The sequence below is a fragment of the Dendropsophus ebraccatus genome, chromosome 13, assembly GCF_027789765.1.
Source record: "Dendropsophus ebraccatus isolate aDenEbr1 chromosome 13, aDenEbr1.pat, whole genome shotgun sequence".
NCBI lineage: Eukaryota > Metazoa > Chordata > Amphibia > Anura > Hylidae > Dendropsophus > Dendropsophus ebraccatus.
The window spans coordinates 7085669-7229847 of record NC_091466.1 but is presented as its reverse complement, the minus strand read 5'-3'; the positions used below and the strand labels follow the sequence as shown (position 1 = coordinate 7229847).

The 144179-nt window shown below is 50.0% G+C and overlaps 3 protein-coding genes and 1 long non-coding RNA gene across 5 annotated transcripts; 1 reads left to right on the top strand and 3 right to left on the bottom strand.

The window, feature by feature from the left end:
* Window positions 1–40837: 40837 nt before the first annotated feature.
* On the bottom strand, window positions 40838–43932 carry LOC138770932 (uncharacterized). Its single transcript, XR_011359527.1, has 5 exons — window positions 43836–43932; window positions 42797–42862; window positions 42556–42600; window positions 41492–41542; window positions 40838–41046 (listed from the first exon to the last, which is right to left on the bottom strand). It is a non-coding gene; the product is annotated as an uncharacterized lncRNA (long non-coding RNA).
* A 4299-nt stretch (window positions 43933–48231) lies between these two features.
* Window positions 48232–115218, top strand: PPOX (protoporphyrinogen oxidase). 2 transcript variants are annotated; one of them, XM_069950251.1, is made up of 15 exons: window positions 48232–48507; window positions 48594–48680; window positions 98397–98604; window positions 101474–101561; window positions 101631–101765; window positions 101884–101999; window positions 102079–102211; window positions 112880–113024; window positions 113095–113291; window positions 113362–113422; window positions 113503–113621; window positions 113728–113841; window positions 114055–114204; window positions 114761–114803; window positions 114958–115218. In XM_069950251.1, exons 4-15 carry the CDS (start codon window positions 101475–101477, stop codon window positions 115089–115091), a joined length of 1434 nt encoding a protein of 477 aa, XP_069806352.1. In that variant the 5' UTR covers window positions 48232–48507; window positions 48594–48680; window positions 98397–98604; window position 101474; the 3' UTR covers window positions 115092–115218. The 2 variants fall into 2 exon arrangements, with proteins under 2 accessions (XP_069806352.1, XP_069806353.1); XM_069950252.1 differs by lacking the exons at window positions 48232–48507; window positions 48594–48680; window positions 98397–98604 and adding an exon at window positions 70512–70531.
* Window positions 88953–90593, bottom strand: LOC138770883 (C-C chemokine receptor type 4-like). The gene has a single exon (XM_069950168.1). The coding sequence runs from the start codon at window positions 90309–90311 to the stop codon at window positions 89247–89249; it is 1065 nt and encodes a 354-aa protein (XP_069806269.1). The 5' UTR covers window positions 90312–90593; the 3' UTR covers window positions 88953–89246.
* A 550-nt stretch (window positions 115219–115768) lies between the features above and the next one.
* Window positions 115769–137051, bottom strand: B4GALT3 (beta-1,4-galactosyltransferase 3). Its single transcript, XM_069951369.1, has 7 exons — window positions 136943–137051; window positions 126551–126815; window positions 124972–125207; window positions 122510–122700; window positions 120473–120595; window positions 119602–119706; window positions 115769–116955 (listed from the first exon to the last, which is right to left on the bottom strand). The coding sequence occupies exons 2-7, from the start codon at window positions 126804–126806 to the stop codon at window positions 116487–116489; spliced, it is 1380 nt and encodes a 459-aa protein (XP_069807470.1). The 5' UTR covers window positions 126807–126815; window positions 136943–137051; the 3' UTR covers window positions 115769–116486.
* Between the last annotated feature and the right edge of the window lie 7128 nt (window positions 137052–144179).

The window sequence follows — 144179 nt, the reverse complement described above, 5'->3', positions numbered from 1 at the left end:
CATTTCCTCTAATACATATGATGGTATTACAGTGGGAAAAGCAAGAATTATTACTCACCGATAATTCACTTTTCATAAGCTCCTCATGACAGCACCACAATGGAGGACGTCACCCTTGACCCTATCAGGAACAGGAAATCACAGAGGTTAAAAGGGCACTTCCCACCACTCCCCCTCAGTGTAATTATAACGAAACCATACAGGATCATACACTAATAAGGGCGGGAAATCTAAGGGTGCTGTCATGAGGAGCTTATGAAAAGTGAATTATCGGTGAGTAATAATTCTTGCTTTTCACTGCGTCCTCATGACAGCACCACAATGGAGACATACCAACTTAGACTTTCAGGGAGGGACAACCGCCTGGAGCACTTTTCTCCCAAAAGCCAGGTCCTGAGAAGTGCCAATATGCATCCGATAGTGCTTGAAGAACGTGTGAGGTGAAGACCACGTGGCTGCCTTACAAATTTGTTCTAGGGAGGCTGATCTAGCTGCCCATGAAGCTGCTGTGGCTCTAGTAGAGTGCGCCTTTAGACCTGTAGGGGGATCCTTCCCCATTGTAGAGTAGGCTTCACAAATGGCTGTCTTGATCCATCTTGCGATGGAGCTCTTTGTTGCTTTTTTGCCCTTGTTGTTCCAGATATTGGATAATAGATCTTCTTACGTCTAAATTATGAAAAAGTCTTTCGCCTTCATACTACAAAAGGATGGGACCACAATGTCTTGGGATCTATGGAAGTTTGTGACGACCTTTGGAAGGAATGAAGGGTTTAGTTTGAATATTATTCTGTCCTCTAGAATAGTGCAAAATGGATCCATAATAGATAATGCCTGAAGTTCCCCAACTCTTCTGGCCGTAGTTATGGCTATTAAAAAAGCTGTTTTAATGGTGATGAATTTTAGGGAAATTTCATCAATTGGTTCAAAAGGCTCTTTAGAAAGACCAGACAAGACTATGTTTAAGTCCCAGGGAGGAGCCAGGTTTTTGATTTTGGGCTTCATCCTAGCTACTGCCTTAAAGAAGCGTCTTATCCACCTATGGTCCGCTATTTAGGTATTGTATATACAACCTAGAGCTGACACTTGGACCTTTAACGTATTTATGGATAATCCCTTATCCAGACCATCTTGCAGGAAATCTAAAATTCTGGGGATATCAGGATGGAGCATATCAGGCGGAGAGTCACCACACCAAGAATAGAACTTCTTCCATTGTTTTAAGTAGATTGAAGAAGTGACTTCTTTCTTATTTTTTAGCAAGGTCTCTATCACTTTGTCAGATAGTCCTCTAGCTGAGAGGAGGGACTTTTCAAAAGACATGCCGCTTGAATGGCATAGAGGACCTTGGGTCAACAGATCTTCTTATAGAGGAAGGACAACTGGGCCCTGGAGGACTAGAGACTTGAGGAGACTGAACCAAGCTCTCTTGGGCCACATTGGAGCTACCAGGATCACCAAGGTTTGGCTTAGGTAGATCTTTTGAAGAGTCCTCGCGATCAGTGGGAAGGGAGGAAATGCGTATGCCAGCTTGAAATTCCAATCTTGTTGAAGGGCATCCAGAGCATCCAGGTGATCCCAGGGATTCAGAGAAAAAAATTTCTGTGCTTTTTTGTTGGACCTTGAGGCAAATAGGTCGATCTCTGGACAACCCCATTTCTTTACTAAGCTGGAGAATATCTGGGCATTTAACTCCCACTCTCCTGGAAGGATTTGATGGCGACTTAAATAATCTGCTAGTATGTTGTCTGTACCATTTAGATGGATCGCGGAGACGGATGACACTCTCCGCTCTGCCCAGGAGAATATTTTTGCTGCCAGTCTGGGAAGAAGAGAAAATCTTGTGCCCCCTTGGTGCCTGAGATATGCCACCACTGTTGCATTGTCTGATAGAACTTTGATGTCCTTGTGGACCAGAAGGGATTCTGCTGCCTTCAGCGCTTCCCACACTGCTCTCAGTTCTCTGTAATTTGACGACTGTTTCCGATAAACTTCCTGCCATTGACCCTGGAAGTGCAGACCTTGAACATGCGCGCCCCATCCCCAAAGACTGGCATCCGTGGTGACCTGGATTGGTATTCCCGGATTCCAACAGACTCCTCTGGTAAGGTTTTATTTGGTCTTCCACCAGATCAGGGAAGATTTGACCCTTAGGGGAATGGTCATTTTCTTGTCTATAGACAAAGGAGATCTGTCCCATACCTGAAGTATGTTGGTCTGGAGAGTCCGAGAGTGGTGCTGACACCAAGGCACTGCCGGAATACATGATGTCATCAGACCTAATAGGGACATAGCTTTCTTTATTGATATTACCGATTTCCTTCTGAAATCTTCCACTTTGGATATCACTGCCATGACTTTCTCTTCCGGTAGGAATGTCATCTGGTTTTTGGAATCCAGGATCATGCCAAGGAATTTCTTCCTGTGGGAGGGAACGAGATCCGATTTGGGAAAGTTTACTATCCATCCTAATCTCTGAAGATAATCTAGGACCAGCTGTATGTGTCCTAAGAGGATGGATGGGGATGGAGCAATAAGGAGAAGGTCGTCCAGGTAAGGGACTACAGTAATGTCCTGTAATCTCAGGTTTGTTACTGCCTCCAACATTACCTTGGTGAATAGCCAAGGGGCTGAGGATATCCCGAATGGGAGTGCTGTAAATTGGAAGTGATGGACTGAGTGAGATGATTGAATCGCAAACCTGAGGTATTTCTGATGTGAGGGGTGTATGGGGATATGAAAGTAAGCGTCTTTCAGATCGATTGTAGCTAGAGTTGCATTTGGGTAAATCAGAGGAATGATGGTTTTGAGAGTTTCCATCTTGAACTTTTTGTATCTTAAAAACCTGTTCAGGGATTTCAGATTTATTATGGTCCTGAATGTCCCGTTGGGCTTGGGAACCAGAAATAAACTGGAATAATGCCCTAGTCCTATTTCCTCTGGAGGGACTGGAATTACAGCTCCTAGTTTTAGCAGCTCTTTTACCCCGTCCATCAACTGGTCCTTCATCTTTTCTGATTGGTAGTGGGTAACATGAAATTTTTTGGGGGGAAGAGAGGAGAAGTCCAAGAGGTACCCTTCTCTCAGGATGTTTAAAATAAATTTGTTCTGAGTGACTTTCTCCCAGTGTATTACAAAGTGAGATAGTCTTCCCCCCACCTTGATGGAGTCACTTGTCTTTCCCTTCAGAGGAAGGGTTGAGGAGAAAAGCTCTTCCCTTACCTCCTTTGGGGTAGGACCAGCGGCCAGATTTGCCTTTGCCTTTATAATCCTGCTTTTTTTGTGTGTAGGGACGAAAAGGCTTTTTACCTTTCTGTTGGTTCGAGTCAGGAAACTTCTTTTTCCTGTCTGACGCCTTCTCCAGGATTTCTTAATTGTTTTGGTTACTGGTATATCTACCATAGGGGTTGTAGACCAGGTTTCAGAATCAATATCATCAAATACAAATCTGGACTTGAATTCTTTAGGAATCTGAAGCCTTTTTTCTGGTTCTTTCCATTCAGAAAAGATCAAATCCTTACTATTCTCATGAATGGGAAATACTTTCCTGTTTTTTGGCTTTAGACCTGCGAACATAGCGTCTTGTGCTGATAATGGTTGCTCAATGTCCTCTAATTCCATTAATGCTCTAACAGCTTTAATTAGAGTCTCAGCATTTTCAGATGAAAAGCAAAATTTAGTTGGTTCCTTATTAGGAGTAACCGTAGGTGTTTCTGTTGTGCAATCCTCCACATTATCCATTTCCATATTATCTTCCTATAAATTTTCTGATTCAGAGTCAGATATTTCATAGATCTTGTGTTTTTTTGCAGGTGAATGCACAACAGAAGATGACAGTCCTGGAGCAATCACAGGTAATGGAGCAGATGGACTTTGTGTAGGGACAAATGGTACTATCCCCGATAAGGAGGCTTAAATCTCCTGACGGATAATTGCACCTAATTCCTCGGACGCAGACACCTGGGCCGGAGGATTAAGCTTTGCTAAGCAGTTTTTACATAACATTTTGGTGTAGATTTCTGGTAGGCTGGTATTACATCCCACACATCTTTTATCCATTGCTCTTTTTGGTATCTCCTTCTCCACCTAAGAATAGAGAGACACCAAAACAATATGATAGGGAATCATAAAAAGGAATAGCTATCATAAAATAAGTGAACCCACTAAGGGCATAACTCACAGAGCCAGCAGGTATAAGTCTCTCCACAGAAGATAAGGCACATGAATAGGTTACTCACCAGCCTTTATAGTAGAGAGACCGCAGGAGATTTGAATTTGGCGCCATTTCCGCGCCGCGTATTCTCATCAGCGTCACCTACGCACATGACGCAGGCGACGCACGCTACGCACCTACGTCAGTGCGTCACGCCATGGAGGAGCGCGCGCATGCGCAGACCCACCGGAGAAGGCCGCACGAGACCCGCCATGGATTTCGAGGGCCGCAGCGACTTCAAGCTCCCCTGCATCAACTCTGGGAGCGCCGAAAGGGGAGCGGGGACCGGAGGCACCTCAGGAAGATGCGACCACTAGGCAGAACATCCGGAAGGACCCTCAAGCCGCTCCATGCCTTTGCCCCAGGACCCATGACCACACAGGATCACAGGTAACCTCTGTGTTCCTTGATCCTGTCAGAAACAGGAAAAACACGAGGGGGAATGTGGGAAGTGCCCTTTTAACCTCTGTGATTTCCTGTTCCTGATAGGGTCAAGGGTGACGTCCTCCATTGTGGTACTGTCATGAGGTCGCAGTGAAAAAAAGAGATAAAGTTAACCTGTTTTGCAGATGACATGCTTTTATTCTTACGTTCTCCCAAATCCCATCTACATAATATCTTGGATTCCCTGACATACTTTGGCTCTTTTTCTGGATACAAAATTAATATCTCAAAATGTCAATTACTTCCGTTACATAGAGGCTCTCCAGATTATACTTCTGAAGATATGCCTGTAGAAATAGCTAAACCATATATAACGTATTTGGGGGTCCATATAGGTCGTTCTCCTATCGCACTCTATAAACTAAACTATAAACCACTTATTCTTAAAATTACTAAAGAATTAGAAAAATGGAACTCTCTACCCCTTTCCTTGGCAGGCAAAGCTCATTTATTAAAAATGATGTCATTTCCTAAACTACTTTATCCTATCCAAACAATACCTCTGCTACTCCACCATACTGAGATTTCTCGTCTACGCTCTCTATTTATAAAATTCCTGTGGAATGGTAAAAAAGCCAGAATTGCTTGGGATAAACTTTGCCTTCAAAAAATAATGGAGTCTTACAATTACCTGATATACGCCTATATAAGCTAGCAGCATTGTTCCGCCACGCCAAGGACTGGCTCCAAGCATCTTCTCACTTCTCTTCTATCTCTCTTCTTTCTCTCACCTTCCATTACGGGACATATATGATATTCTCAACAACCACACTCAAATGAACAATAAACTAAAGGTTATTAAATCATGGGACACTGACTTTCCTATCCCTCAACTACAAAACAAACTTCTAGCAGGCCTGAAAGCAGTTAGAGCTTCTATAATAAATGAACAATGGAGGGAAATGCACCTAAACATTATACACAAGGCCACATACGCGTTTGACCGGGCTTGGAAAAACGCACCCGAACATTTTCTGAAACAATGCCCTAAGTGTAGTCTTCACAAAGCTGATCTCCTTCATGGGCTTTGGCATTGTCCAAAACTACATAAATATTGGACAGAGATCAGGGAACTAATAGACTCCATTTGGTGTATTGCGCTACCCAACGACCCACTCCCATGTATTTTCCATTATCATTCAGTGAATTTGGATGGTGTAGAAACCCGCATATTTTTACCACAGGGAATCCATATTGTTTTACTTGTTACTATGAAATGTATATTACGACACTGGATAAAGGATTCTATTCCCACTATTTCTGAAATCAAAGATACCGTCATATATCTCCTCCATTTGGAGAAAATCAATGCATTACATAGTCCAAATTCATCTCTAAAAATGGAGGTTAATAATAGCTGAACTATTATCTCCCACTGAAATCATCACCTTCATGTCCTGTTTTGAAATACAAAATGGTTTATGGAAGCAGATGCCGCCAATACACTGGGAAAACTAAAAATTCCTGCTTCCAATAATTGAAAATCTGTTATTCATTGAGCGCCTATCTCTGACTTCAGACGGGGGAGCGGCAGGCTGGTCGTGTGTCTTGTGTTGTCTATGTCTTGTGCTTTATGTTATGTCCTTTGTAAATTTTACTCTTTATTTTATATCATTTATCTGTCTTGTCTTCGTATTAGGTACGAGTAAGAAACTTTTCTACTATTGGATAATATATCCCCCTTTAGTTAACGGCATTCTAACAACATAACTTATATGCATCTGGTGATGTTCTCCGACTACGGACTACAACTTTCCCACTTCTCAACCTCTACAGATCCTACTAAGGGACTCTTTTTGGGACATTTTATGTCTGACTTTTACACTACAGAAATGTAATATTTTTCTTTTATCTTATGTTGTTAAGTAATTAACATCCTCTAATAACGTGATGCATGAGATACTGTACAATATATTAATTTTTGTTACAATGCCGAAAACCAATAAAATATTGAACAAAAAGAATAACCCCCCTGCTGGGCAGCATCCCCATATAGAATAACCCCCACCCCTGCTGTGCAGCATCCTCATATAGAATAAATTAACCAACAAATTTGAACCACCAATGGTCCTATGTCCATAAGCATCAGGAATAATACACACTACCTATGAAAAAACAATGCTGGACAGTATTCTACATATATCAAAAAAATACTTTATTGATTACAAACAACAGAAATTAATTCTTTTGTTTAAAAACATATGTTTAAAAAGGGAGCTGAAAAACCATACAATACATGCATCAGATGGTATACAGGGCAGAGAGAAAGATAAAGATAATAAATACTATATTTCACTTATATATTAAACCATTGATGGTATATCACTTGGCCCACAGAGGTAGAAGGAGAAAAGAAGTGAATAGTAAATGCAAATAATCAAGAAACAGTAAAGTAAATCTACACAACTAAGACTGCAAGTGCAGTTTAAAGTGCAAAGTGCAATGTAAAGTACAAACTATACAAGTGTATAGTACAACCTCTGGGTATGTAGTATATATACCTGCCCTGTACCACCACTCACCCAACGCTGCGTTTCGCTGTGCAAGCTTTATCAAGGGTCAAAGCTTGCACAGCGAAACGCAGCGTTGGGTGAGTGGTGGTACAGGGCAGGTATATATACTACATACCCAGAGGTTGTACTATACACTTGTATAGTTTGTACTTTACATTGCACTTTGCACTTTAAACTGCACTTGCAGTCTTAGTTGTGTAGATTTACTTTACTGTTTCTTGATTATTTGCATTTACTATTCACTTCTTTTCTCCTTCTACCTCTGTGGGCCAAGTGATATACCATCAATGGTTTAATATATAAGTGAAATATAGTATTTATTATCTTTATCTTTCTCTCTGCCCTGTATACCATCTGATGCATGTATTGTATGGTTTTTCAGCTCCCTTTTTAAACATATGTTTTTAAACAAAAGAATTAATTTCTGTTGTTTGTAATCAATAAAGTATTTTTTTGATATATGTAGAATACTGTCCAGCATTGTTTTTTCATAGGTAGTGAGCATCCCCATATAGAATACCCCCCCCTGCTGTGCAGCATCCCCATATAGAATAACACCCCTGCTGTGCAGCATTCCCATACAGAATAACCCCCCTGCAGTGCAGCATCCCCATATAGAATATCCCCTGCTGTGCAGCATCCCCATATAGAATAACCCCCCCCCCTGCTGTGCAGCATCCCCATATAGAATACCCCCCCTGCTGTGCAGCATCCCCATATAGAATAACCCCCCTGCTCTGCAGCATCCCCATATAGAATACCCCCGCTGTGCATTATTCCCATATAGAATATCCCCTGCTGTGTCCCCCATATAGTAATAATGTCCCCTGCTATGCTCCCATATAGTAATAATGCCTCTTGCTGTGTCCCCCATAGTAAAAATGCCCCCACTGCTGTGCCCTCTATATAGTAATATAGCACCTACTGTACCCACCATAGTAATAAAGTTCCCCCCTCTGCCTACAATAAACCTGCCCCCTACACACACTATCCCACCTGACCCCCCCTACACACACACATACTACAACCCCCATCTGACCCCCCCTACACACACACACACACACTATCCCACCTGACCCCCCCTACACACACACACACTACCCCCACCTGACCCCCCATACACAGACTACTACCCTATCTGCCCCCCATACACACACTACTACCCTATCTAACCCCCCATACACACACATTACTACCCCCATCTGACCCCCCATACACACACTACTACCCTATCTGACCCCCCATACACACACTACTACCCCCATCTGACCCCCCATACACACACTACTACCCCCATCTGACCCCCCATACACACACTACTACCCCATCTGACCCCCCATACACACACTACTACCCCCATGTGACCCCCCCATACACACACTACTACCCCCATCTGACCCCCCATACACACACTACTACCCCCATCTGACCCCCCCATACACACGCTACTACCCCATCTGACCCCCCATACACACACTACTACCCCCATCTGACCCCCCATACACACACTTTTACCCCCATCTGACCCCCCCATACACACACTACTACCCCCATCTGACCCCCCCCATACACACACTACTACCCCCATCTGACCCCGCCATACACACACTACTACCCCCATCTGACCCCCCCATACACACACTACTACCCCCATCTGACCCCCCATACACACACTTTTACCCCCATCTGACCCCCCCATACACACACTACTACCCCCATCTGACCCCCCATACACACACTACTACCCCCATCTGACCCCCCATACACACGCTACTACCCCCATCTGACCCCCCATACACACACTACTACCCCCATCTGACCCCCCCATACACACACTACTACCCCCATCTGACCCCCCCATACACACACTACTACCCCCATCTGACCCCCCCATACACACCCTACTACCCCCATCTGACCCCCCCATACACACACTACTACCCCCATCTGACCCCCCCCCCCCATACACACCCTACTACCCCCATCTGACCCCCCATACACACACTACTACCCCCATCTGACCCCCCCATACACACCCTACTACCCCCATCTGACCCCCCCATACACACACTACTACCCCCATCTGACCCCCCCCATACACACCCTACTACCCCCATCTGACCCCCCCATACATACACTACTACCCCCATTTGACCCCCCATACACACACTACTACCCCCATCTGACCCCCCCATATACACCCTACTACCCCCATCTGACCCCCCCATACACACACTACTACCCCCATCTGACCCCCCCATACACACCCTACTACCCCCATCTGACCCCCCCATACACACACTACTACCCCCATTTGACCCCCCATACACACGCTACTACCCCCATCTGACCCCCCCATACACACACTACTACCCCCATCTGACCCCCCATACACACACTACTACCCCCATTTGACCCATACACACACACAGAGTACTACCTGTTCCCCATCCCAACACACTGCCAGCCCCCCGAGCGCCAATACTATTCCCCACATACACTATTCTAGCAGACCACCATCCCTCCGCCCCAAACACACACAGTACCCCCCGGGGGTTACAATACTCACCCCCATGCTGCAGCCTGAGGTGGAGGAGCGCGGCGGAGGAGAAGCTTGGCACCGCTACAGCCGGCTGTGACATCCCTGGAGCGCAGGAGAGAGGCGGGCCAGAGCTTGCAGCGTCCACTGCGGCCCTCCGTCCAATGAAGAGCGGGGTGACGTTGGCGTCCGGAAGTGGTGCCGGCCGATCCCGCTCCCGCGGCCCAGTGCTGAAGTAACAGCAGCCTGGGGCCTCTGATAATAATCTATCACAGACCCCGGCTGCTGTTATTTCGGCGCTGGCGGGATCAAAAAGACTTTCGGGGCTAGGCTGCAATCATTTGGGGCTTGGGCACCGAATGATTAAGCCTAGCGATGCCACTGTGTACAAGCGGCTTATAGTGTCCCTGGTTTAGCCCACTAAGAGCACCTGATATCTACTGTTCCAGTAGCCCAGTAAGGGTATGTTCACATGACGTTTTTGGCCACACGTCGGGCTACACAGCACAAATCAGTACACGGCTTTTGTGCAGGACTCAAAAGAGTAATCGACTACGCTTTTGAGTCCTGCACAAAAGCCGTGTACGTCCCGCAAATGATAATGACTCCATCCTGCTCATTTAAGTCAATGTGGCCGCCGGCCGCACTTTGGGCTGCACGTCGGGCTGCACAGCAGCAACCTTTTATCACTGATTTGTGCCGTGTAGCCCGACGTGCGGCCAAAAACGTCATGTGAACATACCCTAAAAGGCGCGTCATACATACTGTTCCAGTAGCCCACTAAGGGCACCTGATATATACTCTTCCAGTAGCCCAGTAAAAGGCCCGTCATACATACTGTTCCAGTAGCCCACTAAGGGTACCTGATATATACTCTTTCAGTCGTCCACTAAGGGCACCTGATACATACTGTTCCAGTAACGTTCGTACAGCATCACGCGTGATACACACGAATAACATGACGTTCTACGGACGCACATTAAAATCACGTATGTAACGCTTCGCAAGAAATACGAACGAAATGTGTGAACATTGCCAGAAATGTTCGTAAAGCATTCGCAAATATTTTTCCTACGCAATATCGCTCACATAAGTGCTTGTTCATATTGCTCACAATCCCAGCCCATAGATTTCTTTCCTTCCATCTTATTCCTGCTCCTATTTCCATAGTAAAACTCCTGCACAGTAAATCTATAGGTATATATGTATTTTTTTTTATTTTTAAACAGAATGAAATAAAGTGTTTTTTTTTTTTCTTCCGGCATATACAGTGACCTGTATCCAGTATATAGTCTCAGGACCTGTATCCAGCATCCATGTGCACAGAGGAGAGATCATGTGACTTGTTACTAAGCCGCCTGTCAGGCCTCGCTTCCCGCTCCGTAGATGTCAGTAAGTAGTAACATCTAATATCCATATAATTCTCTCCATGTCAGTCAGAATCTTATGTAAAGCTCATATACCATATATATAGATGGATAAGTCCAGAAGGTTCAGTGTAAATGTCCATTGCTTTTCCTTCTGCCGCAGGATTCTATTCTAGTCAGCCCTTAGTTTGTATTTCTTTAGCACTTCCATTACTCTGCAGGTGAGTCCTTCCATGTCGCTATCGCGTCTCCCTGCAAGGTGTAAAGCCGCTGGGGCATGGGACATAGGACGGGGGCATGTTAGCGTATACATCACCCCCCTTGTGGGGGACACCAACCTGTATAAGGTATGGTGTCCTGGACTGCAGGGGCGGTTTTTTGGAGGTGTAGGGGTTAATAAGAGGTAGTTGGGGCCGCGCTGATAAGAACTGGCAGTAAGGGGTTAAGAGGTTGTTAAGGGGTGGAGGCTAGTTGTCAGGAAGGGGTTTGGCAGCGGGAGGAGTCGGGGTCTATATAAGCCAGGACGTGGTGGACTCTTCCTCTTTTGCCTTTAGCTGCCAAGGTTTTTGTTGCAGTGAGTATGTCGGCTGAGAGGGACTTAGTGAGTGCGCTGCGTCAGCAGCTCCAGCAGGACCCATCCTTCCTCGGTCGCCTCCTGGCAGGCATTGGGGGAGGTTCGGGTGCTGCTGTGGACTCACCGGACGGCGTTGACGGTGGCCGGCGGTCCGCGCGGCGTATCCGCCCACCCCCTTAGCCCCAGCCCCCCGCCCCCGGCTAGGCGTCGTAGGGGTGAAAGGGGAGGAGCTGTCGCGGAGATGACGTCGGCGCGACTTCCTGCCGCGCTGCCGTTGGCTGTGCCTCCTTCCCCGAGCTCCATTGCGGCAACAGCTTCCCTGGCAGGACCCGCGCTCCCGTTAGCCGCTAGACCCGCGCCGCAGCCCCAGCTGGCCATGGGCAATCAGGCCTGCACTTCGCCTGCGACGCAGGAGTCTGGTGAGAGTGCTCAGGCCGGCTCTCAGCAGCTCGTCGGCGATTCGGAGCACAGTTTAGTCCCGCCCCCACCTGCAGTCAGTGCTTCCCAGCCTCCTACCACATGTCCGCCCCCCCCTTCCTTGCCTCTCATGCCTCCCCCCTCCCTCCTTCCTACTTCCCAGCTCACCGATATGGGGGGCCCCTCGGCGCAGCGTGGATGTGATCAGGCCTCCGGCAAGGAGCGGCTGCCTGTGACTGCGGGAGATTGCGCTTGGTCTCATGTGGCCTCATGCGGACGTCGGCGTTCTCGTTCCCCCTCTTGTGCTTCATCCCAGGGATCGTACAGGCGTAGGCGCCATGAATCCCGTGGGTCACGAAGCTATCATGCTAGGCACCACTGTAGAGAGTCCAGGAGGAGGAGGCGCTCCAGATGGCGTTCGCCGTCTTCCCAGTCTTCCTCTGGTACCCCCTCAAGTTCTGATGGGGAGTCTGTGCGGAGTCGCAGGAGGCGGGGGCCTTCTGGGAAGAAGAGGACGCCCAGCAGTTCGTCTCGGCCGGAGGCAACGGCTCCGCCGCAGCAAGTACTACCGTCAGCTCCACCTCTGCCTGTCCTGCCGGATACAGTTCGGTCGCCCAGCGTGTCACCAGCTCCAGAGTTACCAGGTTCATCGGCCGGTGGTGGTGAGTTTGACTATGCACGGACATGGGGTGGGGGGATGGGGGACATTGTTCCTGCTCTCAGGGCTATACTAAACAAAATTGACCACAATTCTCCATGTAAGGTAGTTAATAACCCCCCACCAAAAGCCAGCATACACAAAGACGCCTTTTTCTGCGGGGTTAGCCCGCTTGGGGCTCATCTAGACGAGGAGGTGAAAACAAAGATTTGGGAGAATCAATTTGTGGACATTTGGTCTTTGATTACTGCCGACCAGCATACGGTGGATAAGGAGCGAAAGGCTCCTGCTGAGCGGTATGATAAAAGACCAAAGGTCGCGAGGACCATAAACAACTGGCTTCAGGCTTTTGCCGTTTTAGGTTGCGTTATGGGTCAGAAGCACCCCGAACGCTGCTCGGAGCTTTTTGTTTATATGGACTTAAATCTCACGGGGGCAGTGCTTGGTGGTGGTACGATGAAGAGTTCCGCCGTCGGCTTGCCTTGCAGCCAGACATCGGTTGGGGGGTTAAGGCCACCGATGTTTGGTTGCGCCTGATGATGGCGCAAAAATCTAATCCCTTTCCCTCAGCGGCCACTGCCTCAGCATCTGGAGCCCCCGGGGTGTTGGCCGTGCGACGGCCGGGAACCTGCTGGCTTTATAATGAAGGGCACTGCAAATTCTACGGACTCTGCAAGTTCCGACATGAATGCTCCACATGTGGTGGTCAGCATTCCGCGGTCAGAGATAATCTGAGATCTGCCCGGGAGCTGCCTGAGGTCATACAAGACAAGGTTAGTCAAGAGGTTTTGTTGGGAAGGGTTGAAGGACATTTCGATGCCCCTCCTTTTTACAATCTAAGAGTTTCTCCTTTGGGTGTTGTTCCAAAAAAGGAGGTTGGTAAGTTCAGGTTGATCCACCATCTTTCTCACCCGAAGGGTGGCTCTGTTAATGACGGCATTCCCAGGGAGGACGCGGCGGTCTCTTATGTTTCTTTTGACAGCGCCGTTCGTTTATTGGCGTCTTGCGGCCGTGGTGCCCTCCTTGCGAAGTCTGATATCCAGTCGGCCTTCCGTCTCCTCCCAGTCCACCCCGAATGTTATCATCTGCTGGGTTTTCAAGTAAATGGTCTGTATTACTATGACACTTGTCTCCCGATGGGTTGTTCCATTTCGTGTCACTACTTCGAGATGTTCAGTTCTTTCCTTGAGTGGGTGATACGTTATGAAACTGGGTGTAATGCGATCATTCATTATTTGGATGATTTTTTGTTTGTTGCCCCAGCAGATTCTGGACGATGCCAATTTTTGTTGAACACTTTTCGTTTTTACATGCAGAAGTTCGGGGTGCCCGTGGCGGAGGAGAAGACGGAGGGTCCTGTTACTTCGTTGTCTTTTCTGGGTATTGAGCTGGATTCAGTTCAAATGGTTTTCCGGCTCCCGCAGGATAAATTGAAGCGCCTGGTTTCTCTGATTAGTGGTTTTGTTTCTGCTCGCAAGGTTACGTTGCAGCAGATGCAATCTCTCCTCGGTTTGCTGGTATTCGTGTGCAGAATCATGCCTATGGGCAGGGTTTTCTGCAGGCGATTATCACTATCTACACCAGGGGCCCGGCTTCCAGCCCATCGTATCCGAATAACTGCTTCTTTACGCGCGGATTTATTGGTATGGAAGGAGTTTTTAGCTACGTACAACGGTCACACTTGTTGGCCCTTGTGCGAAGCAACGAGCGTGGAGCTGGAATTGTTTACGGACGCGGCTGGCTCCTGCGGCTTCGGAGCCATTCTGGGTAAGGAGTGGTGTGCCGAGGAGTGGCCCCGTCTTTGGCAAGAAAATGGGTATTGCCGTAATCTTACTTTGCTCGAGCTTTTCCCCATAGTTGTGGCTATTGAACTTTGGGGTCAGGCCCTGGCAAACAGGCGAGTGTGTTTCTGGACGGATAACCTCAGCGTTGTTTTCTGCATTAATAAACTAACTTCCTCTTCCCTTCCCGTTTTGTCCTTGTTACGGCATTTGGTTCTTCGTTGTTTAGAGTTTAATATTGCATTTAGGGCTCAACACGTTCCGGGGCATGTGAATGTCATTGCTGATGCCTTGTCGCGTTTTAATTGGCAGGTTTTCCGGAAGCGGTGCAACAGGGTTCGAGATGCCCACATCATCTTTGGGACATGGTGATGCGAGACTGTTCCCGCTAGTTCGTGCATCTTTGGCGCAGTCAACTTGGTCGGCATATGGTAAGGCGTGGGCCGAATGGTTGGGTTGTGCTGGAACGAGGGATGTCGTCCAGAGTGAAGCTACGTGGGTTGCGGTCACAGTGGAGTATTTATTGTCATTACATGCCAAAGGTCTCTCGGGAGTGGTGGCGCAGCGAAGGATAGCTGGGGTCAATTTTCATTTTAAGTTACGGGGTTGGGCGGACATTGCGAGTAATTTTGCTATCCGCCAGGCTCTGAGGGGTTGGAGAAAAGGCCAGGTCCAGAAGGACAGCCGTAGGCCCATATCCTATTCAGTGTTGGTTCGCATGTTAGAAACGTTAAATGGATTATGCAACGGGGAAGCGGAGGTGCTTTTGTGCTCGCTTTCTTTGGGGCACTGAGGGTTGGCGAACTAGTTCCACCATCAACACGTCGCCCTGGTGGTCTGACTGCTGCTGACGTGCTGCTCGCTAACGGGGTACTCCGGGTCCGGGTTCAACGGTCTAAAACTACCCTTTTGGTCTGGGGTCATGGATATCCCTTGCCCCTGTCCCGGGCCCCGAGTGCCCGGTCGGGATTGTCTCTAGGTACTTGGCCTCTCGTCCAAGTAGCGCCCAGTTTTTGGTGCACTCGGACGGTACGCCCCTATCTAGATTTCAATTTCAAGCTCTAATGAAAAAGGCCTTGGATGCGATCGGTGCTCCATCTGCTGAATTTGGTACCCATTCCTTCAGAATTGGGGCTGCCACGGAGGCAGCTAGGGCCGGGTTGTCAGAGGAGCAGGTGATGAGAATTGGGCGTTGGAGGTCAGCGTGTTATGCTTCCTACGTGAGGCCCGAATTGTTGTTCTAACGTTTTTTCTTTTCAGGTCCAAGACGTCCCGGTGGCCGATCGCTTGGTTTCAGAGATGTGGAAGTTTATTGGAAAGGCGTGAAAGGGTTGCGGTGGTCGGATGTCTTGTCCAAGGCCATTGAATTTAGCCGTTCTGTTACTTCCCCCGTGGTTCTGGTTGTACATGCGGGGGGGAATTATCTATGTGTGTTGAGGTTGAATGAGTTGCTAACAATTATTAAGTCTGATTTGGAGCGACTGCCAGGTTTTTTCAGTGAAATGGTTCTAGTGTGGTCAGAGATTGTGTCGCAGGTTAAGTGGCAAGGGGCCAGGGATGCGGCAGCGGTGGAACGAGCTCGGAGGATGGTCAATGCTCGCACGTCCAGGTTCGTGCGTTCCATGGGTGGAGTGGTTGTTCGTCACAGACAGCTAGAGGGGGACAACCGTAGGCTGATGATTTCCGATGGGGTCCACCTCAATGACATAGGCCTGGACATATTTTTATCCGGGCTCCAGGACGTGGTTGAGCATGCCTTGTACATCCTTGGTGGGGGTCGGAGCTCGGTCTAGGTGTAACCGAGCCCCTCCGTGGCGGTGGTTTATGGAGTAGTGTGTTAGGTGGCATTGCCCGTCGGTTACCCGGCGGCAGGCACGACCCCTGGAGGAAGCACTTAACTGTTCGTTTCTTATGGTAATAAAGCTGTGGCCGACCCCGTCCACAAAAAAGGTTAATACTTGTCTGTGGTTATTTATAGCACGGCTCCAGTAGGTGGGTTGGGAAGTATCCGGGCAGTCTGGGGGACACCAACCTGTATAAGGTATGGTGTCCTGGACTGCAGGGGCGGTTTTTTGGAGGTGTAGGGGTTAATAAGAGGTAGTTGGGGCTGCGCTGATAAGAACTGGCAGTAAGGGGTTAAGAGGTTGTTAAGGGGTGGAGGCTAGTTGTCAGGAAGGGGTTTGGCAGCGGGAGGAGTCGGGGTCTATATAAGCCAGGACGTGGTGGGCTCTTCCTGTTTTGCCTTTAGCTGCCAAGGTTTTTGTCCCGCCCGCCCTCCCTGGGGATATATATATGTAAAAAAAAAAAAAAAAAAGACATAAAAATATATATTAAAAATTTAAATAAAATAATAAAAAATTTTCATATGTTGTTTCGACTGTAGTATGTGTGGTTTTGGTGGTTGAAGAGTTTTGCTAAAGTCACAGCTGGCGGTGGTTTATGGAGAAGTGTGTTAGGTGGCAGTGCCCGTCGGTTACCCGGCGGCAGGCACAACCCCTGGAGGAAGCACTTAACTGTTCGTTTCTTATGGTAATAAAGCTGTGGCCGACACCGTCCACAAAAAAGGTTAATACTTGTCTGTGGTTATTTATAGCACGGCCCAAGTAGGTGGGTTGGGAAGTATCTGGGCAGTCGTGAACAATTTGCAGGGAGGATGAGAACAGGTGCAGCCTAGTGGCAGCCTGCACATGAAGGGGTGAGCAGGAAGGGGTTAAGTATGGTGGGGCAGTTGCAGGACACAGGGTCACTGGGAGCAACAGGAGGAGGAGGTGGGGTGAACGCTGATTTGGGCCTATCAGGAAAGCAACAAAGCGGGGCGCAGCCATAGTGTAGTGTGACTTGGTTAACAGGGAGGAGTGGATCACGTGAGGCAGGACAGGGCAGGAGTGTCTGGTGTGGCCCCTCCGTGTTGCCTCTTCCATGCTTTTTCCAGGTAGTGTGACGGCATCCTCTCCCGGTGAGGTCTGGTTAGGGGAGTGAACCTGGCTCAGACATGCGCGGCCCGGCCTGGAGTTTTTTCAGTGTTGTGGGCCACGAGCTGAGTAAGGAGGTGGCACAAGGACTAACAGGGGCAGGAGTCTGTTTAGTAAGTAAGGGGTTAATCGGCTCAGTCATGTTGTTCTGGTCCCTCCCTCTCCCCTTTGCTGTTGGGGATAGGAGGAAGAGCTTAGGGGTGGGATCCAGATGACCAATCAGGGAGAGGTGGTGAGGGTATGGTGCGGTCTCCCTCCTGTATGATCCTCTTCCTGCCCAGACAGCGTGGACGTCGGACGTCGCTATTCAGAGAGGAAGACCTGTGATAGTTTGAGTATGGCTTATGAGGCTAACCTCATTGCGGCGCTGCGATCCCACATCCAAGGTGATACAGGCTTCCTGTCTCGCCTAGTATCGGGGTTGGGGGATGCGGTCAGCGCTGATCACCCTGCACTTGCGGCGGTCGGTGGCAGGCGGTCCGCAAGGCGCATCCGCCCACCGATCCGCTTGAGCCCAAGTCCCCCGCCGCAGCGACATAGCCGTACAGGAGGAGGAGGGGCTTCTAACGCAGCTAGGCGGTTGGGAACCGCCACTCCTGGTCAGCCCTGTTCCCCGCTCACCCGGTAATTCAGCCTATACCCACCGGGAAGCCCCTCTCTCCTCTCAGGCAGACCTCACCGCTAGCTTGGCCTCCCAGAGTTCCCTCATCATGGGAAATACACAGGCAGGTGCTAGCTCCAGCTCCAGTTTGCAGGACCCCACAGGAGATGCTGCTACTCCCACAGTAACCCCTACAGATAGCGCAGAGCAGCAAGTACCTGTAGCTGCTTCTGATCATTCTCACAATCCTGTTATGGCTGCTGCCAGCACAGCTACAAGTGCTATTTCTCCTACCCCTGCAGCACTTGCAATCACTGCCCCCTCTGCTGCACTTATGTCCATGCCTATGTCCATGCCTACCCAGTCTCATATGCTGCCCTGTGTTGACCAGGCCTCCTTAGAGGAGCGGCTGCCTGTCGCAGGGGGTTCCCATGATAAGCACAGTGCCTCCAGAGGGCGTAGCCGCAGCCGTTCATCTTCTCCCTCCTCACGTGGCTCTTATAGGCGTAGACGCCGCAGGCCATCTGCCCATCGCCGCCACCTCTCCCGCCGTTACTCAAGGGAGTCAAGGAGGAGCGACAGATTTAGAAGGTCTCGATCCTCAAGGTGGCGCTACCCATCCTCGTCTGGATCGTCCTCCCATAGTCCATCACGGGACAGAGAGTCCCATAGGTTTAGCAAGAGGCAGGAGCCTATCGTTTCGGCCAGTAGGTCGCTTCGCGGGGCCAGTCAGGCCAGCGCGGTGCCCCCTTCCCTTGTTCAGCCGACACCTGTTGTACTTCCAAGTCCAGTCCAGCTATTTCCAGATCCAGTTCCGGTACCTCCAAGTCCAGTTCCTGTCGCAGAGAGCACAAGTACCACCTCAATGGTTCCAGAAGCCCCAGGATCGTCGAGCGGTGCTCCCGGTGAGTTTGACTTCGCAAAAGCATGGGGGGCGGGAAGTAGTGGGAGTGACCTTGTTATTCCGGCCCTTAAGGCCCTGTTACAAAAATTGGAAAAAAAGTCCGGTATATCAGCCTCTCCCTCCACATTCCTCACTTCCAAAATCTAACATGGCTAGTGTTTATAAAGAAGCAATCTTTTGTGGTATTAATCCCCTAGGGTCCCACCTCACTGATGAGTTAAAAGAAAAGATATGGCAAAATCAGTACATAGATATATGGTCTCTGATCACCGTTGACCTCAATACAGTAGACAGGGAAAGACGATTTGCCACGGAGAGGTCTTTTGAGCATAAACCAAGGGTGGCAAAAACGATTAACAATTGGCTTCAAGCCTTTGCTGTCCTCGGGTGTGTAATGGGGGAGAAGCACCCGGAACGCTGTTCCGAACTTTTCATTTACCAAGACTCAGTCTATACGGCTTTTAAATCTTATGGCGGCAGTGCGTGGTGGAAGTATGATGAAGAATTCCGTCGCCGCCTGGCACTGCAGCCCGAGATTGGTTGGGGCGTTAAAGCAACTGACCTGTGGATTAGACTCATGATGTCACAGAAATACCCTCCCTTTCAGCCAGGGGCCGTTGCTTCTCAAAATGCCCCTAGGGAAGTGGCCATTAGGAGACCAGGCACTTGTTGGCTATTCAACGAGGGGCATTGCAGATTCTTCGGTCTCTGCAAGTTCAAATATGAGTGCTCAATATGTGGGGCCCCACATGCAGCATCTAGATGCCCACGTAATGCCAGACCATCAGCCCGGCAGATCACTGCTCCCGAGGGACAGAACACCGGTGAGCGCGTCAGAGATGGCCCCATGGCTAAACAGGTATCCCAATAGGCATACGGCAAAAATACTATGGGACGGTTTCTCTGAAGGTTTCTTTAAACCATTCACACTATCGTTGCTTCCCACATGGTCAGATAATCTTAAGTCAGCAAGGCAATTACCTCAAGTGTTAAACGAGAAAATAGAGCAAGAAATTGAGCTGGGCAGAATGGAAGGCCCATTTAATACTCTCCCATTCTCGAACCTTAGAGTATCTCCATTAGGCATTGACCCAAAGAAAGAACCTGGCAAATTTAGATTGATACATCACTTATCGCATCCCAAGGGTGACTCAGTAAACGATGGTATTTCCAAAGAAGACGCCTCAGTGTCCTATGTCTCTTTCAACAGGGCTGTCTCTCTACTGAGGGCAGCAGGTCGTGGAGCCCTGTTAGCAAAATCAGACATCAAATCAGCCTTCCGACTACTCCCTGTTCACCCTGAATGTTACCATCTCCTGGGCTTTCAGCTGGATGGGCTAATTTATTATGATGCCTGCCTTCCTATGGGCTGCTCCATATCCTGCCACTATTTCGAGCTATTTAGTTTATTTCTTGAATGGGTGGTACGATATGAAGCTGGCAGCAATGCTATAATACATTACCTCGATGATTTCCTTTTTGTTGCCCCGGGAGATGGTAATATTTGACAGTTCTTATTGTCTACCTTTCTATTCTTTATGAAAAAGTTTGGGGTTCCAATCGCACTTGACAAGACCGAAGGCCCAACCTCATTCTTAGGTATAGAATTAGATTCTGTTCAGATGGTTTTTAGACTGCCACGCGATAAGTTGGAAAAGCTTTCTGCCTGGGTGAATGGTTTTCTTTCAGTAAGAAAAGTCACATTAAAGCAAATACAGTCGCTACTGGGACTATTAGTGTTTGCATGCAGAGTCATGCCTATGGGGCGAGTCTTCTCCAGACGTTTGTCTTTGTCTACAAAAGGGGCACGCCTCCCGACCCACTACATACGTCTCACCAGCCCCCTAAAAGCTGACCTACGAGTATGGCAGTCTTTTTTGTCCATATATAACGGTCACACATGTGTCCAGGCCGCAGAGGTAACCAACTCCGAGATACAGCCGTTTACAGACGCAGCCGGGTCCTGCGGCTTCGGGGCAATTTTGGGGTCAGAGTGGTGGGCAGAACCTTGGCCGGCTCAATGGCGGGACTATGGCCTGTGCAGTAACCTAACCCTCCTAGAATTATTCCCGATAATTGTAGCCATGGAAATTTGGGGTGAAAAGTTATCCAACCGCCAGATTTGCTTCTGGACAGACAACATGAGTGTTGTACACTGCATAAACAAACTAACCTCTTCTTCCCTGCCTGTCCTAGCCTTGTTAAGGTTTTTGATATTAAAGTGTCTCCAACATAACATCTCTTTTCAGTCCCAGCATGTTCCTGGTAAGTGTAATGTGGTAGCTGATGAGTTATCTCGCTTTAATTGGCAGGATTTTCGTATGCTGTGCCCAGATGCAGCGCAGGAAGGTGCTGCATGCCCGTGACATCTGTGGGCATTACCGACACAAGACTCATGCCTATGATACGATCATCGGTGACGCCAGCGACATGGGATGGTTATGGTAAGGCGTGGGATGAGTGGTGTAAGTTGATCAAAGATCACGAAGTTGCTACAAACGATCAGGATAGATTAACCGTTACCATATCATATCTCATGTCTCTCAAACAGCAGGGCTTATCCAGTATTGGGGCCAAACGTAGGATTGCGGGTGTCAGCTTTCATTTTAAACTCAGGGGTTGGCCCAACGTCACAAATAGCTTTATGATTAGGCAGGCCCTTAAGGGCTGGCAGAAACAACACATCAAACAACCTCCTAGATTCCCCATTTCCCATGCCCTTTTAAATCAGCTGTTATCCCATGTTGAGTTGATTTGTAAGTCAGAGTATGAACATTTCCTTATTACTGCGGCATTTTGCCTGGCATTTTACGGGGCGCTCAGGGTAGGGGAGCTGGTAGCCCCCTCGGCCTGTCGCCCGGCAGGTTTACAGTCCGAAGAAGTCAGAACGGTTAATAATGCTATAAAAGTTAGAATTCGCCGCTCAAAAACTGACATATTTGGAAGGGGCGTCTGGTTAACCATATTCCCTGTCCCCGGCCCCTTTTGTCCGGTGGGGATCATTACACGTTACATATCGGCCCGTTCCTTAGGCGATAGTTTTCTATCAGTTTCAGTTTCAGTATCAGTTTCAGGCTTTACTTAAGAGACTGCTGGGCTTGGCAGGAGTTAACCCTGCTAATTACGGGACACATTCATTCAGGATAGGGGCTGCCACAGAAGCGGCTAGAGCAGGCATGTCTGAGGCACAGGTTCAGCGCATTGGAAGATGGAGGTCCTCTTGTTATGCATCATACATTATTGGAATAAATTTCTTTTCAGATCCCAGGCGTCCAGCCGTTTGGTTTATAGGACACTCCTTCATTTACCATGCCGCTAGGAGGGCGGCGATCCGTCCAGGTGGAAAATCTTTGGGATTCCATTCGGTGGATGCCTACTGGAATGGAGTGAAAGGTCTTCGCTAGTCTGAGGTCCTGACTCATGCTATGGAAATCGGTCGAGCAGCCATGGAACCGGTGATCTTAGTGATACACGCAGGAGGAAATGACCTGTGTTTCGTACGGTTAGCTGATTTGCTTACCATCATGCGAGCAGACATTGAAAGAATCCCTGTTTTTTTCAAACAGGTAGTGATCGTATGGTCAGAGATTATTCCTCGGGTTCAATGGCAAGGGGCTAGAGACGCTGGGGCGGTTGAAAAGGCCCGTAGAATGGTAAATGCCCGCACGTCCCGTTTTGTCCGCTCCAGAGCAGGAGATGTAGTGAGACATAGACAATTAGAGGGGGACAACAGAAAGTTGATGGGCCCAGATGGAGTACACCTCAATGACATTGGGTTAGATATTTTCTTGGCAGGATTACAAGACGGCGGAGAGCAAGCCCTCTTCATCTTGGGTGGGGGTCACAGCCAGGTCTAGGTGTAGCCTAGCTGCTCCTTGGGGGTTTATTTCAAGTTACCCAAGAGGTGTGAAGGCGGATGTGCCCGTCGGGACCAGCGGCAGGCATACCCTGGGGGAGAACCTCCAGTCTGGCAGTTAAATTGTAGTTAAACAGTTAAAAAAAGTTACAATAATAAATAAAGCTGTGGCCTTTTCATACCGCCCACAAAAGGAATTACGTTTGTTGTCTTTATTATGGGACGATAGAGGTTTGGTGGGTGGTGGTTGCAGCCCTGTTAGTCTTGTGGGCCACGAGCTGAGTAAGGAGGTGGCACAAGGACTAACAGGGGCAGGAGTCTGTTTAGTAAGTAAGGGGTTAATCGGCCCAGTCATATTGTTCTGGTCCCTCCCTCTCCCCTTTGCTGTTGGGGATAGGAGGAAGAGCTTAGGGGTGGGATCCAGATGATCAATCAGGGAGAGGTGGTGAGGGTATGGTGCGGTCTCCCTTCTGTATGATCCTCTTCTTGCCCGGACAGCGTGGACGTCCCTCCCTCCCTCCCTAATGGAACCGGCGGCAGGCATACCCTGGGGGAGAACCTCCAGTCTGGCAGTTAAATGGCAGTTAAACAGTTAAAGAAAGTTACAATAATAAATAAAGCTGTGGCCTTTTCATACCGCCCACAAAAGGAATTACGTTTGTTGTCTTTATTATGGGACGATAGAGGTGGTGGTTGCAGTCCTGTTAGTCTGGTAGCGTGGCCTTGTGGGCTCCCAGAATGGCTAGTGCCACAGTGGTGGCTAGCCAGGATACCCCTGCTTCTGTTCCGGCCAGCAGGAGCAGCTATAGCAGGTGATTGTGGAAGAGGTGGTGGGAGCCAAGTCCCTGGGGGATCCGCATGCCGAAAGCGCCCACCAGAGTAGCTCAGCCCCGAACTGCCCCGCCACGTTGAGAGCCCTAAAGAGGACCCTCCAGCTACTGGGTGTGCAGGAGGGTGCGCTCGCAGCTCCTTCCTCATCCTTAGCACCGGCATCCATAGTGGCAGCCGCAATGGCTGGCCACTCCCACCAACACAGACAGAGAGCAGCCCAGAGAGGGGACCACAGACGAGGCCGAACCTGGGAGACTGAGGGCACAGGCAAGCAGAGGGCCCACTCTCAGCCCGAATTTACACCGAGGTGGGCCTCAGTGTGTGGAGGCTGGGCGGTTTAGGGGGCATGGGCCCGTCTCTGCGCTACATCTACAGCCTGCACTTGAGCCACGAAGGAGGAAGAAGAGGAGAAGCGGAGGTATCGCAGCGGCTCAGCCCCGAGATCTCCCGCCGCGCAGGGAGCCCCACACGGGACCCTCCAGCGTTGCCAGTGGGTCCCCATCTTGTCTGCCTTGCTGGGAGGCTGGGAGGAATCCCGGACCGCGGCAGGCTTCCGGCAGAGGAGGAGAGGTCAGCGTGGCAGCCTCTTCCTCCATCTTGACGACATCCACATCCCCCAGCCAGACTGGAGCGCCGGGGGGCGGAGCGACGAGAGGCGGCAGGTCAGGATGGCCCATGTCCCGGCGGCCAGTTCAGTGTGGGGGGAGTCCCGGCCGTCACGTGGTCGGGAGACCCGCCGCAGCAGCAGTCCAGCAGCCTGTTCCCCAGCCAGCAGCGGCAGCGGTGCAGGGTGGCAGGGGGGACCCTGGCACGTCCGTCGGCAGAGTGAGCTGGAGGCCTTGTCTTCTGAAGAGCAGGAGCCTGTGGACTCTGAAGAGGGAGAGCTTTGCAGTGATTCCGCAGCGCCTCGTGGATCCGTGGTGACTGCTGTTCCGGCTCCTGCCCTGAGCCAGCCTGGTGAGTTGTCTTCCATGTCTGTTGTGCCTGCTGTCTGGTCCCCTGTGTCCTGTGGTGTGAGTGGGAGTGCGCTGTCTGTTGCTTGGGGAGGGGGGGGGGGCCGCGGGTGCTGGTCAGCTGGCTGGTGTGGGTGAGGCGGTATTGCAGTTTCTGGCTAGCATGCGGCATTTAGTCGCGCAGGGTGGGGGGCCTAGAGCTGGTCTGGGTTCACAGTCAGGGTCAGTTAGTTCTGCTCGGCCTTGTTCTGCTACATGGATTCGATAGGTGAGGCCTATCGGGTCTATGGGGGCACAGCATGGCTCAGGTATGCTGAGCAGTTCCGGCAGCAGAAGGCGGTGCGGCCTTCCTTGAGATGGGACCACGAAGATATAGCTTTGTGGATGCGGCTGATGTCTCATTCGGGGTCGGGGCATCGGCGACTTCTGTCAGCACCTCGGCCGGCCAGTGCCCTGGGTGTTGCTGGCAATTTAATGAGGGACAGTGCCGTTTTTGCTCCTTGTGCAAGCTCAAACACGAGTGCGGGACTTGCGGGGGGAATCATTTGCAGTCTAAGTGCTTATGGAGACAGAAGGGAGGGCATGCCGCTGACTCTGGCGGTAAAGGGTCGGACATCGGTCAAACTCGAGGTGATGTTGCCGTACCTAAGTGAATGCCCAGATCGGGTTGCAGCTGAGGTGTTACGGGACAGGTTTTGTTTCGGTTTTCGTATTCCGTTCTGCCCGGGTACCCCAATTTTTCGCCCACCTAATGTCAAATCGGCCCGGTTGCGTCCGGAGTTGGTGGGAGAAAAATTGGGGAAGGAGGTGGCCCTGGGGCGCATAGCGGGTCCGTTTTCGGAACCCCCGTGGCCTCACCTGCGGGTCTCTCTTTTGGGTTTGGTTCCCAAAAAGGAGCCCAACAAATTCCGGTTGATCCACCATATATCGTATCCGGCGGGTAAGTCAGTTAATGATGGAATTGACCCGGAATTTTGTTCGGTGTTCTATGTGTCGTTTGACAAGGCGATTAAGTGGTTGCGTCGGTGTGGGCCGGGAGCGCTTAAGGCAAAAAACGATACTGAGGCGGCTTTTCGTTTGCTGCCGGCCCATCCTGACAGCTTTCACCTGTTGGGCTGTATGTGGGAGGGCAAGTATTTTGTGGATTGCTGCCTTCCTGTGGGGTGTTCGATTTTGTGCTCTTATTTTAAGACGTTCAGCACCTTTGTGGAATGGGTGGTTAGGAGGGAGTCGGGAGTGCAGTCAGTATTAGACTACCTTGACGATTTCCTGTGTGTCGGGCTGGCGCAATGCACGGTGTGCTCGGTTTTGCTTCATACGGTTGAACAGGCGGATAGTCGCTTTGGCATTTCATTGGCCCCGGATAAGACAGAGGGCCCGGGGACGGTTATCCGTTTTCTGGGGATCGAGATTGACTTGGTGACCATGGAATGCCAGCTGCCTCTGGACATGGTGGGGGGGTTGGTGAGGAACCTTGTGGGTCGGTGGAAGGTGCGCTTGTGGCAGCTCCAGTGTTGGGCCGGTTGGCACAGGCTACGGGGGGGATTAAGTCATTCGTTTGACGGCAGAACATAGGACGGACTTACTGGCGTGGGCGACCTTTTTGGAGACCTATAATGGTAGGTCGGTTTGGATGGCAGACTGGGTGGAGAACGTGGACATGGAATTGTCCACAGACGCCTCGGGTTCTACTTGGTTTGGGGGTGTGTGGCCTGAGGAGTGGACAGGGGGTGGGTTGGTCCGCAACCTAGTGTTGTCAGAACTGTTTCCAATCGTGGCAGCGCTGGATGTCTGGGCGCACAGGTTCTGGAACCGCAGGGTTCGTTTCCTGTGTGACAACATGGCGGTTGTGCAGGCTATCAATAGCCTCACGGCTTCTTCTCCTCCTGTTGTGAATCTGTTGAGATATTTGGTTTTGCGGAGTTTGGAGCTGAATGTTTGGGTGTCGGCTCGGCATGTTCCTGGTGTGACTAACTCCATTGCCAACTCCCTTTCTCATTTACAGTGGTATCGATTTTGCGTGTTGGCGCCTGCAGCGGAGCAACATGGGAAGCCTGTCCCCACTCATCTATTGGAGGTGGTCTCCGGACAGCGTTCGCACTGATGGAACGAGCTGTCACTGTTCCCACTTGGCGAGGTCGCGAGTTGGCCTGGAGGGAGTGGTTGGCTTTTTGTGCGAGACTGGGTGTGGATGGTCTGCAAGGGGAGCTGGTGTCTGTCTTACTGTGTTTTCTGGGTGAGGCGTTTGAATCGGGTGTGTCTGCGGCGCGGGTTTGTCGTACTGGTTCCGGTTTTTGGGGGTGCACGATGTTACGAGGGAGTTTGTCGTCCGGCAGGCACTGGTAGGTTATCGGTAGTCTCGGGAGTCCAGGGATTGTCGGAGGCCTTAGTCGTTTTGGGTGTTGGTGCGTTTGATGGGGGTTTTGGGTGTGCTTTGTACAGACGGGAATGAGGTGCTGCTGTTTAGGGCAGCTTTTGCACTGGCGTTTTTCGGGGCCTTCCGTATTGGGGAGCTGGTTAGTCGCTCGTGCAGCGCTGGGGGGGCTTGCAAGCCATGGATGTCTGTGTGGGCCCGGATGGGGTTGCTTGTTTGTTGCGTCAGTCTAAGACGGATAGAGTTGGGAGGGGCAAGCGCATTGCGTTGTATGAAGTGCGGGGGCCTCCGGCATGGCCTGTTAGGTGTGTGCGCGAATTTTTGGCGGTGCGGCCTGGTGTTGCAGTCAGTTCATTTTTGAATCATCAAGATGGGTCAGCCTTGTCCCACTTTCAATTCACGGCCGTTTTCCTTAGGGGATTGGCAGAGCTGGGGCTCCCTGAGAAGGCGTTTGCCTCACATTCCTTCCGCATAGGTGCTGCGACTGAAGCAGTGCGGGCTCTCCGAGATCGTGGTGCGACGGATTGGGAGGTGGGAGTCTGCCCGTTTCCGTTCATATGTTAGGTTGGACATTTTGTAATTTGGTAATTTTGTTGTCGATTGTTTTCTGTTCTTCTCGTTCAGATGGTGCATGCCTGGTCTGGATCCTAGGCCACTCCTACGTTAGCCGGGGGCGGCTAGAGCGGACATCAGAACCGACGGCACGCAACTGGGTTTCGTGCGGGAGGAGGTTGACGTGCATTGGATGGGTGTAGGCGGTATGCTGTGGAGCAGGGTCCTGCCAGAGGTGCATTTTTACTCTAGATTTGATAGGTTACCGGACGTTTTGATCCTGCATGTGGGAAGCAATGACCTGGGTGTGCGCTCTTCTCGGGACTTGATTCAGGACATCAAGTTCGACCTCTTGCGCCTTGATCCCCGGGTAGATCATTGTATGGTCAGAAATTGTGGCCCCTTTTGGTTGGAGGCATGCAAGGTCGGTGGACAAGTTAAATAGGGCCCGGGGTAGAGTTAACCAGGAAGTGTCGCGTTTCGGGTCACGTAATGGCGGGGTGGTGGTACGCCACAAGGAGTTGGAGGTGTCAGACTCGGGGTTCATGGATAAGGATGGTGTGCACCTAAATAGAGTCAGTATGGATTTATGGTCGTCTGACCTGCAGGATGGTGTAGAGAAGGCCGTTAGGGTGTGGCGGGATTCTCAAGCCCAAGGTGTCGGGGTTGTTCATGGTGGTGTGGGGGTGGGTATGGATGGCGCCAAGTAAGGAGATGCTGGAGGTCAGGTGGAAGGGTGGCAGCCCCTGAGGATAGTATTGAGAAGGCAGTGCATTTGTGGAGGGACTGGAAAGCACAAGGGGTCGTGCTTCCTTGCAGTGGTGGAGGGAGGGTCATGGATGGCACTGACTGAGGTGGTATTGGAAAACCCCTGGATGGTAGCTGGCAACTAAGTTGGGCCACGGTTTGATGGTTACCACTTAAGCAGTGGTTCTTTATGGGTTATTGTTACGGGTTACATGGGAAATGTTTACATAATTGTATTTTCTAAGTGTTAGTTAATATTGTATGTTTTCCTGTAATAAAGAGGCTGCTGTGGCCTATCATTTTCCATTGTCCCGCAGTGTGTGGTGTCCTTTATTTGGGGTAAGTACGGAAGGGAGGCGTTTTATTGGGTAACAGGTTTTTACCCCACAGTCTGCAATACCACAGGTCAAGCTTAATAAATGGGCTGCACCTCCTCAATAATGTACAAAATACAAAGCAATTTTATTATACATAACCACACAATACAAAGACATTTAAAAACATTTTAAAACATACATTGGGCCCTGCATGCCTCTCTGCATGTTCTAAGTGCACCATGCATCCCCCACACACCAAGCTGTCTGTATAAGTGACAAATAGTAAAATGCACAAACCTGGATAAGTAAGGTGCCCTAGTGCAATGCACAAATACATATCATCTATAATAGCATATGGATGGAATCCAAGAATACACTGTTATATGAAGGTGGTCACAAAATGTGCACGTGCTGGACCATGGTCATTGAGAGCTGGACCATGTCACTTTATACCTGTTTTTTTTTTTTTTTCGTTTTCTGAATATTTTTTCCACACACTTTTGTGCTTGATCGGCTTTATTTAGCGCATTTCCTTTTTGTATCTGAGTTGTGGTTTATCACATCACGTTTTGTGCACTTGCACATTTTTTGACCACATTTCTATATTTGTTTCTTCTTGGATTCCATCCATATGCTATTGTAGGTGTGTAACACCTGGAGTAGTGGATCCACTGGACCGGCACCAGCGATGGCACAAACCTCACCAGGGAGCGGAGTCTAAGGGGCCGCTGGTTTTCACCAGAGCCCGCCGCAAAGCGGGATGGACTTGCTGCGGCAGACGACCCCCAGGTCGCTACCCCTGGCTTGGTTGCTGGTGACGGCAGGCGAGGCGTGGCAGGAGTAGGTACTGACAGTGGCGTGTAGGCGTACCGCAGGTGACAGGCTGAACACAGGAACAGCAGTGAGACGGGAAGCGGGAACCAGGGACTAGGAGTAGGGACTGGGTAGCGGGCAGGAAACAGGAACAAGGACTAGGGACCAGGTAGCTGACAGGTATCAGGAACAACAGGGAGCTGGGCCAAACGCTATGGGAAGCATGTAGAGGCTCCAACACAGGGGACAGGGCATGCTGGGATTTATAGGGAGTGATTGGGTGCAACTACCAATTAGGGACAGACTGGCCCTTTAAATCTGAGACAGCCGGCGCGCACGCGCCCTAGGAGGCGGGGACGCGCGCGCCGGCCGGCACAGACGGAAGGCGGAGCGGGACGAGGTGAGGCGCCCCCCGGGGCCGAACAGACCGCAGCGCCGGGTCCCTGCACCAGGACCCCGGCAGCTGCCTGAGCAAGATGGCGGTCGCGGCGGCCCGGAGCACGGGACGCCGCCGCGGCCATGACAGTACCCCCCCCCCCCTTTGGCCTCCCCCTCTTTCTTGCCTGCAGGAACCCCTTGATGAGATCTTTATCCAGGATGTTAGCCTCGGGTTCCCAGGACCTCTCCTCAGGACCAAATCCTCTCCAGTCCACCAGGAAGAAACGTCTCCCTCTGACAGTTTTCATGGCCAGAATATCTTTAACAACGTAGACGTCGTCTGAGACGGCTTGTGGTACAGAGAACGGAGACTGATCGGAGAACCGGTTGAGGACCACAGGCTTCAAGAGGGAGACATGGAAGGCGTTCGGAATCCGCATAGTAGGGGGCAGGTGGAGTTTGTAGGTGACAGGGTTGATGCGTTTTAGCACCGAAAAAGGACCAAGGAATCGAGGACCCAACTTGTAGCTGGGAATCTTGAGTCGAACATATTTGGCCGAGAGCCAGACTTTGTCACCTGGACGAAAATTCGTGGCAGGTCTCCTCTTCTTATCCGCCTGGTCCTTCATGCGTTCAGAGGCTTTGAGTAAGGACTGTCGAGTTTGTTCCCAGATCGACTGCAGGTCAGATAACAGCTCCTCCACGGCTGGGACCCCAGAGGATGGAGAGAGAGGCAGAGGAGGACGAGGATGATGCCCGTAGACCACATAGAAAGGAGACTTGCCTGTGGAACTCGAGTCCAGATGGTTATAGGAGAATTCCGCCCATGGAAGGAGATCGGACCAGTTGTCTTGGCGGCTGGACACAAAATGCCGTAGGTAGTTACCCAGGATCTGATTGACTGGGGATGGTAGGCTGATGAGAAGTCCAGCTTTACTTGGAGCTGCGAGCAGAGGGCACGCCAAAACTTAGAGACAAATTGAGAGCCTCGGTCGGACACAATGTGAAGAGGAAGTCCATGCAGGCGGAAGATGTGTCGGAAGAACAACTGAGCCAGATGAGGAGCAGAGGGTAGGCCAGGAAGAGCCACGAAGTGAGCCATTTTAGAGAAGCGGTCCGTCACCACCCAAATAACTGTATTGCCCGCAGATGGAGGTAGGTCTGTGATGAAATCCATCCCAATGTGGTGCCAGGGATGGTCCGGGACTGGCAAGGGCAAAAGTAGGCCGGCAGGTCTTTGACGGGGAGACTTATTCCTGGCACAGACTGCACAGGAAGCCACAAAATCCTTGACATCCTGGAGGAGATTGGGCCACCAGTAGTGACGGGAGATCAATTGCCCAGTCTTTTGAGTTCCTGGATGCCCGGCCACCAAAGAGGAATGCCCCCACTTCAAGATGCGTTTACGGAGCGCGGGGCGCACATAAGTCTTCCCGGGGGGCAGTCTCTGCAGAGCAGAAGTAGCAACTGGTACTAGGCGGTCGGGAGGTATAATGTGACGAGGAGATTCCTCTTGCCCCATGACATCGGATGCTCGGGATAATGCATCGGCCTTTAGATTCCTCTCGGCTGGACGGAAATGGATGGTAAAGTTGAACCGAGAGAAGAAGAGAGACCACCTGGCCTGCCGGGGATTGAGGCGTTGAGCCGACTGGAGGTAGAGGAGGTTCTTGTGGTCCGTGTAGATGTTAACGGGGTGTTTAGCCCCCTCTAGTAGATGACGCCACTCCTCCAGTGCCAACTTAATGGCCAGGAGTTCACGGTCCCCAATAGTATAGTTCCTCTCGGCAGGAGAGAAAGTCTTAGAAAAGAACCCGCAGGTTCTGGTCTTGCCTGATGAGTCCCTTTGCGAGAGAACGGCTCCTGCGCCCACAGAAGAAGCATCGACCTCGAGAGAAAACGGCCTGGAGACATCCGGGCGGACTAGGGCAGGAGCAGAGGCAAAGGCAGACTTGAGGCTATTGAAGGCTTGTTCGGCCTCTGGAGGCCAACGTCTGGGGTCCGCCTTCTTTTTAGTGAGAGCCACGATGGGTGCGACCAGGGTAGAGAAGTGAGGGATGAATTGCCGATAATAGTTGGCGAATCCAAGAAAACGCTGGATAGCTCTAAGTCCCACAGGGTGTGGCCATTGGAGGACAGCTGAGAGCTTGGCCGGATCCATTTGTAGACCCTGGTCGGAGACGATATAGCCAAGAAATGGAAGACTGCGCTGATGGAAAACACACTTCTCAAGCTTGGCGTATAAATGATTGGCCCGTAGTCTTCGGAGGACCTGACGCACTTGTGCCACATGAGTCTGCTGATCTGGGGAGAAGACCAAAATGTCATCCAAATAGACAATGACGCAGACATAGAGGAGGTCTCGGAAGATGTCGTTCACGAATTCCTGGAAGACCGCTGGGGCATTGCATAGGCCGAATGGCATGACCAGGTATTCGTAGTGCCCATCTCTGGTGTTGAAAGCGGTCTTCCATTCGTCTCCTTTACGAATACGGATCAAGTTATACGCTCCCCTGAGATCCAGCTTGGAGAAGATCCTAGCTCCACAAAGACGGTCGAATAGTTCAGGAATAAGTGGAAGAGGATAGCGATTCTTAACAGTCACCTTATTCAAGCCCCGGTAGTCTATGCATGGGCGAAGGGAACCGTCCTTCTTCTGGACAAAGAAGAATCCTGCGCCAGCGGGAGACGTGGATTTACGGATGAAGCCCTTTTGTAAGTTCTCCCGGATGTAGGAGGACATGGCTTCAGTCTCGGGCACAGAGAGAGGGTATACCCGACCACGTGGAGGAGATGCCCCGGGAAGAAGGTCTATAGGGCAATCATAGGCCCGATGAGGTGGTAGAGAGTCCGCCTCCTTGGCCGAGAAAACATCACCGAAATCTTGGTAGTCCTCCGGTAGACCGGCTAGAGGCTTGACATCAGCAGGTGACCTCGTAGAGCACTTGGGTTGAGGAGATCTCAGACACCGGTTATGACAGTCCTGGCCCCAGCTGAGAACCTCCCCAGTTCTCCAGTCCAGCTTAGGGGTATGAAATTGCAGCCAAGGAAGGCCCAGCAGGATGTTAGAAGAGGAATGGCACAAGACATAGAAGGAGATCCTCTCCTGATGTAAGGCGCCCACCTGGAGGGCTAGGGGTGCAGTCTGGCAGTGCACAGTTTCGGTAAGAATCTCCCCCGTAACCGAAGAGATAGCTGGATAGCTGGTTGGGCTAGCTGGATCACGGGTAGCCACCATCTTTGGACCAAAGAAGCAGAGATGAAACTGCCAGCAGAGCCAGAGTCGATGAGGGCAGTAGTCTGGAAAACTTGCCCTGAAGGCGTCTGGATGGAGACGGGTATAGTCAACCTTGGAGAGGTGGCATTCACACCTAGGGAGGCCTCTCCCACCGGACCTAGGTGCGAGCGTTTCCCGGACGCTGAGGACGTTGGGGACATCTCTGCCGGTAGTGATCTGCACCACCGCAATAGAGACAGAGATTCAGCTCCATCCGACGGGCTCTCTCATCAGTCGTCAGGCGAGCTCGTTCCACCTGCATAGGGACTTCTGGAGACGACTGGGGTATAGGAGCAACGGGACTCTGGAACACCGGTGCCAGCCGAGGATGGCGACGGGGCAGGCTCAGTCGTCGTTCCTGCCGGACCTCCTCCTCTCTCTCGGAAAACCGGTTGTCGACTCTGGTAGCCAGTAAGATAAGATCGTTTAGAGAAGAAGGGAGGTCGCGGGCGGAGAGTACGTCTTTCACTCGGCTGGATAGGCCCTTCTTGAAGGTGGCTACAAGGGCGGCCTCGTTCCAGTCCAATTCAGCTGCCAGGGTGCGGAACTGGATGGCGTAGTCACCGACAGAGGAGCTCCCTTGAGAGAGGTTGAGAAGAGCAGTCTCAGCAGAGGTGGTACGGGCAGGTTCCTCAAAGACGGAGCGAAACTCGGCCAGGAAGGCCCGGAGATTGGCAGCAACAGGATCATCACGGTCCCACAGTGGCGTGGCCCAGGCCAGAGCTCTACCCTCCAATAGGCTGATGATAAAGGCCACTTTAGAGCGCTCGGTGGGAAACTGACTACTTAACAGTTCAATATGCATTGTGCATTGAGTCAGGAATCCCCTGCACAGCTTGGGATCGCCTCCATATTTATTCGGGAGGGCCAATCGAAGTCCCGAGGTGGCTGCAGGTGGTGGTGGGCGCTGGCCTGTAGTATGCTGCTGTAGGGCGGCAGTCAATTGCTGGATTTGCTGCGACTGCTGCTGGATCTGTTGAGCCTGTTGAGCGACCACTCTGGCGACGTCACGGAGATCAGGCACCTCGCCGGGATCCATGGTTGGAGCCTACTGTAACGCCTGGAGTAGTGGATCCACTGGACCGGCACCAGCGATGGCACAAACCTCACCAGAGCGGAGTCTAAGGGGCCGCCGGTTTTCACCAGAGCCCGCCGCAAAGCGGGATGGACTTGCTGCGGCAGACGACCCCCAGGTCGCTACCCCTGGCTTGGTTGCTGGTGACGGCAGGCGAGGCGTGGCAGGAGTAGGTACTGACAGTGGCGTGTAGGCGTACCGCAGGTGACAGGCTGAACACAGGAACAGCAGTGAGACGGGAAGCGGGAACCAGGGACTAGGAGTAGGGACTGGGTAGCGGCAGGAAACAGGAACAAGGACTAGGGACCAGGTAGCGGACAGGTATCAGGAACAACAGGGAGCTGGGCCAAACGCTATGGGAAGCATGTAGAGGCTCCAACACAGGGGACAGGGCATGCTGGGATTTATAGGGAGTGATTGGGTGCAACTACCAATTAGGGACGGACTGGCCCTTTAAATCTGAGACAGCCGGCGCGCGCGCGCCCTAGGAGGCGGGGACGCGCGCGCCGGCAGGCACAGACGGAAGGCGGAGCGGGACGAGGTGAGGCGCCCCCCGGGGCCGAACAGACCGCAGCGCAGGGTCCCTGCACCAGGACCCCGGCAGCTGCCTGAGCAAGATGGCGGTCGCGGCAGCGGCCCGGAGCACGGGACGCCGCCGCGGCCATGACAAGGTGATATGTATTTGTGCATTGCACTAGGGCACCTTACTTATCCAGGTTGGTGCATTGTACTATTTGTCACTTTGGTCTTATACAGACAGCTTCTCTGTGGTCATTGGTGTGTGCGGGATGCATGGTGCACTTTGGGCCTTACATCGCTCTGTCTTTTTAAAAGTCTTTGTATTGTGTGATTATGTATAATAAAATGGATTTGGATTTTGTACATTATTGCAGCCCATTTATTAAGCTTTTTTCCCCCAATTTTTTCCTCTTACTACATTGTCTGAGCCTCAAACTTTTACGAACTGGCTGCAGGCGTTTGCCATTCTTACCAGCGTGATTGGGGAGAAGGCGCCAGAGCATATTTCCTTGTTATTTTGTTACATGGACTCCATCGGGGAGGCATATAGAGTTTGGGGGGGAAGCTTGGCTGAGATATAATAAACTTCATCAGTGCAGAGCGGTCCGCCCATCCATCTGGTGGGACAGTTCTGTATGTTGGGGATTTTGGGAAAATATTTCAGTGACTGTTAGTTGCCTATGGGTTGTTCTATTTCCTGTTGTACTTTGAGATGTTCAGCACTTTTCATACGTGTGTGGTGAAATAAGAGGCCGTCTGGACGTCTGTGTTACACTAACTGGATGACTTTTTGTTTGTGCATCCTGGCGGAGGGAGCGTTTGTTCAGTTATGTTGTATACCACATAGAGGGTGGTGGCCTCATTTGGCATCCTGCTAGCAATGGACAAGGGCCACGTTTTTAGGAATAGTGGTCGATTTGGAGGGGATAGAGAGGGTTTTTTTGCGGCTGGCTGGCTATGGTCACTGCGGGGGCGGTATTACCTCACCATTTGTTGTGGCTGATAGTGGAAGTGAGGGAGGACTTGTGAGAGGTGTGGGGACCTTCCTGGACTGTTTGGTTGGGGCAGAAAGTAACTAGTGCGGATATTGGGTTGTACATGGGCGAGGGGGAAGCGATTGGTTATGGGGCCTTCTCCTAGGGTCAGTGGTGTGCCTGGGAATGGCTGGAGGCTTGGAGGGTAGCAGGGTTGCTGAAGAGTTTTCCGCTGTTAGAACTATTCCCTATTGTGCTGGTGACGGAGAGCTGGGGGGATCGGCTCGCAAATAAGAGGGTTCATTTTTGTTGTGACAACATGGGGGTTTCCAGGCCATTAACCCACAGACGGCCAATTGGCTGCCGATTATTCGTCTTTTGCGGCATTTAGTGTTAAGTGGGGAAACGGTTAAATGCGCCCTGTGTAGCCGTGCATGTTCGGGAGTGGATAACAAGGTGGCTGATTCTTTGTATCATTTACAGTTGGATTTTTTCCGTCAGCTGGAACCGGTAGCAGAGGCCGAGGGGAAGGTATGCTATGGGACGTAGCCTTGGGGTCTCTGTGGCGGTGATTCGGTGTACTTTGGGGCTTGGCGGAGGTGAGAGACGTTTTTGGAGGCAGTGGGAGACAGACAGTTGGCGGCTATTGCATTCTGGTTCAAGTTAAGGGGTTTGGCAGATGCAACTAAGGGATTTCTGGTACGACATGCTATACAGGGTTATAGGGGAGCTGCAAAGCAGTGGACAAGCGATAGCCCAACACGTTTTCTTTGCTGAAGTCACTGTGCAGGATGGTAGAAGTGTTGTGTAACTACCAGTATGAGGCGGACTTGTTTAGTGTAGCATTCACACTGGCATTTTTGGGGTATTTTGGGCCTTAGAGCTTGTGGCTAAAAATAAGACGACAGGTGGGGGTTTGTGGTTTGAGGATGTGGTCAGCGGGTCAGAGGGGATGACATGTAAGGTGCAGGGGTCAAAGACGGATCAGTTGGAAAAAGGCATGGTAGTGACGCTGGCACGGTTGCAGGGGTCAGAGCTGTGTCCAGTGACATGCTTGGAAAAGTATCACGCACGGCGGCAGGAGGGCCTGGGTACGCTATTGCGTCATGTGGATAGGACTGCGCTGTTGCAGTTCCAGTTTGTGGCGGTGTCCCGGAAGTGTCTAGAGGGAAAAGGCTTGAGAGCAAGCGAGTATGCTTCCCACTCATTTCGTATAGGGGCGGCTACTGAGGCCGCCAGGTGGGGCCTTGGGGATGCAGTTATGAAAAGGATTGGGAGGTGGGAATCAGAGAGATTCCCACCGGAGTTGTGACAGGCAGCGGTTACATGTGGTTCTGTTCGGTTTTGGTTACAGGTCGGGTGCCTCGGGCGTGGATTTTTGGTCATCCGTTTGTTGCTCAGGGGATGTGGCGAGCTGACGTTAGGGCAGATGGCAGACAGAAGTTGGACTTGCTGGTATGCTGGATCAGTGGGGCAGGGCGCTGCCAGAATTACAGTACTATGACGGCTTGGACAGGTACCCTGACATTTTAGTGTTGCACATGGTGTTGCATTTTGGTGTCCGGAAGTCGTGGGACGAAATTAGAGACATCAAGCTGGATTTGCTGCGGCTTTGGGTCCTAGCACCTGGCATCCTGGTAGTCTGGTCAGACGTGGTGGCTCGGCGCACATGGCTAGTATACAATTAAATAGGAGTGGCAGAGGGCATTAGGCAGTTGCTCCACGTGGCCAGACCTGAAAGTGTGTCAGCAGTGCTGCAGGATGAGCCACCACCGCCATGGGGCCACCTGGCTGCAGGAGCAGCTTCAAAAGGTAATTGGGGCAGTAGGGTACAGGTAGGTTCCCCAGGTGCCCGGATGCGGTCAGTGCCTGCCGGAGCAGCTCAGACCCGACATGCCCTGCCGCCCCCGCCACATAGAGAGCCCTGCACGGGACCCTCCAGCCTCTGCCGATAGGTCCCCCGCTCACCAGTCTGGCCGGGCAGCTGGGAGGAATCCCGGAGCGCAGTGGGTTTCCGGTGTGGGAGGGGAAGCATGTGCAGCAGCAGCCTCCTCCCCCTCCACACTGGCGTCTACATCCAGAGCAGTGATGGCTGGCCCCTCTTATCACTGTAAACTAGGGGCAGCCCAGTGTGAGTGCCCCACAAGAAGTGTGAGGGGAAGGAGAGAGAGGGCTCATGGAGACTCTTAGGCGTCGAGGAAGGGGGGGGGGTTGCCCCTGCCAGTGACCCTTATTGGAGTTGTGGGTGGAGGCCAGGACCGCAAGAGGTCAGGAGGCCTCCCCAACAGCCAGCACCCCATCCAGCATCAGTTCTATTGATGCAGGAGAGGAGTCGGGTACCGCATTAGGAGTCCCTCCAGGCCGTGCTATCAGGCAATAGCCCTCCACTAGGAGCCCACGGCCTGGGAGGAATTCAATCCTGCATCTGGGTTCTGCAGAGGAGGGGGCCGTTCAAGTTGCTACCCCTGCCCCCTCCTCCTGCTTACCTCCAGTTAGTGGTCTGGCAGTGACCCCTTAAAATCATGACTTGGCTGGAGGATGCGGCAGTCTAGGGAGCGCATATTCCCCCAGAAGAAGTGCCCAGAGGGGCATGCGGTAAGGAGGTCTCTCTGGGCTGGGGGGCTGGGCCTTTCCCTTCCCCTCCTATTTCTGGGCTGGTGGTGTCCCCCCTGGGGGTTGTCTCCAAGAATAAGCAAACAAATTTAGGCTGACACATTTGTCTCACCCCAGGGGGGCGGCTACTGGGTAATGTTAATGGGAGGCATGTATTATATCCTGTACACAGGTAGCTGGGGGGAGGGCTGTTAGTATACAGGGCAGTGAATGATGGCCTAGACCCGGAGCTTTGCTCAGGGTATATACCAGGTTTGATGCAGCAGTCAGGTGGGAGCGTTGGTTGGGTAAGGGGGCCTTGCTGGTCAGGATGGGTATCGGAGCTGCATGTAGGCTGCTGCCAATGCGTCCTTAGCTGGGCGGTTGGCGGCTGCTTAGTCAGTGGCTGCTGGGTGGTTTACGGGAGGGCGGGTTTTATAAGGACGGGGGAACATTTGTGTGCAAATTGTTCAACAAGGGGGGTGGTGTATAAGCTAACATGCCCCCATCCTATGTCCCATGCCCCAGCGGCTTTACACCTTGCAGGGAGACGCGATAGCGACATGGAAGGACTCACCTGCAGAGTAATGGAAGTGCTAAAGAAATACAAACTAAGGGCTGACTAGAATAGAATCCTGCGGCAGAAGGAAGAGCAATGGACATTTACACTGAACCTTCTGGACTTATCCATCTATATATATGGTATATGAGCTTTACATAAGATTCTGACTGACATGGAGAGAATTATATGGATATTAGATGTTACTACTTACTGACATCTACGGAGCGGGAAGCGAGGCCTGACAGGCGGCTTAGTAACAAGTCACATGATCTCTCCTCTGTGCACATGGATGCTGGATACAGGTCCTGAGACTATATACTACCCTGAAGGAGTCACTGTAGCCAAACATTATCTCGCTTATCTAGGCATTAAGATTGGCCATTCTTCCTCTTCTATCTATTCTCTTAACTACTTCCCTCTCTTTAAAAAAATAGAAAATGAATTAAAAAATGGAAAGATCTACCCCTATCTATTCTAGGACGCATACAATTAATTAAGATGATGTCTTTCGCTGAACTGCTCTACCCAATGCAAATGATCCCACTCCTCATTACACATAAAGACGTCACAAAACTCAGATCCCTCTTTACTAACTTCATCTGGAAATCTAAGAGGCCCCGTATAGCCTATGATACCCTATGTATGTCATCAATCAAGGGTGGCGCCCAATTCCCTAATATACGTCTGTATAACCTAGCTGCCATGTGCAGACACATCAGAGACTGGCTCCATCAGACCTCCTATTTCTGTAACTCCACCTTGGAATCCTCCCTGGTCCGTCCCTGGTCCCTATCCGCACTCTTACACTCTACAATCTCTGAGCTACCTCCTCTCCTGAAACAAAACATCCTCCTCCGAGACACTATAGCATCCTGGAAACATATACGTAAATTATACAATCTGCCTTTCCACTTATCTAAGTTCTTCCCCTTGTGGTCCTCCCCTTCTTTTCCACAAGGATCCATCACCTCTGACTTCTCTATATGGAAACATAAACAGATCCACACACTAGGCCATTTATTAGATCTCGAAAATGGAACATTTCTGTCTTGGCCTGAGACCCAGATAAAATACGACCTGCCCTCAGACCAACTTAGAAATTACACCCGGATACGAAAATACATTGTGAACCGTGTTTCCTCTATTGCATCCGCCGAAAAACCTGGACAATTCCATAGCCTTAGTATTTCCCTACCTGCACCCTTACCCCTATCACAACTCTACCACCTCCTCTGCGCTATTTCCATTAATAAGTCTTCTCCTCCTTTTCTGAAGAAATGGTTGTCTGTCCTGACCTCGGAAAATTTAGAAAATAAACTGCTTAAAGGGATTCATTCAGTCCGTACAGCAACTCCCAGTGTAAAGCTAAGGGAACTTCATTTCCGAATCCTCCATAAAGCAGTATACGCCTGTGACCGTTCCTTTACCTACTCTCTGGAAAACTATCTGAAGAAATGTCCTAAATGTGATGAGCCACAAGCGGACCTCTTCCATTGTTTATGGCTTTGTAACTCAGTACAATCCTATTGGCTCCTAGTAAAACCCTGTATACATGACACGTGGTCGCTTACGGTTCCTTTAGATCAGATAACTTATATATTCCATGGTGACACTGGACCTGTGGCTGATCCCATGTCGCACCATCCTATCCTCCCCGCGGTACATCTCACCCTATTACTAGCCCTTCAATGTTTATTAAACCATTGGCTACAGCCTAGCCTACCGACTGTTTCGGAATTGACCTCTATTCTAAAGGAAACCTTACACTGGGAGATGCTGGACACTGTACGCAATAAGGAGGCCTTTACAGCTTCCTTCTTTAAGAAATGGAAACTATTCCTTATCCATGGCTTCTCGCAGGCAGAAAGACGCCCCATCATGTCTCACTTTACCTCAACCACCTGGTATTATAAGATGTCGGCTGCCGGCACCCTAGATCCATTCTTGTAAACTTTACTTTGTATTTGTACACTATATTCTTGTGATAAATAGCACTATATATCTACTATCTACATTCTATGTATAAGTGGAGTAAGATTTAGTTATTGTTGTCGGCCTTGTTTTATTAGTTATGTATATTTGTGAATTTATACTGCTACTGATACTTTTCTTCTATACCAATGTTATATTATGTGAAACTCAATAAAATATTTGAACTATATACTGGATACAGGCCACTAGACCCCTGATGACTGCCGGCAATGAGAAATAGGTCGGGTCTCCTCATATACGATGCGAAGAATCTCCTAAGAAACCAAAGGGAAGAAAAATACTTTTATTCAGTCTGAAAATAAAACCAAACCTGCAAATAGATGGAGGCCGGTGTGTAATGAGAGGGAGTATATCTGCTGTACACATAGGAGCAGGAAGGAGAATATGTACAATACTGTATATGTGTAATACTGTATATATGTATAATACTGTGTATGTATAATACTGTATATGTGCAATACTGTATATGTGCAATACTATATATGTGTAATACTGTATATGTATAATACTGTGTATGTATAATACTGTATATGTATAATACTGTATATGTATAATACTGTATATGTATAATACTGTGTATATGTGTAATACTGTATATGTACAATACTGTATATGTGCAATAATCCTACTGGTGGGAAGTATAGGAGACAGGCGGCTTTATGTAAAGAAGATGGATGAGAATGGATCCTGGATACTCACTGTTATTCTGCGTCGGTGGTTTTGCAGCAACAGCAGAAGAGACGGCGGAGCCTAAAACACACAAAGTAACAATGATCATGTCACCTACACGGAGTAGTGATGTCTCCAGCACAGGTCACTATGTATAGGAACGGCCGTCACCTACATGGGGTAGTGATGTCTCCAGCACAGGTCATTATGTATAGGAGCGGCCGTCACCTACACGGAGTAGTGATGTCTCCAGCACAGGTCATTATGTATAGGAGCGGCCGTCACCTACATGGGGTAGTGATGTCTCCAGCACAGGTCACTATGTATAGGAACGGCCGTCACCTACACGGGGTAGTGATGTCTCCAGCACAGGTCACTATGTATAGGAACGGCCGTCACCTACACGGAGTAGTGATGTCTCCAGCACAGGTCACTATGTATAGGAGCGGCCGTCACCTACATGGGGTAGTGATGTCTTCAGCACAGGTCACTATGTATAGGAGCGGCCGTCACCTACACGGAGTAGTGATGTCTCCAGCACAGGTCACTATGTATAGGAGCGGCCGTCACCTACACGGAGTAGTGATGTGTCCAGCACAGGTCACTATGTATAGGAGCGGCCGTCACCTACACGGGGTAGTGATGTCTCCAGCACAGGTCACTATGTATAGGAGCGGCCGTCACCTACACGGAGTAGTGATGTCTCCAGCACAGGTCACTATGTATAGGAGCGGCCGTCACCTACACGGGGTAGTGATGTCTCCAGCACAGGTCACTATGTATAGGAGCGTCCGTCACCTACACGGAGTAGTGATGTGTCCAGCACAGGTCACTATGTATAGGAGCGGCCGTCACCTACACGGAGTAGTGATGTCTCCAGCACAGGTCACTATGTATAGGAGCGGCCGTCACCTACACGGGGTAGTGATGTGTCCAGCACAGGTCACTATGTATAGGAGCGGCCGTCACCTACACGGAGTAGTGATGTCTCCAGCACAGGTCACTATGTATAGGAGCGGCCGGGCCTGGATCGGCCACTAGATGGAACGTCCTGTAATATCCTGTATACTATCACACACATTCTGACTACTTACACGCTCACAAGGCGACTTCCCCACTGGGGTCTTCTGGTCTCCTTCCTATTGTGCACAGAAAAGATCATCTCACATAGAAATCTATCATTGGCGGGGGTCATTAGGAAGGTACATAGAGGGTTACAGGAGCGATGGAGGCCGGAGACCCCAACAAGTAATGGGGGGTAATCACACAATGTGTAATTACCCCCCTCCCCTTCCCCATTGTGTGATTACCCCCCTCCCCCAATTGATCACTTACATGGCCGCCATCTTCTCGGCTTCTTTGAGCTCTTGGATTTGAGCTTCCATCTCGTTGATGTCCTTCCTATTGTAGAAGGAACATTTATTATATCCTCTATATATCCTGTATGTGTATATGTGTGAGGAGGGGGCAGTTACCTGTATATAGCGGTGACATGGTGAGGAGGGGCAGTTACCTGTGTATAGCGGTGACATGGTGAGGAGGGGGCAGTTACCTGTGTATAGGGGTGATATGGTGAGGAGGGGGCAGTTACCTGTGTATAGCGGTGACATGGTGAGGAGGGGCAGTTACCTGTGTATAGCGGTGATATGGTGAGGAGGGGGCAGTTACCTGTGTATAGCGGTGATATGGTGAGGAGGGGGCAGTTACCTGTATATAGGGGTGACATGGTGAGGAGGGGGCAGTTACCTGTGTATATGGGTGACATGGTGAGGAGGGGTAGTTACCTGTGTATATGGGTGACATGGTGAGGAGGGGGCAGTTACCTGTGTATAGCGGTGATATGGTGAGGAGGGGGCAGTTACCTGTGTATAGCGGTGACATGGTGAGGAGGGGCAGTTACCTGTGTATAGCGGTGACATGGTGAGGAGGGGGCAGTTACCTGTGTATAGCGGTGACATGGTGAGGAGGGGGCAGTTACCTGTGTATAGCGGTGACATGGTGAGGAGGGGGCAGTTACCTGTGTATATGGGTGACATGGTGAGGAGGGGCAGTTACCTGTGTATAGGGGTGACATGGTGAGGAGGGGGCAGTTACCTGTATATAGCGGTGATATGGTGAGGAGGGGGCAGTTACCTGTGTATAGCGGTGATATGGTGAGGAGGGGGCAGTTACCTGTGTATAGCGGTGAAATGGTGAGGAGGGGGCAGTTACCTGTGTATAGCGGTGATATGGTGAGGAGGGGCAGTTACCTGTGTATAGCGGTGACATGGTGAGGAGGGGCAGTTACCTGTGTATAGCGGTGATATCGGGGGGTAATGAGGCGTCTGGAATGTGTAATCTTCCTGTATAGTAGGAGACACAATCTATTACTTACATGATCCTTATGGCCCTCTTCTTGGCTCTGTTGTTGGCTCTCTTCAGATGCTTGATCGTCATCTCTATGTCCTTCTTACTCTCCTCTGGACTTTCCTCCCTGTTGTACAAGGAACATTTATTACTATCATAGTCCTCCTCATTCCCATCGGCCATTCAGAGAGGAGGGGGTGTAATGGAGGGGCCGCGTGAATGGAGGTAAGAGAGGCGGCAGCCGCCCCCCTACCCCTGACAGTCCTGGTATTGGGCCCATAAGACTGGTGCTGGGCAGCCGCCCCCCCTATCCCTGACAGTCCTGGTATTGGGCCCATAAGACTGGTGCTGGGCAGCCGCCCCCCTATCCCTGACAGTCCTGGTATTGGGCCCATAAGACTGGTGCTGGGCAGCCGCCCCCCCTATCCCTGACAGTCCTGGTATTGGGCCCATAAGACTGGTGCTGGGCAGCCGCCCCCCCTATCCCTGACAGTCCTGGTATTGGGCCCATAAGACGGGTGCTGGGCAGCCGCCCCCCTATCCCTGACAGTCCTGGTATTGGGCCCATAAGACTGGTGCTGGGCAGCCGCCCCCATCCTACCCCTGACAGTCCTGGTATTGGGCCCATAAGACGGGTGCTGGGCAGCCGCCCCCCTATCCCTGACAGTCCTGGTATTGGGCCCATAAGACGGGTGCTGGGCAGCCGCCCCCCTATCCCTGACAGTCCTGGTATTGGGCCCATAAGACTAGTGCTGGGCAGCCGCCCCCCTATCCCTGACAGTCCTGGTATTGGGCCCATAAGACTGGTGCTGGGCAGCCGCCCCCCTATCCCTGACAGTCCTGGTATTGGGCCCATAAGACTGGTGCTGGGCAGCCGCCCCCCTATCCCTGACAGTCCTGGTATTGGGCCCATAAGACTGGTGCTGGGCAGCTGCCCCCCTATCCCTGACAGTCCTGGTATTGGGCCCATAAGACGGGTGGTGGGCGGCTGGGAGGGGAGACATACCTGAGACTTTCCACGTTCTCTGGTTTCGGGCACCAGTGGTAGCTCATGTACTGGGGGTTATTGCTGCAATAGAAGATACAACGTCTCTTACCATCACTGACCTTTACCCTCTACAGAAAATCATCAATGGGGTAAAGGAATTGTGATGGGATTTGTTATAAAGCAGAAGGAGAGTGGTCGGTACCTGAAGAAGCCGGGGCCGTTCATCAGCCTGTACTGCCAGCTGGGAGAGGAGAAGAGACCTGAGTATACACGTCTATATGCTGCTATGTGACTAGAGCAGAATGGTATATACTATACATACATCTCATTGGCCAGCTGGTCCCCATACAGTATGTCCTCCTCCAGGATATACGACCTGTTAGTGACACAATACACAGGACAATAAGACGCCACAATATCTGCTCTTCTCTCGGTTACATTCATCTCTCATCCTCCATTCTCAGGGACGGCCATTATATATAAGGCTCCTGTTCTAGGGGTCAGAGACTCGGCCCGATTACAGCTGCCACTTCAATGGGACTGAGCTGCAACCCCCTCCCCAGCCTGAGGACAGGAGGGGGCGCTGTTACTGGAGATAGAAAGGGATGAAAACCAATGCACTGAAAGGGTTTCCCACCACAGCAAGCCTTGGTATATTGTCTGATTGTTGGAGGGTTAAAGGGGAAATCCAGTGAAAAAATGTTATTTCAAATCAACTGGAGTCAGAAAGTTATACAGATTTGTAATAAATCTTGAGTCTTCCAGTACTTATCAGCTGCTGTATGTCCTGCAGGAAGTGGTGTATTCTTTCCAGACTGACACAGTGCTCTCTGCTGCCACCTGTCCATGTCAGGAACTGTCCAGAGCAGCAGCAAATCCCCATAGAAAACCTCTCCTCCTCTGGACAGTTCCTGACATGGACAGAGGTGGCAGCAGAGAGCATTGTGTCAGACTGGAGAGAATACAACACTTCCTGCAGGACATACAGCAGCTGATAAGTATGGGAAGACTGGTGATTTATTATAAATCTGTACAATTTTCTGACACCAGTTGGTTTTCTCCGGCGTTCCCCTTTAACTTCCAGCCCGGCCATAGGGTGTTAGAGTGAAGCAGCTGCTGGTGGAGCTCCCAGGCTCCGACTCTGCCAGACATTGTAGCCGTCCCGATCACTGGGATAGAAGCGGTCTCCGCACTGGCAGAGTAGTCGCCCGGGGGAAAACAATGGGGGACAAAGCTAAAGTGGCCGTGTAGCCGCCTGATTGTACGGCCGGACGGTGACAATGTGATGGCCGATCCCAGTAACATCTCCTCAGTCCTGAGATGGGGAGAACCTTCTAGAAGGAGCTAATGGGGGAAGCTTCTCCCTATAACAACGGCCTCATACAGAGAGAACGTCCAGTCACTTACCAGGACAGCAGAGATGAAGCTGAAAAACACAAAGAAACAACATCACTAACACATCCTCACCTGCCCGGCCCCTCCCCCATACACATCCTCACCTGCCCCGCCCCTCCCCCATATACACATCCTCACCTGCCAGGCCCCTCCCCCATACACATCCTCACCTGCCTGGCCCCTCCCCCATACACATCCTCACCTGCCCGGCCTCTCCCCCATACACATCCTCAACTGCCCGGCCCCTCCCCCATACACATCCTCACCTGCCCGGCCCCTCCCCCATACACATCCTCACCTGCCCTGCCCCTCCCCCATACACACATCCGCACCTGCTCGGCCCCTCCCCCATACACATCCTCACCTGCCCCGCCCCTCCCCCATTTACACATCCTCACCTGCCAGGCCCCTCCCCCATACACATCCTCACCTGCCTGGCCCCTCCCCCATACACATCCTCACCTGCCCGGCCCCTCCCCCATACACATCCTCAACTGCCCGGCCCCTCCCCCATACACATCCTCACCTGCCCGGCCCCTCCCCCATACACATCCTCACCTGCCCGGCCCCTCCCCCACACACATCCTCACCTGCCCGGCCCCTCCCCCATACACATCCTCACCTGCCCGGCCCCTCCCCCATACACATCCTCACCTGCCCGGCCCCTCCCCCATACACATCCTCACCTGCCCGGCCCCTCCCCCATACACATCCTCACCTGCCCGGCCCCTCCCCCATACACATCCTCACCTGTCCCCTCCCCCATACACATCCTCACCTGCCCAGCCCCTCCCCCATACACATCCTCACCTGCCCAGCCCCTCCCCCATACACATCCTCACCTGCCCAGCCCCTCCCCCATACACATCCTCACCTGCCCGGCCCCTCCCCCATACACATCCTCACCTGCCCGGCCCCTCCCCCATACACATCCTCACCTGCCCGGCCCCTCCCCCATACACATCCTCACCTGCCCGGCCCCTCCCCCATACACATCCTCACCTGCCCGGCCCCTCCCCCATACACATCCTCACCTGCCCGGCCCCTCCCCCATATACACCCTTCTCTGCTCAGATCTATTACAATATAATGGAGACAAATCTGAGAATCTCAGGACTTACATGTGCTGCCATAGACTGCCGGCTGGAGGAGGAGAAGAAAGGGTTAAGCAGAGAAGGGGAGAAAAGACTCAGCTACCCCCCCCCCCCCACACACACACACACAGGGGCTCCTAGTGCTACCATCCCCCCGTCCCCCCCCCCCCAGAAGTACCAGCCCCGTCCTGTGCAGCGGGGTGAATGCTCCTCTGTCGCGGTCCCTGCTGTCTCTCTCCCGACCAACATGACCAATTACTGCAGCGGGAGAGAGACAGCGGGGACCGCGATAGAGGAGCATTCACCCCGCTGCACAGGACGGGGCTGGTACTTCTGGGGCAATTGGGCAGCCCAGGGGGGTTGGCGGGGGCTTTGGGGGATGGTTGCACTATGGGCTGGAAAGCGAGCTGGGGGGGGGACGCGGGTAGCTGTATGTTTGTGCCGAAAGCACAGGAAGGGCCCTGTTATTTTTTACAGGTAATGTCTACATATACTGCGCCCCCTGCTGGACCTCTCAGGTATAGACGGGTCGTGACATCAATTTTTTTTTTAAGCGACATTGAAACCTGTCTGATCTACTAAATTGAGGCTCCATCGCCCTCCTTACTCCACACTCACCAAGCGGCTGAATTGTTTGAAGATGCCGAGGAAGTAGTCCCTACTTGGGATGGGAACTGGTTTCGGTCCTCGGACTGGGCCCTGGTGCTAGGGACATGACGGCCTTGCAGGACGAACCGCCCGACTTGAGCCGCACGAAGGCTGGAGGCCTGCACCCGGATTCGGGCGTATGGTAAGGCATCGGGCGAGGAGGCGGAAGCACACAGTACTGTGTGAAGGGAACAGGCCGGACCGACGTGTCTGTGGTGGATCGCTCCGCAGCCCCTACATACCTCCCTCTCCCTCCCAGGAAGCAACGCGCATTTAGACCCGGCAGGTCCAGGAAGAGACCGGGCCGCTGCATGGCGTCTGGCCGGTGAGAGGACACACGCGGCACCAGCAACACCAGGTGCACTTAACATCTCTAAAGACCCGGGAACATGACCTTGGCAACCCGGAGCTCTAAGTCTAATATGAAATGATGGGACGGCTGAATGTATCAGCCTTTGAGAGACAGTTTTGTTTCAATCCCTGCAGCTCTCCCCCCCCACACGGGAACAAAGGCCCTGTGACCGCCCCGGCAGGAGGAGCAGGGGATACTGTTTAATCTTGACATATAACAAAAGGTATGTGCTGATATATCTGGACACCGCTGTAAGTGGCTGGAATTTTGGTCATACCTTAATATCCTTTATCATGGTTCCCCCCCTAGGGAGCTGGACAAATGTATGGGGAACTGTGCTATGTAATCCAGTGCCAGGGGCATAACCAAGCATAAACTCCTATCTAATCCTTCAAGGTATGTGGAGTGAGTTACTAACATTCTCCTGGACAGACTAACCTACTCCCATATTAACTCTCTCTTCTCCACCCTTTTACATCAGAGAACTCACACAGAGAGAGAAGCCCTCACATCAGAGAACTCATACAGGAAAAGAGGCCTTTATATCAGAGAACTCACACAGAAAGAGAGGCCTTTATATCAGAGAACTCACACAGAAAGAGAGGCCTTTATATCAGAGAACTCACACAGAAAGAGAGGCCTTTATATCAGAGAACTCACACAGAGAGAAGCCCTCACATCAGAGAACTCACACAGAGAGAGGCCTTTATATCAGAGAACTCACACAGAAAGAGAGGCCTTTATATCAGAGAACTCACACAGAGAAAGAAGCCCTCACATCAGAGAACTCATACAGAAAGAGAGGCCTTTATATCAGAGAACTCATACAGAAAGAGAGGCCTTTATATAAGAGAACTCACACAGAAAGAGAGGCCTTTATATCAGAGAACTCATACAGAAAGAGAGGCCTTTATATAAGAGAACTCACACAGAAAGAGAGGCCTTTATATCAGAGAACTCACACAGAAAGAGAGGCCTTTATATCAGAGAACTCACACAGAAAGAGAGGCCTTTATATCAGAGAACTCACACAGAAAGAGAGGCCTTTATATCAGAGAACTCACACAGAAAGAGAGGCCTTTATATCAGAAAACTCATACAGAAAGAGAGGCCTTTATATAAGAGAACTCACACAGAAAGAGAGGCCTTTATATCAGAGAACTCACACAGAAAGAGAGGCCTTTATATCAGAGAACTCACACAAAGAGAAAGCCTTAAAGGGGTAGTCCACCAAAAAAATTTTTCTTTCAAATCAACTGCTACCATGAAGTGCCAGAGATTTGTAATTTACTTCTATTAAAAAATCTCAAGCCTTCCAGTACTTATCAGCTGCTGTATGCCCAACAGGAAGTTGTATTATTTCCAGTCTGGAGAGCAGGAGAGGTTTTCTATGGGGATTTGCTCCTGCTTTGGACAGTTCCTGACATGGACACAGGAGGCAACAGAGAGCACTGGGTCAGAGAGGAAAGAAAACACCACTTCCTGCTGGACACACAGCAGCTGATAAGTACTGGAAGACTTAAGATTTTTTAATAGAAGTGAATTACAAATCTCTGGCACTTTATGGCACCAGTTGATTTGAAAGAAAAATTTTTTTGGTGGACTACCCCTTTAACATCAGAGAACTCCGACTCCACTCTCTTTTTCCACTCTGCCCTGGAGGTTCATGAGTGGATGGAGAGAGAAGGACTCGCCACACAAGAAAATGAGGAAATGTAAACTATTCTTCGGTGGGGAATATGGTACATTAATGGTCCATTATTGGTATCTGTTTCAATTGTTAATATGATGCTTGGGGTGTGTGGAAGGGGGGGAGGGGGGTGGGGAACCGGAGTTAGTGGCAAATGAAGAGACTCGAACTAGCTATTGAGTCAGAACGGGAGGAAGGGAAGGGAGGGGATGGCGGGGAGGGAAGGGTTGGGTGGGCAGCGAGAGGTATAAGGTTTTGTTGGTTTTTTTTTTTTTTCCTTAATTAAATGAAAGTAATAAGGTTTCTGACTTGGAACGTGAGGGGGACCGCCGACAGAACTAAAAGAAAGGCAATGTTTGACTTAATAGATAGACACCTTCCAGCAGTGATATGCCTTCTGGAAACCCATGTAATTGCAGAGACAGAAAACAGACTTAAAAAACGATGGGTCGGCTATGAGTTTCATGCCAATTTTTCTAACTATGCAGCAGGCGTATCTATTCTTATTCATCATAGCCTCGAATTCTCGTTAATCCAAAAACAACTGGATGACAGGGGAAGGTATATTTTTCTCCACTGTCCCTTTTGGGGAGAAGAGATGATACTTGCAGCTGTCTACATTCCCCCTCCGTTCTCTAAAGACGTTCTACTGAAACTTCTAGCTTTTATGAAAGATAAACCTGATATACCACTCTTTCTGATGGGGGACTTCAATGCGGTAATGGATCCTAATATGGATCGTCGGGGTGAGCGGCGTCCTTCCTCCCCCCATCCCCCCTGGCGCGTTTGGCCCGGCAGGCGGGATGGGATGATGTCTGGCGCCGATCGCACCCATAGACGTACACCTTCTCTTGTTTTAGTACTACACATCCCTCAGCTTCCCGAATAGATATGGTTCTTTGTAACTCTATGGGACTGGATAAAATAACCAAAATGGAATATGAGGCCAAAACCATTTTAGACCACACACCAATGACTCTGGAAATACGATGTAATGTGGGGATGGGTCCTAGGGGAGGCGGTAATCTCTTCAGGCTCAATGCACATTGGCTTAACCTTATAGATAACCAGAACAAAATAGACGCTGAGATTAGAGATTTTTGGGATCGTAAAAGGGGACAGCCTCTATCCAAATAGTGTGGGATACCCTCAAGGCATACGTGAGAGGTGTGCTCTTGGGGGAAATCTCACACTGTAAAAAGAAATTTCGACAGAAAGAGAGGGAATTAGATCAAAATGTGAAGTTCTGGGAAGCTAAGTATGGCATAACAGACACAGAGGAGAACCTCACTAAACTTAGAGAAGCCCAGGAACACTACTCAACATTCTTGATCCAAAAGGCACATAATAAGGTATTGTTTCAGTCCCAAAAGAGATTTACCCCGGAAGGTACCCCGAATAAGATACTAGCCGCAATAGTTAAAGCCCAACATGAGAAGAGAGGGATCAGAGCCATTAGGGATAAGCATGGGAAAATAGTTAACACAACGCAAGATATAGAGGGCGCATTTATTGAGTTTTTCCAAAACGTATATAGATCAGAGGGTACCCCTCCCACAGATCAGATTAAAGCGTTTTTAGAGACCACAATAACTCAGACCTTAACGGAAGATCAAAGGGCTAGTTTGGATGCCCCCTTTGGTAGGGAAGAATTGAATATCATTCTGAGACAGCTACCTAACGGTTCAGCACCTGGCCCGGACGGATTACCGTTCGAATTCTATAAGAAATATCAAGCGGCCTTTGCTCCAATATTTTATGAATTAATTAATGAATCCTGTGATAAAGGTGTTCTCCCCCCCCCTCTATGGCAGAGGCAAACATAATTGTGATCCCCAAAAAGAACAAAGATTTATTGGATGTTGGGTCTTATCGCCCAATATCCCTGCTTAATGCAGATGCTAACATTTTTGCTAAGCTTATTGTTTATAGAATAAGAGATGTAGCTCCACTACTGATAAGTCAGGATCAAAACGGCTTTGTATCTGGTAGATCTATCTTTTCCAACTTAGAACGGGCAATGGTTAATATTCAGTTGGATCCTGGGGTGCCCCGCTCCATAGATGCCGTTAAGGCTTTCGACAGGGTGGAGTGGGATTTCCTCTGGGAGACCCTACATGCATTTAATTTTGGCAACCGTATTATAGATTGTATTAAGATGCTGTACACGAATCCATCTGCATCCTTGGTACTGAATGGTAACATTACATCTTCATTTAAGTTGACACGGGGCACCCGTCAGGGCTGCCCCCTGTCTCCTTTACTATTTGCATTTAACATTGAATCAGTAGCCAACTCCCTGAAGCTGAACCCTCGGGTCCAGGGTTTTGGGATGGCTGGCTGCAAAGATAAGGTTATATTGTATGCAGACGACCTTCTTCTTTTTGTCTGCCAACCAAACCACACTTTGCCATATGTCTTGGAGTGTTTCCAGCAGTTTGGGATGCTCTCGGGCTTCCAGATTGACTGGAATAAGTCTATGATAATTGAAAATCCTAAAGGTGAACCAATAGATACACCAGGCTTACAAGTGGTGGACGATGGATTGGAATACTTGGGAGTGAAGATCCCTAGGGATGTATCCCGATATTATCAATATAATCTGAAACCCTTACTACACAAACTTAAACAAAAAGCTGAGACATGGGCCAGGTTTCCTCTGAGTATGGCGGATTGCGCCGCTTTGATTAAGATGGTACTCCAACCACAAATTACTTTCTTTTTACTTGCTGCACCAGTCTGGATACCACAAAGCTTCTATAGAGAATTAGAACATATTCTCAATAGACTTTTATGGGCAGGGAAAAGAGCTAGAGCTCAATATAATACCTTCTCTGCACCTAAAAATAAAGGGGGTCTCAGTCTCCCCGACTTTTAAGATATACTTTATCTCTATGGTTTTGCACCAGATTTGTAAGGGTAATGGTTCCCTTTTAGGAAAGTTCCTACTAGAGGAAGATGAATGTAGATCTGTGGACCTCTTAGAATATATGGAATCCCATAGGATATGAGGGAAATATTGCCTCATATCTAAGGTGAAGTTATGGGGGAAAGTTTGGGAGCACACTAAACACTTATTACACTAAACTCTGAATTACAAAGGGAGTTTCTGTTGCCTGAAATATATAGATTCTATCGCGTACAAATTGCACACGCTGCACATAGTACTAAGGGAAAAAGGATGTTATAGTACAACACCATGAAGTACTAGATACGTTAAAGAGAACCAATCACGGGCGAAAATGAATTTTTTTTTATTCCCTAATTAGATGTAAATCCTAATTTTAACAATATTTGTAAATATAATTAATTAATTTTAAAGGGAACCTGTTATCCCCCGTGCCGGGGTGACAGGCTCCCGACCCCCCGTTAGAGCCCCATATACTTACCTAATCCCGCCGAGTCCTGCTTCTGGAGGTGGTCGGGTGACGGAGATCTCAGCCGCTGCAGCCCGGCGCGCGCGCTGAGAGATGAGTCCAACGCTCATAGAGAATGACGGGAGAGTCCAGCGCTCCGTCATTCTCTATGAGCGTTGGACTTATCTCTCAGCGCGCGCGCCGGGCTGCAGCGGCTGAGATCTCCGTCACCCGACCGGGACCCGGCGGGATTAGGTAAGTATATGGGGCTCTAACGGGGGGGTCGGGTTCCCTTTAAAGCTGCGTTTTTTAAATATTTCTGTTTTACTTTCCTGCCTCGCGCCGGCTCTTTTCAAAAGAGCCGGCGCGAGACAGGAAACTCCCGTCATGCAGAGCGGCAGCAAGGCCGGTGGGGGCCCGCCATCTTGATGACGTCACTTGTGTTCCACCGCTGGAACGCAAGTCAAGTCTTCAAGATGGCGCCCCCCCCCCCCCCCCCCCCGGCCTAGCTACACCAAACAAGCGGATTAGGTAAAGTATAAGACTGTAAAGGCAGTCTGTATCTTCATGAACTAAACACCTATGAAACCCATCCGATATTCAAATAACCAAAATATCAATTGAATTAATCAGAAAAGTTTATTGTTGAGAAATATCGCAAAAAATAAATAAGAACTAAAGACAAAATTTAAATATAAAAACAAATAAAGACCTGGGAGGTGGGAGACCAAGCATGAGGGGAGGTATATGTTTACAAAATAAAGTGCAAGTGCATATGTACAATACTCATGAATTTTCAGTATACAGCCCGGTTATATGCATATTATAAAGTGCAAGTGCTCAAACATGACCAAAAAACACAAGCTGCATAGCTAAATCTGATAAAGTATAGGCAAGTGCACATAAACAACATTACCCAGGGATATCATTCCCAGCCCCTCAGGACTCCCACCTCACACTCCTCCAACACCGTTTCGCTATTCGCTTCCTCAGGGAGTGATGAGGGGGAGACCAAAGGGATGCTATATAGTCCGCCCTGTTGCCCAATTGAATGGCTATAGTACTTACACCTGCACCGAATTACATGGCGGCCATTAGTGCGGACGCCAGTGCCAGCCACGGACCGCGCGATGACCCGGAAGTGACGCAAGGTCGATGTGCCCTACGCCAGATCCGGTCCTGATCACGTGATCAAGCAGCCGGCCGGACATGCGCATTAGGTCGCGCCCGATGCGGACGCCATCTTAAGAGAGGGCAAACAGGTGGGCTGTGGATGACAATATATATAAAGACCAAAAATAGGGATGGAAATGGCAAATACAATGGCTGCATCACCTAAATATCAAATTAAAGTGAAGAAGTGCTAAGATATAAATAAATACATGTATATACACAACAATTATCATATAAAGTGAGCATGCCAAAAAATAAATAAAGTGCAAGTGCCAAGTGTAAGTGCAAAACGTGCGCAAACGTGCTAGTGCTGAACAAATATAATTCATATCTAAAGAAATATACAGAGGATGACAAGATAATATGAATAGAAAACAGAAAAAAGAAAAAAAAAAAAAAAAAAAAAAAGGGGGAAAGGGAAAGAGGAAAGAAAAAGTGATGTTATGAATACAGGGGATATAATATAAATGTCTCATAAGCAATATAGATGGATATATAAGATAGGTATCTTTCTTTTGCACTGGTATTATAAAAGTTGGTAAATAACCCATACTGAATACAAACGGACCAAAACCGCACAGACCAAAAACCAGAGAACAACAAAGAACAATCCACGGCCGCAAAGCAGAACTGACCCCAAATTGGATGGTAGCCTGAATCAAATAAAATTAAATATGTCACGAGACATGAGAAATGAAGATGTGTGTTTGTATATGACAATGTCTAATTATTGGTGCTAAGTGACATGTGTGTGTATATAATGCTGTCTAACTATTGGTGCTAGGTGACATATATATAAAGAGGCAGGACAATATTCACTGCCCCAATGTCAAATAATACAGGTGAAACTGGTGTATTAGATGAAATACAAAAATAAGAGTGAAATAGGTGACACATGATGTGTGAGTGATGTGACTGAAACACATATTAGAGAAAATAAGTAATGCAGAGAAATGTATTGCAGCGCCATCTAGTGTCAATTATAGGAACCACAGCCCACATGGGGCTCTATGTAATCCATTATGCATACATCCCTTGGAGACCAAACACAGAACAGGTCATATATAACATATAGCCCAATACACTACAAACATTATATATACTAAATATCATACTAATAGCTAGAAAATAATAAATAATAATTAAAAATGGAGGCAATAACCATAAATATATATATATATAAATGTCTGTATTGAAACAGACTCAAAAATTAGAGAATAGAGTAGTGGTAAACTAACCACAAGCCACGCAGGAGAAAAATATATATATAGACAAGGCAGGCAGATAACAGGCAAAAGACTTGTCAAGGCAAAGACCCACAAGAGTGATGCCCCAGAGGGTCAAAAATATATTCAAATTGGTAAACTGGAGTATTGTATTGTATCTTCATGAAGTCTATTTATGAAGATACAGACTGCCTTTGCAGTCTGTATCTTATGCCTTACCTACTACTCTGTGCCGGTGCAGCAGGGCCGGCGCCGCCATCTTGATTACGTCTTTGCGTTCCACCGCTGGAACGCAAGTTACGTCATCAAGATGGCGGCGCCGGCCTTGCTGCACAGAACAGAGGATTAGGTAAAGTAGAAGATACAGACTGTAAAGACAGTCTGTATCTTCATAAATAGACTTCATGAAGATACATACTGCCTTAACAGTCTGTATCCTCTACTTTACTTACTCTGTTCTGTGCAGCAAGGCCGGCGCCGCCATCTTGATGACGTAACTTGCGTTCCAGCGGTGGAACGCAAAGACGTAATCAAGATGGCGGCGCCGGCCCTGCTGCACCGGCACGAAGTAGTAGGTAAGGCATAAGATACAGACTGAAAAGGCAGTCTGTATCTTCATAAATAGACTTCATGAAGATACAGACTGCCTTTACAGCCTGTATCTTCTACTTTACCTAATCCTCTGTTTCTGTGCAAGCAAGGCCAGGCGCCGCCATCTTGATGACGCAACTTGCGTTCCAACGGTGGAACGCAAATGACGTCATCAAGATGGTGGCGCCCGGCCTTGCTTACACAGATACGAAAGAGTAGGTAAGGCATAAGATACAGACTGCAAAGGCAGTCTGTATCTTCATAGATAGACTTAGGGAAAGATATAGTTTAATATTAGGGACAGTGAAATTTAGATGATAGGTTCTCTTTAAGTGGGGTTAAGGGTAATAAACAGGGAGAACTGAGACAAATGTATAAATCCCTTAAAGATACTTTAGTGGTATTCTCAGGCCAGAAAAAGAGAGTAGCTTGGGAAAAGGAGATCGGAATCTTCTCCAAAGAAGAATGGGATAACGTATTGGCAAGTTGGGAACTGGTGTCAATTAATAAAAATCACCAAATAAGTCGGCTTAAAATTGTTAATAGATGACATTATTCACCAGAGAGAATGGCTAGAATGGGTAGACACCCAGGGGCTTCTTGCCCAAGATGTGATCTGCCGAAAGCAGACTATACTCATATGATGTGGAGCTGCTCTCATGTTCAGAGATCACAGACTGCATAACAAGCAGAACTGGGGTGGTTATCCCCTATAACGCTCTTTATATAATCCTTGGATGTACTATGCAGTTAGAAAGGGGGAAACACTTAATCTCTAATTTACTCTTTGTGGCTAGATGGTTGATTCTGAAAAATTGGATAAGGGCAGACCCCCTACTAAAGGGTGCTGGCTGACCAATGTAGCAAGGATACAAAATATTGAAAGGATGCATTGTGGCAACAGTGAAAAGCGGTGCAAAAAGATTTTGCTTAAAGAGAACCAATCATGGACGAAAGTTAAAAAAAATTTTTTCCCTAATTAGATGTAAATCATCATTTTATTAACATTTGTAAATATAATTCATTATTTTTATTGTCACGTTTTTTAATTATTCACTTTTTATTTTCCTGTCTCGAGCCGGCTCTTTTCAAAAGAGCCGGCGCGAGACAGGAAACTCCCGTCATGCAGAGCGGCAGGAAAGGTTCCCATGATCCTTTGCCCGCCGCTCCGTTAATACACAGTGATCTCGCGCTATACAGCGCAAGATCGCTGTGTATTTTCTAGTCCCTTTCCTCTAATCTATTTATGAAGATACAGACTGCCTCTGCAGTCTGTATCTTTATACTTTACCTATCCTCTTCTTCGGTGCAGCAAGGCCGGCGCCGCCATCTTGATTACGTCACTTGCGTTCCAGCGGTGGAACGCAAGGCCCGTAATCAAGATGGCGGCGCCCGGCCGTGCGGCACTGAAGCAGAGGATAGGTAAAGTATAAAGATACAGACTGCAAATACAGTCTGTATCTTCATGAAGTCTATCTATGAAGATACAGACTGCCTTTGCAGTCTGTATCTTTATACTTTACCCGATTCTCTGTTCCCTGGCTGTTCCGGCGGCGGCGCCATCTTGATGACGTCACGCTGGAACGCACCGCTGGAACGCAAGTGACGTCATCAAGATGGCGGCGCCCACCGGAACAGCCAGGGAACAGAGGATCAGGTAAAGTATAAAGATACAGACTGCAAATGCAGTCTGTATCTTCATGAATAGAGTTAGGGAGAGATATACTTTCATAATAGGGACAGTTACATTTAGGTGATTGGTCCTCTTTAAATGAGGAAGTTGGAATGAAGAGTAAAGATAAGAACGATACGGCAACTAGAAGAACCGATATAATATGTTTGGGAGCCATTAACTAATTGACTATTTTAATATACTTATAACTTCCATTTTTATTTTTTTTTATATACCTCTTGCTTCCAGGGGTGGGAAGGGGGGGGAAGGGGGTAGTTAGGAATGGTTGGTGGACTCCGGCATCGGTCTGGGCACAGACGGGTCCGGAGTTTTCCGGGTATGGGGGAGGGGGGCTTGAAGGCTGGGATGTTATGCTATGTATTTTTTACTTGTATACTGAATTGGGTTGGAAATGATTGTAATTACTGTATGTTTTTTCTTCTTTTAAATCGGGAAAAAAAAAAAATTATAAATTAAAAAAAAAAATGTATTATAGAATTAATCATCGGGTTATTATTGAAATTATAAAGAGAGAAAGGGGAACGAGCGATTTGTATCCCCAGATAGGACATGGAGGAGGACACGACCTCCGCCCGGATACTTTGAGGTAATATAGATGGCGGGATCCTAAATAAAGGAGCCGACTTCTGGTTATGTTTATTCTGTAGCCAGAAAAGGATCCGAAATGGATAAGAGTCTGATAAATTTCTGAGAGATGATTTTCTGGAGACTCAATAAACAAAAGCAGATCAGATGGCGGCTTATCTCTCAGAGAACAAAGTGGTGATTTTCTATGTCCACCAACAATACACAAGAAATGGTAGACCATGCACTGCTAGATAGGTCCGGGGTGCCCAGTAATGACATATAGTACTATAACATACAGCAAGAAAAGAGAACAGGTCATGTCATATAAAGGAGCCGGCGCTCCAAGTCATCAAACAATAAAAAGATGTGATACTATATAAAAACACCTAAAAACAATGAAAAATTCTACAATACTGCAATACTGAACATGAACAAGAAAGAACAGGTCCCAGGACCCCGACACATTGCTGCAAATCTCCTGCTCTATGAATATTGAAAGGAAAAGCTAAAGTTGTGGCCTTTAATGTGTCCCTCTCAACAGCGCCCCATATAGTACTCAGCCCCCCTGTATAGTGCCCCATATAGTACTCAGCCCCCCTGTATAGTGCCCCATATAGTACTCAGCCCCCCTGTATAGTGCCCCATATAGTACTAAGCCCCTCTGTATAGTGCCCCATATAGTACTCAGCCCCACTGTATAGTGCCCCATATAGTACTCAGCCCCCCTATAGTGCCTCATATAGTTCTCAGCCCCCCTGTATAGTGCCCATATAGTACTAAGCCCCTCTGTATAGTGCCCCATATAGTTCTCAGCCCCCCTGTATAGTGCCCATATAGTTCTCAGCCCCCCTGTATAGTGCCCCATATAGTACTCAGCCGCCCCCTATAGTGCCCCATATAGTACTCAGCCCCCTGTATAGTGCCCCATATAGTACTCAGCTGCCCCTATAGTTCCCCATATAGTACTCAGCCCCCCTGTATAGTGCCCCATATAGTACTCAGCCCCCCTGTATAGTGCATCATATAGTACTCAGCCCCCCTGTATAGTGCCCCATATAGTACTTAGCCCCCATTTATAGTCCCCCATATAGTTCTCAGCCCCCCTGTATAGTGCCTCATATAGTACTAAGCCCCCCCTATAGTGGCCCCATATAGTACTCAGCCCCCCCTGTATAGTGCCCCATTCAGTACTCAGCCCCCCTGTATAGTGCCCTATATGGTTCTCAGACCCCCTGTATAGTGCCCCATATAGTACTCAGCCCCCCTATATAGTGCCCCATATAGTACTCCGCCCCTCTCTATAGTGCTCCATATAGTACTCAGCCCCTCTGTATGGTGCTCCATATAGTACTCAGACCCTCTTTATAGGGCCCCATATAATACTAAGCCCCCCTCTATAGGGCCCAATATAGCACTAAGCCCCCCTCTATAGTGCCCCATATAGTACTCAGCCCCCTCAATAGTTCCCCATATAATGGTCAGCCCCCCTCAACAGGCCTGGTATATATTGAGTGCGACATGCCTGGTATATAATGAGAGTGTGACAAGCCTGGTATACAGTGAGTGTCACAGGCTGATATATAGTGAGTGTGTCACAGGCTGGTATATAGTGAGTGTATCACAGGCTGATATATAGTGAGTGTATCACAGGCTGGTATATAGTGAGTGTGACAGGCTGGTATATAGGGAGTGTGACAGGCCTGGTATATAGTGAGTGTGACATATAGTGGTATACAGTGAGTGTGTGACAGGCCTGGTATATAGTGAGTGTGACATATAGTGGTATATAGTGAGTGTGTGACAGGCCTGGTATATAGTGAGTGTGACAGGCCTGGTATATAGTGAGTGTGTGACAGGCCTGGTATATAGTGAGTGTGACAGGCCTGGTATATAGTGAGTGTGAAAGGCCCGGTGTGGACAGGCCCGGTATATAGTGAGTGTGACATATAGTGGTATATAGTGAGTGTGACAGGCCCGGTATATAGGCCCGGTGTGGACAGGCCTGGTATATAGTGAGTGTGACATATAGTGGTATATAGTGAGTGTGACAGGCCTGGTATATAGTGAGTGTGACATATAGTGGTATATAGTGAGTGTGACAAGCCCGGTGTGGACAGGCCGTTACCTCAAATTGATACCAGGCGGCGTCATCCAATTCAGTCCACCATAACTGCTCCTGAAACCATAGCAGGACATGTGCGGTGAGTGCGGGGTCTTCTCTATAGTACAATGCATTCTCCACCATTCCATAGAGACTAGAACCCCCCAATCTGTCACTTACAGCGCTGCTGCTCTCCATGGCCGCCATGTGCTTTCTGCCTCTCAGCAAAATCCTGCAAATAAAGGAGAGGAAACCATTGTCTTCCAGTGTCCATACTGGTGAGTAGTGGTCTTCTCTATCACATGGTGCCTCAGCTATGGCGGCTATCAGGATGGGGAGAGAGGGCACACATAGGCCATGTTCACACACAGCATTTCCATCAGGCTTTTATCTACCACAACCAGGAGAGGCAACCCTATGTGTGACCACGGCCGTATATACAGGAGGTAGAAGATGGCGGATAAGGAGGGAGAGCAGGAGATGGGGAGACGGATACTTACTCCTCCACTCCAAGCACAAGACTGGGGAAAGTTCTAGGTTGCTGGGGTTACCACTGTGTGTCAGTCAGTGATGTCATAGTCTGTGATGTCATACACTACAGCCAATACCATACACTATGGGGGTTGTTTATCACACTGGCCCAGTTGCCCCTAGCAACCAGATTCCACCTTTCATTTTCCATAGAAACTGTGAATGTATAAAGTATATGACACTACAGAGGATATGTGTGCAGACTATCACACCTTATATACCATCCTGCTGCCCCTGTATACAGTATATGACACTACAGAGAATATGTGTGCAGACTATCGCACCTTATATACCACCATGCTGCCCCTGTATACAGTATATGACACTACAGAGGATATGTGTGCAGACTATCGCACCTAATATACCACCATGCTGCCCCAGTATACAGTATATGACACTACAGAGGATGTGTGTGCAGACTATGGCACCTTATATACCACCACATTGCCCCAGTATACAGTATTTGACACTACAGAGGATATGTGTGCAGACTATCGCACCTTATATACCACCATGCTGCCCCTGTATACAGTATTTGACACTACAGAGGATATGTGTGCAGACTATCGCACCTTATATACCACCATGCTGCCCTGTATACAGTATATGACACTACAGAGGATTGTTGTGCAGACTATCGCACCTTATATACCACCAAGCTGCCACTGTATACAGTATTTAAAACTACAGAGTATATGTGTGCAGACTATCACACCTTATATACCACCATGCTGCCCCTGTATACAGTATATGACACTACAGAGGATGTGTGTGCAGACTATCGCACCTTATATACCACCATGCTGCCCTGTATACAGTATATGACACTACAGAGGATGTGTATGCAGACTATCACACCTTATATAGCACCAAGCTTCCCCTGTATACAGTATTTAAAACTACAGAGTATGTGTGTGCAGACTATCGCACCTTATATACCACCATGCTGCCCCTGTATACAGTATATGACACTACAGAGGATATGTGTGCAGACTATGACACCTTATATACTGCCAAGCTGCCCCTGTATAGTTTTTGACACTACAGAGGATATGTGTGCAGACTATTGCACCCAGGGCCGGTTTTAGACTAGATGTGGCCCTGGGCAAAGTTGAAGGTGGGGCCCCAAATGCTGAAATATTTTAGCAACAATTTAAGGTCCCCATACATGTTACTCTTTTGTTGGTGGTACCTGTTGCTCCTGGTGGGTTCGGCCATCAGTGTAAGGTGTATGGGGCTCTCTGGACAGTCCTCTGACAGATGATCAGTGGACATAGGGGATCAAGCTTGATGGAAAATCAATGCCCAACCTCTTTGTTCTAAGAGAGATAAGCCGCCATCAGATCTGTATGGCTATGGCTTTACCCTCTCATAGAAAACACAGGAAAACTCAGATGTGCCAAATTTCTGTGTATGGGGATGACGGGACCAGATGGGAGAGATAATTGTCAGCTGAAGGATTGTTCAGCCAGCAGTTATTGGAAGTGTACGGCCACTTTTAAGGCCGTTTTACACGGCCTGATATTCTGCAGAAGTGAGCGCCAATCTGGTAGAATGGAGCTCGCTTAGAGAGCCTCCTACAGCAAAAGCTATGGAGGAGATTTATCAAACTGGTGTAAAGAAGAATTGGCTCAGTTGCCCCTGGCAACCAATCAGATTCCACCTACTTAGAATCTGAGTAATGAAAGGTGGAATCTGATAAGTTGCTAGGGGCAACGGAGCCAGTTTCACTTTACACCATGTTTGATAAATCTCCCCCTATGTGTATATATACAGTATATCATTAGTGATGTGTGTGCAATCCTTGCTGTATATAGTAAACAATAAAGATATATACTACCTGATCATGTTCCCCGGTGTCCTCAGGCCGTGTCTGTGATATATACTACCTGATCATGTTCCCCCCTGTCCTCAGGCCGTGTCTGTGATATATACTACCTGATCATGTTCCCCCCTGTCCTCAGGCCTTGTCTGTGATATATACTACCTGATCATGTTCCCCGGTGTCCTCAGGCCTTGTTTGTGATATATACTACCTGATCATGTTCCCCGGTGTCCTCAGGCCTTGTCTGTGATATATACTACCTGATCATGTTCCCCCCTGACCTCAGGCTTTGTCTGTGATATATACTACCTGATCATGTTCCCCCCTGTCCTCAGGCCGTGTCTGTGATATATACTACCTGATCATGTTCCCCGGTGTCCTCAGGCCTTGTCTCTGATATATACTACCTGATCATGTTCCCCGGTGTCCTCAGGCCTTGTCTCTGATATATACTACCTGATCATGTTCCCCGGTGTCCTCAGGCCTTGTCTGTGATATATACTACCTGATCATGTTCCCCCCTGTCCTCAGGCCGTGTCTGTGATATATACTACCTGATCATGTTCCCCGGTGTCCTCAGGCCTTGTCTGTGATATATACTACCTGATCATGTTCCCCCCTGTCCTCAGGCCGTGTCTGTGATATATACTACCTGATCATGTTCCCCGGTGTCCTCAGGCCTTGTCTGTGATATATACTACCTGATCATGTTCCCCAGTGTCCTCACAGAGCGATAGCGTCCTGATTCGGACAATTTTCGCTCCATGTATTAGGGCCCTTACTCGGTTCAGAAGTTTACATGCCGCTACATGTCAGGACTACCGCTACATGCCGGGACCGCAGCTACATGTCGGGACCCCCGCTACATGTTGGGACCGCCCCTACATGTCAGGACCGCCGCTACATTCTGGGACTGCCACTACATGCCAGGACTGCCACTACATGCCAGGACTGCCGCTAAATGCCAGGACTGCCCCTACATGCCAGGACTGCCGCTAAATGTCAGGACTGCCCGCTAGTGGTGTAAATACAAGAACTATTTATATGAATTGCTTTAAAAAAATAAATAAATAAAAAATCACTATAATCAGGACCAAATATTACCTCCATACCGTTATTGAAGAAAACACACTATATATAGGCCAATATTACCACCATAAAAGTGACCGCCCCATAATGACTCTATATACACTATATACAGACCAATATTACTGCCATAGAGTGACCACCGCATAATGACTCTATATACGCTATATACAGACCAATATTACCGCTATAGACTGACCACTGTATAATAAATGACTGTATATACACTGTATACAGACCAATATTATGTAGCTGTCACCCTATGGCTGTACTATTGGTGTATATAGTGTATATATAGAGTCATTATGTGGCAGTCAATCTATGGCAGTAATGACTCTACGCTATATACGCTATATACAGACCAATATTATTGCCATAGGCTGACCCCTGTATAATGACTTTATATACACTCTATATACAGACCAATATTACCGCCATAGAGTGACCACTGCATAATGACTCTATATACAGACCAATATTACTGCCATAGACTGACCCCTGTATAATGACTCTATATACACTGTATGCAGACCAATATTATGTGGCAATCACTCTATGGCTGTACTATATATACTGTACTGTGGCTGTACTGTATATAGTGTCATTATGTGGTAATCAATCTATGGCAATAATGACTCTATATATACGCTATATACAGACCAATATTAATGCCAAAGAGTGACCACTGCATAATGACACTATATACAGACCAATATTACCGCCATAGAGTGACCACTGCATAATGACTCTATATACAGACCAAAATTACTGCCCTAGACTGACCCCTGTATAATGACTCTATATACACACTATATACAGACCAATATTATGTGGCGATCACTCTATGGTTGTACTATTGGTCTGTATATAGTGTGTATATAGAGTCATTATGTGGTGGTCACTGTATGGCGGTAATATTGGTCTGTATATAGTGTCATTATGTGGTAGTCAATCTATGGCAGTAATGAGTGTATATATATACGCTATATACAGACCAATATTAATGCCAAAGAGTGACCCCTGCATAATGACACTATATACAGACCAATATTACCCCCATACAGTGACCACCACCTAAAGACTGAATACCACCTTATTTTTTTCTCAATAAAATACACCGTATTGCCTTAGTGATGTCATCATACACTATACATAGGAGCTGCAGCAATTACATAATTACATAGGACTGATGAGGCCGGAGAATGGCTGCAGCTCCTATATACAGTCTATTCACCTCAACACTAATATATATATATATATATATATATATATATATACACACACACCATTATATATATACACACACACACACACACCATTATATATATATATATATATATATATATATATATATATACACACACACACTCACACACCCATGAAAACACATTATACAGATACAAACCATCCAGTCCATACACTATACACAGGACATGTAACACACACTACATTCATCTATTATACACCTACATTCATATACACACTACATATACAGTATACTTACTCCCTCTAGCATGCTGGGTGTAGTGGTGAATCCCCATCATGTTCCTTGCAGCAGCAGGCTGTCATCCTCACCCGGCAGCCCTCTCCTCCATCGTCCCGACAGCTCCACACCAGAGCAGGAAGTCACGTGCAGTGAGAGGAGCTGGAGGGAGGGGGAGGGGGAGCAGGCACCGAGCCCAGCGTCCTGCAGCCTCTGTGTGACCCCTGATAGCAGCAGCCAGGGATCATTCCCAGACGCTGGAGGACGCTGTCTGTGCTCTCCTCTCCACTGGAACTGCGGTAGGGGGCCCCTGGGGGATGGGGGCCCTGGGCATTTGCCCTGCTTGCCCCCCCCTAACGCCGGCCCTGATTGCCCCTTATATACCACCATGCTGCCCCTGTATACAGTATATGACACTACAGAGGATATGTGTGCAGACTATCGCACCTTATATACCACCATGCTGCCCCTGTATACAGTATATGACATTACAGAGGATGTGTGTGCAGACTATCTCACCTTATATACCAGCAAGCTGCCCCTGTATACAATATATGACACTACAGAGGATATGTGTGCAGACTATCTTACCTTATGTACCACCATGCTGCCCCTGTATACAGTATATGACACTACAGAGGATATGTGTGACATTATGGCGGTGATTATTCAATCTGGACCTCAGTGTCATGATGGTCCTACCGACATATTGGAGACCACATGGACAGGTAAGGAGGGACACCACATGGACAGGTAAGGAGGGACACCACATGGACAGGTAAGGAGGGACACCACATGGACAGGTAAGGAGGGACACCACATGGACAGGTAAGGAGGGACACCACATGGACAGGTAAGGAGGGACACCACATGGACAAGTAAGGAGGGACACCACATGGACAGGTAAGGTGGTACACCACATGGACAGGTAAGGAGGGACACCACATGGACAGGTAGGTAAGGAGGGACACCACATGGACAGGTAGGTAAGGAGGGACACCACATGGATAGGTAAGGAGGGACACCACATGGACAGGTAAGGAGGGACACCACATGGACAGGTAAGGTGGTACACCACATGGACAGGTAAGGAGGGACACCACATGGACAGGTAGGTAAGGAGGGACACCACATGGACAGGTAGGTAAGGAGGGACACCACATGGATAGGTAAGGAGGGACACCACATGGACAGGTAAGGAGGGACACCACATGGACAGGTAAGGAGGGACACCACATGGACAGGTAGGTAAGGAGGGACACCACATGGACAGGTAAGGAGGGACACCACATGGACAGGTAAGGAGGGACACCACATGGACAGGTAAGGAGGGACACCACATGGACAGGTAAGGAGGGACACCACATGGACAGGTAAGGAGGGACACCACATGGACAGGTAAGGAGGGACACCACATGGACAGGTAAGGAGGGACACCACATGGACAGGTAAGGAGGGACACCACATGGACAGGTAAGGAGGGACACCACATGGACAGGTAAGGAGGGACACCACATGGACAGGTAAGGAGGGACACCACATGGACAGGTAAGGAGGGACACCACATGGACAGGTAAGGAGGGACACCACATGGACAGGTAAGGAGGGACACCACATGGACAGGTAAGGAGGGACACCACATGGACAGGTAAGGAGGGACACCACATGGACAGGTAAGGAGGGACACCACATGGACAGGTAAGGAGGGACACCACATGGACAGGTAAGGAGGGACACCACATGGACAGGTAAGGAGGGACACCACATGGACAGGTAAGGAGGGACACCACATGGACAGGTAAGGAGGGACACCACATGGACAGGTAAGGAGGGACACCACATGGACAGGTAAGGAGGGACACCACATGGACAGGTAAGGAGGGACACCACATAGACAGGTAAGGAGGGACACCACATGGACAGGTAGGTAAGGAGGGACACCACATGGACAGGTAGGTAAGGAGGGACACCACATGGACAGGTAGGTAAGGAGGGACACCACATGGACAGGTAAGGAGGGACACCACATGGACAGGTAAGGAGGGACACCACATGGACACTAAAGCAGCTCATTTCTATATTCATTTTAAAAACTTCTTTAGTGGTGTGGCTTTTATAAGACTCAGTTTCTATCATACTTTCACAGCACTTGCAGCGAGCATTTAGGCATGTTTTCAGTTTTTTTTTTCATGATTTGTGTGTTTTTCTGGATGACTTGTGGTTGGCGTAATTTGCTCGGTGGTAGTGTACTTTTTTTGGCTCTCATGTAGATGAACTTGGGTATTTTAGGAATAATCTTACTAAGTATTGGATCATTCTGAAGAAAGGTCCAATATTTTTTTAAAGTGTCAACCAAAAATTATCCCTAAAAAAACACAAATCGTGAAAAAGACGAAAAAAATGCATAAATGCTCGCTGCAAGTGCTGTGAAAGCACGCTAGTAACTGCAGCACCACCCTGCCCCTATACATCTGCACCACCGCACCCCTATACATCTGCACCACCGCACCCCTATACATCTGCACCACCGAACCCCTATACATCTGCACCACCCTGCCCCTATACATCTGCACCACCGCACCCCTATACATCTGCACCACCCTGCCCCTATACATCTGCACCACCGCACCCCTATACATCTGCACCACCGCACCCCTATACATCTGCATCACCGCACCCCTATACATCTGCACCACCCTGCCCCTATACATCTGCACCACCCTGCCCCTATACATCTGCACCACCGCACCCCTATACATCTGCACCACCCTGCCCCTATACATCTGCACCACCGCACCCCTATACATCTGCACCACCCTGCCCCTATACATCTGCACCACCGCACCTCTATACATCTGCACCACCCTGCCCCTATACATCTGCACCACCGCACCCCTATACATCTGCACCACCCTGCCCCTATACATCTGCACCACCGCACCTCTATACATCTGCACCACCCTGCCCCTATACATCTGCACCACCGCACCTCTATACATCTGCACCACCGCACCCCTATACATCTGCACCACCCTGCCCCTATACATCTGCACCACCGCACCCCTATACATCTGCACCACCCTGCCCCTATACATCTGCACCACTGCACCCCTATACATCTGCACCACCCTGCCCCTATACATCTGCACCACCCTGCCCCTATACATCTGCACCACCCTGCCCCTATACATCTGCACCACCCTGCCCCTATACATCTGCACCACCGCACCTCTATACATCTGCACCACCCTGCCCCTATACATCTGCACCACTGCACCCCTATACATCTGCACCACCGCACCCCTATACATCTGCACAGGGCCGCCATCAGGATTTTCGGGGCCCCATACAGCCAAATTGTCTGGGCCCCCCACTAACGAAAACTATGGAACGTATCTTTGACTCAGGGCTGGCCTTTGGGGGGTGCGACCTGTGTGGTTGGCACAGGGCACATCACTCCCGGCTAGCTGGGGTGGGGATGTACCGGCAAACAAACAGCACACTTAACATACAAATTGAAATTAGATGTGCTGTCTGCCGCTGCTTTGCAACTAGAACCCCCAGCATGCCTGGTCAGCCGCTGCTGATATATGGATGTAGTATACACATATATATGCTGGATATAGTATACACATACCATACAGCCTGGATATAATATACAGATACCATACAGCATCACCCCCTCCAGACTCCATGTCCACAGAAATCAACACACACACACACATCCTCTTTAATATGACCCACGGATAGAACGCCGCCATCACGGTAAAGCCGATGCCGTGGTAAGTTTTTAGAACTGCGGCCCGGTTCCCGTGTACGGCGCAGTTCTATCCACGGGTACCGTGCTAGGTCTGAAGCACAGGAGGCGGGCCGGCTTGCCCCAGTGGGCGGAATCCCCCGCCTCCCTATGACGCGGCTCCATTGATTATAATGGAGCCCCGTCATAGAGGGGAGGGAATTCCCTCCCACTGGGGCAAGCCGGCCCGCCTCCTGTGCTTCAGACGCATTGTTGCATTGGTCAAGCACAGCAGAGCCGAGTTGTCGGTTACATTGGTCAGGCACAGCAGAGTTGTCAGTTACATTGGTCAGGCACAGCAGAGCTGAGTTGTCGGTTACATTGGTCAGGCACAGCAGAGTTGTCAGTTACATTGGTCAGGCACAGCAGAGCCGAGTTGTCGGTTACATTGGTCAGGCACAGCAGAGTTGTCGGTTACATTGGTCAGGCACAGCAGAGCCGAGTTGTCGGTTACATTGGTCAGGCACAGCAGAGCCGAGTTGTCGGTTACATTGGTCAGGCACAGCAGAGCCGAGTTGTCGGTTACATTGGTCAGGCACAGCAGAGTTGTCAGTTACATTGGTCAGGCACAGCAGAGCTGAGTTGTCGGTTACATTGGTCAGGCACAGCAGAGTTGTCAGTTACATTGGTCAGGCACAGCAGAGCTGAGTTGTCGGTTACATTGGTCAGGCACAGCAGAGTTGTCAGTTACATAGGTCAGGCACAGCAGAGTTGTCAGTTACATTGGTCAGGCACAGCAGAGCCGAGTTGTCGGTTACATTGGTCAGGCACAGCAGAGCCGAGTTGTCGGTTACATTGGTCAGGCACAGCAGAGTTGTCAGTTACATTGGTCAGGCTCAGCAGAGCCGAGTTGTCGGTTACATTGGTCAGGCACAGCAGAGTTGTCAGTTACATTGGTCAGGCTCAGCAGAGCCGAGTTGTCGGTTACATTGGTCAGGCACAGCAGAGTTGTCAGTTACATTGGTCAGGCACAGCAGAGTTGTCAAATACATTGGTCAGGCTCAGCAGAGCCGAGTTGTCGGTTACATTGGTCAGGCACAGCAGAGTTGTCAGTTACATTGGTCAGACACAGCAGAGCCGAGTTGTCAGTTACATTGGTCAGACACAGCAGAGCCGAGTTGTCAGTACGGTAGGGACTGGTTCAGCAGTAGCAGATTTATATACTATACCAGGATGGGGGCACACACACACACACACACACACTCTCTCTCTCTCTCTCTCTCTCTCTCTCTCTCTCTCTCTCTCACACACACACTCACTCACTCACTCACACTCACTCTCTCACACACACTTACTCTATGCAGGGAAGCTCCAGGACCCATTCAGTCTTCAGTGCTCCTCACACAGCGGCTCCTCCCCTCCCCCTCATGTTCCGACCTTGCAGCAGAGACGACGGCAGCCAGAGAAGTTTGTGAGATGGAAGGAGGGAGGGAGGAGAGGGGGAGGCAGGAGAGGAGAGAGGAGAGGGGGAGGCAGGAGAGGAGAGGGGAGAGGGGGAGGCAGGAGAGGAGAGAGGAGAGAGGAGAGGGGGAGGCAGGAGAGGAGAGAGGAGAGAGGAGAGGGGGAGGCAGGAGAGGAGAGAGGAGAGGGGGAGGCAGGAGAGGAGAGAGGAGAGGGGAGAGGGGGAGGCAGGAGAGGAGAGAGGAGAGGGGAGAGGGGGAGGCAGGAGAGGAGAGAGGAGAGGGGGCCCGCTGCATCTACCTGTCATCTGGGAGAGCACACAGGCCGGAAGTCACCAGCTCCACACGAGCCTGGGAGCTGCTGAGGAGGGGGCCGGTCCATTGTGGAGGGTGGGGGGGGATTCTGCAGCCCGGTCCACAGACAGTGCAGGGGGGAGGGCGGCCTAATGATTTTAGTTAAGTAGAAGGGGCCCCTTACATCTGTGGGAGCTCTCCCCTCTCCCTGCACTGTCTGTATACCAGGTTTCTCATAAAGTGTAGTGTGTGGGAGACCCGGGCCCCCCCATAGGCCGGGCCCCATACACCTGTACTGCCAGTAATGCCCTGTTGGCGGCCCTGCATCTGCACCACCCTGCCCCTATACATCTGCACCACCGCACCCCTATACATCTGCACCACCGCACCCCTATACATCTGCACCACCCTGCCCCTATACATCTGCACCACCCTGCCCCCATACATCTGCACCACTGCACCCCTATACATCTGCACCACCGCACCCCTATACATCTGCACCACCGCACCCCTATACATCTGCACCACCGCACCCCTATACATCTGCACCACCCTGCCCCTATACATCTGCACCACTGCACCCCTATACATCTGCACCATCGCACCCCTATACATCTGCACCACAGCACCCCTATACATCTGCACCACCGCACCCCTATACATCTGCACCACCGCACCCCTATACATCTGCACCACTGCACCCCTATACATCTGCACCACCCTGCCCCTATACATCTGCACCACCGCACCCCTATACATCTGCACCACCGCACCCCTATACATCTGCACCACCGCACCCCTATACATCTGCACCACCCTGCCCCTATACATCTGCACCACCGCGCCCCTATACATCTGCACCACCCTGCCCCTATACATCTGCACCACCGCACCCCTATACATCTGCACCACCGCACCCCTATACATCTGCACCACCGCGCCCCTATACATCTGCACCACCCTGCCCCTATACATCTGCACCACCGCACCCCTATACATCTGCACCACCGCACCCCTATACATCTGCACCACCGCACCCCTATACATCTGCACCACCGCACCCCTATACATCTGCACCACCCTGCCCCTATACATCTGCACCACCGCACCCCTATACATCTGCACCACCCTGCGCCTATACATCTGCACCACCCTGCCCCTATACATCTGCACCACCCTGCCCCTATACATCTGCACCACCGCACCCCTATACATCTGCACCACCCTGCCCCTATACATCTGCACCACCCTGCCCCTATACATCTGCACCACCGCACCCCTATACATCTGCACCACCGCACCTCTATACATCTGCACCACCGCACCCCTATACATCTGCACCACCCTGCCCCTATACATCTGCACCACCCTGCCCCTATACATCTGCACCATCGCACCCCTATACATCTGCACCACCGCACCCCTATACATCTGCACCACCGCACCTCTATACATCTGCACCACCCTGCCCCTATACATCTGCACCACCCTGCCCCTATACATCTGCACCATCGCACCCCTATACATCTGCACCACCGCACCCCTATACATCTGCACCACCGCACCCCTATACATCTGCCCCACCGCACCCCTATACATCTGCACCACCGCACCCCTATACATCTGCACCACCCTGCCCCTATACATCTGCACCACCCTGCCCCTATACATCTGCACCACCCTGCCCCTATACATCTGCACCACCCTGCCCCTATACATCTGCACCACCCTGCCCCTATACATCTGCACCACCGCACCCCTATACATCTGCACCACCCTGCCCCTATACATCTGCACCATCGCACCCCTATACATATGCACCACCCTGCCCCTATACATCTGCACCACCCTGCCCCTATACATCTGCACCATCGCACCCCTATACATCTGCACCACCGCACCCCTATACATCTGCACCACCGCACCCCTATACATCTGCACCACCCTGCCCCTATACATCTGCACCACCCTGCCCCTATACATCTGCACCACCCTGCCCCTATACATCTGCACCACCCTGCCCCTATACATCTGCACCACCCTGCCCCTATACATCTGCACCACCGCACCCCTATACATCTGCACCACCCTGCCCCTATACATCTGCACCATCGCACCCCTATACATATGCACCACCCTGCCCCTATACATCTGCACCACCCTGCCCCTATACATCTGCACCACCCTGCCCCTATACATCTGCACCACCGCACCCCTATACATCTGCACCACCCTGCCCCTATACATCTGCACCACCGCACCCCTATACATCTGCACCACCGCACCCCTATACATCTGCACCACCGCACCCCTATACATCTGCACCACCGCACCCCTATACATCTGCACCACCGCGCCCCTATACATCTGCACCACCGCGCCCCTATACATCTGCACCACCGCGCCCCTATACATCTGCACCACCGCGCCCCTATACATCTGCACCACCGCACCCCTATACATCTGCATCACCGCACCCCTATACATCTGCACCACCGCGCCCCTATACATCTGCACCACCCTGCCCCTATACATCTGCACCACCGCACCCCTATACATCTGCACCACCGCACCCCTATACATCTGCATCACCGCACCCCTATACATCTGCACCACCGCACCCCTATACATCTGCACCACCGCACCCCTATACATCTGCACCACCGCACCCCTATACATCTGCACCACCGCGCCCCTATACATCTGCACCACCGCGCCCCTATACATCTGCACCACTGCGCCCCTATACATCTGCACCACCGCACCCCTATACATTTGCACCACCGCACCCCTATACATCTGCATCACCCTGCCCCTATACATCTGCACCACCGCACCCCTATACATCTGCACCACCGCGCCCCTATACATCTGCACCACCGCACCCCTATACATCTGCACCACCCTGCCCCTATACATCTGCACCACTGCACCCCTATACATCTGCACCACCGCAACCCTATACATCTGCACCACCGCACCCCTATACATCTGCATCACCGCAACCCTATACATCTGCACCACCGCACCCCTATACATCTGCATCACCGCAACCCTATACATCTGCACCACCGCACCCCTATACATCTGCACCACCCTGTAGTTTTGCACCATCAGGTTATACTTACCTGTCTGGGCTCCCGTGCTGCTTTGGACTCAGGATCCCATCCAGTCTGGGGCCCCTCCTCATCATGGCGGTCCACCTGTATGATATATAGCGGTCCTGCAGTACAGTCTGGGGCCCCCTCATCATGGCGGTCCACCTATATGATATATAGCGGTCCTGCAGTACAGTCTAGGGCCCCTCATCATGGTGGTCCACCTGTATGATATATAGCGGTCCTGCAGTACAGTCTGGGGCCCCCTCATCATGGCGGTCCACCTGTATGATATATAGCGGTCCTGCAGTACAGTCTGGGGCCCCCTCATCATGGCGGTCCACCTATATGATATATAGCGGTCCTGCAGTACAGTCTAGGGCCCCTCATCATGGTGGTCCACCTGTATGATATATAGCGGTCCTGCAGTACAGTCTGGGGCCCCCTCATCATGGTGGTCCACCTGTATGATATATAGCGGTCCTGCAGTACAGTCTGGGCCCCTCCTCATCATGGCGGTCCACCTGTATGATATATAGCGGTCCTGCAGTACAGTCTGGGGCCCCCTCATCATGGCGGTCCACCTGTATGATATATAGCGGTCCTGCAGTACAGTCTGGGGCCCCTCCTCATCATGGTGGTCCACTTGTATGATATATAGCGGTCCTGCAGTACAGTCTGGGGTCCGATCATCATGGCGGTCCACCTGTATGATATATAGCGGTCCTGCAGTACAGACTGGGGCCCCCTCATCATGGCGGTCCACCTGTATAATATATAGCGGTCCTGCAGTACAGTTTGGGGCCCCTCCTCATCATGGTGGTCCACTTGTATGATATATAGCGGTCCTGCAGTACAGTCTGGGGTCCGATCATCATGGCGGTCCACCTGTATAATATATAGCGGTCCTGCAGTACAGACTGGGGCCCCCTCATCATGGCAGTCCACCTGTATCATATATAGCGGTCCTGCAGTACAGTCTGGGGTCCGATCATCATGGCGGTCCACCTGTATGATATATAGCGGTCCTGCAGTACAGACTGGGGCCCCCTCATCATGGCGGTCCACCTGTATAATATATAGCGGTCCTGCAGTACAGTCTGGGGCCCCTCCTCATCATGGCGGTCCACCTGTATGATATATAGCGGTCCTGCAGTACAGTCTGGGGCCCCCTCATCATGGCGGTCCACCTGTATGATATATAGCGGTCCTGCAGTACAGTTTGGGGCCCCTCCTCATCATGGTGGTCCACTTGTATGATATATAGCGGTCCTGCAGTACAGTCTGGGGTCCGATCATCATGGCGGTCCACCTGTATGATATATAGCGGTCCTGCAGTACAGACTGGGGCCCCCTCATCATGGCGGTCCACCTGTATAATATATAGCGGTCCTGCAGTACAGTCTGGGCCCCTCCTCATCATGGCGGTCCACCTGTATGATATATAGCGGTCCTGCAGTACAGTCTGGGGCCCCCTCATCATGGCGGTCCACCTGTATGATATATAGCGGTCCTGCAGTACAGTCTGGGGCCCCTCCTCATCATGGTGGTCCACTTGTATGATATATAGCGGTCCTGCAGTACAGTCTGGGGTCCGATCATCATGGCGGTCCACCTGTATGATATATAGCGGTCCTGCAGTACAGACTGGGGCCCCCTCATCATGGCGGTCCACCTGTATAATATATAGCGGTCCTGCAGTACAGTCTGGGGCCCCTCCTCATCATGGCGGTCCACCTGTATAATATATAGCGGTCCTGCAGTACAGTCTGGGGCCCCCTCATCATGGAGGTCCACCTGTATCATATATAGCGGTCCTGCAGTACCGTCTGGGGCCCCTCCTCATCATGGCGGTCCACTTGTATAATATGTTTTTTTTAAATCAGATCGCTTTTTATTAAAGCCACAAAAAACATATTTTTTTTTTTTCCAATACAATCAAACAAGACACGAAAATAACAAAACAAACGTATAATAAAAGTATGAAGTCTGTGACCGTTGTACATATAGGCAATGATTGGCGACTCAACGCACATAGTTGCACATATTGCCTCTCGGTTAACATTGTACTGGATCAATTGAGTAACATCAAAATGCTGATACACAAACTGAAACAAAACATCAGGTAAAACCACTTGCACATGTCCACAGTTCCGCGCACAGAAATCATACACTTGAGCTACCCATGTCATATAATGTCAGTCTAGAGAAGTAAGGTGTCCCACTACACATACCTAAATATACCCTCTCAGGCGATCCCGATTTTACAATTTTACATGGCATTAAGAAACATCTGAAGCGGGTTCCTACAGATCCGCAGCAAGAGTTGTGAGGGCAGCCCTGGTGTGTCCATCCATCACCCCCATATTGCCTCAAATTTGCGCACACATTTCCTCTTAATGTATACCCCTCGCTCCAATCTTATCACTGCATTCATTCTGTTTCTGAACTCCTCTAAGGTAGGCGAGTCTGAGTGGGTCCATTTGGAGGCTATAGTTTTCCTGGCTTGGAATAAGACACGTTGAATTCCTAGGGCAGTACAATCCTCTAATTGCAGTTCATTGAGAAGACCCATTATACATTGTTTAGGCGTGGGGCCCAGCGATACGCCAAAGAAATCTTTTATTAGGCCGAGTATACCCCTCCAATATCCTTCTAATTCCCTACAGCTCCAAAACATGTGCAATATATGTGTATCTAGTTCTCCACATCTGGGGCAGTCAGAGCCCGGTCTATAACCTATTTTATGGAGCATATAAGGTGTTTTATATACCCTGGGGAGTAGGAATAATTGGGACATCCGCTGGGCCTCACCCAAAGAAAGGGTCGGAGTCAGAGAGAGGAATTCATCCCATTGTGCATCGTCTACTTCCCCCACATCAATACTCCACTTAGCCCGCACCTGTAGCGGTTGCCGACTAATCCTCGCACTGAGCAGTTCGGTATAAGCTGTTGTGATGGTACCTCGAACCCTTCCCCTACCACCCACCTCTAGCAGCAAAGAATGCGATCCCAGATTCATGGTATGGAGTAATATGGAGTAATTATAGTGTAATGGAGTGTTGGGTCTAATTTGCAGGTATTGGTAGAACACTATTCGGCAGTATATAGTCATCTTTTAGTTTTTCAAACTCTACTATACGGCCATCTTTCCATACTTGACTAACATAGTGTATCCCCAGTTTAGACCAAGGGGAAAAACCCTCCAGCCGAAACACTTCCGGGAGCTTCGGGTTCTTCCATAGCGGGGTGTACACAGTGAACCCATCTAATCCCAACAGGGCTTTCACTTTGTCCCATACTCTGACAATCAAAACTAGTGTAGGGAGTGATTTAGATTTAGTGCCCGTGCATCTAGCCTCCACCGCTGCCAGAGGGGGAGAATGCCCTGTAATGCAAGAAACCAACCTATTATTATTCCCAGGTCACTCGTCTCACCCCACTCTTTCATAAGCTGTAGTTGTGCCGCCAAAAAATACAAGTACGGATCAGGGATAGCTAGTCCCCCGTTAGTTTTGGCACGTTGGAGTGTCTCGTTTGATTCTGGCTGAGGCCTTTTTCCCAGACCAGGCTTCTAAAAATAGGCAGTAGATTAGTAGATCATTGGCAGTAGATTATCAGGAATAAAGTCCCTGGTCCGCCCAGAAACAACTATGGCCAGATACTTAAACCGATCGACTACTTGTAACGGTACATCAATCAGCAGGTCGGTCGGTAATGGGGGGGTAAGGGCATTATCACTGACTTGTTCCAGTTAATGGTAAGACCTGACTTACTGCCAAATCCAGTGATTATGGACATAATTGGGGTGAGCGACTTTGCAAGGTCATTGGTGTAAATCAGCATATCATCTGCGTATAATGATATTCGCTCTTCCCCACCCCGCCAAGGAAAGCCTATTATATCCTGTGAGGAGCGGATCATGGAAGCTAGTGGTTTGATGGCAATGGCGAACAACAGGGGCGACATGGGGCACCTCTGCCTAGTTCCCCTATATAACCGAAAACTCTTGGGGAGACCGCCATTTGCCCTTATCCTCGCACTAGGACCCGTCTACAACAACTGGACCCATTTTAGGAAACCCTCCCCGAACCCCATGTGTTTCATCACGGTTCAAAGATATTCCCACTCGACGCTGTCAAAAGCTTTGGCGAGAGAACCTCCGCATGCGCCTCTGTCTGTTCGTGGGCCTGCAGATTTAAATATAGTCTCCTCAAGTTTATCAATGTCGTCCTATTAGGCATGAAGCCCACCTGGTCCTCATGTATCAGTTTGGAAATTACTGAAGACAATCTGTTAGCTAAGACTTTCGCTAGTTTTTTGGCGTCCACCGTTAATAGGGATATGGGCCTATATGAGTCTGGGTATGTGGGGTCCTTGCCAGGTTTTGGGAGAACAACTACTATGGCCTCGCGCATAGAGGGGGGCATCGATCCAGTCTGCAGGGCCTCATTATACATATCTAGCATATACGGGAGGAGAACTTCACTGTGGTGTTTATAAAATTCTCCAGGAAGGCCATCACTACCTGGGGCCTTATCATTGGGGAGAGAGCGAACTGCAATCTCCAGTTCCTCTAATGTCAGGGGATCATCTAGCAGGTGACTCTTCAGATGATAGGGATTGCAGAGGGATGTGCGAGACATATTCACTAATATCTTGGGTGGATATGGACCTCAATCTGGAAGCATAAAGATCAGTATAATATTGGCACAAGCAATTTAAGATATCTGAATCTAATGTACATTGCTGGTTATTAGGGTCAGTCAGGCATGCTATGTGTGATGCCCCAGATTGCGCCTTAGCTATCACAGACAATAGATGCCCCGCACTCTCCCCCTCCTGAAAGAACGTTTGTTTCATAAAGAAACGTTTATCCTCGGCTACATGTAACAGGTGATCACGGAGCAAAGTCTGCGCCTCCTCCCAATGCACAAGTTTCTCCGGACTGGGATCTGTAATATATGCTATCTCAGTATCTATAACTCTTTTACTATAGGCCACCGTAAGTTCCCTAGATTGTGATTTATGTTTGCTGATTTTTTTGAATGTAGATACCCCTAACGTAAGCTTCCATGGTTTCCCACACTATGACTTTAGAGGCAGTGCCCTGATTAGTATTGAAGAACTCTCTAATATCCCTATCCACATCCCCTGATTAAGCCAAAATGGGTTAAGGCGCCATAATGACCCCCCTCTAGGTATAGGCCCACCCCACTGTAATTGCATATGAATAGGCGAATGATCTGATATACCACGAGGTAAATACTCTATAGTGCGGACATATGATAGCATATTCATCGTACCTATAGCCAAGTCTAGGCGCGAAAGAGACCTGTGTGAGCTCGAATAACGTGAAAATTGGCGTACATCAGGATTCCTAATTCTCCACAGATCGCACAAGCACACCTCCGCCACTATCTTTGCCAGGGCAGTTTGGGTCGTAGCTCCCGAGTCTGAGGCTCTGGAGTGTCTGTCTAGATCAGGTGCCAGGCAATTATTAAAATCTCCGATTAAAAGTGTGGGCAGCTCCAGCAATGAGGAAAGTAAGGTCAGTATTTTCTTAATAACAGAGTTATTGTATGGGGGAGGGATATACAGCGCTACAATAATAAAGGACTCCCTCTTAATTGTGCAATGCAGACCTATGTATCTCCCCTCTGGGTCCACAAATGTGGAGCCGCACTCAAATGGGAGATTCTAGTGAATCAATATGGAGATCCCCTGGCATAGGTGGAGTAAGTGGAGTGGTACACGTGCGATGCCCACTTTCGTTGTATATTAGCAGTAGAGTCTTTGTCTAGATGTGTCTCCAAGAGACTATACCTGGTTGATAGTCTTTTACAGCATTAAAAACAGCACATGGCTTATTGGGGTCCCCCATTCCCCGGACATTCCATGCAACTATATGTGTACTAGCAGCCATGAGGAAGGTGTGGAGCAATGAGTTGTCTGGCAGGTACACCAAAGCATAGTGGGATGCGGCTGGTCCGCATATAGCAGCATATGGGCCTGTGCTCGTGGGTCCCCCATAAAGAAGGCATTACGCAAGATCCGGGACACGTACATAACAGAACAAAGAAACAAGGTAGACATTGCCTCCCGATCTAGAGGCTGCGGGGCACCCAAAAACCCAGCGTGAGTGAGGCGGCACTCAATTCAGAGGGTTCCCTCCAAAAATAGAAAAGAAGATACATGAACAAAAGCAGAACATACTCTAGATCCCGCCATATTGCGATTAAACTATATTCTCTCCCACAGTGAATGATGATTCAAATACTTGTAACAGGAACCATGTGAAAATGACTGTCATATCTTCTGCTAGCATGAGGCAACTGGTAAGTCTACAGATGGATAGCAGGCACAGTAGTAGCATCAGCGTCTGTTGTTGCGAAGTTGGCGCTCTTGCCCATCCAGCCACTCCATAGCTTGTTTCGGTGTCTCAAAGAAATGGGTACCTCCGAGGGCGATTACTCTTAATTTGGCTGGGTATAGCATTGAATAAACAATATTCAGAGCTCTCAGTCTTTTCTTCACATCCATAAACTGAGCACGTCTCCTCTGGACCTCAATGGAGAAATCCGGGAATATGGAGACTCGGGAATCGGTTGCCATTTATGGACAGATCATTGCGTCTGCACGGAGGATAGAGTCTCTGTCCTTATAATGCAAGATTATGAGCAGCAGTGGTCTTGGAGGGGCCCCCGTGGTGGTTCACGGAATCGCACCCTGTGTGCTCTTTCAGTAGCAAATAACGAGGACAGCACCCGATCACCAAACTTTACGGATTACACGTTTTAGGTCTCTGGCCATAGGGGTGACCTGATCCTCTAGCTTCCCCACTCTGTTTTCAGTTTCCACTATGCGCTCATTAGTTTTGCACAAGTCCTGTCTGAGGAAAGAGATTTCCTCCCTTATAGTTCCCATGTTGTTGCTCAGGGAGAGGACAGCTGCATACACGTCCTTTATGGTGGGGTCAGATTTTGGTGCTGCGTCTCAGTGCTCAGCAGGCTCAGTTATCTGTGCGTCTGTGCCTGAGGCAGACAGGGATGCAGGTGCAGTATCAGGCTGTGCGTCCTGGCTGGTCTGGGAGTTAGCTTCTCCCCCTGCCCTCTCATCCTCCATACACTCACCCGAGGCTGTATCAGAGCCGTGGACATACTTTCCCAGCCGGGTAGCTACCTCCTTCATGCGGTCCCCCGCGGCGGCGCCATTTTGTTTCGTCGGCTTGGTCCCGCTCTCCTTCACGGCCGCGAATCGAGTTGTTGTCCCTCCAAGCATCTCGGGTGACAAGTTGTGGGTTCCGGGGAGCACAGGTCAGTCACCGGGGACCCGGTAAACACCGGAGGAGCACTGTGGGAAGGATAATTGGCGGATTCAGCGGCACATGCTAGAACATGCGGCCGCTCACATCACTGGTTAGGCCACGCCCCCCCACCTGTATGATATGTAGCGGTCTGCAGTACAGTCTGTTCTATGTCTCTAGTGTTTATACCATTTTCTTGTGTTTTTGCGGGTGTACAGACCATGTGACCAGCAGCCAATCAGCAGTTAGCTTCCATCTTCCATGCAGGCTTGGTAAGGAAAACCGACTGACTTGTATGGCTTAAAGGGGGCGTCCATATTTAAACCTTGTGACCTTGGCTAGAGATGCTGAGTATAGATATCTGCAGGGCCGCCGATAGGGCAGTACAACTGGTACTGCCGTATGGGGCCCGGACCCTAAGAGACATGGGGGGGGGGTCCCGCCGGCCGCCGCCCCCGTCCGCTACGCTAGGGGGGCCCGCACGGCCCCCCTTGCCACCTGTTTTTGAGCATCCCGAGAAGCTGCGGCCGCGCCGCTTCTCGGGATGCACTGATCGCTTCGATGTTCCGCCCGCACAGTGAGCACATTGAGCGGGCGGAACATTAAAGCGATCAGAATACAGGAGCAGGACCTGTCAGCGTCCTACTCCTGTATTCTCTCCCATAGGCTGCCGGCACTTCATACCAGCAGCCTATGGGAGGCCGGGACGTGACCTCTCCGGCAGGCGTGATCATGTGACGTCATCACGCCTACCCGAGGTCCTGTCCCTGCGGCTCGCAAGATGGAGCCCGAAGAGGAGGAAGAGCTGCTGCCTGCACAGCGCCGATTAGGTGAGTAGGATGTTTGTTTTTTTAGGGGCACCTCTGGGGGCATTATTAGTATATGGGGGGCACCTCTGGGGGCATTATTAGTATATGGGGGCACCTCTGGGGGCATTATTAGTGTATGGGGGGCACCTCTGGGGGCATTATTAGTGTATGGGGGCACCTCTGGGGGCATTATTAGTGTATGGGGGGCACCTCTGGGGGCATTATTAGTATATGGGGGCACCTCTGGGGGCAGTATTAGTATATGGGGGCACCTCTGGGGGCATTATTAGTGTATGGGGGCACCTCTGGGGGCATTATTAGTGTATGGGGGGCACCTCTGGGGGCATTATTAGTGTATGGGGGGCACCTCTGGGGGCATTATTAGTATATGGGGGCACCTCTGGGGGCATTATTAGTTCATGGGGGCACCTCTGGGGCATTATTAACTCATGGGGGAACCTCTGGGGGCATTATTAGTGTATGGGGGCACCTCTGGGGGCATTATTAGTTCATGGGGGCACCTCTGGGGGCATTATTAGTTCATGGGGGCCACTATTAGTTCATGGGGGCACCTCTGGGGGCATTATTAGCTCATGGGGGTACCTCTGGGGGCATTATTAGTTCATGGGGGCACCTCTGGGGGCATTATTAGTATATGGGGGCACCTCTGGGGGCATTATTAGTTCATGGGGGCCACCTCTAGGGGCATTATTAGCTCATGGGGGCACCTCTGGGGGCATTATTAGTTCATGGGGGCCACCTCTAGGGGCATTATTAGCTCATGGGGGCACAGCAGTGGATCCTACATACAGGGGGCACAGCAGGGGATCCTACATACAGGGGGCACAGCAGTGGATCCTACATACAGGGGGCACAGCAGGGGATCCTACATACAGGGGGCACAGCAGTGGATCCTACATACAGGGGGCACAGCAGTGGATCCTACATACAGGGGGCACAGCAGGGGATCCTACATACAGGGGGCACAGCAGTGGATCCTACATACAGGGGGCACAGCAGGGGATCCTACATACAGGGGGCACAGCAGGGGATCCTACATACAGGGGGCACAGCAGGGGATCCTACATACAGGGGGCACAGCAGGGGATCCTACATACAGGGGGCACAGCAGTGGATCCTACATACAGGGGGCACAGCAGTGGATCCTACATACAGGGGGCACAGCAGTGGATCCTACATACAGGGGGCACAGCAGGGGATCCGACATACAGGGGGCATCCCACATTCCTACTCGCTTTACTGCACATAACACCAAACAGCGCAGTTACTATGGGAGCCTACAGGGGGGAGAAAGGAAAGGAAGCTGCTAGAAATGTGCGGAGCCTAAATTGTTTGTCTCGCAGGTTCTGAAAAGATGAAACATATCTGGAAGGAATCATCATGGAGGTCTGGGCCGGATGGAGAGGAAAAGGGAAAGGGACGCCTCAGATCAAAGAAGACGTCACCTGTGAGTCCCTGTATGACACTTTTCTTATTTTGTAGAACATCATTTAGTAGGGGAGCCCCGAGGTGACAGCTACTACATTATCTGTACTCAGAGATATCACTGTGTTATCTGTGGTGTTACATAGGACTGCAGGTGACATCTACATTATCTGTACTCAGAGGGATATCACTGTGTTATCTGTGCTGTTACATAGGACTGCAGGTGACTACTACATTATCTGTACTCAGAGATATCACTGTGTTATCTGTGGTGTTACATAGGACTGCAGGTGACATCTACATTATCTGTACTCAGAGGGATATCACTGTGTTATCTGTGCTGTTACATAGGACTGCAGGTGACTACTACATTATCTGTACTCAGAGGGATATCACTGTGTTATCTGTGCTGTTACATAGGACTGCAGGTGACATCTACTACATGATCTATACTCAGAGATATCACTGTGTTATCTGTGCTGTTACATAGGACTGCAGGTGAAATCTACTACATTATCTGTACTCAGAGATACCACTGTGTTATGTGGTGTTACACAGGACTGCAGGTGATATCAGGTGATTTCTCCAGGTTGCAGAAGTTCAAACTTCATCGTGCCCTGGTGTGCTGGTTTCTGTATACATGTGTGCTGGTGTCTGTATGTGTGTATACATGTGTGCTGGTGTCTGTATACATGTGTGCTGGTGTCTGTGTGTGAGATCAATTCTAGAGAACTGGCTCATATATCCCATTTTCCCCAGTGGCTTAAAATGTAACCTCTGTTATACAGTTATAGAATTGTAGAACCTAAATGTGAACAAGGTGCAATTCAAATAGACACTTACTTGTATAGCTGCCTCTTGTGCTCTGTATGCAGTGCATTATACTCACCCTTGCAACGTACAATTTATAGCGTGTCTACAAGCCCAGCGGGGCTCATTATGATGGAGACTAAAACTTATACAAGAGTGGGGTAGGGGTTCCCCTGTATTCAGAATGCTGCTGAGTGCTCGGCAATGCCCCGTCTGGGATTATTGAATTTCGAGGGTCTATGCAGAGCAGGATAAAGACACCTCTGCTGCACAAACAGGATCTCCTAGAAAGCGTTCTCACCGCCATGTATTCGCTATCACTGGCTTGGGTGAGCTAAACTAGTCTGCCTGGGGGGGGGGGTGATTTGTATATGCTCACTAACATGGAACAGCCTCATTATATTAGCCTTATCAACATATTCTATGTTAGTGAGCATACTAACAAACTACAAACAGCCCCCCAGACCCTCGAAATTCAATAACCCCAAACGGGGCATTGCCTAGCACTCAACAGCATTCTGAATACAGGGGAACCCCTACCCCACTCTTGTATAAGTTTTAGTCTCCATCATAATGAGCCCCGCTGGGCTTGTAGACACGCTATAAATTGTACGTTGCAAGGGTGAATATAATGTACTGCATACAGAGCACAAGAGGCAGCTATACAAGTAAGTGTCTATTTGAATTGCACCTTGTTCACATTTAGTTTTTACAATTTTATAACTGTATAACAGAGGTTACATTTTAAGCCACTGGGGAAAATGGGGAATATGAGCCAGTTCTCTAGAATTGATCGGAACCAAATTATACCTCCCAGCAAGGCGTGGGGCGAACACACTTTTTTTTTTTTTTTATTAATGTGGGGGGCCCAGACACTTTGGTTGTATGGGGCCCCGAAATTCCTGATAGCGGCCATGGATATCTGGGGTTGTCACTGCCCCCTCCCCCGCTGTTACTATGTGTATATACATAGCAGAACTAGAGATTACTCACTTCCTCTATGCAGGCGGATCAGTGATGCCATCCCGTGTGTGGGTCTCCTGTACAGACGTGTACATCCCGTGTGTGGGTCTCCAGTACAGACGTGTCCATCCCGTGTGTGGGTCTCCAGTACAGACGTGTCCATCCCGTGTGTGGGTCTCCAGTACAGACGTGTCCATCCCGTGTGTGGTGTCCTGTACAGACGTGTCCATCCCGTGTGGTGTCCTGTACAGACGTGTCCATCCCGTGTGTGGGTCTCCAGTACAGACGTGTACATCCCGTGTGTGGGTCTCCAGTACAGACGTGTCCATCCCGTGTGTGGGTCTCCAGTACAGACGTGTCCATCCCGTGTGTGGGTCTCCAGTACAGACGTGTCCATCCCGTGTGTGGTGTCCTGTACAGACGTGTCCATCCCGTGTGGTGTCCTGTACAGACGTGTCCATCCCGTGTGTGTTTCTCCTGTACAGACGTGTCCATCCCGTGTGTGTTTCTCCTATACAGACGTGTCCATCCCGTGTGTGGGTCTCCTGTACAGACGTGTCCATCCCGTGTGTGTGTCTCCAGTACAGACGTGTCCATCCCGTGTGTGGGTCTCCAGTACAGACGTGTCCATCCCATGTGTGGGTCTCCAGTACAGACGTGTCCATCCCGTGTGTGGGTCTCCAGTACAGACGTGTCCATCCCGTGTGTGGGTCTCCAGTACAGACGTGTCCATCCCGTGTGTGGGTCTCCAGTACAGACGTGTCCATCCCGTGTGTGTTTCTCCTGTACAGACGTGTCCATCCCGTGTGTGGGTCTCCAGTACAGACGTGTCCATCCCGTGTGTGGGTCTCCAGTACAGACGTGTCCATCCCGTGTGTGGGTCTCCAGTACAGACGTGTCCATCCCGTGTGGTGTCCTGTACAGACGTGTCCATCCCGTGTGTTTTTCCTGTACAGACATGTCCATCCCGTGTGTTTTTCCTGTACCGACGTGTCCGTCCCGTCTCCACAGAATAACTGGATTACCGAGACGTCTGCCTGAATGTGATCAGCAAGAGAGACCTCACCTGCCGAGAGTCCCATCATATCTTCATCCTGCTCCGCACCATAAAAGCTTAGATACAGCATCTCCGCACCACAGAAGATTAGATACAGCAGATCCGCACCACAGAAGCTTAGATACAGCTGCTCCGCCCCACAGAAGCTTAGATACAGCATCTCCGCACCACAGAAGCTTAGATACAGCAGCTCCGCACCACAGAAGCTTAGATACAGCAGCTCCGCACCACAGAGGCTTAGATACAGCAGATCCGCACCACAGAAGCTTAGATACAGCAGATCCGCACCACAGAAGCTTAGATACAGCAGCTCCGCACCACAGAGGCTTAGATACAGCAGCTCCGCACCACAGAGGCTTAGATACAGCAGCTCCGCACCACAGAAGCTTAGATACAGCTGCTCCGCACCACAGAAGCTTAGATACAGCTGCTCCGCACCACAGAGGCTTAGATACAGCAGCTCCGCACCACAGAGGCTTAGATACAGCAGCTCTGCACCACCTATACGACAAGCTTAGATACAGCAGCTCCACACCACAGAGGATTAGATACAGCAGCTCCGCACCACAGAAGCTTAGATACAGCAGCTCTGAACCACCTATATGACAAGCTTAGATACAGCAGCTCCGCACCACAGAAGCTTAGATACAGCAGCTCCGCACCACAGAAGCTTAGATACAGCAGCTCCGCATCACAGAAGCTTAGATACAGCAGCTCCGCACCACAGAGGCTTAGATACAGCAGCTCCGCCCAACAGAGGCTTAGATAGAGCAGCTCCGCACCACAGAAGCTTAGATACAGCAGCTCCGCACCACAGAAGCTTAGATACAGCAGCTCCGCACCACAGAGGCTTAGATACAGCAGCTCCGCACCACAGAGGCTTAGATACAGCAGCTCCGCACCACAGAAGCTTAGATACAGCTGCTCCGCACCACAGAAGCTTAGATACAGCAGCTCCGCACCAAAGATTAGATACAGCAGCTCCGCACCACAGAGGCTTAGATACAGCAGCTCCGCACCACAGAGGCTTAGATACAGCAGCTCTGCACCACCTATACGACAAGCTTAGATACAGCAGCTCCACACCACAGAGGATTAGATACAGCAGCTCCGCACCACAGAAGCTTAGATACAGCAGCTCTGAACCACCTATACGACAAGCTTAGATACAGCAGCTCCGCACCACAGAAGCTTAGATACAGCAGCTCCGCATCACAGAAGCTTAGATACAGCAGCTCCGCACCACAGAGGCTTAGATACAGCAGCTCCGCCCAACAGAGGCTTAGATAGAGCAGCTCCGCACCACAGAAGCTTAGATACAGCAGCTCCGCACCACAGAAGCTTAGATACAGCAGCTCCGCACCACAGAGGCTTAGATACAGCAGCTCTGCACCACCTATACGACAAGCTTAGATACAGCAGCTCCGCACCATCTACACGAGAAGCTTAGATACAGCAGCTTCACACCACATCCACGAGAAGCTTAGATACTGCAGCTCCACACCACAGAAGCTTAGATCCAGCAGCTTTGCACCACAGAAGCTTAGATACAGCAGCTCCGCACCACATCCACGATGAGCTTAGTTACAGCAGGTCTGCACCACCTACACAACAAGCGTAGATACAGCAGCTCCGCACCACAACCACGAGAAGCTTAGATGCAGCAGCTACACGCCACATCCACAATAAGCTTTGATACAGCAGCTCTGCACCACAGAGGCTTAGATACAGCAGCTCCACATCACATCCATGATAAGTTTAGATACAGCAGCTCCACACTACATCAACTGCAGGATACAAAGACGATAAGATTAGATACAGCAGCTCTGCACCACACCCATGAGAAGTTTAGATACAACAGCTCCGCACCACATCCACAAGAAGCTTAGATACAGCAGCTCTGTACCACCTACACGATAAGCTTAGATACAGCAGCTCTGCATCACACCCATGAGAAGTTTAGAACAGCAACTCTGTACTACCTACACGATAAGCTTAGATACAGCAGCTCCGCACCCCATCCACCATAAGCTTAGATACAGCAGCTACACGCCACATTCACAAGGAGCTTAGATACAGCAGCTCTGCTTCACATCAAACCACACCTAGGATACAAACACCACGACCTTAGATACAGCAGCTCCACACCATATGCCACCACACCGTAGGATACAATCACAATAAGCTTAGATACCGCAGCTCCACACCCCATCCCACCACAGAGCAGGATACAAACATGACAAGCTTAGATACAGAAGCTTAGCACAGGATGACAGGGTTTGATACACCAGCTCAGCAGACTGTATCACACGATAGGATTAGATACACCCGTTCACATGAAGCACGGAGTCGCCTTAGTTGTGTACACTGGATTTATTGACTGATCATGTATCCAATGACGGATAGTAAGATCTCAGATATATGATACATAGGCTATAAGCAATAATAAGACATGTGACCACTCCTTGGATACGTCCATACTCAGTGAGGCTGTAGCCCTCACCATGCACGTACCTGCAGAGGAGGTCGTATGTGCTGAAGGCCTGGATACTGGGAGCCACAATACTAAGCTGCCCCCATACATCACGTCCCATTCGCCCCTTATAACTACATGAAGCGTTGGGGTTCAGTCCTGGGAGCCGTGATACCTGTGGGTCGTCCTCACTCGTAGACGGTCTGCGGGGAGTATTCGCTGGTCCTGCTGCTTAGGCTGGACGGTCTGTACCGAGAGCCGCACAGGATCCACTTCCCCACCACATGGGACAGATGCCTCCGGAACTTGGTCCCTACGAACGTGTAGAAGAACGGGTTGATGCAGCAGTGGAAGTAGGCAACGTTGCGGCAAATAAAAAATGAGTAGTCTATGGTGTCGCTGCAGTCGTCATCCGTGGTTCCATCAGACAACTGCTTGGCCTTGATGAAGATGATGATGTTATACGGGGTCCAGCAGAGGAAGAACGCCACCACGATGAGGAAGATCAGCTTGATGGCCTTGTCCTTGTTGTTCATCTTGGTATATTGCACCTTGATGATGATCAGCGTGTAACAGTACAAGATGATGATAAGCGGCACCACGAAGAACATGACCACCTGCTGGTAGTAACCCGCCAGCTTCCAGCTATTGAGCTTGTCTATGGTGAGTCCCGTCTCCTCGCACAACTCCCCATACCTTGGGTCGTTCCTCGTACCATACAAGACAAATTTGGGAATAGAAGAAAAGAGGCTGATGGCCCAGACTGTGCCACTGACCACGTAGACGTAGAACAGATTTCTGGTCCTGGCGGCATAGATAGCGTGAACAACCGCCATATATCGGTCTACCGTCATCATGGTCAGGAACAACATAGAGCTGTAGAATCCAATGAAGAACATGGAAGCCAACATCTTGCAAGATGTCGTCCCGAAAATCCACTGGTCGCTATGGTAGTAACCCCAGAAGGGCAGCGGGAGGGTGAACAACAAGTCTGAGAGGACCAGGTTGAGGATGAAGAAGTTGGTCACAGTCTTAATATTCTCAAATTTCAGGAGAAGGAATAAGATGAGGCCATTGCCCAGAATACTGAGCATGAAGACCATGTAGAAGAAGACAGGCACCACCGAGGCCCCAAATTTGTTGCTGTTGGTTTTCACACAAATGGTGACAAGTTCTTCCTCATAGTTGGGGGTAATGTAGGTGGTAAACTCAACAGAAGAGTTGTCCATTTGCCCCTGGTCTCCAAGTGACATTGTATCTGTGCCCGACCACCGAAGACGCGACTGGGAACACGACAATCCCGTCAAGACTGGTGGAGAAGTAGAAAGTATCTGCTGACTTAGCAGATGGCTCTGTCCAGGAAACAGTCATCCAGTCCACAGCCGAGGGTGACGCCGATGAGCAATGGGCGTTTCGCAATGTTAAGTGTAAGGTGTAGAGCGCTGATTCCTCTGGATCAGCAGGAAACACATTGCAAGGAATCCACGGTTTGTGCAACGTCCAAACAGCCACAAAAAAATCACAAAAATAGCTCCAGATAAACAGAGATTTTGTAACATCAGCCGACCGCAGATGGAGCAGACAAGAGGACAGTGTATGATCTGATGTCTGGTCTCTATTAGAGGAGATCTCTGTCTAGGATCAATGAAAGTATATGGGCCTTCCATCAGTCACAAAAAAAAGAACCTTGCCCTTGTGGACCTGGCGCACCACGCCTCTCCATACCTCAGTTCTTAGCAAGTACTTCAGTGGAGTGGAAAAATATACAACAAAAAAATAATAAATGTAAGGAAATACAAATTTCATGGTATTAATTGAGGGGTGCTGTTATGGGCTTATGAAGACAAAATTACCGGTTAGTAATGATGCTTTGGCCCTGACGCCCAATGACAGCACCCCTGGAGGACAAAACTAGTAATTCACCTAGGGAGGGACCCTTGCCGAGAGAACTTTTCAGCCAAAGGACAAGTCTGACATAGGTTTTAGCTGCAGTCTGTAGTGTGTAAGAAAAGTATGAACAAAAGACCAAGCTGCTGCCCTACAGATTTGGTCTTGGGAGGCTTCTTCTGCCCAGGATGGCGATGGTAAAGTGAGCTGTAAAATAACTAGGAGTCGTCTTATTTTAGCCTGAGTTGGTCTGATCCATCTACTGACTCTAGGTATAGATGCAGCCTTCCCTTTGTTGATCCCTGAAATTAAGTTAACAAATTTTTACATGAACTACTGGTGACATCAAGTTATTTGAGGAGTCATCTCCTGACATCTAATGTATGGAAAGTCTGCTCCCCCCATTAGAAGCATTTTCACAAAAGGAGGGGAGGATAATTTCTTGGTTCTTGTGGAACTCCGACACTACCTTGGGTAGAAAAGAGGGGAGAGTCTTCATGATCACCCTTTCATCTAAAATTTGTGCATAGTGTGTCTAAACCGATAGGGCCTGCAGCTCTCCTACCCTACGTGCAGTGGTAATAACCTGAAGGAAGGCAAGTTTGATAGACAGCATTTTGATGGATAGACAATCTAGAGGCTCGAATGGTGGACCTGTGAGAGAATCTAATAGTAAATTAAGATCCCAAGGAGAAACCGTTACTCTTTTGGGGGGATTTATCCTAATCGCTGCTGTAATAAATCTTTTGATTAAAGAGTTCTCTGCTAACGTAATGTCTAAAAAGGAACTTTCAGAGTATTGGGTCTGAGGTTTTTATCTAACACTGCCTGAAGAAAAATTAAGATTAGGGGAATGTTAGGTTTACCTAGAGGATCTGACTTCCCTTAGCAAATCTCAGAAAGCTGTCTGAGCAAGGTGAACCATGGTCTTCATGGCCAGAATGAACCTATAAGTATTATTGTAGCTTTGTCTTCCACTACCTTCCTTATCGCCCTGGGAATCAGGATGAATGGAGGAAAGGCGTAGTCCCTCTTGTTTCGCCAATGTTGGAAAATGCATCTAGTGCTGTTGGATAATCTCAGGGACTCAGAGAAAAGAACCTGGATAACTTTCAGTTTTTCCTGGTCACAAATAGATCTTCTGTCAGGAAACCAAACCATGTTAACACCAGACTGAAAACCTCTTTGTTCAGTGCCCATTCTGACTGCTTAGGTAATCTGTAGAGATGAGCGAACCTGGAGCAGCTGGAGTCCATCCGAACCCGAACTTTCGGCATTTGATTAGCGGTGGCTGCTGAAGTTGGATAAAGCTATGTGGAAAACATGGATATAGTCATTGGCTGTATCCATGTTTTCCAGACAACCTTAGAGCTTTATCCAAGTTTAGCAGCTCCAGCTAATCAAATGCCGATCGTTCGGGTTCGGATGGACTCAGACTCGAACCCGGTTCGCTCATCTCTAGTAATCTGCCATCTGGTTGAGCGAGCCCTTGAGATGAACAGCGGATAGCGATGAGAGATTTTGTTCTGCTAGAGTTAAGACCTGAAAAGAAAGATTTAGAAGGGTCTGAGACCTGGTACCACCTTGTTTGTTCAGGTATGCCACCGCCGTGGTATAGTCCGAGGAAATAGACACAACCTTGGATAACATATGACAATTCTAAGAATACTGCATACAGCTCTTTGTACTTGAAAGACTGTTGGTCCACATGAGGAGGCCAAACCCCTTGAAGCAGGTGATGATCTAAATGCCCCCCCCCCCCCCATCCGGAAGGACTGGTAATTCTGATTTGGTGTGTAGGGGACCACTTGACCCCTTTGGCAAGGTTGAGAGAATCCAACCACTGAAGGAGGACTATCCTGGCTTTGGCAGACAGCAGGAATGTATGATTTAGGGTTATTCTGCCTTCTGTCCCATTTCTAAAGTCTGTTGTTCTGCAGCATTCTTGAATGGACAGAAGGGATACAAAAGGTTAGGGGCATTAGCATTGCTTCTCTGATGGTGGGACTGTAGTTTAGAAACAAGTCTTGGGTCCGGCAACTGAGAGCATCCGGCTTTACTAAGGGAAGAAAATAAATTTGCAGCTGCAATTCCCAAGCGGACACACTGTTGAGATGGAATCAAATTGGACTTTTGGATGTTTATATTCCACCCTAGCGATCTCTGAGGAAACTTCTGATAGATGGTGAAGTAGGAGTGGGGCCAAGGTACATGATAATATGCGTCCTCCAGATCTATGGATGTCATAAAACAGTCTGGGAAGAGGAGGTTCACCGTGGATTTCAAGGTCTCCATCCAAAACTTTTTGTAGGCCAGATGTCCTGTAAGTGTCCTTTTTTTTTTTTTTTTACAAGAAAGAGACTGAAATAAAAACTTTGACCTATCTCTGATGGGGGAAATGGCACTAGAACATTCTTTTTTTTTTTTTTAATTAAAGAGTGAACCTCTGACTGTATTACCTGCTGTTTGGTCTGGTCTGAGAGGATCCGGGTGGGCAAACAGAATCAGACGGCCTCCCACCATGACCACGCTATTGTTGGGAAGGTTTTGGCTTGGCGTCCTTGAGGATGTTAAACAAGAAACCTCTACTTTTTCCTGACACATATAGGCTTTCTATATTGTCTCCTTTCCCAGGAGGAATCTTGATTCCTTAAAGCGACTCTGTACCCACAATCTGTCCCCCCCAAACCGTTTGTACCTCGGGATAGCTGCTTTTAATCCAAGATCTGTCCTGGGGTCCGTTCGGCAGGTGATGCAGTTATTGTCCTAAAAAACAACTTTTAAACTAGCAGCCTTGTGCCCAATGGCCGTGGCCTAGACTGTGTATGCATTAGGCTGGCACAACCTCTCTGTCCCTCCTCCTCCCCGCCCTCCTCATCATTAGGAATGCTCCAGGCAGATTGTCTCCTATTCATCACCTGTGTCAGCACAGCACATGGGCTGGATCGTTAAGCACCTGTGCAATGTTCAGACAGGAGAAAATGTTCTAGGGGCATTCCTAATGATGAAGAAGGTGGTGACGAGGGATGGAGGGGTGGTGCAAAGTTAGGGCACAGATATTGTAGGCCACAGATTTTTTTTTTTAATTCTTTATTTATGTATTCAAGTGGGTACACCATAACGTGGCAACAACGCCAACACCATGTAAAAAAGAGGTACAATAAAAAGCTTGGTTACAAATGAGTAATACACCAAAAAACTTGAGAAACAGTAAGACAGGGTGTCAGAGTAGTAGTCACCACTTCACAGGGCCCACAGATTTTGAGGGGATACCGAGCGACAGCTCCAAAAACTTAAACGGGAGAGGCCACGGCCGTGTGACACAGGGCTGCCAGTTTAAGGTTACAAACCCACTTGGCGGGTCTGCAGCGAGTCTCCATGCTGCGTTTTTGCAGCGAGACTCGCTGCAGATCCCGGCCCTATGCTTTTAATGGCAGACAAACACGCAGCAGGGATGTACATCCCTGCTGCGAGTTTGTCTGCAGCCCACCCCATTAACCCCCCGGCCGCCGGAGCTGATACTTCACCTGATCCCGGCTCCGGCGGTTCCCGATGTCTTCAGCAAGCCGGAGCGGGGACCAGGTGAAGTATATGCTCCAGCCAGCCGCCCGCAGCCCCGGCCGCCCGATCGCCCCCCCGCAGCACCGATCGCACGCCCCCCTGCAGCCCCGGCCGCTCGATCGGGGGGGCGTGCGATCAGTGCTGCGGGGGGGCGTGCGATCGGTGCTGCGGGGGGGGGGGGGGGGGCGATCGGGCGGCCGGGGCTGCGGGGGGGCGATCGGGCGGCCGGGGCTGCGGGCGGCTGGCTGGAGCATATACTTCACCTGGTCCCCGCTCCGGCTTGCTGAAGACATCGGGAACCGCCGGAGCCGGGATCAGGTGAAGTATCAGCTCCGGCGGCCGGGGGGTTAATGGGGAGGGCTGCAGACAAACTCGCAGCAGGGATGTACATCCCTGCTGCGTGTTTGTCTGCCATTAAAAGCATAGGGCCGGGATCTGCAGCGAGTCTCGCTGCAAAAACGCAGCATGGAGACTCGCTGCAGACCCGCCAAGTGGGTTTGTAACCTAAAAGTTGTTTTTTAGGACAATAACTGCATCACCTGCCGAACGGACCCCAGGACAGATCTTGGATTTCTGGCTTGAAAGATTTGAGGACATGCATAGCACCAGAGGGAGGCAGACTTCTTTACATCCGTACGACTCTGACAGTACTAGAATCTACCAGGCGAGACAGAGGTAACAGGCAGAGACTAGTGGCCTTAGATGCCGAGAAGGCCTTTGATAATGTCGATTGGGACTGGCTCCAGCTTAGATACATTTGGTATCACCAGACCCTTCCAGCATTACCTGAAGGCCTTTAAAGGGAACCTGTCACCCCCCGTGCCGGGGTGACAGGCTCCCGACCCCCCATTAGAGCCCCATATACTTACCTAATCCCGCCGGGTCCCGCTTCTGGAGGTGGTCGGGTGACGGAGATCTCAGCCGCTGCAGCCCGGCGCGCGCGCTGATAGATGAGTCCAACACCCATAGAGAATGACAGGAGAGTCCAGCGCTCCGTCATTCTCTATGAGCGTTGGACTCATCTCTCAGCGCGCGCGCCGGGCTGCAGCGGCTCAGATCTCCGTCACCCGACCACCTACAGAAGCGGGACCCGGCGGGATTAGGTAAGTATATGGGGCTCTAACGGGGGGTCGGGAGCCTGTCACCCCGGCACGGGGGGTGACAGGTTCCCTTTAAAAGGCACCTAAAACACATATAAATTCTATGGGCTTCTTGTGTATGTAAACACATGGTCAATGAGCAATGGAGGGAGATGTTTTTTAGGATCCACGTATGCGTTTAATCTGTCTTATCATTATGCGCCGGTGCATTACCTGAGGACGTGCCCGAAGTGCAATCTGTAGGGGGGTTGTTTTGGGGTTGTATGTACATTTGTTCTTAGTATTGCACGGTAGACGTTCGGGCTTCTGTATTTTCTGATACCACATTCCTTTTTGAATGGTTCATGTATATGTTCTACTTTATGGAGAAAATAATAAAAATATGTAAAAAAAATAAATAAATAATGGGGAAATCTAAGATTTTTTTTACATGAGGGAAGCATCAACAGCAGGAGGCTTGTCCCCAGGGCCGTATTTACCAATAAGCCCTCATGGTCCATTTTTTTTTTGTTTTATTTTTTTTAAGTCTCCCACCTCCCAAAAAGACTATGAGGAAAGGGGGGGGGGGGGGTATGGTGGTATTGGTAAGGTCTGGTATAGCGGTATATCCAGTTCTGTGGTGAGAATTCCGTCAGACAATATGCAGACTGCTCTAATCATTGATTCGGGGTTCGTTCACACGTACAGTGTCTGCAGCAGATTTCATGTTGTGGGTTCGCAGCAAAGATCGCTGTGGATACCTTCCAGTCACTTCTATGAGATAATTGTCATCCCGCTGCGAGTATGTAATAGTCAGCCCCTTTAACCCCCTGCGGCCTGGGTACACACTTTGCCAGGTCCCCGCTCTGGCCTGCTTTGGGGTGCTCCTGCCGTTTCCCGATGCTCAGCCAAGCAGTGCGCTGTACCCTGGCCATGGGGGGTTAGGGGGGCTGCCTTTTACATACTCATAGTAGGATGACAATCCCGCTACCAGTATTTCAGCTCATAGAAGTGACTGGGAAGGTATCCGCCACGCAGTGAAATCCACTGCAGATACAGTATGTGTGAACACACCCTCAATGGGGAAATGTTTCTCCATGCAGAGAAAGGCATGTGGCCCCAAACCAGGCTCCCATTTCCTTGCCAGTAGTCATGTGCTGTTACCAGGATTATTGGCCATTCGCCTATTGGTTACTGCATGAGGGTCTGGCATCTGCTGCATGTGGTGACGTACAGTAAATGTGGGAACGCGACTGATCAGATATCAATATGATGATCAGAAACTAGCCCAAATACTGATCCCGGGACTGACCGAATACCGATCCCGGGACTGACCGAATACCGATCCCAGGACTGACCGAATACCGATCCCGGGACTGACCAAATACCGATCCCAGGACTGACTGAATACCGATCCCAGGACTGATCATAAGACTGATCCCAGGACTGACCAAATACCGATCCTAGGACTGATCATAAGACCGATCCCAGGACTGACCAAATACCGATCCTAGGACTGATCATAAGACCGATCCCAGGACTGACCAAATACCGATCCTAGGACTGATCATAAGACCGATCCCAGGACTGACCGAATACTGATCCCAGGACTGACCGAATACCGATCCCAGGACTGACCGAATACCGATCCCGGGACTGACCAAATACCGATCCCGGGACTGACCGAATACAGGTGCACATAAGCACACGATCCCCGGCCATAGTGCACGTCCTCACTGACAGAGACCTTGGGGCCGTGAAGCGTCACCTATAAGGCTATAAACACACACACCTTATATGCAGCTTATTTACTGCTGTGATACGGAGCAAATACGCAACAGATTAGATCTAAATAACTGAACACAGCATCAAATCTGCACCATCACATCTGCTGCGTATACGCTGTGTGTGTTTGTACCCTAAGAGCGTCGGCCATTGATATCAGAGACAGGAGAGACCTATCATTTCCCTCTCTTCAGCGCTGAAGCTTCCAGAATCTTCCTGACAGGCAGCGGTGGCGGCTGACGGCCACGTGGAGAGAAGTGCGGAGCGGCACACCCAGGCCGGGAGTCTCCTCATGTGGCCGATCACAGGCAGGGGGACGTATCAGCCATGTTCACACCAGCTATATACTGTACACGTATATATATATATATGGAGCGGCACACCCAGGCCGGGAGTCTCCTCATGTGGCCGATCACAGGCAGGGGGACGTATCAGCCATGTTCACACCAGCTATATACTGTACGTGTATATATATATGGTGCGCGACGCGTTTGGGGTCATGTGGAGAAACATTCACTAAAGACTTTGGGGTTTTTTGGACATAAATGTTTTAAAACACTTTAAAAATTACTAAAAGTAACGAGATTCACATAAAAACACCCGGAATACCTGATAACTTATAAGTGCTGTAAAAAAGAGAAATCCGAGCTCATTGTGACGTGAACCGCGTGTGCGCCGCATCCTGCCCGGTGTGAACACTGCCCGAGGGTAACAGCCAGGACAGGAGGACGGCGTTACCGGGCGGCGGGACTACCCGGTGTGAGGTGACCAGTAATCCCGGGAGCACCGCACAGAGCACACAGGCGGGTTGTCGCATTTGTATAGTAACCGCACGCGTTTCATGCGTTTTCCTGGCGTTTTGTGGAGGGGCCACCTCTATGGCAGCACGGTAAAGGCATCGGGGACTCATCTGTATATTACAGCAGCAATAATCTCCAACATGGGGCTCGCCAGCTGTGAAAAAAACTACAGCTCCCATCATGCCTGGCGCTGGTAACTTTTACATTCTACTCTATTACACAACAGAGCCAGTGCACAGGTCACGTGATCGGCGCAGTCAGCCGCAGCTCCAATCGCCTCATCCCATCCACTTCCTGCTTCCTCCTGTCACTCACACAATTCTAGCTCCGTCATTGGCTGACAAGAAAAGGCACGCCCACCAAAGAGCCGCCCCTCACCATGTGGAGGGAGGATCTGCGGAGTGACACTGAGAGACCCGAGAGCTGAGGAGCGGGTGAGTGACCCGGGAGGTGACCCGTAACACACAGAGCATTGCCTGTATATACCGACCCGCAACACACAGAGCATTGCCTGTATACTGACCCGCAACACACAGAGCATTGCCTGCATACTGACCCGCAACACACAGAGCATTGCCTGTATATACCGACCCGCAACACACAGAGCACTGCCTGTATACTGACCCGCAACACACAGAGCATTGCCTGTATACTGACCCACAACACACAGAGCATTGCCTGTATACTGACCCGCAACACACAGAGCATTGCCTGTATACACCAACCCGCAACACAGAGCATTGCCTGTATATACCGACCTGCAACACACAGAGAACTGCCTGTATACTGACCCCCAACACACAGAGCATTGCCTGTATACTGACCTGCAACACACAGAGCATTGCCTGTATATACCGACCCGCAACACACAGAGCATTGCCTGTATACACCGACCCGCAACACACAGAGCACTGCCTGTATACTGACCCGCAACACACAGAGCATTGCCTGTATATACCGACCCGCAACACACAGAGCATTGCCTGTATACTGACCCGCAACACACAGAGCACTGCCTGTATACTGACCCGCAACACACAGAGCATTGCCTGTATATACCGACCCGCAACACACAGAGCATTGCCTGTATACTGACCCGCAACACACAGAGCATTGCCTGTATACTGACCCGCAACACACAGAGCATTGCCTGTATATTGACCCACAACACACAGAGCATTGCCTGTATACTGACCCGCAACACACAGAGCATTGCCTGTATACACCAACCCGCAACACAGAGCATTGCCTGTATATACCGACCTGCAACACACAGAGAACTGCTGTATACTGACCCCCAACACACAGAGCACTGCCTGTATATACCGACCTGCAACACACAGAGCATTGCCTGTATATACCGACCCGCAACACACAGAGCATTGCCTGTATATACCGACCCGCAACACACAGAGCATTGCCTGTATACTGACCCGCAACACACAGAGCATTGCCTGTATACTGACCCGCAACACACAGAGCACTGCCTGTATACTGACCCGCAACAAACAGAGAACTGCCTGTATACTGACCCGCAACACACAGAGCACTGCCTGTATACACCGACCCGCAACACACAGAGCATTGCCTGTATACTGACCCCCAACACACAGAGCACTGCCTGTATACTGACCCGCAACACACAGAGCACTGCCTGTATACTGACCCGCAACACACAGAGCATTGCCTGTATACACCGACCCGCAACACACAGAGCATTGCCTGTATACTGACCCGCAACACACAGAGCATTGCCTGTATACCGACCCGCAACACACAGAGCACTGCCTGTATACTGACCCGCAACACACAGAGCACTGCCTGTATACTGACCCCCAACACACAGAGCACTGCCTGTATACTGACCCCCAACACACAGAGCATTGCCTGTATACTGAGCCGCAACACACAGAGCATTGCCTGTATACACCGACCCGCAACACACAGAGCACTGCCTGTATACTGACCCGCAACACACAGAGCATTGCCTGTATACTGACCCCCAACACACAGAGCATTGCCTGTATACTGACCCGCAACACACAGAGCATTGCCTGTGTACACCTACCCGCAACACACAGAGCACTGCCTGTATACTGACCCGCAACACACAGAGCATTGCCTGTATACTGACCCGCAACACACAGAGCATTGCCTGTATACTGACCCGCAACACACAGAGCATTGCCTGTATACTGACCCCGCAACACACAGAGCATTGCCTGTATACTGACCCGCAACACACAGAGCATTGCCTGTATACACCGACCCGCAACACACAGAGCACTGCCTGTATACTGACCCGCAACACACAGAGCATTGCCTGTATACACGACCCGCAACACACAGAGCACTGCCTGTATACTGACCCGCAACACACAGAGCACTGCCTGTATACTGACCCGCAACACACAGAGCATTGCCTGTATACTGACCCGCAACACACAGAGCATTGCCTGTATACTGACCCGCAACACACAGAGCATTGCCTGTATACTGACCCGCAACACACAGAGCATTGCCTGTATACTGACCCGCAACACACAGAGCATTGCCTGTATACTGACCCGCAACACACAGAGCATTGCCTGTATACACCGACCCGCAACACACAGAGCACTGCCTGTATACTGACCCGCAACACACAGAGCACTGCCTGTATACACGACCCGCAACACACAGAGCACTGCCTGTATACTGACCCGCAACACACAGAGCACTGCCTGTATACTGACCCGCAACACACAGAGCATTGCCTGTATACTGACCCCCAACACACAGAGCATTGCCTGTATACTGACCCCCAACACACAGAGCATTGCCTGTATACTGACCCCCAACACACAGAGCATTGCCTGTATACACTGACCCGCAACACACAGAGCACTGCCTGTATACTGACCCGCAACACACAGAGCATTGCCTGTATACTGACCCCCAACACACAGAGCATTGCCTGTATACACTGACCCGCAACACACAGAGCATTGCCTGTATACTGACCCGCAACACACAGAGCATTGCCTGTATACTGACCCGCAACACACAGAGCATTGCCTGTATACTGACCCGAAACACACAGCATTGCCTGTATACTGACCCACAACACACAGAGCATTGTCTGTATATACCGACCCGCAACACACAGAGCATTGCCTGTATACCAACTATATACTGACTGTACTGCAGATTATTACACCCCTGACCTCTCTACAGATCTGCAGAACATCGCTCTGTCCTATCTACCTCCTGATACACAGTGATATATCCTGCAGATTATTACTCCTCTTGTTGCTCCTGCAGGATGCAGAGGACGGTGGTAGTGGCGGGGGGCGGGATCAGCGGGCTGACGGCCTGTTATCACCTGGTCAGAGATGGCGGTGTATCTAAGGTGAGTGTGGTTGGTCTTTTGCTGCGGCCGTTCTCTCCCGTTTGGTCGCTGACTGTTTTTGCTCTGCAGGTGATATTACTGGAGGGCAGCAGCAGGCTGGGCGGGTGGATGCGCAGCACCCGGACAGAGGATGGCGCTGTGTTTGAGCACGGACCTCGCGGGATGCGGCCGGCAGGAGTGGTGGGGAGGAACACGCTGTGTATGGTGAGTTATGATGGCGGACATATTATACCAGGACCATATAGTGAGTATAGAGAGAGCGCTGATACACTGTGACGACTCCTCAGTAGTGTGCACCTCTCCCCCCCCCCCCCCCCCCCAGGTCTCCGAGCTGGGGCTAGAAGGAGACCTACTCCCTGTGCCCCGGAGCCATCCGGCCGCCAAGAATCGCTACCTGTACGTCAACAAATCGCTGCACAAGCTGCCGTCTAGTATAGGGTGAGTGCCCCCTGCTGGTCATACTGCTGCACCTCATCGTGTCAGGGGAGATATATATATATATCCTGTGTTATTACAGGGGTGTCTTGCGCACCATCCCCCCCTTCTCCAGACCGCTCTTCCTGTGCGGCCTCCGAGACCTGACCGCTCCAAGAGGAACCAAGGACGATGAGACCATCCACGATTTCTTCTCCCGCCGGTTTGGAAAGGAGGTAAAAGTGATATATAGTATTATAGTAGTTATATCCCTGTATATAGGGGGCAGTATTATAGTAGTTATATCCCTGTATATAGGGGGCAGTATTATAGTAGTTATATCCCTGTATATAGGAGGCAGTATTATAGTAGTTATATTCCTGTATATAGAAGTATTATAGGAGTATATCCCTGTATATAGGGGGCAGTATTATAGTAGTTATATTCCTGTATATAGGGAGCAGTATTATAGTAGTTATATTCCTGTATATAGAAGTATTATAGGAGTATATCCCTGTATATAGGGGGCAGTATTATAGTAGTTATATCCCTGTATATAGGGGGCAGTATTATAGTAGTTATATTCCTGTATATAGTAGCAGTATTATAGTAGTTATATTCCTGTATATAGGAGCAGTATTATAGTAGTTATATCCCTGTATATAGGGGGCAGTATTATAGTAGTATATCCCTGTATATAGGGGCAGTATTATAGTAGTTATATTCCTGTATATAGGAGCAGTATTATAGTAGTTATATTCCTGTATATAGGAGCAGTATTATAGTAGTTATATTCCTGTATATAGGAGCAGTATTATAGTAGTTATATTCCTGTATATAGGAGCAGTATTATAGTAGTTATATTCTTGTATATAGGAGCAGTATTATAGTAGTTATATTCCTGTATATAGGAGCAGCATTATAGTAGTTATATTCTTGTATATAGGGAGCAGTATTATAGTAGTTATATTCTTGTATATAGGAGCAGTATTATAGTAGTTATATTCCTGTATATAGGAGCAGTATTATAGTAGTTATATCCCTGTATATAGGAGCAGTATTATAGTAGTTATATCCCTGTATATAGGGGGCAGTATTATAGTAGTTATATTCCTGTATATAGGAGCAGTATTATAGTAGTTATATCCCTGTATATAGGGGGCAGTATTATAGTAGTTATATTCCTGTATATAGGGGCAGTATTATAGTAGTTATATTCCTGTATATAGCAGCAGTATTATAGTAGTATATTCCTGTATATAGGAGCAGTATTATAGTAGTTATATTCTTGTATATAGGAGCAGTATTATAGTAGTTATATTCCTGTATATAGGGGACAGTATTATAGTAGTTATATTCCTGTATATAGGAGCAGTATTATAGTAGTTATATCCCTGTATATAGGGGGCAGTATTATAGTAGTTATATTCCTGTATATAGGAGCAGTATTATAGTAGTTATATTCCTGTATATAGGAGCAGTATTATAGTAGTTATATTCCTGTATATAGGGGGCAGTATTACAGTAGTTATATCCCTGTATATAGGAGCAGTATTATAGTAGTTATATCCCTGTATATAGGAGCAGTATTATAGTAGTTATATTCTTGTATATAGGGGCAGTATTATAGTAGTTATATTCCTGTATATAGGGGCAGTATTATAGTAGTTATATTCTTGTATATAGGAGCAGTATTATAGTAGTTATATCCCTGTATATAGGGGGCAGTATTATAGTAGTTATATTCCTGTATATAGGGAGCAGTATTATAGTAGTTATATTCCTGTATATAGGAGCAGTATTATAGTAGTATATTCTTGTATATAGGGGGCAGTATTATAGTAGTTATATCCCTGTATATAGGGGGCAGTATTATAGTAGTTATATTCCTGTATATAGGGAGCAGTATTATAGTAGTTATATTCCTGTATATAGGAGCAGTATTATAGTAGGTATATTCCTGTATATAGGGAGCAGTATTATAGTAGTTATATTCCTGTATATAGGGGGCAGTATTATAGTAGTTATATCCCTGTATATAGGAGCAGTATTATAGTAGTTATGTTCCTGTATATAGGGGCAGTATTATAGTAGTTATATCCCTGTATACAGGAGGCAGTATTATAGTAGTTATGCGAACTGGAGAGAATGGAACGGCTGCACATCCCATCTATGGCTGATACTAATGCCGCCAGGCCTATATTAAAAATCAACACCAGAGTGTCTGTATATGAATTGATCAAACCATATTGCCCCGTGTACCACCGCGCAGGTCCTCTGGTCCACACGGGTCCCTACGCTAACTCCACACCGTGTCGGTCAGCGACCGCCAACCCCGCAAAGCGTGCACGTGCAGGGAAGGGAGGCCATGGAACGGCCCTGCAACCCCAATGTCACAGGACCAGACCCAAAAAGCCCCACCAAAACCCAGCCAGCACCACCGGCGGGGAAGGCTGCCCCCAAACGACACAAGTATGGATATGGTATTACACTTACCATTGCTGCTCTCACAGAATGGGGAAGACATAGGGTCCAGACATGTGAGCACAGACATATCCTGCTAATTTTGGTCATGTGGGTCTTATAAAGGAGTGCTAGCTGTTCAGAGAGGGAGAATTGCAAAACACGAACTGGAGAGAATGGAACGGCTGCACATCCCATCTATGGCTGATACTAATGCCGCCAGGCCTATATTAAAAATCAACACCAGAGTGTCTGTATATGAATTGATCAAACCATATTGCCCCGTGTACCACCGCGCAGGTCCTCTGGTCCACACGGGTCCCTACGCTAACTCCACACCGTGTCGGTCAGCGACCGCCAACCCCGCAAAGCGTGCACGTGCAGGGAAGGGAGGCCATGGAACGGCCCTGCAACCCCAATGTCACAGGACCAGACCCAAAAAGCCCCACCAAAACCCAGCCAGCACCACCGGCGGGGAAGGCTGCCCCCAAACGACACAAGTATGGATATGGTATTACACTTACCATTGCTGCTCTCACAGAATGGGGAAGACATAGGGTCCAGACATGTGAGCACAGACATATCCTGCTAATTTTGGTCATGTGGGTCTTATAAAGGAGTGCTAGCTGTTCAGAGAGGGAGAATTGCAAAACACGAACTGGAGAGAATGGAACGGCTGCACATCCCATCTATGGCTGATACTAATGCCGCCAGGCCTATATTAAAAATCAACACCAGAGTGTCTGTATATGAATTGATCAAACCATATTGCCCCGTGTACCACCGCGCAGGTCCTCTGGTCCACACGGGTCCCTACGCTAACTCCACACCGTGTCGGTCAGCGACCGCCAACCCCGCAAAGCGTGCACGTGCAGGGAAGGGAGGCCATGGAACGGCCCTGCAACCCCAATGTCACAGGACCAGACCCAAAAAGCCCCACCAAAACCCAGCCAGCACCACCGGCGGGGAAGGCTGCCCCCAAACGACACAAGTATGGATATGGTATTACACTTACCATTGCTGCTCTCACAGAATGGGGAAGACATAGGGTCCAGACATGTGAGCACAGACATATCCTGCTAATTTTGGTCATGTGGGTCTTATAAAGGAGTGCTAGCTGTTCAGAGAGGGAGAATTGCAAAACACGAACTGGAGAGAATGGAACGGCTGCACATCCCATCTATGGCTGATACTAATGCCGCCAGGCCTATATTAAAAATCAACACCAGAGTGTCTGTATATGAATTGATCAAACCATATTGCCCCGTGTACCACCGCGCAGGTCCTCTGGTCCACACGGGTCCCTACGCTAACTCCACACCGTGTCGGTCAGCGACCGCCAACCCCGCAAAGCGTGCACGTGCAGGGAAGGGAGGCCATGGAACGGCCCTGCAACCCCAATGTCACAGGACCAGACCCAAAAAGCCCCACCAAAACCCAGCCAGCACCACCGGCGGGGAAGGCTGCCCCCAAACGACACAAGTATGGATATGGTATTACACTTACCATTGCTGCTCTCACAGAATGGGGAAGACATAGGGTCCAGACATGTGAGCACAGACATATCCTGCTAATTTTGGTCATGTGGGTCTTATAAAGGAGTGCTAGCTGTTCAGAGAGGGAGAATTGCAAAACACGAACTGGAGAGAATGGAACGGCTGCACATCCCATCTATGGCTGATACTAATGCCGCCAGGCCTATATTAAAAATCAACACCAGAGTGTCTGTATATGAATTGATCAAACCATATTGCCCCGTGTACCACCGCGCAGGTCCTCTGGTCCACACGGGTCCCTACGCTAACTCCACACCGTGTCGGTCAGCGACCGCCAACCCCGCAAAGCGTGCACGTGCAGGGAAGGGAGGCCATGGAACGGCCCTGCAACCCCAATGTCACAGGACCAGACCCAAAAAGCCCCACCAAAACCCAGCCAGCACCACCGGCGGGGAAGGCTGCCCCCAAACGACACAAGTATGGATATGGTATTACACTTACCATTGCTGCTCTCACAGAATGGGGAAGACATAGGGTCCAGACATGTGAGCACAGACATATCCTGCTAATTTTGGTCATGTGGGTCTTATAAAGGAGTGCTAGCTGTTCAGAGAGGGAGAATTGCAAAACACGAACTGGAGAGAATGGAACGGCTGCACATCCCATCTATGGCTGATACTAATGCCGCCAGGCCTATATTAAAAATCAACACCAGAGTGTCTGTATATGAATTGATCAAACCATATTGCCCCGTGTACCACCGCGCAGGTCCTCTGGTCCACACGGGTCCCTACGCTAACTCCACACCGTGTCGGTCAGCGACCGCCAACCCCGCAAAGCGTGCACGTGCAGGGAAGGGAGGCCATGGAACGGCCCTGCAACCCCAATGTCACAGGACCAGACCCAAAAAGCCCCACCAAAACCCAGCCAGCACCACCGGCGGGGAAGGCTGCCCCCAAACGACACAAGTATGGATATGGTATTACACTTACCATTGCTGCTCTCACAGAATGGGGAAGACATAGGGTCCAGACATGTGAGCACAGACATATCCTGCTAATTTTGGTCATGTGGGTCTTATAAAGGAGTGCTAGCTGTTCAGAGAGGGAGAATTGCAAAACACGAACTGGAGAGAATGGAACGGCTGCACATCCCATCTATGGCTGATACTAATGCCGCCAGGCCTATATTAAAAATCAACACCAGAGTGTCTGTATATGAATTGATCAAACCATATTGCCCCGTGTACCACCGCGCAGGTCCTCTGGTCCACACGGGTCCCTACGCTAACTCCACACCGTGTCGGTCAGCGACCGCCAACCCCGCAAAGCGTGCACGTGCAGGGAAGGGAGGCCATGGAACGGCCCTGCAACCCCAATGTCACAGGACCAGACCCAAAAAGCCCCACCAAAACCCAGCCAGCACCACCGGCGGGGAAGGCTGCCCCCAAACGACACAAGTATGGATATGGTATTACACTTACCATTGCTGCTCTCACAGAATGGGGAAGACATAGGGTCCAGACATGTGAGCACAGACATATCCTGCTAATTTTGGTCATGTGGGTCTTATAAAGGAGTGCTAGCTGTTCAGAGAGGGAGAATTGCAAAACACGAACTGGAGAGAATGGAACGGCTGCACATCCCATCTATGGCTGATACTAATGCCGCCAGGCCTATATTAAAAATCAACACCAGAGTGTCTGTATATGAATTGATCAAACCATATTGCCCCGTGTACCACCGCGCAGGTCCTCTGGTCCACACGGGTCCCTACGCTAACTCCACACCGTGTCGGTCAGCGACCGCCAACCCCGCAAAGCGTGCACGTGCAGGGAAGGGAGGCCATGGAACGGCCCTGCAACCCAATGTCACAGGACCAGACCCAAAAAGCCCCACCAAAACCCAGCCAGCACCACCGGCGGGGAAGGCTGCCCCCAAACGACACAAGTATGGATATGGTATTACACTTACCATTGCTGCTCTCACAGAATGGGGAAGACATAGGGTCCAGACATGTGAGCACAGACATATCCTGCTAATTTTGGTCATGTGGGTCTTATAAAGGAGTGCTAGCTGTTCAGAGAGGGAGAATTGCAAAACACGAACTGGAGAGAATGGAACGGCTGCACATCCCATCTATGGCTGATACTAATGCCGCCAGGCCTATATTAAAAATCAACACCAGAGTGTCTGTATATGAATTGATCAAACCATATTGCCCCGTGTACCACCGCGCAGGTCCTCTGGTCCACACGGGTCCCTACGCTAACTCCACACCGTGTCGGTCAGCGACCGCCAACCCCGCAAAGCGTGCACGTGCAGGGAAGGGAGGCCATGGAACGGCCCTGCAACCCCAATGTCACAGGACCAGACCCAAAAAGCCCCACCAAAACCCAGCCAGCACCACCGGCGGGGGAAGGCTGCCCCCAAACGACACAAGTATGGATATGGTATTACACTTACCATTGCTGCTCTCACAGAATGGGGAAGACATAGGGTCCAGACATGTGAGCACAGACATATCCTGCTAATTTTGGTCATGTGGGTCTTATAAAGGAGTGCTAGCTGTTCAGAGAGGGAGAATTGCAAAACACGAACTGGAGAGAATGGAACGGCTGCACATCCCATCTATGGCTGATACTAATGCCGCCAGGCCTATATTAAAAATCAACACCAGAGTGTCTGTATATGAATTGATCAAACCATATTGCCCCGTGTACCACCGCGCAGGTCCTCTGGTCCACACGGGTCCCTACGCTAACTCCACACCGTGTCGGTCAGCGACCGCCAACCCCGCAAAGCGTGCACGTGCAGGGAAGGGAGGCCATGGAACGGCCCTGCAACCCCAATGTCACAGGACCAGACCCAAAAAGCCCCACCAAAACCCAGCCAGCACCACCGGCGGGGAAGGCTGCCCCCAAACGACACAAGTATGGATATGGTATTACACTTACCATTGCTGCTCTCACAGAATGGGGAAGACATAGGGTCCAGACATGTGAGCACAGACATATCCTGCTAATTTTGGTCATGTGGGTCTTATAAAGGAGTGCTAGCTGTTCAGAGAGGGAGAATTGCAAAACACGAACTGGAGAGAATGGAACGGCTGCACATCCCATCTATGGCTGATACTAATGCCGCCAGGCCTATATTAAAAATCAACACCAGAGTGTCTGTATATGAATTGATCAAACCATATTGCCCCGTGTACCACCGCGCAGGTCCTCTGGTCCACACGGGTCCCTACGCTAACTCCACACCGTGTCGGTCAGCGACCGCCAACCCCGCAAAGCGTGCACGTGCAGGGAAGGGAGGCCATGGAACGGCCCTGCAACCCCAATGTCACAGGACCAGACCCAAAAAGCCCCACCAAAACCCAGCCAGCACCACCGGCGGGGAAGGCTGCCCCCAAACGACACAAGTATGGATATGGTATTACACTTACCATTGCTGCTCTCACAGAATGGGGAAGACATAGGGTCCAGACATGTGAGCACAGACATATCCTGCTAATTTTGGTCATGTGGGTCTTATAAAGGAGTGCTAGCTGTTCAGAGAGGGAGAATTGCAAAACACGAACTGGAGAGAATGGAACGGCTGCACATCCCATCTATGGCTGATACTAATGCCGCCAGGCCTATATTAAAAATCAACACCAGAGTGTCTGTATATGAATTGATCAAACCATATTGCCCCGTGTACCACCGCGCAGGTCCTCTGGTCCACACGGGTCCCTACGCTAACTCCACACCGTGTCGGTCAGCGACCGCCAACCCCGCAAAGCGTGCACGTGCAGGGAAGGGAGGCCATGGAACGGCCCTGCAACCCCAATGTCACAGGACCAGACCCAAAAAGCCCCACCAAAACCCAGCCAGCACCACCGGCGGGGAAGGCTGCCCCCAAACGACACAAGTATGGATATGGTATTACACTTACCATTGCTGCTCTCACAGAATGGGGAAGACATAGGGTCCAGACATGTGAGCACAGACATATCCTGCTAATTTTGGTCATGTGGGTCTTATAAAGGAGTGCTAGCTGTTCAGAGAGGGAGAATTGCAAAACACGAACTGGAGAGAATGGAACGGCTGCACATCCCATCTATGGCTGATACTAATGCCGCCAGGCCTATATTAAAAATCAACACCAGAGTGTCTGTATATGAATTGATCAAACCATATTGCCCCGTGTACCACCGCGCAGGTCCTCTGGTCCACACGGGTCCCTACGCTAACTCCACACCGTGTCGGTCAGCGACCGCCAACCCCGCAAAGCGTGCACGTGCAGGGAAGGGAGGCCATGGAACGGCCCTGCAACCCCAATGTCACAGGACCAGACCCAAAAAGCCCCACCAAAACCCAGCCAGCACCACCGGCGGGGAAGGCTGCCCCCAAACGACACAAGTATGGATATGGTATTACACTTACCATTGCTGCTCTCACAGAATGGGGAAGACATAGGGTCCAGACATGTGAGCACAGACATATCCTGCTAATTTTGGTCATGTGGGTCTTATAAAGGAGTGCTAGCTGTTCAGAGAGGGAGAATTGCAAAACACGAACTGGAGAGAATGGAACGGCTGCACATCCCATCTATGGCTGATACTAATGCCGCCAGGCCTATATTAAAAATCAACACCAGAGTGTCTGTATATGAATTGATCAAACCATATTGCCCCGTGTACCACCGCGCAGGTCCTCTGGTCCACACGGGTCCCTACGCTAACTCCACACCGTGTCGGTCAGCGACCGCCAACCCCGCAAAGCGTGCACGTGCAGGGAAGGGAGGCCATGGAACGGCCCTGCAACCCCAATGTCACAGGACCAGACCCAAAAAGCCCCACCAAAACCCAGCCAGCACCACCGGCGGGGAAGGCTGCCCCCAAACGACACAAGTATGGATATGGTATTACACTTACCATTGCTGCTCTCACAGAATGGGGAAGACATAGGGTCCAGACATGTGAGCACAGACATATCCTGCTAATTTTGGTCATGTGGGTCTTATAAAGGAGTGCTAGCTGTTCAGAGAGGGAGAATTGCAAAACACGAACTGGAGAGAATGGAACGGCTGCACATCCCATCTATGGCTGATACTAATGCCGCCAGGCCTATATTAAAAATCAACACCAGAGTGTCTGTATATGAATTGATCAAACCATATTGCCCCGTGTACCACCGCGCAGGTCCTCTGGTCCACACGGGAATATAGTAGTTATATTCCTGTATATAGAAGTATTATAGGAGTATATCCCTGTATATAGGGGGCAGTATTATAGTAGTTATATTCCTGTATATAGGAGCAGTATTATAGTAGTTATATTCCTGTATATAGGGGGCAGTATTATAGTAGTTATATTCCTGTATATAGGAGCAGTATAGGCTGGGTTCACACTACGTATATTTGAGGCTGTATAGCAACCAAAACAAGGAGTGGATTGAAAACACAGAACGGATCTATTCACATAATGTTGTAATTGAGTGGATGGCCGTCATTTAATGTCAAATATTTGCTGTTATTTTAAAACAACGGCTGTTATATTGAAATAATGGCCGTTATTTACTGTTATATGGCGGCCATCCACTCAATTTCAACATTATGTGAACAGAGCCTTTCAATCCACTCCTGGTTTTGGTTGCTATGAGGACCTGAAATGAGGACCAAATACCGCCTCAAATATACATAGTGTGAACCCAGCCTTATAGTAGTTATATTCCTGTATATAGGGAGCAGTATTATAGTAGTTATATTCCTGTATATAGGGAGCAGTATTATAGTAGTTATATTCCTGTATATAGAAGCAGTATTATAGTAGTTATATTCCTGTATATAGGAGCAGTATTATAGTAGTTATATTCCTGTATATAGGAGCAGTATTATAGTAGTTATATCCCTGTATATAGGAGCAGTATTATAGTAGTTATATTCCTGTATAGAGGGGGCAGTATTATAGTAGTTATATTCCTGTATATAGGAGCAGTATTATAGTAGTTATATCCCTGTATATAGGAGCAGTAGTATAGTAGTTATACTCCTGTATATAGGGGCAGTATTATAGTAGTTATATTCTTGTATATAGGGAGCAGTATTATAGTAGTTATATTCTTGTATATAGGAGCAGTAGTATAGTAGTTATATCCCTGTATATAGGAGCAGTATTATAGTAGTTATATTCTTGTATATAGGAGCAGTATTATAGTAGTTATATTCTTGTATATAGGAGCAGTATTATAGTAGTTTTAATACCAGTAATAGTGATCACTGATATCTGTACTAGACCTGTATACATCATACTCGCGAGGACCCCCTGCTAACGTATCCACCAGTAATAGTGCTATACCTGTACACTAAAAAGCTTTGGTTTTATTTGTCTGAGTAGTATTTGTCCTTTTTGTACTGGTTACATAGTTTGCATCACCAGTATACGGTTGTGTGCGCTGTCGGTCTACATTCTGCTGTCAGTATACAGTTGCATGTGTTGTGCTGGAGGCTCAGGGTTTTATCTTATACGTTCCCGCCCCGTCTGTCAGGGGCTGATATCTCTGTGCAGGGTGTTACCGCTGACCACCCTGATCCTGGATTCAGCTGATCCCGGCACATTGCGTCCTGTCATCATATAACAGTTCCCTTATATCTAGGAGACCCCCGTAATGGACCTTTCTCTGTTATTGGTCCTTTACAAGATGACGTGTTTTATCTCCTGATTTCCTCTGTGCTGCTGGAGGTCTGTAGATCTTTCTCACCCCTCACATTCACTCCTGTACAATCAGCAGCACACCCCCTTCCTGTAATACTCTGTGCTGCGAGGGATGGTTCTCCTATGTAAGTTTGTGGCAGTACCTTCTCTGGCCACCAGGTGTCAGTGAGCGCTGGCCAATATGTGGTTTGTGATGGACGTCGCACTCAGGACGGCTCTGGTGACATGTCATTTTCCTCTCTGCAGCTGGCCGACATCGTCATTGACAGCCTGTGCCGGGGGGTGTTTGCCGGTGACAGCCGCCAGCTCAGCCTGCGCTCCTGCTTCCCGTTTCTGTATGAAGCTGAACTTAGTAAGAGGTCGGTGGTCCTGGGAATGGCTGCTGGTGCAGGTAGGGACCCCCAGAGCGGGCACATGGGGGGCACAGGAGCCAGCTGCTTACAATGGTGTCTGTGTCTCAGGGACAGAGAAGACCCCTCCCCTGGACTCACCGCTGATCCAGAGGTCCAAGCAGGAGAAGTGGAGCCAGTGGTCCCTCCGCAGGGGGATGCAGACCCTCTCTGATGCGCTGGAGGACTATATCAGGGAGAGGGGGGTGGAGATACACCGGGACACCCCTTTGCAGGCACTGGAGAGGCGGGCAGACAATACCTGGCAGGTACGGGGGGGGGGCATCACCCCCTGCTCTATGCCCCCTGCCCCTCCTCATCTCTCTTTCCTTCCCATAGATAAAGCTTCCCGGCGGCAGCATCAAAGCCGATCACATGATCAGCGCCATCCCGGCAACAGGTACCACACGTCGCTGCGGATACAAACACTGTCCCCCTATCCCTGGTCACATGACTAACTGCCCCCCAATATGTCTCCAGTGATGAGCAAACTGCTGAACCCCATCGCTGAGCCCATGGCGAGCACCTTGCGTGAGATGAGCGCCGCCACTGTGGCCGTGGTGAACCTGGAGTATGACGGCGAAGTGCTACCTGTATCAGTAAGTGGGATCTGTACCCCGAGTGTCGCTATCTTGCACCCCGAGTGTTGCTATCTATACCGCTGTCTCACTATTGGGGTTCCTTTTCTTTCTCCCCATCCCCCAGGGTTTTGGACATCTCATTCCATCCTTCGAGGACAGCGCCAAGTTGGGGATAGTGTACGATTCTTTGGCTTTCCCGGAGCACAACAGACGTGGCAGCAGCTCCACCCGACTGACGGTAAGAGATATAGGGCACGGCACCACATGGCTGAGACTCTGATAAAACATCCTGGAGGTCGGCCATCATAGAGAGAGATCCCATCTACATCCAGGGTTCGGGATCCATCCCCTGGATCCTGCAGGGATCAGACATAGGTTGCGTCGTCCTCCTCTCTGCTGGGTGGGGTAAGAGACGCCAAGCTGTTGGTGACACCCGTTGTCTCCCCTGCAGGTGATGCTCGGAGGCGCCTGGTTTGAGAGCAGTCTGGGTGACCCTGATTCTGTATCAAAGGAAAAGCTATTGGGCCTGGCGTCGGAGGCTGCGTCCACCCAGCTGGGGGTGAAGGAGACGCCAAGCCGTGCCATCGTCACCCTGAACAAGGTAACTGAGCTATAACGTCCTGGCCGTGTATACGAGACCAGCAGATCACACCATCCTGGCTGTGTATACGGAACGAGCAGATCACCGCATCCTGGCCGTGTATACGGAACCAGCAGATCACCGCATCCTGGCCGTGTATATGGAACCAGCAGATCACCGCATCCTGGCCGTGTATACGGATCCAGCAGATCACCGCATCCTGGCCGTGTATACGGATCAGCAGATCACTAAGTCCTGGCCGTGTATACGGAACCAGCAGATCACTAAGTCCTGGCCGTGTATACGGAACCAGCAGATCACTAAGTCCTGGCCGTGTTTACGGAACCAGCAGATCACTACGTCCTGGCCGTGTATACGGAACCAGCTGATCACTACAGCTTGGCCGTGTATACGGAAACAGCTGATCACTACAGCTTGGCCGTGTATACGAATCAGCAGGTCACTACAGCTTGGCCATGTGTACGGAACCAGCAGATCACTGAGCTGTGGTGTCACCACTAGGGGGCAGCCTCTCTCTATAGTCCGTGATCACTGACAGGGTGTTGTCTCTCCACAGAGCTGTATACCTCAATACACGCTGGGACACTGGAAGCGGATAGGTAAGGAGATGACATCATCATGGTATGCAAATAAGGGGGAGGGGCCAGGGTCATAAGCCATGCACTAGAACACGTGGGGGCACACGTTATTGTCCCTGTGACCCCACAGAGATTGTAGGGCCCATAACCCTGAGTGTGTTTGGTTCCTCTGCAGACCGTCTCTTCTCCTACATCCGTCAGCACTCTCTGCCCCTCAGCCTCATCGGCGCATCCTACCAGGGCGTATCGGTCAACGACTGCATCTACAACGCCAAGAAATCCGTCCAGCACCTCCTGACTGCAAGCTAGCGCCTCCCCTGCTATCCTAACTTATTCATCTGCATCCTGTACTACTACTCCCAGCATGCCCTGATGGCTGCAGACCGCAGGGTGTAATGGAACAAATGTGGCAGAATGTAATAATTCCTAAAAAAAATAATAATCGATAATAAAAAGAGAAAAACTTAGCTCCTCCGACTGGCAGTGAAATCTAAACATTATAATACAGAGAGCAGAGACCCCTAATCCTGCTGTATGGTGGGGTATTATCCCATATATAATGTATGGTACCTGTATATACCGGTAATGGTCTGTACCCAAAGTGTCAGCATGTCATTATCCTGTACCCCGAGTGTCGCTATCCTGTACCCCAAATGTCAGCGTGTCACTATCCTGTACCCCGAGTGTCGCTATCCTGTACCCCGAGTGTCACCACCTTGTACCCTGATTGTCACTATCCTGTACCCCAAATGTCAGCGTGTCACTATCCTGTACCCCGAGTGTCACCACCCTGTACCCTGATTGTCACTATCCTGTACCCCAAATGTCAGCGTGTCACTATCCTGTACCCCGAGTGTCACCACCCTGTACCCTGATTGTCACTATCCTGTACCCCAAATGTCAGCGTGTCACTATCCTGTACCCCAAGTGTCCGCACCCTTCCCCCGCCAACCACTTTTTTTACCGATCCAGAGAATAAGACGTCATTTTCACATAATAATTTAATGAAACTCGCACCCACCATAAAACCAGTGTCTGGCTACCCTGAGGGGGGAGGGGCGGCACATCTGCCCCCGGGACTCATCCAGCGTCTCCCAGTTCATAAATAGAATAATAATAAAATATTTGCGGTGAACAATCACACGAGGCAACAAAACCAGAGAGGTCCTATAGAAGCGGCGGCAGTGCCGACACCACGAACACTTGGAAGAAATACTGTCTTACTCACACCCAGGGCGAGAAAGTGTGAAGGTAGGACGACCCTGCGCACAGCACGGAGCATTATATATCCCTTGTAAAATATAGGCATCTCCTATCTCCAGGTGTATGTACAGGTAGGTTACAGGTAGTCCCCGGGGGCCGGGGCTACAAGGCAGAGCGGCCACGCTCACTCCATGGCCACAGTCACAGTGAATCCTGATTTTCCTTGTGCAATGAGGCACTCAATGGGTGGGGTGGGGGGAGGGGGAGCTGTGAGACTGCAGATACCCCCGTCTGGGGTAGAAGCCACATTCTTATATCAGCCGGGGGAGGGCTATAGGGAGTCCGTCACAATGTGTTCTGCACTGGTCCGGCCATGATGACCTGATATCCCAGAAGTGACATATCCTGTGCACCCAGACGAAGTGTTGGCACCCCAGATGCCCTCCTGTAGTTACAGGGTGCTGGCACCCCACATATAGATACATGAGCCATCCTCGTAGCTCAGAGGTGTGTGGCCCCGGCCGTCTGGTTGTGCGGCCTCCTCTCTATGTTTTCCGCCATAGTCTTTGTGGTAGTTTTCTGACTCCTCTGCTGCCTCTTCTTAGAGGCGTCCGTAGCTGCGGCGTCCTGCTCCTGGAGGGTGCCGAAGACCCTCCTGGTGGGGGCAGTATCCTGGGCAGGGAGCAGGGCTGTTCTTTTCTTCTCGGCTGTGGTGTTATTGTTAGTGGACTGGACTAACACGGTCAGCTTCCCCCTGGTGGAGCCGTCTCTGCTACTGTTGCCGTGATGTTTTACCGGTGGGGGGGTGGGTCCCCGCGTTCTCAGGGGCTTCTGGGATCTGGGGTCCACACCAATATCCACAGTTATGTTTGTGTACAGGGCTTCCAGCTCTCTGGACAGGAGTTTGTAGGTCAGGGAGTTCATCCCGTCCTGCGTCCACATCCGCTGCGTCCGGATTAGCAGGTCAAACCTGTGCAAAACAATGGAGACCTCTGTTATACACAGTAAATGAGACACTGACCCTTTAAATGGCAGTCATGTGAACTAGTGACCTGTTACATCCTTACTTGTTTTATTTTACACTAGTTGTATCTATACCTGTATTAACTATATACCACTCACATCCAGAGCTGCTGCATTCACTATACTCATACAACATAGTGCTTGTGTCTGTCCTCCAGATGGCACCTGTATAATCTGTAGAGATTTATGTGACCTGTAGTACCTGTGTCTGTCCTCCAGATGGTGCCTGTATAATCAGAGGTTTATGTGACCTGTAGTACCTGCTCTTGGCCTCCAGATGGCGCCTGTATGATCAGAGGTTTATGTGACCTGTAGTACCTGCTCTTGGCCTCCAGATGACGCCTGTATAATCTGTAGAGGTTAATGTGTCCTGTAGTACCTGCTCTTGGCCTCCAGATGGCACCTGTATAATCTGTAGAGGTTTATGTGGAGTGTAGTACCTGCTCTTGGCCTCAAATGGCACCTGTATAATCTGTAGGGATTTATATGGAGTGTAGTACCTGTGCTTTGCCTCCAGATGGCACCTGTATAATCTGTAGAGGTTTATGTGGAGTGTAGTACCTGCTCTTGGCCTCCAGATGACACCTGTATAATCTGTAGGGATTTATATGGAGTGTAGTACCTGTGCTTGGCCTCCAGATGGCGCCTGTATACTCAGTAGAGGTTTATGTGACCTGTAGTACCTGCTCTTGGCCTCCAGATGGCGCCTGTATAATCTGCAGGGATTTATGTGACCTGTAGTACCTGCTCTTGGCCTCCAGATGGCACCTGTATAATCTGTAGGGATTTATGTGATCTGTAGTACCTGCTCTTGGCCTCCAGATGGCACCTGTATAATCTGTAGGGATTTATGTGGAGTGTAGTACTTGTGCTTGGCCTCCAGATGGCGCCTGCATAATCTGCAGGGATTTATGTGACCTGTAGTACCTGCTCTTGGCCTCCAGATGGCGCCTGTATAATCTGCAGGGATTTATGTGACCTGTAGTTCCTGCTCTTAGCCTCCAGATGGCGCCTGTATACTCAGTAGAGGTTTATGTGACCTGTAGTACCTGCTCTTGGCCTCCAGATGGCGTCTGTATAATCAGTAGAGGTTTATGTGACCTGTAGTACCTGCTCTTGGCCTCCAGATGGCGCCTGTATAATCTGCAGGGATTTATGTGGAGTGTAGTACCTGTGCTTGGCCTCCAGATGGCACCTGTATAATCTGCAGGGATTTATGTGACCTGTAGTACCTGCTCTTGGCCTCCAGATGGCGCTTGTATAATCTGCAGGGATTTATGTGGAGTGTAGTACCTGTGCTTGGCCTCCAGATGGCGCCTGTATAATCAGTAGAGGTTTATGTGCAGTGTAGTACCTGTGCATGGCCTCCAGATGGCGCTTGTATAATCTGCAGGGATTTATGTGGAGTGTAGTACCTGTGCTTGGCCTCCAGATGGCGTCTGTATAATCAGTAGAGGTTTATGTGACCTGTAGTACCTGCTCTTGGCCTCCAGATGGCGCCTGTATAATCTGCAGGGATTTATGTGGAGTGTAGTACCTGTGCTTGGCCTCCAGATGGCGCTTGTATAATCTGCAGGGATTTATGTGGAGTGTAGTACCTGTGCTTGGCCTCCAGATGGCACCTGTATAATCTGTAGAGGTTTATGTGGAGTGTAGTACCTGCTCTTGGCCTCCAGATGGCACCTGTATAATCTGTAGAGGTTTATGTGGAGTGTAGTACCTGCTCTTGGCCTCCAGATGGCACCTGTCAAATCTGTAGAGGTTTATGTGGAGTGTAGTACCTGTGCTTGGCCTCCAGATGGCACCTGTATAATCTGTAGGGATTTATGTGGAGTGTAGTACCTGTGCTTGGCCTCCAGATGGCGCCTGTATAATCTGTAGGGATTTATGTGGAGTGTAGTACCTGTGCTTGGCCTCCAGATGGCGCCTGTATAATCTGTAGGGATTTATGTGGAGTGTAGTACCTGTGCTTGGCCTCCAGATGGCACCTGTATAATCTGTAGAGGTTTATGTGGAAAGTAGTACCTGCTCTTGGCCTCCAGATGGCGCCTGTATAATCTGTAGAGGTTTATGTGGAGTGTAGTACCTGTGCTTGGCCTCCAGATGGCGCCTGTATAATCTGCAGGGATTTATGTGGAGTGTAGTACCTGTGTTTGGCCTCCAGATGGCGCCTGTATAATCTGTAGGGATTTATGTGATCTGTAGTACCTGCTCTTGGCCTCCAGATGGCACCTGTATAATCTGTAGGGATTTATGTGGAGTGTAGTACCTGTGCTTGGCCTCCAGATGGCGCCTGTATAATCTGCAGGGATTTATGTGGAGTGTAGTACCTGTGCTTGGCCTCCAGATGGCGCCTGTATAATCTGCAGGGATTTATGTGGAGTGTAGTACCTGTGCTTGGCCTCCAGATGGCACCTGTATAATCTGTAATCCTCTCATCTCTCGCCTTCTTACATTTCACTCTCTAATCCCATTAGATAGTTTCCTTCTCAGCCGCCTATAATCCTCCACTCCCGCCGCTCCCTCCGTCCTCCGCAGACTATCGCGCTGTCATTAGTAGTGTGAGGGGGATGCTGGGGGTTGTGGTTCTCACCTGTGGGGGTTCTCCTCGTTCCCCCTGTCGCCCTTGTGTTTCACCATCTTGTAGTGACCTACAGACACGGGCGGACGGGCGATCTTCATCCCAGCCAGACGGACCCTGCAGAAACATGGAGGACACGTCCGGTCAGCACAGAGCCTGGTGATAGCGCCCCCTGAGGAGGGGCGAGGTACTGCAGCCAGAGGAGCTCACACTAGAAGTGCTCACTGATGCCCCTACTGGAGGAGAACAGAAGATCACCCAGTACCCACACTGCATTGTACAGCAGAGTATGTCACATGACAAGATATCACGTGGTAGAATTAGATACGGCCGTTAGTATCACATGTGATCGGATTAGATACAGCCGTTAGTATCACATGTGATCGGATTAGATACAGCCGTTAGTATCACATGTGATCGGATTAGATACAGCAGTTAGTATCACATGTGATCGGATTAGGGTGCGTTTACACAGAAAGATTTATCTGACAGATTTTGGAAGCCAAAGCCAGGAATGGATTTAAAAAGAGGATAGATCCCAGTCTTTCCTCTATGACCTGCACCCTGTTTATAGTCTGCTCCTGGTTTTGACTTCAAAGATCTGTCAGATAAATCTGTCTGTGTAAACGCACCATTAGATACACCTGCTTGTCAGGCAGTATGAGATACGTCAGGCTTAGATACCCCTGCTTGTCAGGCAGTATGAGATAGGTCAGGCTTAGATACACCTGCTTGTCAGGCAGTATGAGATATGTCAGGCTTAGATACCCCTGCTTGTCAGGCAGTATGACACATGGAAGGCTTAGATACACCTGCTTGGCTGGCACTATTACATACGGCAGGCTTAGATACCCCATGACTGTCCAGGTGTGGGGCCCCTTACCTGGTTGCTATGTCGTCGTCCTCGCCTCCCCACCCCCAGTACTCGTTGGGGAAGCCGTTCATCTTCATATATTGTTCAGGGGTCACGGCAGAGACCCCCCCAAAATACTGCGGATACGGGAGACTGTGGAGGAAGCAGAGAGATGATGGAGACACAGGATACCATAAACCACGCCCACATGGAGGGCAGAGTGCCCCCATAACCACAACTATAACCATAATATATCTGTATGGGTTTAAAGGAGGAGTCCGGGGAAATTTTTTTGTTAAAGTATTGTATTGCCCCCCCATAGTTATACAAATCCCCAATATACACTTATTATGGGAAATGCACAAAAAGTGCTTCTTTCCCTGCACTTACTACTGCATCAAGGCTTCACTTCCTGGATAACAGGGCGATGTCACTTCCTGGATAACATGATGATGTCACTTCCTGGATAACATGGTGATGTCACTTCCTGGATAACATGGTGATGTCACTTCCTGGATAACAGGGTGACGTCACTTCCTGGAAAACATGATGATGTCACTTCCTGGATAACATGGTGATGTCACTTCCTGGATAACATGGCGATGTCACTTCCTGGATAACATGGTGATGTCACTTCCTGGATAACATGGTGATGTCACAACCCAACTCCCAGAGCTGTGCGGGCTGTGGCTGCTGGAGAGGATGATGGCAGAGGGATGCTCAGTGTCCCCCTGCCATCATCCTCTCCAGCAGTGACGTCACCCTGTTATCCGGGAAGTGACATCACCGTGTTATCCGGGAAGTGACATCACCGTGTTATCCGGGAAGTGACATCACCGTGTTATCCGGGAAGTGACATCACCATGTTATCCGGGAAGTGACATCACCATGTTATCCAGGAAGTGACATCACCATGTTATCCAGGAAGTGACGTCACCATGTTATCCAGGAAGTGACATCACCATGTTATCCAGGAAGTGACGCCTTGATGCAGTAGTAAGTGCAGGGAAAGAAGCCCTTTATAAGCATTTCCCGTAATATGTGTATATTGGGGATTTGTATAACTTTTGGGGAAGATTTTCGTCTGACTTCTCCTTTAAAAGGTCCCCTCCCACCACACAGATATAGCGGTATATGATACCATCACCCCTAGGGGGAGCTCACAGTACACAGACATAGCGGTATATGATACCATCACCCCTAGGGGGAGCTCACAGTACACAGACATAGCGGTATATGATACCATCACCCCTAGGGGGAGCTCACAGTACACAGACATAGCGGTATATGATACCATCACCCCTAGGGGGAGCTCACAGTACACAGACATAGCGGTATATGATACCATCACCCCTAGGGGGAGCTCACAGTACACAGACATAGCGGTATATGATACCATCACCCCTAGGGGGAGCTCACAGTACACAGACTTAGCGGTATATGATACCATCACCCCTAGGGGGAGCTCACAGTACACAGACTTAGCGGTATATGATACCATCACCCCTAGGGGGAGCTCACAGTACACAGACATAGCGGTATATGATACCATCACCCCTAGGGGGAGCTCACAGTACACAGACATAGCGGTATATGATACCATCACCCCTAGGGGGAGCTCACAGTACACAGACATAGCGGTATATGATACCATCACCCCTAGGGGGAGCTCACAGTACACAGACATAGCGGTATATGATACCATCACCCCTAGGGGGAGCTCACAGTACACAGACATAGCGGTATATGATACCATCACCCCTAGGGGGAGCTCACAGTACACAGACATAGCGGTATATGATACCATCACCCCTAGGGGGAGCTCACAGTACACAGACTTAGCGGTATATGATACCATCACCCCTAGGGGGAGCTCACAGTACACAGACATAGCGGTATATGATACCATCACCCCTAGGGGGAGCTCACAGTACACAGACATAGTATATATTTGCCGCCACCTCTAGGGGGAGCTCACCATATACATAGTAAGTGTATAGGGACAGTATAAGCCCATTTGCAGTTAGCGCCCCCAGTGGTGGCAGTAGTGTATATATATATCCTCACCTGTAGCTGAACTTGTTCATGGCGACTGATGCGTGTTTGGGGCTCCAGGGGTCGCACACGTACAGGTTGTGGTCGTTCTCCGGGATGAGATCCACATCATGGAGGAAGAGACAGTCCCAGTCCTCGTCCTTCATTGCCTCCTTCACCCCAACATTCAGGAGCTTCGCCCGATTAAATGTCGAGTTTCCCGACTGCAGAAAATATATACAACCCCAAGACGTGAGGCACGGCGGTATATAGAGGGAGGTACAAGGCACGGCGGTATATAGAGGGAGGTACGAGGCACAGCAGTGTATAGAGGGAGGTACAAGGCACGGCGGTATATAGAGGGAGGTACAAGGCACGGCGGTATATAGAGGGAGGTACGAGGCACAGCAGTGTATAGAGGGAGGTACAAGGCACGGCGGTATATAGAGGGAGGTACGAGGCACAGCAGTGTATAGAGGGAGGTACGAGGCACGGCAGTGTATAGAGGGAGGTACGAGGCACAGCAGTGTATAGAGGGAGGTACAAGGCACGGCAGTGTATAGAGGGAGGTACATCGCATGGCGGTATATAGAGGGAGGTACGAGGCACAGCAGTGTATAGAGGGAGGTACGAGGCACAGCAGTGTATAGAGGGAGGTACGAGGCACAGCGGTATATAGAGGGAGGTACATCGCACGGCGGTATATAGAGGGAGGTACGAGGCACAGCAGTGTATAGAGGGAGGTACGAGGCACGGCAGTGTATAGAGGGAGGTACATCGCACGGCGGTATATAGAGGGAGGTACGAGGCACAGCAGTGTATAGAGGGAGGTACGGCAGTGTATAGAAGTAGGAGGCACGGCAGTGTATAGAGGGAGCTACAAGGCACGGCAGTGTATAGAGGGAGGCACGGCAGTGTATAGAGGGAGGCACGAGGCACGGCAGTGTATAGAGGGAGGCACGAGGCACGGCAGTGTATAGAGGGAGGCAGGAGGCACGGCAGTGTATAGAGGGAGGCACGAGGCACGGCAGTGTATAGAGGGAGGCAGGAGGCACGGCAGTGTATAGAGGTACGAGGCACGGCGCTATATAGAGGGAGGTACAAGGCACGGCAGTGTATAGAGGGAGGTACGAGGCACGGCAGTGTATAGAGGGAGGTACGAGGCACGGCAGTGTATAGAGGGAGGTAGGAGGCACGGCAGTGTATAGAGGGAGGTAGGAGGCACGGCAGTGTATAGAGGTAGGAGGCACGGCAGTGTATAGAGGGAGGTAGGAGGCACGGCAGTGTATAGAGGGAGGTAGGAGGCACGGCAGTGTATAGAGGGAGGTAGGAGGCACGGCGGTGTATAGAGGGATGTACCAGGCACGGCAGTGTATAGAGGGAGGTACGAGGCACGGCAGTGTATAGAGGGAGGTACAAGGCACTGCAGTGTATAGAGGGAGGTACATCGCATGGCGGTATATAGAGGGAGGTACGAGGCACAGCAGTGTATAGAAGTAGGAGGCACGGCAGTGTATAGAGGGAGGCACGAGGCACGGCAGTGTATAGAGGGAGGCACGAGGCACGGCAGTGTATAGAGGGAGGTACAAGGCACGGCAGTGTATAGAGGGAGGTACGAGGCACGGCAGTGTATAGGGGGAGGTACGAGGCACGGCAGTGTATAGAGGGAGGTACGAGGCACGGCAGTGTATAGAAGGAGGTACGAGGCACGGCAGTGTATAGAGGAAGGTACAAGGCACGGCAGTGTACAGAGGGAGGTACGAGGCATGGCAGTGTACAGGGGGAGGTACGAGGCACGGCAGTGTATAGAGGGAGGTACGAGGCACGGCAGTGTATAGGGGGAGGTACGAGGCACGGCAGTGTATAGGGGGAGGTAGGAGGCACGACAGTGTATAGAGGGAGCTACGAGGCACGGCAGTGTATAGAGGGAGCTACGAGGCACGGCAGTGTATAGAGGGAGCTACGAGGCACGGCGGTGTATAGAGGGAGGTACAAGGCACGGCAATGTATAGAGGGAGGTACAAGGCATGGCAGTGTATAGAGGTAGGAGGCACGGCAGTGTATAGAGGGAGGTACGAGGCACGGCAGTGTATAGAGGGAGGTACGAGGCACGGCAGTGTATAGAGGTAGGAGGCACGAGGCACGGCAGTGTATAGAGGGAGGTACGAGGCACGGCAGTGTATAGAGGGAGGTACGAGGCACGGCAGTGTATAGAGGGAGGTACGAGGCACGGCAGTGTATAGAGGTAGGAGGCACGAGGCACGGCAGTGTATAGAGGGAGGTACGAGGCACGGCAGTGTATAGAGGGAGGTACGAGGCACGGCAGTGTATAGAGGGAGGTACGAGGCACGGCAGTGTATAGAGGTGGGAGGCACGAGGCACGGCAGTGTATAGAGGTGGGAGGCACGAGGCACGGCAGTGTATAGAGGGAGGTACGAGGCACGGCAGTGTATAGAGGGAGGTACGAGGCATGAGGCACAGGGGGCAGCGCTCACCTGGTGTATGATGTAGATGCCATAGTGGAGCTGCTGGCGCTGCAGGAAGGGGTGCAGGTAGTAGAGCAGGTGCCTCAGGTGCGTCTCCCGGTTGCGGTGAGGGATGATCACTGCCGTTTTATGGCGCGGCTCACAGTTAGGAGGCCGATATCTACCGCCTGCTCTGACCATAGGATTCTTCTCCTGTATCCGGCGGAGGGTGGGGACCCGGCTGAAGGTGACTGTTATAGGACCCACTGAGGAGGAAGAGGAGGAACACCTTCATCATCCTATATTATAACTGTAGTAACATATCCCCCCACTATGAACCCAAGCCCTTATAGACAGGCGGCAGTATTATAGTAGTTATATTCTTGTATATAGGAGCTGTATTATAGTAGTTATATCCCTGTATATAGGGAGCAGTATTATAGTATATCCCTGTATATAGGAGCAGTATTATAGTAGTTATATTCCTGTATATAGGAGCAGTATTATAGTAGTTATATCCCTGTATATAGGAGGCAGTATTATAGTAGTTATATTCCTGTATATAGGGAGCAGTATTATAGTAGTTATATTCCTGTATATAGGAGCAGTATTATAGTAGTTATATTCCTGTATATAGGGGGCAGTATTATAGTAGTTATATTCCTGTATATAGGAGCAGTATTATAGTAGTTATATCCCTGTATATAGGGAGCAGTATTATAGTATATCCCTGTATATAGGAGCAGTATTATAGTAGTTATATCCCTGTATATAGGGAGCAGTATTATAGTAGTTATATTCCTGTATATAGGGAGCAGTATTATAGTAGTTATATTCCTGTATATAGGAGCAGTATTATAGTAGTTATATCCCTGTATATAGGGGGCAGTATTATAGTAGTTATATTCCTGTATATAGGAGCAGTATTATAGTAGTTATATCCCTGTATATAGGGAGCAGTATTATAGTATATCCCTGTATATAGGAGCAGTATTATAGTAGTTATATCCCTGTATATAGGGAGCAGTATTATAGTAGTTATATTCCTGTATATAGGGAGCAGTATTATAGTAGTTATATTCCTGTATATAGGAGCAGTATTATAGTAGTTATATCCCTGTATATAGGAGCAGTATTATAGTAGTTATATCCCTGTATATAGGGAGCAGTATTATAGTAGTTATATTCCTGTATATAGGGAGCAGTATTATAGTAGTTATATTCCTGTATATAGGGGGCAGTATTATAGTAGTTATATTCCTGTATATAGGAGCAGTATTATAGTAGTTATATCCCTGTATATAGGAGCAGTATTATAGTAGTTATATTCCTGTATATAGGAGCAGTATTATAGTAGTTATATCCCTGTATATAGGAGCAGTATTATAGTAGTTATATTCCTGTATATAGGAGCAGTATTATAGTAGTTATATTCCTGTATATAGGGAGCAGTATTATAGTAGTTATATCCCTGTATATAGGAGCAGTATTATAGTAGTTATATTCCTGTATATAGAGAGCAGTATTATAGTAGTTATATTCTTGTATATAGGAGCAGTATTATAGGATTTATACACTTGTACATAAGGGGCAGTATTATGTTACTCACACAAGTGTGGTGATTTTTCTGGGCACCATGGTAGTAAACCAGTCATGTGGGTTCTAGGGTGAAGCGTTGCCTGCAGACGGGTGAGGTTGGTGTATACATCGTGGGTTCGGGTATAGTCAAAGCTAGGCTCTGGAGATCGACCAAAGATGGAGGCCAGGCTGCGCAGTCCACCGAACGAGAAATACACCATAAAAGCAAACTGGAAGCCGATCAGCATAGCCAGTGTACACGGTCGTTCCAGGACACGACGGATCATCTTCCTGATCTGTAAGACACAGACAGCGACATTACTTATGCAGTAGCGGCACAATGTAACGGAGACAGAGGAGGAGCAGATATGGGAATTTCTACTGGATTGTCATGGGGTGGGGGAACTTGTATCTAGTATGTGATGTGTATTATGACGTCCTGCGGCAGCTGAGGTGCAGTAGGATGAGGTTCTGCAGCAGCTGAGGTGTAGTAGGATGAGGTTCTGCAGCAGCTGAGGTGCAGTAGGATGAGGTTCTGCAGCAGCTGAGGTGTAGTAGGATGAGGTTCTGCAGCAGCTGAGGTGCAGTAGGATGAGGTTCTGCAGCAGCTGAGGTGTAGTAGGATGAGGTTGTGCAGCAGCTGGGGTGTAGTATGATGAGGTTCTGCAGCAGCTGAGGTGTAGTAGGATGAGGTTGTGCAGAAGCTGAGGTGTAGTAGGATGAGGTTGTGCAGAAGCTGAGGTGCAGTAGGATGAGGTTGTGCAGCAGCTGAGGTGTAGTAGGATGAGGTTGTGCAGCAGCTGAGGTGTAGTATGATGAGGTTGTGCAGCAGCTGAGGTGTAGTAGGATGAGGTTCTGCAGCAGCTGAGGTGTAGTATGATGAGGTTCTGCAGCAGCTGAGGTGCAGTAGGATGAGGTTCTGCAGCAGCTGAGGTGCAGTATGATGAGGTTCTGCAGCAGCTGAGGTGTAGTAGGATGAGGTTGTGCAGCAGCTGAGGTGTAGTATGATGAGGTTCTGCAGCAGCTGAGGTGTAGTAGGATGAGGTTCTGCAGCAGCTGAGGTGCAGTAGGATGAGGTTCTGCAGCAGCTGAGGTGTAGTATGATGAGGTTCTGCAGCAGCTGAGGTGTAGTAGGATGAGGTTCTGCAGCAGCTGAGGTGTAGTATCAGATTCTGCAGCAGCTGAGGTGTAGTATGAGGTTCTGCAGCAGCTGAGGTGTAGTAGGATGAGGTTCTGCAGCAGCTGAGGTGCAGTAGGATGAGGTTCTGCAGCAGCTGAGGTGTAGTATGATGAGGTTCTGCAGCAGCTGAGGTATAGTAAGATGAGGTTCTGCAGCAGCTGAGGTGTAGTAGGATGAGGTTCTGCAGCAGCTGAGGTATAGTAGGATGAGATTCTGCAGCAGCTGAGGTGTAGTAGGATGAGGTTCTGCAGCAGCTGAGGTGTAGTATGATGAGGTCCTGCAGCAGCTGAAATGTAGTATGAGGTTCTGCAGCAGCTGAGGTGTAGTATGATGAGGTTCTGCAGCAGCTGAGGTGTAGTATGAGGTTCTGCAGCAGCTGAGGTGTAGTATGATGAGGTTCTGCAGCAGCTGAGCTGGGATGTAGTAGGATGAGGTTGTGCAGCAGCTGAGGTGTAGTAGGATGAGGTTCTGCAGCAGCTGAGGTGTAGTAGGATGAGGTTCTGCAGCAGCTAAGGTGTAGTAGGATGAGGTTCTGCAGCAGCTGAGGTGTAGTATGATGAGGTTCTGCAGCAGCTGAGGTGCAGTAGGATGAGGTTCTGCAGCAGCTGAGGTGCAGTAGGATGAGGTTCTGCAGCAGCTGAGGTGTAGTAGGATGAGGTTCTGCAGCAGCTGAGGTGTAGTAGGATGAGGTTCTGCAGCAGCTGAGGTGTAGTATGATGAGGTTCTGCAGCAGCTGAGGTGCAGTAGGATGAGGTTCTGCAGCAGCTGAGGTGCAGTAGGATGAGGTTCTGCAGCAGCTGAGGTGTAGTAGGATGAGGTTCTGCAGCAGCTGAGGTGTAGTAGGATGAGGTTCTGCAGCAGCTGAGGTGTAGTAGGATGAGGTTCTGCAGCAGATGAGGTGCAGTAGGATGAGGTTCTGCAGCAGCTGAGGTGCAGTAGGATGAGGTTCTGCAGCAGCTGAGGTGTAGTATGATGAGGTTGTGCAGCAGCTGAGGTGTAGTAGGATGAGGTTCTGCAGCAGCTGAGGTGTAGTATGATGAGGTCCTGCAGCAGCTGAGGTGTAGTAGGATGAGGTCGTGCAGCAGCTGAGGTGTAGTATGATGAGGTTCTGCAGCAGCTGAGGTGTAGTAGGATGAGGTTGTGCAGCAGCTGAGGTGTAGTATGATGAGGTTCTGCAGCAGCTGAGGTGTAGTAGGATGAGGTTCTGCAGCAGCTGAGGTTCAGTAGGATGAGGTTCTGCAGAAGCTGAGGTGTAGGATGAGGTTGTGCAGCAGCTGAGGTGCAGTATGATGAGGTTGTGCAGCAGCTGAGGTGTAGTAGGATGAGGTTCTGCAGCAGCTGAGGTGCAGTAGGATGAGGTTCTGCAGCAGCTGAGGTGTAGTAGGATGAGGTTCTGCAGCAGCTGAGGTGCAGTAGGATGAGGTTCTGCAGCAGCTGAGGTGTAGTATGATGAGGTTCTGCAGCAGCTGAGGTGCAGTAGGATGAGGTTCTGCAGCAGCTGAGGTGTAGTAGGATGAGGTTGTGCAGCAGATGGGGTGTAGTATGATGAGGTTCTGCAGCAGCTGAGGTGTAGTAGGATGAGGTTGTGCAGCAGCTGAGGTGTAGTATGATGAGGTTCTGCAGCAGCTGAGGTGTAGTAGGATGAGGTTGTGCAGCAGCTGAGGTGTAGTAGGATGAGGTTCTGCAGCAGCTGAGGTGTAGTATGATGAGGTTCTGCAGCAGCTGAGGTGCAGTAGGATGAGGTTCTGCAGCAGCTGAGGTGCAGTAGGATGAGGTTCTGCAGCAGCTGAGGTGTAGTAGGATGAGGTTGTGCAGCAGTTGAGGTGTAGTAGGATGAGGTTCTGCAGCAGCTGAGGTGTAGTAGGATGAGGTTGTGCAGCAGCTGAGGTGCAGTAGGATGAGGTTCTGCAGCAGCTGAGGTGCAGTAGGATGAGGTTCTGCAGCAGCTGAGGTGTAGTATGATGAGGTTCTGCAGCAGCTGAGGTGCAGTAGGATGAGGTTCTGCAGCAGCTGAGGTGTAGTAGGATGAGGTTCTGCAGCAGCTGAGGTGTAGTAGGATGAGGTTCTGCAGCAGCTGAGGTGTAGTAGGATGAAGTTCTGCAGCAGCTGAGGTGCAGTAGGATGAGGTTCTGCAGCAGCTGAGGTGCAGTAGGATGAGGTTCTGCAGCAGCTGAGGTGCAGTAGGATGAGGTTCTGCAGCAGCTGAGGTGTGGTAGGATGAGGTTCTGCAGCAGCTGAGGTGTGGTAGGATGAGGTTCTGCAGCAGCTGAGGTGTAGTAGGATGAGGTTCTGCAGCAGCTGAGGTGTAGTAGGATGAAGTTCTGCAGCAGCTGAGGTGTGGTAGGATGAGGTTCTGCAGCAGCTGAGGTGCAGTAGGATGAGGTTCTGCAGCAGCTGAGGTGTGTATGATGAGGTTGTGCAGCAGCTGAGGTGCAGTAGGATGAGGTTCTGCAGCAGCTGAGGTGTAGTAGGATGAGGTTCTGCAGCAGCTGAGGTGTAGTATGATGAGGTTCTGCAGCAGCTGAGGCTATTATGGGGACACTGCAGAGACTTTTCAGCATAGATATAAGCATTCCCATATACAGATCACATATCATAAAATTACATAGCAACAGGCACTGCATGGCAACCGCCAGCCTTTACCTCAGTACCCGAGTCATTTTCCTCTTCCTCGTCTTCCGATTCTCCTGGAAGTGTCTGGGGTGTCTGTCAGTTCCCCGATCACTGGGGGCCCCACCCTTACATGAAGAGTAAGGAGGGACCCCCAGTCATATCAATGGACCATCTTATTGCAGATCCCCTGACAATAATAGCAGACAATGGGCTCCAGCTGGATGTTGGGGACCCCCACCGTCCTCCATGTCCAGGTTGTAACCATTCAGGGGCCTTGCACCGTACAATCACCCGGCAGCCCCAGAATACAACCATCCACATACAAGACCTAGAACTGGTGCAGGCAGGGAGGTAGTGCCCTGTACAGAAGGCAGGGGGCGCCCCGGAGCCGAGGCAGTGGCATCCATGGCTGACAGGTGAATACAGCCGTATACAGCTGCATGACAACTGATGTCATCGTGTGTGACAAGAGCAATGCAGAATGGAGTATCTAAGCATTTTATGTGTGATACTCTATGCTGAGTAGGTGTATCTAAGCCACCCCATTGCCTCTAGCTCATCATACATGTCGGTATATGAACTTACAATGTTGGGTTAAGGATTTGCCCCTACTGTAGCTGCCATATACAAATATACATATACACTCTCGCCTCTCCTACCCTTTAATGACAAAGACAACAAAAAGAAAACTATCCGTGAAATGTGTCCAGAGCCGAGCCCGCCGGTCACAGGGAACACAGAGAGACAACCAAGATGGCTGCCAGGACACATACAGGGGGTGATGGAGGTACCAGAGAACACAGCGAGACAACCAATATGGCTGCCAGGACACATACAGGGGGTGATGGAGGTACCAGAGAACACAGCGAGACAACCAATATGGCTGCCAGGACACATACAGGGGGTGATGGAGGTACCAGAGAACACAGCGAGACAACCAATATGGCTGCCAGGACACATACAGGGGGTGATGGAGGTACCAGAGAACCCAGCGAGACAACCAATATGGCTGCCAGGACACATACAGGGGGTGATGGAGGTACCAGAGAACACAGCGAGACAACCAATATGGCTGCCAGGACACATACAGGGGGTGATGGAGGTACCAGAGAACCCAGCGAGACAACCAATATGGCTGCCAGGACACATACAGGGGGTGATGGAGGTACCAGAGAACACAGCGAGACAACCAATATGGCTGCCAGGACACATACAGGGGGTGATGGAGGTACCAGAGAACCCAGCGAGACAACCAATATGGCTGCCAGGACACATACAGGGGGTGATGGAGGTACCAGAGAACACAGCGAGACAACCAATATGGCTGCCAGGACACATACAGGGGGTGATGGAGGTACCAGAGAACACAGCGAGACAGCCAATTTGGCTGCCAGGACACATACAGGGGGTGATGGAGGTACCAGAGAACACAGCGAGACAACCAATATGGCTACCAGGACACATACAGGGGGTGATGGAGGTACCAGAGAACACAGCGAGACAACCAATATGGCTGCCAGGACACATACAGGGGGTGATGGAGGTACCAGAGAACACAGCGAGACAACCAATATGGCTGCCAGGACACATACAGGGGGTGATGGAGGTACCAGAGAACACAGCGAGACAACCAATATGGCTGCCAGGACACATACAGGGGGTGATGGAGGTACCAGAGAACACAGCGAGACAACCAATATGGCTGCCAGGACAGAGACAGGAGGACACAGGTCCCAGAAAACAAACCAATATATACAGATACAGGATACAGGAAGATATGGGGGGACACTACTGACTGTGACGCAGGGGGAGATGAAAGGGCCATTAAGTCGTTGTTGCACATTGGCCCAACCATGCTGGGAGTTGTAGTTCTGGACTCCGTCCACCAGGCGCACTGTTTACAGGTTGTCCTTCTGAGGATTGCTCCTTATCCCCCACAATACCTCAGGATCCCCTCCAAAACACCAATATTACCATGTTACATAAAAGTACAATGGGGATGGCCGCCATTGTATCTACATCTCCTATAGACGCCTATTGTCACGTATCCTATACATCGCTGGTAGATAAAAGAGAGCAAGAGACTGCATTCAGCTATCTAACAAAGATAGACTGGACGTCCCTGCAATATTGGCCCGGCTGTCAGTGATGCTGGGAGATGGAGGGTCACAGGTCAGGAAGCACCATTGTTCTGGAACATTCACTAATAGGACCAGTCACATGACCCAACATAGAGCCAGTCAGGAGGTAGAAAGCTGTCACATACACCCCCCACCACCACCACCATGGCCAACAGTGGTCACAAGACACTCAATGCCTTGGAGACAGAAAGAATCCTCCTACAGAAGGAGGCGAAACCGCGAACATCGAGGATCATAGCACAGACGTCTACAATAAACTAACTACACTGTATAACTCTATAACTACACTGTATAACTCTATAACTACACTGTATATAACTACACTGTATAACTCTATAACTACACTGTATATAACTACACTGTATAACTATAACTACACTGTATATAACTACACTGTATAACTCTATAACTACACTGTATATAACTACACTGTATAACTCTATAACTACACTGTATATAACTACACTGTATAACTATAACTACACTGTATATAACTACACTGTATAACTCTATAACTACACTGTATATAACTACACTGTATAACTCTATAACTACACTGTATATAACTACACTGTATAACTCTATAACTACACTGTATATAACTACACTGTATAACTCTATAACTACACTGTATAACTCTATAACTACACTGTATAACTCTATAACTACACTGTATATAACTACACTGTATAACTGTATATAACTACATTGATATAACTACACTGTATAACTCTATAACTACACTGTATATAACTACACTGTATAACTGTATATAACTACATTGATATAACTACACTGTATAACTCTATAACTACACTGTATATAACTACACTGTATAACCACACTATATATAACTACACTATATATAACTATACTATATATAACTACACTGTATAACCACACTATATATAACTACACTGTATAACTCTACTGTATATAACTACACTGTATAACTCTATAACTACACTGTATATAACTACACTGTATAACTCTATAACTACACTGTATATAACTACACTGTATAACCACACTATATATAACTACACTATATATAACCACACTATATATAACTACACTGTATAACCACACTATATATAACTACACTGTATAACTCTACTGTATATAACTACACTAAGGATATGTTCACACTGAGGAATTAAAAAGTTTTGAGCGCAGAATTTGAGCGGAAATTCAAAGCCCCAATGACTTCTATGGGATTTGTAGCGAATCCACAGAGGGACACTCCGCATGTAAATTCTGCCATGTGAACAACCGAGCAGAAATCCTATTGAGTGGGACATATTTTACAGGCGAAATAGCGGAATATGCAGAACATTACGCGTGGATACCGCTTGAATTTCCGGTGACAGAACCTGAGATCAGGTGAGAGGGTAGATGATGGTGAGTGTACGCCGGAGCACAATAGAGGTGGCGCGGACGCTCTGCACACTGATACGTCTATTGTATTGGTGTGAGCGTTGCTGTGGAGGAGAGTTACACACACAGTTGTGCCCGCACGCGGCGTCCGCAGGGTCCTATGACATGGAGGAAGTTTGTTCTTCAGGGTTGGGTCCACACACCTGAAGCTTTTATGCAGTAAATCCGTCATGGATTTCCCCAACATACCGACACGTCGTACACCAGACACGTTTCCCGTCCTGACTGCCGCCTCCATGATACTACAAATCCCCAGCTTATAGCAGCGGATCGCTCACACAGGCGGATAAGCCGTGGATAATCTGCCACCAATCTGCCAGTGTTCCACGTGGATCTGGTTGCGGATTTTGCTCATTCCACTGTGTGTGTGCGGGAGCATGGCCGTGCCTCAGCTGCAGCGCGCTTTCCATGCATGTGTGGATGGGGAGTGAGCAGCCAGTCTACCGGTGCAGCGTGCAGACTCCCCCGGACCTCAGCCGCCTCCGCTGCCTGATTATTACTGCTTTCCTTTGCTGTTTACGTCGTAGTTCACACCGTGATCTGCTGCAAAACTACAAATCCCCAACAACCCTGTGGCTGTCCAGAGATGATGGGAGTGGTAGTCCTGCACCCGCCGTAGGGCGTCAAGTTCCCCACTTATGCTCTATGACAGAATAGGTCAAAACCGCATCAAAGATACTGCCAATCCGCATCCCCAACTGCAGCAGAATCCGCAGCCCGAGGCGGTGTAATAATCTGCAGGTACTGGCGGGGAGCCTCTCATCTTCACTGCATCTCCTGCGCCCCAGGCGGCCGGCACACTGACTTTATGTGCAGGACTTCTGTTTGCTGCAGATCTGCAGTCAGGTCTGGATCACCTGCAGATTTATTGCGGATTGCAATGAAGTTAAATGCGCAGAGGATGCAACGCCACAATAGAGCAGCTGTGATACAGAATCCGCACCGCCTGGCTGCCACTTTGGCTGCCACTTTGTATATATCGGCCACTTTACCGCTGCCATAATTATTGTGGATTTTCCATGTGGAACTTTCCACTGTTTGCAGCTGCATCCTCACAGCCCGCAGCCGGGTATAAGAAACACGTCGGAATTACCCCTCTCTTATTGTCTGCGACTACAACCCTGCACTGACTGACTACCACAACCCCGCACCCACCAACTACCACACTGCAACCCTGCACCCACCAACTACCAACTACCACACTGCAACCCCGCGCCCACCAACTAACACACTGCAACCCCGCGCCCACCAACTACCACACTGCAACCCCGCACCCACCAACTACCACACTGCAACCCCGCACCCACCAACTACCACACTGCAACCCCGCACACACCAACTACCACACTGCAACCCCGCACACACCAACTACCACACTGCAACTCCGCACACACCAACTAACACACTGCAACCCCGCACCCACCAACTACCACACTGCAACCCCGCACCGACCAACTACCACACTGCAACCCTGCACCGACCAACTAACACACTGCAACCCCGCACCCACCAACTACCACACTGCAACCCCCGCACCCACCAACTACCACACTGCAACCCCCGCACCCACCAACTACCACACTGCAACCCCGCACCCACCAACTACCACACTGCAACCCCGCACCCACCAACTACCACACTGCAACCCCGCACCGACCAAATAACACACTGCAACCCCGCACCCACCAACTACCACACTGCAACCCCGCACACACCAACTACCACACTGCAACTCCGCACCCACCAACTACCACACTGCAACCCCGCACCCACCAACCAACACACTGCAACCCCGCACCCACCAACTACCACACTGCAACCCCGCACCGACCAACTAACACACTGCAACCCCGCACCGACCAACTAACACACTGCAACCCCGCACCGACCAACTACCACACTGCAACCCCGCACCCACCAACTACCACACTGCAACCCCACACCCACCAACTACCACACTGCAACCCCGCACCCACCAACTACCACACTGCAACCCCGCACCGACCAACTACCACACTGCAACCCCGAACCGACTAACTACCACACTGCAACCCGCACCCACCAACTACCACACTGCAACCCCGCACCCACCAACTACCACACTGCAACCCCGCACCCACCAACTACCACACTGCAACCCCACACCCACCAACTACCACACTGCAACCCCACACCCACCAACTACCACACTGCAACCCCGCACCGACTAACTACCAAACTGCAACCCGCACCCACCAACTAACACACTGCAACCCCGCACCCACCAACTACTGCACCTCAACCCTGCACTGACTGACTACCATAACCCCACACCAACTGACCACCGCACCTCAACCCTGACCAACTACCACACCACAATCCCGCACTGACCAACTACCACACTGCAACCCCGCACCGACCGTTACTTAATTAAAAAAATAATTAAAAATAAGTAAAATTACATAAATTATAAAAACTTACATTTCAAATAAAAACAAAAGAAAATGAAGGACGTCGCTAAATAATAAAATAATTAAAATGGAGAATTTAACCCCAGTGAAGGAAGGGCGTAAAAGTGGAAATTTGCCGTCAGTTTGTATGAAGTGATTTCCTGTTACCCAGAGATAATGATATAACTGTATATATATATATATATATATATATATATATATATATATATATATATATATATATACCTCTCTGTATCCATCATCAGGGAGAGTAATGGGGCCGACTACTCCACCCATCATCCCAGAACACGACCCCCAGCACCACACAACAACCTGTTAACCCCTCGCCAGCACTGCTGCCAGCCTTCTGTCTCATGATGGTTTCCGTTATGTCCTGATAATAAATGTCCTCAGTGTATGAGGCTCCACTGTACGCCGGAGCGATGTACAACCAGCACCACTGCCCTCCTCACTGCACCCAGGAGCTTACAGTCCATGCAGGAGAGCGGTGAGGAGGCAGGAGGGGTATGTGCTGCTGACATGATGGGGGCTCATGCATGGGGGGGGATGGGCAGAGCATTGCACCTGAGTGTCAGCTCCCTGGCCCACTCACACTCACTCACCTCAGTGGCTGCAGATGTTGATCTCTAGGATCTGGGATTAGAAGGCTTCATAGAGCAGAATGTCTCTGTCATGGCCCCAGCATCTCCCCTCCCTTCCTCTCTGCCTGCTGTCGCTCCTCCTCCTCCTCCTCTAACCATACTCCTCCTCCTCCCCCTGCTTCCCCAAACACAGACTGCAGAGCACGCACTGCCCACACTCACCGCAGTGCACACTTACATCACACTCTGCCCACACTCACCGCAGTGCACACTTACATCACACTCTGCCCACACTCACCGCAGTGCACACTTACATCACACTCTGCCCACACTCACCGCAGTGCACACTTACATCACACTCTGCCCACACTCACTGCAGTGCACACTTACATCACACTCTGCCCACACTTACTGCAGTGCACACTTACATCACACTCTGCCCACACTCACCGCAGTGCACACTTACATCACACTCTGCCCACACTCACCGCAGTGCACACTTACATCACACTCTGCCCACACTCACCGCAGTGCACACTTACATCACACTCTGCCCACACTCACCGCAGTGCACACTTACATCACACTCTGCCCACACTCACCGCAGTGCACACTTACATCACACTCTGCCCACACTCACCGCAGTGCACACTTACATCACACTCTGCCCACACTCACCGCAGTGCACACTTACATCACACTCTGCCCACACTTACTGCAGTGCACACTTACATCACACTCTGTGCACACTCACCGCAGTGCACACTTACATCACACTCTGCCCACACTCACCGCAGTGCACACTTACATCACACTCTGTGCACACTCACCGCAGTGCACACTTACATCACACTCTGCCCACACTCACCGCAGTGCACACTTACATCACACTCTGTGCACACTCACCGCAGTGCACACTTACATCACACTCTGCCCACACTCACCGCAGTGCACACTTACATCACACTCTGTGCACACTCACCGCAGTGCACACTTACATCACACTCTGTGCACACTCATCGCAGTGCACACTTACATCACACTCTGTGCACACTCACCGCAGTGCACACTTACATCACACTCTGTGCACACTCATCGCAGTGCACACTTACATCACACTCTGTGCACACTCACCGCAGTGCACACTTACATCACACTCTGCCCACACTCACCGCAGTGCACACTTACATCACACTCTGCCCACACTCACCGCAGTGCACACTTACATCACACTCTGTGCACACTCACCGCAGTGCACACTTACATCACACTCTGTGCACTCACCGCAGTGCACACTTACATCACACTGTGCACACTCACCGCAGTGCACACTTACATCACATTCACCGCAGTGCACACTTAACATCACACTCACCGCAGTGCACACTTACATCACACTCTGCCCACACTCACCGCAGTGCACACTTACATCACACTCTGTGCACACTCACCGCAGTGCACACTTACATCACACTCTGTGCACACTCACTGCAGTGCACACTTACATCACACTCTGCCCACACTCACTGCAGTGCACACTTACATCACACTCTGCACACTCACCGCAGTGCACACTTACATCACACTCTGCCCACACTCACCGCAGTGCACACTTACATCACATTCACCGCAGTGCACACTTACATCACACTCTGCACACTCACCGCAGTGCATACTTACATCACACTCACCGCAGTGCACACTTACATCACACTCTGCCCACACTCACCCCAGAGCACACTTACATCACACTCTGCCCACACTCACCGCAGTGCACACTTACATTACACCCTGCCCACACTCACCGCAGTGCACATTTACATCACACTCTGCCCACACTCACCGCAGTGCACACTTACATCACACTGTGCACACTCACTGCAGTGCACACTTACATCACACTCTGCCCACACTCACCGCAGTGCACACTTACATTACACTCTGCCCACACTCACCGCAGTGCACACTTACATCACACTCTGCCCACACTCACCGCAGTGCACACTTACATCACACTCTGCCCACACTCACCGCAGTGCACACTTACATCACACTCTGCCCACACTCACCGCAGTGCACACTTACATCACACTCTGCCCACACTCACCACAGTGCACACTTACATCACACTCTGCCCACACTCACGGCAGTGCACACTTACATCGCACTCTGTGTACACTCACACACATTCATCGCAGTGCACACTTACATCACACACTGTGTACACACACATCACATTCTGCACACTTACATCACACTGCACACACTCACACATCACATTCTGCCCACACTCACCGCAGTGCACACTTAAACATCACACACTAGTGCACATTCACACATTACATTGCCCACACCACAGTGCACCCCCATAACATTCTGCCCACGCTCACTGCAGAGCACACCGACTGACTTGTTTCTGCCAGTCAGCCCTCCTTACCTGGCCGGTTCACACCTGGACTGTCCAGTTTTTTTAATCTTGTTTGTTTTGGGTTTTACAAATTCCATGAAGTTATCCGTGCAAGAAACCTGATCTTAAAGGGGGTTACCAGGGTAGAGAAACACGTCTGTGGGCAGTAACTATACCTGCGGCTCCAGTTATAGACTGTGTTCACACACCATCAAAATGACGTCCGCGACAGGCTGACACCCTGCCCTTCCCATCACCCACAGAGGGGACTCCTCACAGTCAGATAGTAGTCACCGGTCATCCTCTGGATGGAGAAGGAGTTTAATCCCTTTAAAGCTGCACAGAGTTGTGCGACCTCCTGCAGCTGCTGTACATCGCACGCTCCTCCGCTCCCCACATAATCCCTTTAATGGGGCACTCCACAAATCTTACACTTTTAATATGTTGCTGCCCTGGCAGAGAACATGACAAACATGCTAGTCCCACCTCTCCACCCTCCCCGGCGTCGTCCTACAATATCGCCGCCGGGTCCCCCCTTCACTTCGGGGGCTCGTCTGGCAGTGACAGCCGCTCACGCTGAGAGGAGTCCGTCCCGGCTTTCATGTCCTATTAGAAAATATTAGAAGCTTAAAATGTGTGGAGTGCCCCTTGGGGCAGAGCTGCAATACCACACACAGCCTGAGGATAGGTGTGGCGCAATTTTTTGGAAATAATAAACTATGTTTTTTTAATCCTAGTCACACATTTCATTGAGAAAACCCCAGATCCCCCCCCCCCCCCCCCCCACATCTCCACCGTATGGAGACTTCACCTGGGGAAGGAGCCAATGAATATTTAATGGCGGACGGTGATCCAGAGCGATCAGATGACGGGTCCAGTGAGGCCGTATATAGAGGGAATACACAGTTGTATCTGTCTGTCTATATCTATATACACACACACATCTCTCTCTCTCTCTCTCTCTCTCTCTATATATATATATATATATATATATATATATCTCAATCACACACACACATCTGTATCTATATATCACACACACACCTATATCTATATATATCACAACTATCACAAACACACATCTACAGTATAACTATATATCACACCCACACCTTTATCTATATATATCACAACTATCACAAGCACACATCTACAGTATATCTATATATCATACACACCTATATCTATATATATACACACATATCTATGTATCACACGCATCTACACTGCTCAAAAAAATAAAGGGAACATAAAAAAAGGCAATATAACTCCAAGTAAATGAAACTTCTGGGACATCAGACTGTCCACTAAGGAAGCAGCACTGACTGACAATCACTGTCACCTGCAGCACTGACTGACAATCACTGTCACCTGCAGCACTGACTGACAATCACTGTCACCTGCAACACTGACAATCACTGTCACCTGCAGCACTGACTGACAATCACTGTCACCTGCAACACTGACTGACAATCACTGTCACCTGCAACACTGACAATCACTGTCACCTGCAGCACTGACTATCACTGTCACCTGCAACACTGACTGACAATCACTGTCACCTGCAACACTGACTGACAATCACTGTCACCTGCAACACTGACAATCACTGTCACCTGCAGCACTGACTATCACTGTCACCTGCAACACTGACTGACAATCACTGTCACCTGCAGCACTGACTGACAATCACTGTGTAACGCCCGGAGTAGTGGATCCACTGGACCGGCACCAGCGATGGCACAAACCTCACCAGGGAGCGGAGTCTAAGGGGCCGCTGGTTTTCACCAGAGCCCGCCGCAAGGCGGGATGGACTTGCTGCGGCAGGCGACCCCCAGGTCGCTACCCCTGGCTTGGTTGCTGGTGTCGGCAGGCGAGGCGTGGCAGGAGCAGTAGGCAGGAGATGGCACTGGCAATGATCTGCAGGTGAGAGCGCACGTGACAGGCTGAACGCAGGAACAGATGGAGTGACAGGGAAACAGGAACCAGGAACAGGGACTAGGGACCGGGTAACGGACAGGACACAGGAACAACAGGGAGCTGGGCCAAACGCTATGGGAAGCATGTAGAGGCTCCAACCCTAAGGACAGGGCATGCTGGGATTTATAGGGGAGTGATTGGGTGCAACTACCAATTAGGAGCGCACTGCCCCTTTAAATCTGAGACAGCCGGCGCGCGCGCGCCCTAGGAGGCGGGGACGCGCGCGCCGGCCGGCACAGCGGGAGACAGGAGCGTGGAGAGGTGAGGCGCCCCCCGGGGCCGAGGTGACAGCAGCGCCGGGTCCCCGACTATGGACACCGGCTGCTGCATAGGGCAGGTAGCGGTCGCGGCGGCGGCCCGGAACGCGGGACGCCGCCGCGGCCGTAACAGTACCCCCCCCCTTTGGCCTCCCCCTCTTTCTTGCCTGCAAATGGCACAGGAAGCCACAAAGTCTTTGACATCTTGGGATAGGCTGGGCCACCAGTAGTGGCGAGAGATCCGTTGGCCGGTCTTACGGACTCCCGGGTGCCCGGCCTCCAACGAGGAATGTCCCCAGTTCAAAATACCTCTTCGAAGCGCAGGGTGAACATGAGTCTTTCCGGGGGGTACTCTCTGAAGAGTGGAGGTGACGACTGGTACTAGGCGATCAGGCGGTATAACGTGGCAAGGGACCTTCTGTAAGTTCTTCCGGTGGTGAGAGGACACGACCTTAGTCTTGGGTACGGGGAGAGGGTACACCTCGGCAGAGAAGGCATCCGCCGAGTCTTGGTCTTCTGCCGGTAGGCCGGATAGAGGCTTGGCCGGGACAGGAAATGACAAAATACACTTGGTCTGAGGTGACTTGAGACACTGGTGGGAACAGTCCTGACCCCAACTGAGAATCTCCCCGGTTCTCCAGTCCAGCTGAGGGGCATGTTCTTGTAGCCACGGGAGTCCCAGGAGGACCGCGGGGGAAGAATGGGGCAGAACGTAGAAGGATATCTCTTCTTGATGTGAAGGACCCACCTGGAGGACTAAAGATGCGGTCTGGTAGTACACACGGTCGGTAAGAATTTCGCCCGTGACCGAGGAGATAGTCAGGGGCCTGGCTAGTCGGGTCACGGGTAGCCGCCATCTTTGGACCAATGTTGCCGCAATAAAACTGCCTGCTGACCCAGAATCGAGGAAGGCAGTAGTCAGATGATTTTGTCCTGAGGGAGTCCGGATGGAAACTGGCATAGACAGACTTGGAATGGTGGCATTTACACCTAGGGACACCTGTCCCACCGGACCTAGGTGCGAGCATTTTCCGGATGTTTGGGGACGTAGGGGACATCCCAGCCGGAAGTGATCGGAACCACCGCAATAGAGACAGAGATTCTGCTCCAGGCGCCGGATTCTTTCATCAGGCGTCAGGTGAGCCCGTTCCACCTGCATAGGAATCTCAGGAGAGGGTTGGGACATCGAAAGGTCAGGATTCTGGAAAACTGGCGCCAGCTGGGGATGGCGACGGGAACGGGTTAGTAAATGTTCATGCCGAACCTCCTCCTCCCTCTCCGAAAAACGAGTATCAACTCGGGTGGCCAGTAGAATGAGTTCGTTCAGGGAGGTAGGCAGGTCTCGGGCAGCGAGCACGTCTCTCACACGACTAGACAGGCCCTTCTTGAAGGTGGCCAATAGGGCGGCCTCGTTCCAGTCCAATTCGGCTGCCAGGGTGCGGAACTGGATGGCGTAGTCACCAACAGAGGAGCTGCCTTGAGAGAGATTGAGGAGAGCAGTCTCGGCTGAAGAAGCACGGGCAGGTTCCTCAAAGACGGAGCGAAACTCAAATAGGAAGGCCCGGAGATTGGCAGCAACTGGATCATCACGGTCCCACAGTGGCGTGGCCCAGGCCAGGGCTCTACCTTCTAATAGGCTGATGATGAAAGCCACTTTAGAGCGCTCGGTGGAAAACTGACTACTCAAAAGTTCAATGTGCATGGTGCACTGAGTCAGGAATCCTCTGCACAACTTAGAGTCCCCAGAGTACTTGCTTGGGAGAGCCAGTCGGAGTGAAGAAGCAGCGTCAGGAGATGGTGTGCGCTGGGCAGTAGTCTGCTGCTGTAAGGCGGCAGTGAGTTGCTGGATCTGCTGTGACTGTTTCTGGATTTGTTGAGCCTGTTGCGCGACCACTCTGGCGACGTCACGGAGATCTGGCACCTCGCCGGGATCCATGGTTGGAGCCTACTGTAACGCCCGGAGTAGTGGATCCACTGGACCGGCACCAGCGATGGCACAAACCTCACCAGGGAGCGGAGTCTAAGGGGCCGCTGGTTTTCACCAGAGCCCGCCGCAAGGCGGGATGGACTTGCTGCGGCAGGCGACCCCCAGGTCGCTACCCCTGGCTTGGTTGCTGGTGTCGGCAGGCGAGGCGTGGCAGGAGCAGTAGGCAGGAGATGGCACTGGCAATGATCTGCAGGTGAGAGCGCACGTGACAGGCTGAACGCAGGAACAGATGGAGTGACAGGGAAACAGGAACCAGGAACAGGGACTAGGGACCGGGTAACGGACAGGACACAGGAACAACAGGGAGCTGGGCCAAACGCTATGGGAAGCATGTAGAGGCTCCAACCCTAAGGACAGGGCATGCTGGGATTTATAGGGGAGTGATTGGGTGCAACTACCAATTAGGAGCGCACTGCCCCTTTAAATCTGAGACAGCCGGCGCGCGCGCGCCCTAGGAGGCGGGGACGCGCGCGCCGGCCGGCACAGCGGGAGACAGGAGCGTGGAGAGGTGAGGCGCCCCCCGGGGCCGAGGTGACAGCAGCGCCGGGTCCCCGACTATGGACACCGGCTGCTGCATAGGGCAGGTAGCGGTCGCGGCGGCGGCCCGGAACGCGGGACGCCGCCGCG

Coding starts and splice junctions, on each gene's coding strand:
- B4GALT3 (XM_069951369.1), bottom strand. CDS start 126,806: ATGATCCGTCGTGTCCTGGAACGACCGTGTACACTGGCTATGCTGATC. Junction 125,208..126,550: donor AGAAAAATCACCACACTTGT/GTGAGTAACATA, acceptor CTTCCTCCTCAG/TGGGTCCTATAACAGTCACC. Junction 116,956..119,601: donor AACGAGGAGAACCCCCACAG/GTGAGAACCACA, acceptor TGTTTTGCACAG/GTTTGACCTGCTAATCCGGA.
- PPOX (XM_069950251.1), top strand. CDS start 101,475: ATGCAGAGGACGGTGGTAGTGGCGGGGGGCGGGATCAGCGGGCTGACG. Junction 101,562..101,630: donor GAGATGGCGGTGTATCTAAG/GTGAGTGTGGTT, acceptor TTTGCTCTGCAG/GTGATATTACTGGAGGGCAG. Junction 114,804..114,957: donor GGGACACTGGAAGCGGATAG/GTAAGGAGATGA, acceptor GTTCCTCTGCAG/ACCGTCTCTTCTCCTACATC.
- LOC138770883 (XM_069950168.1), bottom strand. CDS start 90,311: ATGTCACTTGGAGACCAGGGGCAAATGGACAACTCTTCTGTTGAGTTT.